General features: G+C 53.1%; 2 protein-coding genes across 13 annotated transcripts in view; both read right to left on the bottom strand.

The window, feature by feature from the left end:
• FAM83H (family with sequence similarity 83 member H) overlaps window positions 1-19,879 on the bottom strand; it is a 23,746-nt gene extending 3,867 nt beyond the window's left edge. The window contains exons 1-4 of the mRNA XM_061995119.1: window positions 19,773-19,879; window positions 2,502-2,962; window positions 1,378-1,542; window positions 902-1,026 (exon numbers count right to left, since the gene is read on the bottom strand). Coding sequence (XP_061851103.1) covers window positions 902-1,026; window positions 1,378-1,542; window positions 2,502-2,948 — 737 coding nt within the window. The 5' untranslated portion in view covers window positions 2,949-2,962; window positions 19,773-19,879. The remainder of the gene's footprint in view (window positions 1-901; window positions 1,027-1,377; window positions 1,543-2,501; window positions 2,963-19,772) is intronic.
• A 10,004-nt stretch (window positions 19,880-29,883) lies between these two features.
• On the bottom strand, window positions 29,884-141,710 carry SCRIB (scribble planar cell polarity protein). 12 transcript variants are annotated; one of them, XM_061994588.1, is made up of 45 exons: window positions 141,470-141,710; window positions 118,193-118,310; window positions 117,770-117,848; window positions 116,453-116,542; window positions 115,681-115,737; window positions 111,954-112,017; window positions 110,691-110,765; window positions 110,454-110,598; window positions 110,023-110,141; window positions 108,697-108,896; window positions 107,726-107,892; window positions 107,027-107,151; window positions 105,734-105,859; window positions 105,026-105,247; window positions 104,233-104,550; window positions 102,117-102,179; window positions 91,417-91,506; window positions 89,613-89,690; window positions 87,254-87,568; window positions 84,405-84,485; window positions 78,791-79,036; window positions 78,480-78,590; window positions 76,664-76,840; window positions 76,149-76,265; window positions 72,923-73,111; window positions 72,188-72,307; window positions 71,895-71,951; window positions 68,097-68,153; window positions 67,340-67,423; window positions 62,392-62,766; window positions 59,537-59,605; window positions 56,641-56,691; window positions 56,065-56,106; window positions 55,115-55,240; window positions 52,873-52,980; window positions 50,074-50,121; window positions 49,709-49,874; window positions 47,408-47,576; window positions 46,044-46,133; window positions 45,551-45,739; window positions 40,367-40,506; window positions 39,959-39,996; window positions 39,073-39,147; window positions 36,463-36,514; window positions 29,884-32,056 (listed from the first exon to the last, which is right to left on the bottom strand). In XM_061994588.1, exons 1-45 carry the CDS (start codon window positions 141,629-141,631, stop codon window positions 31,896-31,898), a joined length of 5,751 nt encoding a protein of 1,916 aa, XP_061850572.1. In that variant the 5' UTR covers window positions 141,632-141,710; the 3' UTR covers window positions 29,884-31,895. The 12 variants fall into 12 exon arrangements, with proteins under 12 accessions (XP_061850572.1, XP_061850561.1, XP_061850563.1 ...); XM_061994577.1 differs by lacking the exon at window positions 62,392-62,766 and having other exon boundaries at window positions 55,115-55,243; window positions 141,470-141,704; XM_061994579.1 differs by lacking the exon at window positions 62,392-62,766 and having other exon boundaries at window positions 141,470-141,704.
• Between the last annotated feature and the right edge of the window lie 361 nt (window positions 141,711-142,071).

Below are 142,071 nucleotides of genomic sequence, written 5' to 3'. Positions count from 1 at the left end.
GGCTTAAATGGTGGTGACCAGCGATTTGGAGTCTGCCTGGTGAACAGTTTTAAGTGGTGTTCCTTGGGGCTCAGGGCTTTGGTAAATAGTCTTTAACACTGTCGTTAATGACTTGGACAACAGGCCAGTGTCCACACTCAGCAAGCTTGCAGATGACAGCAGGACTAGGGGAATGGCTCAGGTGATGTGCCAGTCGGGGGGGCCTCAAAAGACCAGGGAAATGCGCTGAGAGGAAGCTCATGAAATTCAGCAAAGGCATCTGGGATGGAACAACACTCCCCAGGGGCTCTTTCAGTGGTTGGCCAGTGGCAGGACCAGAGGCTAAAGGCACAAATTGGAATGCAGCAAGCTCTGTTTGAACATAAGGGTGCTGTGGGGCTGAGCACTGGAAGAGGTTGCCCAGGGCCCATGTGCAGTCTCCCTCCTTACAGATATTAAAAACCTTCTGGGCAGGGTCCTGGGCACCTGGCTGTAGGTGGCTCTGCTTGAGAAAGGGAGATTGGGACAGGTGACTGCCTGAGGTCCCTTCCAACCTCAGCCATTCTTTGAGCCTGTGCAGGAAGATGTTCAGCATTGCAACACTTGTCTTCCCAAGAAAAAAGCTCTGTTTTTCTGGAAATAGCTGGATACCCTCCTGCCAATGGGAAGCAGTGCCTGAATTCCTTATTCTGCTTTGCTTGCCTGTGCAGGTTTGCTTCAGCTACTAAACTTGCTTGCCCAATTGGTGTATTTACTTCAGCTGCAAAGCAACTTGTTATTCCTGAAGACTGCAGCTCAGTGTCCTTCAGCAAGTGTCCTTTTGCCACTGATGTTCATTTTTAAGTGCCAAAGCTCTGCTTTACCAATTAACCAGTCTCTTTGTCACTGGAACTGGGACAGGTAACAATGCAGGTCAGCTCACCTGTAGTTGCCACTCAGCACCACCATGCAGTCCACCAAGAGGAACTTCTCTTTGACGTGGCCTTTGAAGGACATCCCTGTGCGGCAGTAGTAGGTTGGACCAGAGACTGTCCTCACCCTTAGGAACTGCAAACCAGACAAGGCACTGAATCAGTTGAAAGCTGTTACTTCCCACTCCCTGCCCCTCCTTCTTCCCCTTGCTCTTTTAACTTCCATTCTGTCACCAGTGTTATACTTCATCTCCAGTGAGTGTATCTGCATATACAACAGATAAATAAACCCATTTGCTGGTGTGTCCTCAGCCTTCATCCCTGTGTTGTGCCAGCTCTCCTGGCTATCTTCATACTCATCCTTCACTAGGCTCTGGCCCATTTTCCCTTTTCTCAGGTTTTTAATGTCACAACAGCCCTCTGTGTCCCCAGGCATATCCCCCTCAGGGTGCAAGTTAGGGGCAGGGCAGGTCTCTGGTTTGCTCACCTCCACATAGTTAAGATTGACTCTGCATTTAGCAGCTGTGTCGAGGAAAAGCTGAGAGTTCATCTCATCCAGCAAGATGTACACAGGCACTCTGCGAGCAGCAGCATCTAACACCTCAAACAGCAGATCCACATCCGTGAAAATGTCCATCACTATGGCTACCACCTGGGAAAAGAAAGCAAGACAGACATCGGCAATCTGCATTCCCCAGCACCTCACCTTGCAGAGCTGCAGCTTCCTTCTTAAACACGAACCTTCCCATCTGAAGGTTTGTTCAAACACTGTGGGCCCCAGAACTGGAAAGAGAACTGCTATCTAGGGTGTATATTCTGTGTATGAGGGTTAGAGGTAAGTGAGAAACCTCACTGCCACTGAGTGCTCCTTTACTCCTTAACCCAACGATAGCAGGTATTTTTTTGGTCACAAAACCACATCAGAAGGTTGTATTGAGCTGCTTGACCACTACCTGCTCACCCCTTCCACCCCCACACCTGTGCTGTTTCTAGAAGGCTTCCTGGCCAACATTCAGTCAGCCAACCCACAGAAGCATCTTTATGCTGCTAATATGCAACATAGCTTCAAAGCTCCACATCCTTGTCTTTCCCAACTCTTATTTTATCAGGGAGCATAAACACCTGATGGAAGGGTGTCAGGAAGATGGAGCCAAACTCTTCTCAGTGGTACCCAGTGAAGAACAAGACACAAACTGAAATATAGGAAACTCCAGTTAAACATAAGAAAAACCTCTTTTATCGTAATTTATGGTGACCGAACCCTGGAGCAGGTTGCCCACAAAGGTTTTGGAGTCTCCATCCTTGGAGATGCTCAAGGACACATCCTGAGTGACCCTCTCTGTTCAGTCCTGTTTTGAGCAGAGGGCCTGGACCAGGCTGTCTCCTTTCACCCTCAACTACTCTGTGATTCTATGGACTCTTGGCATATTTTAGCATGACCTTAAACACTTTTCCGTGAGACCAGAGAGCTTTGATGCAGTAAACATCTGCAGTTTTACCCTGTCTGGTCCTGGGAGCAAGGTTAAGGGAAGTGGCAGAGGACTTGACGCTGATCTGTATCTTTCACGCAGACACCACTTGATCCTACAGTTGGGCTTTCCACTGTCTCACCTGTTGAGCTGCTCTAATCATCCTGCGAGCCTCCTCCTTAATGCTGGGATTGTCTGGGGGAGGTGGTTGCACCAGGGTTGTCACCTCTGTTCCCCTGAACCCAAAGACCATTGGCCAGCCCAGGTCAAGCTCAGGAACAGCGAGGTCTGAGTTCATAGGCCAGTAAGTCCCAGAAGATCCATCCATGTCATTGTCAGCCACGGTGTCTGTGCTGCCCTCCTGATGGGTGTACTGGGGTTTCTGGAGATGCTGGATGATATGATCCACCTCTGAGTCACACAGAAAATCAGGGGCTCCTTCCTCTGCCAGGAAGCGTTGGTAACTTTCTTTGCCCTCCTCAGTAAGCACATCCAGAGCCAAGCGGTAATACTCCTTGTAATGGGGGGGAAGGTAGTTTGGGTCCAGGGGATTGTCCCCCTGCGAGGAGCTTTGAGATCGACGAGCCATGAGAGGAGGGAGAGCTGCAAGGAAGCAATAACCAACAGTGAGAGCACTTTTGCCCCAGGGACAGATCTGTCCTCATGAACAGGGAGAGCTGGAGGTTCATCATGGGAAAGTCAAAAGGGAAGCGATTCAAAGCACACAGGGTAATGCTGGAGGAAGTTTGTTCCAAATGGACGGGAAGGCTTAAATCAGGCAAAGGAATAAATCAAATAGGGCAGCACTGTAATGAACAAGCATGATGCACCCAATAAAATTTCCACCTTGCTTTTTCAGGCTGCAGATGGCTAAGCTTCAATGTATCTTTTGTTCTGAAGCTGCTTTCCCATGTATGTTTTTCCCCCTCTAAAGAACAATGCTGCTGGTTGTTATCTGAGCTACAAAATTATTTACTGTGTGTAACAAGGCACAAAACCAAAAAGCACAAGTACACCCTCTGAATCCTTATACATTGAGTGTTAAAATCACCTCAGCATACGAACAGAAGCAGGGTATGAGTGGAATACAGTCAAGTAGAAGGGTATTCTGCTGTTGCAACATGGTCAGAGTCAGACAAGTCTTCATGAGATCCATGAAGAAATAGAAAACAAGGGATATGATTGCTTCTTCAGTCTCTTGATGCTGGGAGAAATCTGAGCTGAAGGGGCTCACATTCAGTATTTGACACTTGTCTGTTTGGAACCCATTATTTGAGACTAAAGAAAATTCAATGCTAAGGAGTTTTTGGAAGAAAAGCTTGTTGTCCCACAAACAGAACTCAATAAATGATATCCTACTCATCTGCAAAGAACTGCAAAGCATTCTGGCTCCTGGCCCTCCACTCATGTCAATGCTCGGATGCACTTCTGGGGCCCAGCACTGCACGGCTGTCCCTGAACTCACGCACAGCTGCATTCACCAGTGTGAGTGCAGAGGGTGAGAGTGGCTGCTGCTGTCATTGCCATCCAGCACACTTGCTCCCAAAATGGAAGAGAGTGCCATGGATGTGGGAGGAACAGAAAAGGCCTTCAGGCCCATACTATCACCCTCGTTAGGAGCTGGAAGTATAAAGCCAGGACAGTTTCAAGAAAAAGCCAGAGCGAACTTATTTGACTGCCTGCAAGCACAGATCAGTGCTGTGTTACTCCTGCCTCAAACTGTAACTCCTCATTGAGCTGCATGATACAACAGGGCAAAACATGATCCTAATAGATAGAAACCAAATCTGGCAGGTCCCTGTGCAAAGTACTCCGGCAGATCCTCGTCTTTACATTCTACACATGGAGCCTTACCTGCTGTCTGAATTGTCTAGATTTATCTTCCCACTCCATCTTTTTTACCTTAAAACACAAAGCAGTCCACTCTGTGCCTCCACTTTGGTGTGCTCAGGTCACCCATGGACCTGCTCTTAACTTATTGTAGTAGTGTCTTTAGTCTTTAATTTTAAGGCAATGCTGCCAGAGTTCCATTCACTCTTGGATACGAGACCAACACATTCAACATCTTCAGACACAACCCATAAAGGGGATGAATGGTCATGCAGACATGAAACTGCTCATGCTGCCAGCCTGCTCAGAACAGCAATGATGTGAGACAACTACAAACCCCCAAACACGCAGAATCAACTGAGTAACTTTATGACACTGACTGGACAACCAAAGTGGTAGGGGGAATATCACAGAATCAGAAAGTGGTGGGGGTTGGAAAGGACCTTTGGAGATCATCCAGTCCAACCCCCCTGCAGCAGCAGGTCCCACCTAGATCAGGTCTGTTGATAGAGAAGGAACCAAGTGTTTATATTTTACTGATTAACACAATTATTTCAATAGTCACAAATCAAAAAGGAGCACACAGACATTTACAGTGTCAGACAATGCTGCGTGTTATTAGATAAAAACCACACCACTACACTGACACAGAGGGAACTCACAACCTGAATGTGTGGTGCAAGTCCTGTTCCTCACATCTTGAACAAAGGCCATTATAGACCTGAACTGTGACTCTCCAGTCTAGAGAAGACATCTACAAACCACAACCAGGGATAGCTGTCCTTTTTTTCCTCCAGTACAAGAGTCAAAAGGGCCTAACATTAAAACAGTGGGTAGCGGGTTCAAACTGAACATCATGACAACTTTTTGTCAATGGTACTTACCCTGCAGAACGAAGGATGCTGTAGAGTGTGCAAACAGGACAGGCACACAGTACTGTGGCAGAACACTCTTCCACCATCACACAACCTGTGGCTGGAAAAGTGGGTCAGGAGACACAGTGGGATGGCAAACTGGGGTCACCTTCACACTAAGAGGAATCACTTTAGTTCCCTAAGGATTTGTGGTAGTGTATTCATGAACAAGCAGGGAAAATAGTACCAGTGAAGAAACAAATTTGATGCAAAAGCAAAATGACACTCATGGTTTTCTCTGAGCCACTGGCTACAGGGATAAAATGCAGAGCTGGAGAGACTTGTGATATGAGTGGATGTTGTGATCACAGGCAAAGCAGGACAGAGCATCCCAGCAGGTCACTGCTCTGTGGGAGACCTTCGGAGGGGTACCTGTGCTCTTGCCACAGGAGAGGCATCTGCACTTGAGAGTGTGCTGCCAGAACACAAGCAGCCTCTCCGAGGGCGTTCCTGTCTCCTGTATGGGTTGGAGGGTGCCATTCTGCTGCGTGTGCAGGAAGGAGCATGGGTGCAGAAGGGAGTGAGGGAGTGTGGGTACAGGAGTGAGTGTGGGTGCAGGAAGGAGTGTGGGTGCAGGAGGGCTGTGACAGGCAGTGGGTGATGGCTGCTGCCCTGCCTGGCATAGGCTGGGGCTGGGCTGGGTGCGGCGGGGCCGCAGGGCAGGTAGGAAGCAGGTTTGGCAGCACACGGCTGGAACAATTTTGGGGTCATTAGCCTTCACCCTGCTCAGCCCAGGCTATCTCCCACCTAAGGCCAAGCTAAGGAGCCTCCAGAGCTCAGCACTGGCCATGGGGAAGCAGCCCAGCATCAGAGCTCCCAGCAGCAGGAGCAGAGGCTGGGCAGCTGCCTGGTCTCCAGACGTCACCTTCACCTGCGAAAACAGATCCTGAGGCCGCAGCAAACACCTGAGCTGGATTGCACCAAACACTGGAGCATGAACAGAGCTCTGGCTGACTAATAGGGCTGGAAAATCTGCACTGTCACCCTCTTTGGCTCACAAGGAGAAAACCAAGGAGGGAGATGCTGGGTCTTATTTCAGCCACCTCCTTCTTAGAACTTAATGCTGAGAAAGCACCCTCAAATCCTGCTTGGAAGGAACCTGCAGCATGCTGAGCGTGCCACTCCTGTGTTTGCCCAGGCATTGCTCTACTCATTAAGCCTCCTCTCTTCCTTCAGGTGGTTTTAATTCCTTCCAAAACAGACACACAAATCTGAGAACTGTGAAATAAAACCCAGAACCTGCGTTTCTGCCACCATAAGCCTAACTCGTGACCCACAGGATGTAAGCCCCCACAAGCAGGCACAGTAAATGTAAGAGCAGCAGCAGTGTGTTTGTCCAGCACACTGTTCTCATGGAGAGGCAGGAAGACTGTAAAAATGGCATTTTTTCCCCTCAAGATGACCCTAGATTACCCTGAGCCTAAGGGAAAGGAAATTCTGGAGTTTGCTCACTTTTAGGGTACAGTTGCCATGTACTTTGATTCCCCTGATCCTCATTTTTATTTTAGGAAGAGTCTGAAGGTTTCATCCTTTTGTCTGGGTTGTGTGACAATGTGGCTGCAGCAGCAGCTGTAGCTCTCAGTGCAACTACCTGTGCAGAGATGAACTCCACAGTGTGACCACAGTTCAGTGCCTCCAGGTAGTGCCAGAGCAACAACATCAGTGCTACACTTAAAGTCTGCATGTGTGCAACAGGGTGAGAACACTCAGGACCCTTGTCACAGCTGCATGGAGAGCACAGGTAAGCAAGAGCAGCAACTTCAACCACCTGCACACACTGCACTTGCTGTGCATGCACTGGAGTGTATCTCCTCAGGATCCTTGACAGAAGCAGATGGATTCTGGTTTGAAACAGCTCATGTGGTAACTGAGCAGGACTTGAATTTTAAAAATACCTTAAATATTCTGCAGCTCCTAAGAGAAAAATTATGTTACTGAATGGGATTCCAGAGACTGAATGCACTGAACTCTTGGGAATTCTATGGAATGCATTCAAGAAGACGTGGTCCTGCTTGCCCTTATGGTGCATCTGCAGATATGTCTATACCTGGGCTTTTCACCAAGGCCTGTGGTGACAAGACAAGAGGCAACAGCTTGAAAGTGAAAGAAGATGGATTTAGCTTGGACATAGGGAAGAAAGTCTTTATGACAAGGATAGTGATACACTGGTACAGACTGCCCACAGAGGTTGTGGATGCCCCATCCCTGGAATTGTTCTAGGCCAGGCTGGGCAGTCTGGTCTGGCGGAAGGTGTCCCTGCCCATGGCAGGGCTGCTGGACTAGGTGATCCTCAAAGGTTCCTTCCAGCGCAAACCATTCTATGATCTGGTAATTAGCTGGTGTGCTTTAATTCCCTGATCTAGAACTATACCAGGCTGAAGAATTCTCAGTTTGCATTAAGGATGCTGTTTTACATCTACAGATGCACGTATCTCATTGTTACAGTTTGACTCCAGAACTGTGCATTCTGTTTATCTTGTAGAGCATCCAGGATGTATAATGCCAAGAAGGGCAGTTGAGTGTAAGTGCTTTCTCATTCTCACTTAAACCTTTGGCAGCTGTCACACAGGAGGCCTGGAAGAGGAAAATGAAGGAAACATTTGGCAGAAGCAGAAAAATCTGGGGAGAGCTCTGTGAAATGCATAGCTGATGTGGGCCCTTACTTCCCTAGAACTGACTGTCAAAGGCTGTCGTTCAAGTTAGACAGCAATCCCTTGCTTTGATGCCTTGGTTCCCTTGACAGCAGTTCCCTGCACACCTTGTCTGATTTCCTCAGCCTGGAGTGACAGAGGGCACACATTATTTCCCAGTAGTCTGGCACGATGGCTGTACTTTCCCAGATCTTGGTGGCATCTGAAGCAGAAGAGGAACTCCAAGCAGGGGCTGCCTCCTTGCTCGAACTTTGCCTGAAAATCTGTTTTTTGTAGCTTCATTCCCCCCAGAAAGAGACAGATGTACATTTGGAAGTCTGAAAGTGTCAGAGAAGCTAAGTCACAAACTGAAAAGCTACCAAATGCACATGGAAGCCAGTAACTCCCGGTTAACAGAGAATTTTACTTACTGATATGCCTGTTTGTTTAATTAGGAAACCATTTTAATCACTAGTCACAGTTCATTAACTGTTATGACACGAGTCTAGTGAAAAAATAGATGCTAAGAAGAATAACGTGTGGCACCTCCACATCACCCGTGAGGGTCTTTATGAAGTGGAATGAGATACTGTGTAGTCCAGTTGCAGTTCAGGAACTGAGTTGTACACGGTTCTAGGAGGAGAAGGAATCACACGAAACCAGCACATCTGCAATTGTGAACAGCTATGGGACATATATCAGTTCAAAAGGAACCCCTAAATATCACTCCTTCCAGTTACACAAGTACTGCAAAAAAGACCCTAAAGACTCTTAGTATAAATGCCCAGGAGCCAGAAAACCTACAATGTACTGTCAGAAGGGAACGGAAAAGCTCAAGCACACCACCAATGTCCTTCAGCAGCTGCAATTCTATCAGGAAAAGCATCCCAGGAAGGGCACAGCCCCTGTGTTGTACTAGAAAGCAAAGGACTCCTACTATATGCTGCCAATATGACCCAGGAGAAACATCCAGCAAATGTTTTAAACTTGATTTTATGAGCAGAACACACCAATATGGAAACTGAGAAGTACTTTAAGACCACTAAGCATACTGACATGTGCTTATCCTGCTGTCCAGTCCCTCTTGTAGAGGAAGATGAAAGGAAAATTCCAGAAGCCAAGTTAGATAGCAAGGGGAAAAATCCTACTTTCTTCCCAGCACGTGGCCCTTAAGCCTTGGTCAAATTCAATAAAGTACAAACAAGCTCTAACCAGGGGAGCAATTCAGGTGTCTACATACAGGTGTTTAATGCCACTTGGGATGCCCTAAGGTATCCTGCCTGGCCTCCAGCTGCTGGTCAAGAAGCATGTGAGTCTCTTGTATGGCTTGTGCCACATCTGTTGTGCTTTAGATACCTTAAGACACATAAAATGACAATAAATGCCTAAGTTTAGGAAGCAGGATTGCTCCTCAAGGCTCAGATTCATTAACTAAGTGCATGTGTATTAATGTGCCTACATGCAACCTGGTCCTTGTGTCACCCTGTGCAGTTCATGGGCAATAAGTGAATAAAATCAAAGGAGCAGGGGGTGAGATTTATCTTCTAATATAAGTGCTTACATTCAACCAAATCTTCTCTGAACCTTCCTCACAGAGATGTTAAAAACCAGTCTTCCAAAGCTCCAGTGCTCAGTCTTCAATTTTAACTCCCAAGACAACCTTTATCCTGTCACACAATCCAGTCTACCATGACAGAGCTTGAAACCTGCAGTACTTTACACCAGAACCTGCCTAGGAGACGGGTAGTTCCAGAATTTCAGTCTTTAAATGGCTAATAAAGAACCTGGAGCAGATTTTTTTACCTTTTCAGTTGTATTTTCAAACGTAACTTCTACGTCAGGACAGTGCAATCTCACTCAACTTCAGGCACCTTCATTGCAGAACATCTCCATGAATTTCTGTGTCCACAAGAGGACCAACCATCAAACACCAGCCAATACAGCAAAGTGACTGTTTCACCCTAAAATCGAGACCCACGTCACAGCTGATGAATCCACCACTACTGAATGATGTTTTGTGAGCCATCAAATGGTACTAACAGTTATTTGTCTGCTCTGATTCCCATTTTGCAATGGTTGTTGGGGTACGTTCTGCTTCTTGTATGAAACGGGTTCTTAGCTAGTACGTGTAATAACTATTGAGACGCATCAGATCAAGGGATACAAGGTGCTCTGTATACCTGTCCTATCTCCTGTTTTGCTACTGACTTTACCAATAATCAAGTGTTTTTACTTAATTGATCAAAATATTAATGAGATAAAACATGACACTGAAGTTTGTGCAAATCTGTTAGAAATAAACCTACCCAATGACGACTCTATTTGGAACCAAAACTTCTTAATAAAGGGCCTGTTTTAATTTTGCACTGTCTGTTGTCTAGTGTAGATCACAACTCCTTTGTAAAACCTTCAGAGTACGTGCAAGGAGACTATTAAATGATCTGATGTAACACTGCAAGCCATCAGCTTAGCATTGCACATTGCCCATCAATGAACATCTGGCTTGCCTGCTGCAACTCCGCATTTCACCATCCCATTACTCCCGTACCTGTGCTCAGCCAGGCCAAAGGAACACCACAAGCCCTAAATACATGTATCCAGTTATGCAACAAGGAAACTTACGTTCTGACTCCTTCAGAGATGTCCTACAACAGGAGACTTGATTATCACCGCTACTTCCATGTATAAATGCATGAGCAAGAGCCGTGCTCAGCATGCAGCCTGCTGTTCCAGAGGCTGGGCTGACACAGAATAGCAGAGCAGAAAAGCACAGACACAAGAGGTGAAAGGGCCAAACAGTCTTTCAGCCTGGAAGCCCTGGTCACTGGTGCACACAGGTGACAACACTCCGTATTTAAACACACATCACAGAAAGATGGGTGTTAAAGAAATGACAAACAGCTGTGAGTCAATGTCTTGGCAATCTCCTTCAGCATTCACTGACTCACTGCAGTGAAAATGCACCTTATTTCACTGAGTAACCTTGAACCTGGGAGTTTAACTGTATTGTAAGGCCTCTACTTGCACAGCTGAAGAACTGCCTAACACCAGATCTCTTGTCTCTTCAGGGTAAATCACTTCTCAGCTTTCTCCACGACAAATTGAACAAGGCTCGTCTCCTGCCCCTGGACAATGCCTGTGGCTTTTGCCTACGAGTTCTCTGAACTTTGTCAGGTAATTTAATTCATCATTGCACCACCGAGTCTCCAGCTCTATAACCACAACCTTCATTTCGGATTTCTGGATGTTGTTTTCTATCTGGCTGTATTAAAACTGGTTGTAGCGTTGTGATTTTTGCTATCATTTAGTGAACCTGATTCTTATAAATACTATAATTACCATTTCCTCAAACCTTATGTTACCCTTCGTCTTTACTAGACTATTCACTGGTTGCATACACATCTGACTGAACTCCTGAGCAGCACTGCAGAGAGACTGAACTGCTGGCAAATCTGATAAAAATATCTTCTCTGTAATGATTGATACTAATTAATTACAACACCATTGACTACCTAATGCAAGACCTGTTAATTTAGCAAATGTAGGATCTTAATCACAATTCAGAAGGCATATATTTAGATTACTTGGAGAAGTCTAGGCTTATTATAAGCAGCACATCTTCACCAACCCAAACTGTGTATTTATTTGAATCCCAGAGGGCATACAATTAGGTCATGTTTCTCCTTTTGTATAAATTACCTTGTACTGGCAGCACATGGTTTCATTTGCATTGCCCTGGTCTTTCAGCTCACCTGGTTACGTTTTCTTTCCAAAGCTCCCTGCAATTATCTCTGGATTTAATAATTTCAGTGTTTATTACCATTTACTTTCAGTAAACTTTCCAAGAGACCTTATTAATGGTCTTTTGAAAGCAATGCACTTTTGTTGCCTGAAATGACTTTAGTGTGTTTATCCAGTCAGTGACTGGCCATTAGGGTATGGATTTGTGATCAAATTACTGTGAAGTAAACCAAGTTTGCACAAACATAAAGATCCATAGAACCTGCCATACACGTTCCTTGTCATGAATGGAAGGCAATTACTTCTTCAACCAATGTGAACTGTAGCACCTTGCAATTACCACGGAGTATTAGACAGTAAAAGTACACACATACAGACAGCTGCCACAAAACCATTACTCCACGATGACACACCTGAGTGCACAGTGTTTTTGTGCATCCCCAACCTGAAACTGTATTAAAAACAACATACTTCAATCAATTCTCTCTGCATAAATTACTGAGATGGCTTTTCCTCACATAATTCATGGTGATTTAGATTATAATCCTCCAGAAGGATTATAGTTTTTCCCAGTCCCATCTCAGGCAGTATTACTGCACTTTGTACTCCTGTGTACTGTGTTCTTTAATACGACATGTTTGTAATGAAAAGCTCTGAACACCTTTTCATTTCAGCTGCTATTTACTCGTATCAATTTCTGTATTTTCCTTCTGGTTTCTCAAAACCAAGAGTGCACAGATTCTCAGTCTCTGCAGGCTTTACTCTCACTATGATTAAACCCTCTCTTTATTGTACATTTCTGAGAAAAAGGAACTTAGCATCAGCTGTACTGGATCAGATCAAAGGTCCATTGAGCCTAGAAACCCATCTCCAACACAACTAAAAGCAATTGATGTGGAACACAAACACACAGGAACTGCCCAAGCATTTTTGACGTTTCACCAGCTTTAGCGACTTGAGGCTGAAGAACCTCCTGGCCCAGATATGCTTTAATGACCGTAGACAGCTTCAAAGGATTCTGCTATCATAAACTCACAGTTTCCCCAAACCCATGTAAAATTTCAGCACCTCCAGCAGCCAGAGGCAAAGAGTTCTACAGATCCACAACACAACCAAGAACAGCCTCCTTCTTTTTTGAATCTGCTGCTTTCACTTTGTTTTTTCACACTGGACAGGAAAATCGGCATCTATTGACCCTTGTCATTCCACTCTGCTTCTATACATCTCTCAACTCTCCCATCATTCATGCACACAGGTGACAATATTCTAGATGGAAGAGCCCTACTTTATTCAACTTTTTCTGACATGAAAACTGCTCTGCGCCTCTGGTGATCCTCTACCCTGTTCTGTTTATTTTTCCTTCTACTGTATTCCTTTTTGAGCTGATGGGACTGGAGCTGCAAGATGGAAGAGAAATACGGCTTTATGTACCGTGTTTACATTCACTTCCTTTACTAACATGCCATTTGCTTTTTGATTACTAAGGAGCAATGAGCATCCTGCTGATTTGTAAAACAGGATTACTGTCCTCTGTGGTTTTTTCTTTTAGTCCTGCTGTTGCTGAACTGCCCCTGTGACAAACAACTGGCTTTCCCAAATCCCGGGAGGCTGCAGGCAAACAGCCTGGCTGGTTTGGTAGAACAGACATTTACAGTAAAAGACTCTGATAAAGAGTCAGAATCCCATTGCACAGACCAAGTACCATCAATTATTAAATTGGTTCTTTCTCAATATGGCCTCATAATCCAGGCCCCAATAGATGTGCTAAACAGATGAGCTGAGAGGTACAACTGGGAGGTGTACAAATTTAGCACTGTACATGTCATCAGCTGGGGTATTAAGTGGTCTGTGGGCACTGTGCTGCAGACAGCTGCTATAAGGACATTTGATGGAGTTTCCTAACATAAGAAGCAGCATGGGAAAACCATCAGAACACCTAAAGGACAGGCAAGGTAACTGGCATCAGACATAAAGAAAAGCTCTGCTAAGGAACAATGTGCCTGGTCCATGTGCTCCACCATGAGGAACAGCACAGGGATGAAGATGAAACGTCTGTGAAGTTACTTTTACAGGGATCTCAGACTAACTTTCATTTACCACACCAGTTCCCATCTTCTCCATAAAAGCCCTGCAGTAGTTCACATTTGCTCTTCCTCTGATTCTGCAGTCACTCAGAACTGGTACCTCACGAAGTCAGGGGAAGAAGCATTGATCCTTGATGCCTTCTTGCCACGTGTGGTCATTATTTGGCAGTTCAGGCAGTTCTCTGCTACCCTCAGCAATCACGTTCATAGGATCTTGTCCATAAATGTGTAGGTATCAAGGACACCAGTCATGATCAGAACCTTTCCTCATTAGATAGTGAACCAAAACTGAAAACTTTAGCTCCGTCCCAAGAAACCCTTCCCCTAAGTACAGCAGATGGGACAATGATGAACACAGACAGGTAAGGAGAAGGCTATAGAGAGAAACAAGCATTCAGTACACTAAGCTCTTTAGAACTTACTCTTTAGCATGCTAATATGAGAGAGTTGTTGGGGTTTTTCTCAGGAGGAAGCTGAAGGAGAAAAAGAAGGTAGGCTTTGTAGCTGTTTATGAGTAACTCCTCCCATGCTTAGGGGCAGTGGATACAGCAAAGCACGAAGGAGCTTGTTGAAAACTTAACAAGTGGGAGATGAAGGCTGATATAATGGGCTGATGAGAGGCAGAATTCAATCTCTCAGCAGCAAAGGTCTCCTCCACCCGTCTGCTTGGGCTTTCCCAAAGACACAGGGTTGGTTGCCTCTGTGCCAATGCAGCTCTGCACAGGGTGTACTGATGCAATCACTCCCCTCCTCAGACAAAAAAACAATAGTGGGGGAGAAACAGGTGGGCAGAGAGGAGCATGCAGCTATCTGTGAAATTATCAAGAGCATTTTCTGAGGAGAGAGTCTCCAGCAGAAGCTTCCCTCCGGCTTGGCCCGAGACCTGCTCCTGTTCACACTGCTGTACCTGGGAGTGACTTCACCGGCTCTGACACTGATCACAAGCATTTGGGGTTTGTGATTTGCAAAAGCTATCAGACCCTTTTAATACTGCAGAGGGCAGGCAGGGATGTGAGCACAGTCTGCAACAGTCTCTGTACTGAAAAACATTCAACCATAAGGAAATGCTTAATGTAGGCAGAGCAAGGAAAAGTAACTGACAGGTGAAGCTAGGTGTACAAAGTCTCCCTTTACCCCTGGATTAACACTAACAGCAGAAACTGGAAAAAGTACAGGCCTGTTGGCTTGTGCATCATTTGCTGCCTGTCCATCTTATGTTCATTTCAATGGGCTTCACTCTTTTCTAGAAGAGCAGCATGAAATTCTAGTTCCAGCTATGCTGAGTGGATGTACCACAAACCCCTACAGACTGGAAAAAATCCTCTTTTCTCAATTCTCTGTGCAAATCCAGAGCCATGGGCTCTATTTACCCAGCCTAAGCAACGGAAACTGGCACCATGTTTCCTTTCTCCCTCATCTGCTGCTGCCTGATGTCAGCCCCTGCTGATGCCTCAGCACCTCAGACTGGCTCTATCTTCCTTCCCAATGCTGACTCCAGCGCTTGTTGTTATGTGTTCTGCCTGCACAGCAAGTTCCCAGACTGCCTCTCTCGGATGATCGCTCCCCTGGCCGGACCTGCTTCTCTGCTTCAAGACACTCCCAAAAGCCGAGGCCTTCCCAGGTCTGTGTGTGTGTGCTGGCAGAGGGAACTGCCCGAGAGGGAGCGAGGCTCTGCAGCTCTGGCTGGAGAAGCTGGGCAGAAACGGACTCTGCCTGAGACCCCAGGCTTATGTGCAAGTACAGGCACTATCTGCTGCGCTGAAACACCTTTCCTTTTCACTGCCCTGGACACCAGCACAAAGAGAGAGGCAACACAGACAGAGGAATTTACTTTGGCCTGCTGGGCTGGGAAAAATGTTCAGGTTTCCAAAATGCCAAGAACCCTGAAAGTTTATAAATCTATTATAAAAAATAATAATTATCCTGATAAAATAGAAAAGCTTCTCTGAGCACAGGCTGCTGATATTCTGGAAGGGCCCATCTGAGGGGAGGACAGTGACAGCTAAGGTAAAACCAGCTGCGCAGACACTGTGACAAGAAGGCCTGGGAAATGTTGGTTTGCTCTCCTGGAATCCGGTTCAAGGTACAGGGATTTTAATTCTGCATTGTGTGATGGAGGGATGGTTACTGCCTCCTGATCCTGCTGCAGCAGAATGAATAACCTCTGTTAGCAGTTACAGATATGTCCATCCCTTCCAGAAGCTGCTCCTACGAGTGCTGACCTTCTGTACTAAGGACTGGACTTGCACTGAGAAAGGATCTCTCAATTAAAGGATCTCTCAATTAAAGGATCTCTCAATTTAAGGCCCCTCACTTGGCCAATATCACAGGTGATGTAACTGTAGCACTTCTCAAGCATACCCCAGAATTTCCTGGCTCAGTCACAGCACATTGCCATGGACATTTCGCAAGAGCTATGGTAGGGGATGCTGGACATATTCCTGTTAACTGCTCCTCTCATCAGGCAAGGCTGAGATGTGTTCCTCAGAGCAGCACAGTGCAATGGGGGAATCACTCTGAAGCAGACCCTTTCTCAGCCACAACTGCCTGCTGAGTCCTCACATCCATTACTTTTCCTCTTTCAGTTTTCCTTTCTCTGTTCTCTGCTGAAGTCTATGTTCTCATTCTCAATGTTCTCTCAAAGGCTGGGTTGCTGCTAAAATGTCTGTTTGGAATATGAAGACATGTCATTTGTTACTCCTGTTACAATCTCCTGTATACAAACCCCAAGCCTTTTCTTTTGGTCCCCTGACCAGTCTCTAATGATTACCTGAGTTAAGGCACTCGAGTGAATGTGATCCCATTCTTTACTCTAGATGGTCTTATATGGATCTTAGTCATTATTTAAGAAAACTAAACGTCTGCCTGCCTGCTGTGGTCTGGGAGTTTCACTTCATCTGAAGTCCTGGTCACCTGATGAGAAACTGCTTCAATTAATTTGATTGATTCATTCACTGAGCTCCCAGAGACCACAACTTTATCTTCCCTATAGCGTACATTTGTCAGTGGACCCTACAAGCAGGCATAATAAACTCTTGCTGTATCTCGGTGAGCACTGAATGCTACAGGCACGTGGCAGAGTAGAACTGGGAGCCTGGTGAGCACCTCAGAACACCAGTGGACTCCCACTCACCTCTGCTTGTCAGGCAGTGCACAGGATCCCACGAAATATTCATGGCTGGAGAATCAAGAAATTAGCCAGACATTCAGAATGTCCAGGGGATTTTCCTACAGGCCAGAGGAAGGGAAAAGTAGCTGAAAAATTAAATGTTGTATTTTTCCTTGTGAAGCAGTTCTTGAGACAGCAAGTCAGCCCTAACTGTCCTGTGCAATCAAGGGTATGGAGTCACCAGGGCAAAACTTGATGTTTGCAGCTACTGAAAGAAAGGGCCACTTACAGACAGCAGATCAGCTGAAGAGATGGAATCACAGAATCATTTAGGTTGGAAAAGATTATTTTTTAAATTTTTAAATAATTTAAATTTTGAATAATTTTAAAAGATTATTTAAATACATTAGTTGGACTGATTTGCTACTAGTTGGATTTTTACTAATTAAATATCCTCTCTTGATTTATGCTTAACTCCCTTTTCCATTTCTACTGCCATAAAATAAAGGCATCAGAAGCTCCCAGCCACTTTTGTTTGGTATTCTACAAAAGCACTTTAAATTTCTCACTTAAGTATAACTTGTAAACAAGCATTTCTTTTTACCCACATATTTCTTGCATTAATTCCTACTGTTCCAAGACATTTGAAAGCTTCTCCAGGCTGTATGAAAATCTTGGGCATGGGATGAAACATCTCTCCCTCTGTTCTCACTTTGGCTGCTATTGCCTTGCCTCTCTTTGCTGGAGAAGCATCCCAGCTGCTGGATGCTCCCATGCATATCTTTGTGGGGGCCTTGGGGGGCTGAGTTTGCCCTGGGTGGGTGCTGTGGGGGGCTCAGGGTCCCCTGGGGTGCTGGATTTGCCCTGAGTGGATGCAGATGGAGCTGGGGGTACCTCGGGGGGCTGGGTTTGCCCAGGTGGGCGCTGAGGGGGCTCAAGGTCCCCTGTGGGGCTGGATTTGCCCTGGGTGGGTGCTGAGGGGGTTCAGGGTCCCCTGGAGGGCTGGATTTGCCCTGAGTGGGTGCAGATGGAGCTGGGGGTACCTCGGGGGGCTGGGTTTGCCCAGGTGGGTGCTGGGGGGCTGTGTGTGGGTGCTGGGGGGCTGTGTGCCCATGGGGTGCTGAGCATGCCCCTGGGGGTGCCAGAGCCACTGTGAGCCGCCGTCCTACTGGCCCATGCACCACAAGGACTTCAGGGAGGATCTGCGGTGCTGCCGCCTCAAGAAAAGGCGGAAAAGATTGGAAAAGATCGCTGAGATCAAGTCCAGCCGTTAACTTAGCACTGCCACAGCCACCACTAAACCATGTCCCTCAGCCTCACAGCCACAACACTCGTGTCAAGCTGCTGCTTTGTCGTTCAGTCCCTTCCCCTGCATTTTTATTCACTAGGTAACAGGCATAAGGAAGTCTAAAACATGGAACTTCAAGAAAAAAAACCAACAGCATGAGAGATAATTTGGAGAACTGCATGCTGCAGTTCTGCTTTCCTCCATATCCCCACTATGGCCACAGAAATCCAGTCAAATGGGCCTGACAAGCATCCCAAACACATTCCATTTAACTATAAAATACAAAGAAGTCCATTCCTGCAAGGTTTGGAGGTGAATTTCAGTTGCTTGGAAGGTTGCGATTGCCTTACGAATGATGCATAGAAGAGAGACGGCGCTGTCCTGAGCCAGGACACTGCCCTGGCACCCTCACACCAGGCTGTGGTACCTCACGTGCCATTTTCCCGACAACCACACCGACATCAGAACTTTGGTTTCCTCAGAATTCTGTTACTGTTTCCACTGCCAGGTGACAGGACATAAAACCCTCTCAGTCCCTCAAACACCATTCTCAAGCCTCTCAGACACATGTGAGGTAGGCCAAAACGAGGTTTCCCTCCCCAAACGGCAGCCCTGCTGTGGCCCTGTGCCAGGCTGCCAGAGTGCTGTGTTTATTCTGTCTGCTCGCCTCTTCATCCAAAGCAAGCACATGCTACTGTATGCTGTGCACAAGCCCACAACGTTCTGCTCTGTGCCACTGGCACTGGGGCTAGTTTGGTGTCTAGAGTTGCTACTCACGCATGTCTGGCCTCTGCCACAGCTGAACCCACTTCAGCTTTCATCAACTGGAAGCTTTCAGAAGGATGCTACAGACGCTTCTGTCCCTTTCCAAGTGCCTCCTTTCCCTGTAACTGTTTTAACTTGGTCCTCAAGCTAGACAAAAGCCACAGCTGCCCTCTGCCAACCTTAGTAAACCTAGAGCGAGGGGAGCACAAGACCTCCCTCCTCCTCTCTGCTCAAGCACAGAACCTGAGGCCTGTCAGACAGGCTCACAGCTGAGGAAACAAATGAGCGAGCACACGCACGTGTGGCTTTGCACGCAGGTGTCCACACAGAGCTGTCTGTGCTTGTGCATGTACGTGCATGAAGGTCTGTGCCGCTGCTGGCAGCCCGTGTCGGCAGGCAGCTACACACCCATGCGTGTGAGCGAGGTCAAAGCAAGGAACGGCGCAGTGGGCTTCAGGAGCTCGCTCTTGGCTCAGCCCACCGCAAGCCTTGGCCCTTCCAGCACTACCACCAGTGGAGTCCTCATCGTCCCAGTCTCTTGACCACACATCTCACCTGCATTTCCTCTCCAGGGAGGCTAGCCCAGGCTCTATGGTGGGAAGACGAGTGAGGTAGCAAGATCTCGTCCCGGAGACAGGGATGAGTTTAGAAATACCCACTCCTTGGGGCTTTCTCAAAGGAGATGGGGCATGAGCTTGGTGAAACAGTCCCTAAGCAGTTTTTGATCAGGCTACCTGAGGACTGACGGGTCTCTTCCCTCATCAGCTACAATGCCTGCTGTCTGTGCTGGGACATTCTCCTTCCTCCCTTGCCTCTCCCGTCTCCTCCTGGGACTCTGCTTTGTCTCGCAGAGGCAGTCATGGCGCGGCCGGGAGCCTCAGCTACTGGAGGCCTTCTGCGTTGAAGCTGCACCCTCCTGCCCACATAAGTCCCTGCCCCAGATCCCAAGCACCCAGCCCTGCGCTGAGGAGCAGGACAGGACCTCCCCAGCCCTTGCCCACCACCTCGCAGGATCACCCGAGTACCCCACGAGGTGCCTGCACTTTCCTTACCTTCCCCTGAGCCAGGGCAGGTGGTGGGTCGTGCTCTCCGGCTCTCGACTCCCCTGAACGTGCCTGCAGCCTGATTCACGGGCACCTCACCTCCGAGCCAGCGAGAATCAAGCTCCACCCAGGGCAGAGGGTGAGTAAGAGCGAGAGAAAGGCAAACTCTGGAGAGTTGGTCCCTCCCCAGGATTGCAGGGGAGCCAGAGATAAGGGCTGCACATTCCTGAGCCGCAGGCAGCCTCTCCCTTCCCGTCTGCCCTGAGCCTGTCAGACCAGCTCGGGCCTGGCTGTGGAGGCATGGGAGCAGCTCCACATTCCCAGCCGGGACCCCGGCCTCCAGCCGCAGGCTCAGTCCAGCAGCCCCCCAGGGAAGGGAAGTTTGGGCTCATCGGAGCCTTCGTGTGCTCCAGGGTCCGTTTTGGGGGGACAGCAGTGTGCTGCAGCAGTTGGTCCTGGGCAACGGCACCACTGCAGCAGGAGCGATCAGGGACCTGCACCTTCTTCCACAGCAGCGTGCTGGCGGGCCCTCGTGGCCCCCATCTCCCAGGGAGTGCCGTGCATGGGGCCATAACGTGCCCTCCATCTCCCTGGGGGTGCCGTGCATGGGGCCATAACGTGCCCCCCATCTCCCTGGGGGAGCCATGCACGGGCAGGGGCCATACCCATGCTCCCCGGTCTCCCTGGGGCAGCCACGCACAGGGTATCCGAGGCCACGGCCGCGCTCCCCTGCTCTCCGGAGGCACGGTGCAAAGGGCATCTGAGGCCATACGACTGGCTGCCCACCTCCTTTCTTCCACAGAGTGTCACTCGCACCCCGGCCGGGCTGGCGGAGGGGTGGCCTGGCTGGCGGGGCCGCCTGTCCTGGAGCCGGGGCCACCGCGGGCGCAGGCGGAGAAGGGTTAAGCGAGATTCCCCGCAGCCCCGGGCGTGGCAGCGCCTGTTATTTCGCCTTTCATGTTCTATCTTATTCAGGCTGGCAAGCGCGGCGGCTGCCGTGTGCCGGGCGGTGCCCGGGCGGCTGCAGGGCGCGGCGGGAGGCGGCTCCGCGGGAGGCGGCGGTGACTCAGGGCCGGCGGCCCGGTTCTGGCGGGCCCGGGCACCGCGGCGGGCGCGGCCGGGACGACACGGGCGCCATGTTGTGGAGGCGGAGAGCGGAGCGGGGCGGGGCGGAGCGGCGGGTGCCGGCCCCGGCAGGGCCGGAGCGGGGCCCGGGGCCGCCGCCGCATGAGCCCTCAGCGGGACGAGCCGCGCGGCCTGGCCGGCGCCGCGGCGCAGGAGGTTAATTTAACACCGAGGTGAACAATGAAGTGGCCGGGACGAGATGGAGCGTCCTCAGAACCCGGCAGCGAGCGGGCGGGGCTGGCCGCGGTTGTTATCAGCCGAACACCCCCCAGCTGCTGCTGCTCTGCCATCACACCGGCTGAGGAGGCAGCCGGGCAGTATTGCGGCTAATTGCCCTTCCCTGTGTTGCCCTGGGCGTTATTCAGCACACGCCACTTAAACACCGCACTGAATGGAGTTATTAACTTCTTCCACGTAGGTGTCTCCGTGCTGTTCACCGATGTCCTTACTGGAATGCTTCACAAACAGCAATTAACTGCCGGGTGCTCAACTGGGCTGTGATGGTGTGATCACCCTTATTCTGGAGAAAAGGAACTGGAGCAGGAATATTGCACTCACAATTCTCCACTCACCCTGAATAACTAGTTCAAGTGTTCACACCTTTTAGGGTCTCTAGCAGTGGGGGATGGAAGGAAAGCAGGTTGGATGGCCACCTGTACACCTCAGACAACCTTAGGGCCATACTTTCTGAATTTTTCAGTGACTCCAGCCTCATGTATCTGCTTTTCAGTGGCACATTATGGTACTAAACCCCACTGGGTGCAGAGGGAGCCAAAGCATCTCTCAGGTATAGACACCTAGACTGGATAAATGGAACTCCTGGCCTGGAGATGCTGAATGAGCTGCACCAGACGTGGCTGTAAGGAAAGCAAGTCGCAATATGAGTTTGGAGCGTTTCACTCTATGATGTTGTAATATGAATGGTTGAAGTCCCCCAGAAAGTCAAATCACAACAGTTTTCTGCAAGGTTTCAGACTGTGGCTTTACAAACCTTCTATTCCCTCAATTGTAATGAGTTGTGAGAGTCTCAAATGACCTGTAAAGGAACTGAAAATCCATGAGAAGTTTGTCTCTAGATTCTATCAGCAGGCAAGGTCCTATTTTAATTATTATTCTTAGATATTTGTTTCTTGAGGAAAATCCCATTGTAGCGTCATTTGCTTCACAGAATCTAAGGTCAAAACAAACTCCCATCACTCTTCCCAGTAATGTAAGTAAACACATCAACTTCCAGTCTTCTGTTAAAGAAAGTGAACATTTTAAAACCTCTTGTTTTCTGTTGCCCTCTGTCCTTTTAACTCTATTTATGGACCTTTTTTTTTTTGTTCCAGCTTTTCAGAACTAACAATCTGATTATCAAACTGGGCAGTGACTTTTACTTTCAGGTTCACTGTTGCTGTATATATACACAAATACATCAACAAAACTATAGTGCTGTCCCAGAGTCTATAAACTTCAGTAGGTTTGACATCTCCTGAGCCAGTTTCTGTCACACTCCCGAGTGGAAATGACCTAGGATGCCTGATTTCAAGAAGGGTGTTGCTAACGGTCTGAGAAGGCTGCTGTCAGCACGCTGTGATGGTATGACTCGCATCTTTCCCCTAGGTAATTAGGAGTGAAGTTGTGCTCCTCCTTTATTCCCCAGGTTGGCCGTGTGTATTTTTCGGTGTTATTTCCAGGATTGATTACTGATCACTGGTTATTTTTGGAGAAGCCTCAGCCATCGCATTCATGTGTAAATCTTGTTTGCATTTTTTTACTAATGATAATGTTTGTATGCGTTGTTATTCTGGATTAGTTTAGTAATGCCTCCAGATAATTGCTGTTTGTAACCCATGTCTTCACCAGGGCTCTCCTATGCTGCCTTCAAACAAAGAGCCAGTGGTGGAGAGACATTTGCTGCCCCAGATTGCTGATAATCTGAGTTAATGACACGATGTGACAGGAGGATAAAACACAGAACATGAGACGAGTGAACGTGATTTCAGGTGGCAGCAGTTGCTACAGCTGCTGGACTGCAGCAAGTGGCGCTGACTGTGAACACCCTGAAAGGTGCCACGTGAGCACAGGCCACTGCATTCTGCTCACAGCAGTCCCAGAGGGATTGCTGCTCCATCCCAGAGCGTTTTGTCTGGACATGTACTGCATCTTGGTGATGCAGAGGGATGAACCCGTTTTTGGCAATGGCCTGAACTAGCAGGTACTATCAGGGATCCCAGCTGTGTTTAGGAGGGTATCACACAAAGTTTTGACAAAATTGACACTGGGATCTTAGGTGACTCTTCTCCTTTTTGCTGAGGGACACTGGAGCTTTGTGAGTGTAGCTGGTAACCAGCACACACCTTCACCCCCGGATGGAACCACAGCAGCAGGGGCAGATGTGGGAACAGAACTGATGCTGTGGCATCAGGTAATTTCGTTGAAGCTATATTAAGTTACTTGTGTTCCATTACAAATGTTACTGTCTTTCCTGGGGTGGCCCACAATGCTGGGGATGCTCTGTATTGTTGCCTACTGCTTTACACCTTTCATACATGCTTTACACCCATACATCTGCCACTTCACCTTAAACCTTGTCGAAGACAGTTCTGGGTTTGAACTTTTTAGAACCTGGAATTGTTTCCTGATCCAGTTCATGATGGCTCTGCAAACTAGTGCAGTGGCACAGTGAGCAGGAAACAAACTATACCATGGGAATGAATGTCCAAGGCTGTCGTGTCCTCAGTGCAATTCTGGGTTTCTGTTGGCATAACAGAGAGGAACCTGAGCAAAATACATGAGAAGGACACCAACATCTGCCTCCAGGTTGTTAGTGTTCATCCTTCTCCTTTGGAAATCACAGTGGACTAGAGGGAAATGACAGCCTGTGCTCAGAAGGAAGGACTACTGCCACTAACTGATTCAGGTGCAATCTGTGGCCAGGAAGCTAGTTGTTCAGAAACACTCTCATCAGTGATTTATTCAGGCTGGATTACGTCATGAAAATCTCACTCCCTTGGTGTGCCTCAGGCATCAGGGACCTGTCTGTTCTCTCCTTATTTTGCCCACGGCCTGTCCTGACTGAAAACTCTCATTGGCAAGAGATGCAGAAACTGGAAAGGCATTGTCTTTATTCCCAGTGCTGTCATCACTAACTTATCCATTTATTTAATGTCTCTTCTCCTTTGTAATGGAATTGTCTTTGTTCTTCAAGGTGGTATCTGTGCCATTGCTCAGACCAGCCAAGAGGTTTGTGTTGCCACTGTCCTTCTACAACAAAGTGCTGGCTAGCAGGATGTTTCTAGCTGAAAGGAATTAAGTTTCCCTAGAAGAAGAACTGGAAAGAGGGAAAGTTGGGAGGATGTCTGTGTTTTAGAGGGTAGGATGGAATGGGTCCTATTTTCTTTCCGTCCTGTAGGATGGAATAGGTCCCACCGTTTTCTCACTTTGGACTAGCTGAGAAGATGTGTTTTGGTTTTCTGAACCACTGACTAAAGGTGTGCTGCAGAGGGGACTCGTGCTTTGTCCCGATGAAGTGCATTTACTGGTTTGTGTTTCTAGGTGGTGTGTGATCCCGCTCTGCGTGTTGCCACATGCTGGGATGCCTGCCTTCGTATCTTTCTAATTTACCTAAAACTATTTAACCATACTCCTATCCTAGTTACAATCTCTACCTGACAATGGAATGGCTCTGAGGTGGGAAGGGCATCTTCATACAATAGCCAGAGGAGAAACATGGGAAGAGAGGGGACTGAAACATGAACAGCCAGTGTAGATATCAGGGCCCTGAGTGTAAGGAGAGCCCTAATGGCCCTCACCAGGCCTTTACCTATACCTTCTGCCCATTTCAGCTCAGACCTGGGCCCTCTGTCCCGCTTGAGCTATATCACTGGAGTACTGGTACCTCCTGGGCCCCAACCCATGGCTGACTACCCAGCTTGATCTCACACCTGCCTTGTCATCATGGGCCTGCCTGGGCATAGGCAGTGTTTGTCCCATCATGGACCTGCCTGAGTATAAGCAGTGCCTGACCCATCATGGACCTGCCTGAGTGTAAGCAGTGCCTGACCCATCATGGACCTGCCTGAGTATAAGCAGTGCCTGACCCCATCTCCCACTCACCATGAGCATGGCTGGTGTTCTGGGCTCTCAGCTGACCCCATCTGCTATCTGGGCCCTGCTCCCATGGCCTGGGCTTTGTGGGACTGAGCCCTGGCTGGTGAGAGCACATTCCCATGCTTGGTCCCTGGCTGTCCATCCCTTAGAGAGCAGCTGGCCCTCAGTGGTCACAGACAGCATAGACGGAACAGGTAAATGATCTGCCCCAAAGATGCCACGCACTGAGGCAAGGCAAGGTGACCTGGGACCTGGAGAACAGAAGCTCATCTTGTTCTTTGAGTCACTTACTTTAGCATTGCAGATTCCCTGGACTCCCTTGTAATGGAAGATGGTGAGTGCTGCTTTTGACTTAACACCTGTGACTAACCATGCCTGCCACTTGTGTTGTGATCTGTTCCAGGCACTTTATTTGTATGTATTAGATTACCTGGGTTAAGTGCAGCTTTGCTTTCTCCCTTCTATCCATCTAGACTGAAGTTGTTTATCAAGATCTTCCTGTTTTTATTCCAGCTCTGTATCAAGATGTCACAGGTGCTGACTGACTCTCAGCATCAGACTCATTTTTTATGCAGGGAACACTTGCTCTGTGTATCACTGAAGAATTCACAGGTCTCCAGTCTTTGATTCCTCAGCCTTGCTTTGCTAACAGATACTGGAAGGAGTCTTTTCAGAACCCTGCCCATTTCATTTCCCCTCCAGTCCTTCATAGTAACTTTGTATTGCCAAGGACTTCTCCTTCATTCAAATGTTACTGTGGAGAAATCCAACATTATTGTAACAAAGCAGCACCAGCATCTGAGGGGGAACAGCAAGGTAGCCTTGTGTGGTTTCACTGTCATGCTTGTAAGTTGTTTTGGTTTTTTTTAATTTGCCTCAAATTAATGGGCTAGATGGGGAATAAAAGAGGAATAATTGCTACTGTCAGTGTATTTTGTGTAGCAGCACTTTCTGGGTGCCAGCACAGGGGAGGGTTTCATAGAATCATAGAATGGTGGGGTTGGAAGGGACCTTTAGAATCATCCAGTCCAACCGCCTGCAGAAGCAGCTCCCACCTAGATCAGGTCACACAGGAACGTGTCCAGGTGGGTCTTGAAGAGCTCCAGGGAAGGAGCCTCCACACCCTCCCTGGGCAGCCTGGGCCAGGGCTCTCACCTCACAGGGAAATAGTTTCTCCTTATATTTAAATGGAACTGTTTGTGTTCCAGCTTCACCCCATCACCCCTTGTCCTGTTGCTGGCTACTATAGAAAAGAGGGATGTCCCAGCCTCCTGACACCCAGCCTTTAGGTTTGTTGTGTTGGGTCTTTTTTCTTACCAGAGTGTTCAGGTACTACTGCCATCCTTCCCTGTGGGGAAAATGCAGGAGGTGACCTGAGGAATGAAGGGTCCAGTGAGCAGAGAACTTGGCTTTAACCTGTGAAGAGACTGGTAAATTGCCTGCACAGAGGTGGCATTCACATCCAGTGTGATCTGGCCATCCACTGTGATCCAGCCTTTACTCATACAAGCCAGTCCTGTGGCACGTACAGCAGATGCTCAGCGTTCAGGGTCTGCTATGCTGTCTCCGCCGTCTCCCTGGAAAGGTGACAGGAGCAGCATCACTGAGCAGTGGGCACAAGTTTTAGAAGAACAAGAGTTTGAAATACATGAGAATTAAGCAAACCTGCAGTTTAGTTTCTACAGCTGAAGAACTGCTCCTTTTTGTCTGACAGTGCCTACCTTCACCTTCCAGGCATGCAGCCCGCTGCTCCCACACTGCCTGACAAGCAGAGATGAGTGGCAGCCCACTCCAGGGTCCCATCCAGGGAACGTAGTATCATTATTGCAGATGTGCCCTTGTCCTTCACAGAGCCCACACTGGCATTTTGGAAGGGTCATTGAGTGCAACTCCCCCTCCTCCTGCCTGAAACTAAACCGTGTGAGTGAGAGGTTGCCCAGATGCTCGTTGTGCTCTGACAGGCTCGGTGCTGTGACTGAGCCTGTTCCAGTGACCACAGCCCTTGCAGTGAAGAACCTTTGCCTAATGTCCAGTCTGAACTTGCCCTGGTGTAGCTTCATTCCATTCCCTGTGTCCTGCAGCTGGTCACCAGAGAGAGGTCGGCACCTCTGAGGATGGTGTAGGTACCTCTCAGCTTCTCCAAACTCCACAAACCAAGTGGCCCCAGCTGCTCTCCTTTAGGCTTGTCTGTGAGGCCTTTCACCATCTTGGCCACCCTTCTCTGATCTTTCTTGTCCTCTGATCTTTCTTTCTGGCTCTGTGCTGAGCATCTCACAGAATCACAGAATGGTGGGGTGGAAGGGACCGTTAGAGATCAACCAGTCCAACTTCCCTGTCAAAGCAGGTCCCACCTAGATCAGGTCACACAGGAATGCCCCGTGGAAAGGGTGTTCCTATGCTTTTTAAGCCTTGTCTCTGCTCAGGTGGTGTACTGAGAGGTACTGGAAGGAGCAGAGGAAGAGGAACATCATCACCCACTCCTGTCCTGTTTCTCCCAAAAGAAGGTTCTGTAGTTCTCAGATTGCTTTGGGTTGATAACAATTAACAATTACCATGTCATTTACTTCACTTTCTGCAACATTAATGAGGTGTTACTTTCCCATGGCCATGATGTGGATGAATTCATAACACTTGAGAGCTGCTTAGATGAGGAAGCCAACATAGGCAAGTATCTATGTAGGGAAGTCCATTGGTAACCTGTGCCCTGGGAACATCGGTATCTGCTGCAGGACACCTAAAACTAGTTCATGGTTGGCTGTTTTTTCTTTCTTCCAAAACAAGTGAAATTAAAGAACTTTGACTCTTGTAAATGTCATTTCTTCTCTGGGAAATGGCCAGAGGCTGTTTGCCTGCTTCTGCCTGTCCTCTCAGAGAGTGGAAAAATGGTTAATAGGAAAAAAGAATGCAAAGTTGTGCCAGACCACACTTGTTTGTGCTGGCCTCGTGCAGGGGCTCTGGAAAGCTGGTTTGCTACACCAAGGAATAAATCACTCTCAGCTGGGTGTCATTAAGTGCAAGAATTGCTCATAAAGCAGAAACCAAGGGGGTAAAGCAACTGAGAGTCTTTAAGATGCAGAGCTGCTGCTCCAGCTGTACTGAGGAGGGGATTTGTTACCAAGTTGGGGTTTTTTAACGAAGCATAGATGTGTTGCTGAATCCCAGCATTGCTGTAAGAAACCTCAACAGAATAGCTGCCCACAATATCAAAGCAGCTTGTAGATCTCACCTGTTTAGGTTACCAGTGATTGTGCTGATAGTGAGACACCACTTTGTTAATCAAGCTTCAGAAAGTGCTTCTGGCAGCAGCGCTGGGACCGTCCCTGTGCCTGGGTTAGTGCCTTGCTCTATCTGCTGGCTTTGGGGAAGGTGCCACCCTTCTGCCTGCCTTTGTGGAGCTACAGATCTTCAGGTCCCACCATGTGAGATGGTTGGCTCCTGGTCTGGAGCAATTTACAGTCAGTGGATTGCACATCCACTGGATTGATAATATTTAACTGAACCCCATTATTAACACAGCCTGGCACACACCTGCCCTCCATTTGTGCTTTTCTTTAGCCAGCTGCTTTAATGCACACACTGACTTTGTCAGATGACTTAGGATGTTTGTGCTGCATTGTCTAGCTGGACTTAAGGAGGTCTTTGAGAGTCTCCCATAAGACCCTCATAGCACAGCTGTGAAGTAGAAGCTGAGTGAACACAGAGGTGGGTTGAAAACTGCCAGGCTGAGGGTGGTGATGGGTGAACAAGTACAGCTGGGGGCAAGTGGTGTACCCCAGGGGTCAATACTGGGACCAGTCCTGCTCAACACCTTCCTTCATGATCTGCAAGACTGAACACTGACCTGACAGGGGTTTTGTTTCAGTTTTGGTGTGACACTAAGCCAGTAGTTTTTCTCTCATATGTTTTAAGACACCTAATAAATTAAACACCACTCCCTCTATTTGTGTTGTTTATGGAGCTTTTCCCCAGGTCATGTTTTTTAAGTGCTCATGACAAGAAGATGCTCCCCTAAAGAATTCTTTCCCTAGTAGCTGAAGTTGTGTGTGTGTTGTGTAAAACCTTTCTGGAGTAGCCTGGGCCTTTCATCTGAAGATGCTTGGACTAAACTGTGTGTCTGTTCAAGCTACATGTCCCTGTAAAACTCGCTCTAGGCAGCTGAGCAGGCCTTGGCTCCATTCAGCACTGTGTGTCTCCTGGCCACTGCCTCTGCTGAGCTCCTTCCCCTGAGCTGTGTGGCAGTTCATTTCTCTGGCAGCAGAGGTCATTCTGAGACCTACTGGTTTTTTTAATGTACATTTTTCAAGTCCTGTGGAGAGATTAACCATTATGCCTCCAACAGGAGAGAAAAGCCTTCTATTTCCATTCATGGCCATTTAACCCTTCCCATCGCAATGGTACTCCCCTGTACAACTGTTCCCTTTTGACACACGTGTTCTTAAGCAAGTTTGTGAACTCACCTTAATTTGGGGACTGTCTGAATGGAAAATGGGTAGGTTCTCCATCCTCCTCCACTGAACCTCCTACTGGTCCCCTACATCCCTGTGTCCATGGACGTTGGTGCTTTCCAGTCTTCTGTTTCTGTATTTGCTGCTCTTCAGCAATTTGCTCTAATCTGTCTGCGCTCTGTGAAATGTGGAAGGTTTTTGCCAGTCAAACCTTTCATCACACAAAACAGAGTTTGGTTGGGCTTTTTTTTTTAAGCAGAGCCAAGTAAAGAAAGCCAAAAGGTCCTGCTGATACCATATCCCATCAACTGAGGAGCTGGGTCAGGCTGTGCACCATTTCCAGACCCACACTCCAGTGTCCCCCTGCTGAGCACGTTTGCTAGATTACAGGCTGGCTAATGCCAACAACGCAGGAACTGCAGACTTCACACAGGGCAAAACGCCTTAACTAAAGGTTCTAAAATGTAAAGTAAACTTTATTATCCTTAAACCACAAAATAGATTTCTTTGGTTGTACAAATTTCACTAGTTACAGTCTTGATGCGCTGATTTTCCCTCAGAGTCTCTCAGGAGAGAATGGGAGAGAACCCAGAGCCTGGCACCAGGTACCGCAAAGGGAAAGAAAAAGAGAATCACAAGTTAGTCACCAAAACCAGTCCAGGATTGTTTCCAAAACTGCTGTTGTTAAAAAGCAAATGCTAAAATTAGATTTAAAAAGGAAAAGCTCAAATTGCTGATGATGGAAGCAGCCACAGCTGTAGGCTGAGATTATCAGAGTTCCCCCCTCAAAGCTCTGGCAAGTTCAACCACACAGTCAGTTAACGTGACCCACTAGATTTTGGCGAGAAGGGAGATTCTCAACTAACAGAACCTGCACCCAGCTCTTTCACTCAGCAAATACACAGGCTGTGGCGCCTGTGGCTCCCAAGCCACTCCGAATCACTGAAAAGGCTTAAGGTCCAACTCTGGTCTTACTGCTGGAGGGGTTCAGCTGAGAGCACCAATGTATCGGGGTAGACAGATCAGATCCCTGCCAAGCTCAGATGCCTTTCTCCCTACTAGAGGCAATAAAACAAAAACACCAAAAAAGAAGAAGGAAAAAAAAGGGATGTTTTACTTCAGTAGTGGGCAGCAGAGACTGACTCCAGAGCTATAAGCAGGATCTGTCTCCTCCACGTCTGCAGAGCTCATTGATACAGAATCTGTTCACAGCCCTGGTTCCGCTTATGGATGCCGAGAATCACACCCCTGCTCCTTTTTCATTTTCCTTTCCATCTCTCTTTGTGGGCAAGTGTGTCCTTTCCCCAGTCTGCATGGGAAGGGGCCCCAGGCCAACGAGTTGGCCAGGAGTTGAACCGTGTAGTTATTGCCAGGCCCAGCCAGAGCCATCCCGTCTCCTGTGCTCCCTCCTGGCCAGTGCCCACTCCTTTCATCCCACGGCCAGCAGCCAACACCGTGGGCTTGCTCCTGGGATCCTCCTACGTGTGAGACCCCGTTACTCCTACCCCAACCCCAGCAACGCCACTTCCTACCCTTCCCCGTTTCTTGAATCCTACCCCACTATCCTATCTGCTGTGACACCTCCTACCTCTGCCACCGTGTCCTAACCCCCAGCTACCGTCTCTATGGGCTCGCGCACACGCCGCTGGGCTCTGGCTGCAGCTGCCCCGGCTCAGCCCCGGCAGCAGTGCCCGTCCTGCCCTGACACAGCTCACCTCACGTGCCCAGGGTCCCACGAGCTGGGCACCTCCGGGCAGGCCCCTGTCCCCGAACGGGAGCAGGTGGCTGCTCACAGAGGCGAGTGCACCGGGCCGGCAGCAGCTCCTGCTCGCTCAGCTCGCAGGTGTCAGTGTGTCAGTGTCGGTGTGTCAGTGTCGGTGTGTCAGTGTCAGAGGGAGGCACTTCACTGCAATTCCTTTTTTTTTCCTTTTTTTCCTGTTTGTTTGCCTCCAAGCAGCCCCTTTCCACGTGAGGTGACGCGGGGTGGGAGGTGGAAGGAGGTGCTTTTTGGCAAAAGACTGGAAAATAAGTAGGAGCAAAGGCAGGCTGGACCTTCCTGCTTATTCACACCAGAGGAGAAGCTCCCGTGTTAACCGCTACCAAGAGGAAACCAACAGCTGGAGCCCAACACACTCTCACCCTCACGTGTTCTCCCTGTCCTACCTTTCCCCCACACACACTATTTACAGGCTAACAAGCTGCAGCTGCCCACTGTCCTACCCACACCTCCTCTCCATTTGCCATCATTAAAGTGTTGTCCCCCTTTGCTGCCCCAGCACGTTCCTGGGTGAGAAAAGAGGGCGGTTCACAGCCTTAAAGGAAGTTATTTGAGCCCGCTGCTCCCCGGGGCACTCGGGTCCCATCCGGAGTCCAGAGGCAGCAGCGAGGGCAGCCCCGAGCTGTCCCTGGCACACGGAGCTCGGCAGCCCCGTGCTGGGCCGTTCCTTCGCCCGGGAGCATCCATCCTCTACGTGGGGACAGCGGCCTCCAGGCTGCGCCGGCCGTGTCGGAGCTTGCGCTTGCTGCTGTACAGGGCCATCTCTTCAAGTGCTGATGAAGCAGGTGTTGATGAATTGTGTGTTACTAACATTTCCTCTTCCTCTGGCTGCCCATCCTGCTCCTGGGGAACTGTGTAGACAAGAAAAGTTGAGGTGTGAAGAGAAAGCACCAGGTTAAGTATCTGGGGGTTAGAGTTAACACAGGCATGGGGCTGTTCCTTGGTGCTGAGACAGCACTGGAAGCCCAGTGATTTACAGTCACTCTGTGCCCAGAACTTGTGGCTGCTCTGCAGTTCATGTACTGACTGCGTGGAGCCTGGGAAGCCAGCCACACACGTATGTGAGGAGACACCTGCCCCTAACACCCACAGGGCACTGAAAAAGCCCTGCAAGTGTCCAGCCTGAGGAAAAATGCTGCAAGGACCTGGGTATTAGTGCTCCAGGCACTGCACTAGCGTCAGCAGAGCAGCACACACCAAAGAGCAGCGTGGCCTCCAGCACAGGATGCTGCAGGACAGCATTTTGGTCTTGCTTCATGTTGAAGTTACGGGACAAAGTCCCTTCTGTAAATTCAGACAGCAACTTGGGTCCCTCGACAAGGGAACTGACCAGGAAAGATACTGGGGCAGGGCAGTTCACTTTTTCTCAGGCCTTTCAGGAGGTCCTGTATCTAAAGCACACTGCTGTCACTGTGGCTCCTGAAAGGAGCTGGTAGACCTGCAGTGCTGTGACACACACCTGAACATCTGCCCTTTGTGATAATTTGGCTGAAGCAACTACTGAGAGGAACTTGTGCAAAAAGGAAGAAGTTCCACAAAACCACAGACTTTTCCCTTCAGGTACAAACTGGCTCCTGGGAAGTCTCACTGAGTATTTTGAGGGTAGCAGAGAAGCTCCAGTACAGGAACCAGTGAAGATGTGTCAGATCAGAGGTGCACAGTCTGCTAAGCTGTGCCCAGGGGTCCCTGCTCTAGAGCCAGGCTCCAAGATGCAACATCCCCCATGTTACAGTCCCCAGGGGGCTGTTGTAGCTCAGAATCCTTCCTGAGCTGTTAACCACAGCATTAACCTGCTGTTTGAAAACACCTCAGAACCAAATGAATTCAGGTGACAAATCTGACACCTTGAAAGGATGCTGAGGTTGGTTAAGTACATGGCTGATTCCAAACAGGGCATGGGCACATGCAGGCAAAAATCTGACTGGGGAGGAAATTAATGTGGCTTAGAGGGAAACTCACTCCTTTTACATCCTCTTAGACTAGAGATTGCCAAAGGAGCCATCAAACATGCAAGTTATCTCAACACAGCACACTGCAATTCTAAACAACATTTTTGTTACTCCTCAGCCAAAATTGGATGAACACAAGCTGCCAGGGGGCAAGAAGGCACATCCTTTGAGGGGCAAACACCTAGTTACTTCAGAAACAGTGCAAGAAGATAGTACCTGCTGTCATAATGTAAAGCAGCTCTCTGTGCTGGGGTCAGGATTTGGTAACTAGTGAAGAGGAGCAGAAGTGATGAAGACTTTATTGAGAGAATGCTCTCTGTCAGGGTGGACAAATGAAACAGCTAGAAGAAAAAGGGTGTTTGAATTTTGCAGCGTTGACTGTGGTGTGGAAGGTGAAACACTGCAAATGTGAACAGATTCAAGAAAGAAATAACTGTAAAATTAAAGGCTTCTGGCTCAGAAAGAGCTAAACCCCAAAGTGCTGCAGCCTGGAGCAGTATTCTGCAGAGAATCACTTCATGCTTTTCCTCTTTTCTGTGTTTTCTTAAAGGTCTTTTCCAACCACAAAGACTCTGTGGGTCTCTTATGCTCCTTTCTTGGTGTTGCCAGTGGCTTGCATCAGACACAACACTGGACCAGCCAGAACCTCATGCTGGCTCACTACATTTCTTTTTATGCTGTTGGATAATGCTTCAGCTCAACAAAAATGGTTCAATCTGACTGCACAGAACATGCAGCCTCCTTAAAACGAGATGACGATGCTCTAGGTGTTAGAGGGAGGTTGCTGAGAACACCAGCACACTGCTCAGCAAGGCTGTCTCATTTCTGAGGGCTAGATATTGGAAAAGATGAGTGAACGTGCAGAGCAGCTGCCATTGCTTGAGCTCATCATGTACCTGCCTCTGCAGCTGTGCATGCAGCCCTCTTAGAATCATAGAATGGTAGGGTTGGAAGGGACCTTTAGAGATCATCTAGTCCAACCCCCCTGCTTTGCCTTAAAGATGGCAGAGATGAAATAAAAATGGTCCATAGGGGTGTGGAAACGATTCCCACAAGGAAGAACTGGGATTCTTCAGCCTGGAAGCAATAACTGATCTGATATTGGCCTGCATGAAGAGTACAGGAGAAGTGAGTGAGACACAGTTACTCACTGCATCCCAGAAGACCTGAGAAATAGAACTAACCATGGGACTCAGTGCCACCGTGTCATGCAAGATTAGGCATTAAATCCAGGCAAGTTTGTACATTCCACTGATGATCTTGAACAATGACCTTTCTACTTAACAGATGGTGACAGAAGTCTGAGAATATGCACCCGTTCCAGCTTACTTTGTTTCTTACAATTATGTTCTGAAGCACTACAAGCTTCCTTTACACTCTTCCTACCCCAGGAGAGAAGGCAGAAAATACTGGGAGAGAGCACAGGCATTGCAAGTAGTGTGGGCCTAGAGGTTCTGGTTTTGTGGGATTTTGGTGGGAATTAATCTGTTAAATGGGAGTCTGGAGAAGAAAAGGGTGATGCAAGTCTTTGCAGTAGAGATGGGGCTAAAAAGATGGGATGGGACAAATTAACAACAGAAGAATTGGAATAAGTGTTTTCAAATGCATTCAGAAGATGACAAGTGTGAAGTCAGGCCCAGGAATGGGAAGAGGTTATTAGAGCCCATCTGTGATGGGCACACAGAGAATGGTGTGCTCTGAAAGAGCTTCAGGAGGCAGAGATGCTCACACTGTCCTGCAGGCAGCAGTGAGGTTCCTTCCAGTTCCTGACAGCAGGATTTTCTGGCATTGCTTATGAGTTTGCCATGTGATCCAAAAGCCATCATCCTATCATCAAGGATAACTCTGATTAAAATCCCAGAGTGTGCAGAGAGAAAAGGCCTCGCTGCATGTGGCCAGGAGACGTCTGTCACGCTGTGTTACAGACACACAGCAAGGAACGGCTGCTGCCTGAACTGCCGGGAGCTGCAAATGAAGCTGGGCTGGGTGGGGGGATGATGCACACAGTGTGGCTTTGAACTAGCCCAGCAAACACTCCTCTGACGCCTAGTAACTGCTTCCCTTTCCTTGTCCTTCTACAGTAAAGGAAAATGCAAGTAAAAACCACTCCAGTTCTCAAGTATTTTCCCATACCAAAAGAGCTCAGTTGTGTCTTCATCCGCTGTCCTTCCAAACCTGTATTTGCTTGGTGCCTCTGGGTTAAAAAGCTCCTGAGAGAGCACCACATTCTTTTCCTTGTGGGTTTTATTCTATGTGAGGGCCCAACAGCCCAAAGACAGGCACTAGTGAGGCCTGAAGCCCCTCAAGTAATTGCTGATGATCTCTTGATCCTTCAGTAACTTCTTGTTACGTTCACTAGCTGAATGGACCTCCAGAGAATAAACCACTGCTGAGAGCTTTACTCTGAGAGATAAAGAACAGATGTTGTCCTCGGGAAAGTTTTCCTTCATCTCTGCAGCAATACCTCCTTCTGGGAACGGCCCATCCGTGGATCACCTGCCTGGAGTGCAGCCCTTACTCAGACTGGCCAAGAAAATTGTGTGGAATAAAGTGTGTGTGTGTGTAAACCAGCCGTAGAACAGGGAAGAGAAAACCAGCATCAGCTGATGAAGGAAACAGAAGTGCCACTCAGGAGCAGGCAGGCCCTGCTGTGAGGTCCACACTACTACTACAGCCATCCAGAATGAAGTGGGGGATAGTCCGAGCCTGCCCATTATAACTGGGGACAGGAACACACCAGAGCTGGGACAGCCTGAAGAGATACAGCAGTCAAAGCTTTAATTCCTGTTTATTTAGGTGACTGTCACACAGATCCACAAGTGCAGACTTGGAGAGACACCTGGGGACTCAAAGCACCCAAATGCCCTCAAGTCTTAAAGCAGAATGAATCTACCTGCAGCTGCCTGGCCTGCTGCAGGGAGCAAGCTTCATTGCTCTTGCAAAGGGGAACAAGGAAGACCCTGAGCAGTGGACGTTACCCACTTAGAGCAGAGGACAGAGGCCAAAACCTCCCACCCATGTTCTGCTCCCACCCTGGACTCCAGAACACAAAGGCAGGCATGCTTGTTATACACCACTCTCAGCAAACTGGCCATTGCTAAAGCACAATGCAGGTATCCTACCCAAAACTGAACGTGGAGAGTCTGCAGGTCTCATTCTACAACAGACAAAACAGGACGTTGCTTCAAGCAGCAAGAGGCTGAAGCCCCCTGGGGCTGATTCCACAAGCAGGCAAAGGGGAACCCTCTAGAACCCTGGTGGGAAGGAAGCAAATAGTGCAAAAACAACTCCTTTGGGCAGGAGCTTACCTGAGTTATTTCTGTCATCTACGTATCTGAGGTCATCAGCTGCATCAGGTGACTAGAAGAGAAGAGAAGACATGAGCATCCATCTCTGTAACACCAGTGCCAGGTAACTCCCCACCTCCAGCCCTCCACCACCCTACGGAGAACCTCTGGCCCTCAAGGTGCTGGTGGTGCAGCAGCTGGAGCACGACTGCTGCTGAACACACACGATCACAACCCGAACCCTTCGTGCTGAGGCCAAGCTGCCTGACTGCAGGACGAGGTGTCTGCCCATCAGAGCTCTCCTCTTGCTTTGTGTGTGTGTAGGGAAGAGGGGGCAGGAAGTGATGGGAAAGCACAAAGTGGAAAGACTACAGAAAATGAGTAGAAACAGGAGAGGAGAGCAAAGACACGAGCTGTGTTCCTCTGAGAGCCCCGGAGCCCAGCTCTGCACCTGCACTGTTCCCAGGCCCCGCTGCTCACGCAAAAAGCAACTTTCTTCTCTACACTCAGGTGTGTCTGGAGAACTGCTGTGGGACGGGAAGCAGTTACATCCCCAGAGACAGCTTTGGAGAAATGGCTACACGACAATCACAAAACTCCACCCGTTCCTCCTTGCTTTAAAGCCTTCACAAAGCAAAGACCACTCTACCAACCAGAGCTCATCAGAACAGAGCGCCAACACCACGAGAAAACAGCTTTGCTCATGGCCATGAACTTGAGGTGGCCTGAAAACCAGCCCTGCTCTGGGCACAGGAGTACATGTCCAAAGCCCTGCCTGGCTCACTAGAGGATTTAACCCAGCTGTACACAGTGCTTCAGCGCAGAAGAGGTATTGTGTTTATTTCAGAAGGGGCTGCACGTGTAACTTCTGCTGTGCTTTCCAGGTTTGTACACAACACACCGAGCTCAATACCTCTCTGAGCTATGCAAATTTAATGCTGTGGGGGTTCAGAGCTCAGTGTCCAGCAAGTTTAATAATGACAAACACACGTGGGAGTTCTGGCCATTACTGACCAAAACCCATCTTTTATGTGTCTTCCTTCTCAGCTGAAGAGCACAAGTGAGGAGCAGCCTAATGTGTCTTCAGTTGCAGGATAAAGGATGGCAGCTCTATACACTTAGATGGAAAGCACTAGGGAAGCTTCAGAGCTGTGAGAGCAGGAAGCCCTTGTTTCCACACAAACTCATCTGTTTTGTGCAAGCAGCAAAACTGGAGCAGGCAGGCAAGGGGGGAAATGATCTCAGCCCATGTAGTGCTTTAGAAATAAAGTAAATGTATGGTGGGAGTGATGTTCCTGCCAAAAAGCAGAGCACATGGCACTGCAACAACTTTGGCAGGCGCTGCTGAGGAACACTGCTCAGCCCAACAGGGTTAATAACTCCCCTGATCCCAAACCTGGGCAGGAGCACACTCCAAAGCAGAAGAGACTTGGATAAAAATAGGTGTGACTGCTAAGGGCTGAGCAATACCACTGTTGAAAGGAGTCAGCCAAGAATCTGCATCAAATACTGCTTGAGAATCCTCAAACTGCAACTCTGCTGAAGTCAGCCTGGTCTGGACCTGGGATCTCTGTGTCCTGACAGCCAGCTAAAGCCCAGCACGTCAGTACTTGCATACACCACACAAAACTAACTGCAGGCATCTGCTTCCCTGTCCTTATATAAAACAAAACCCCCCTAAAGAAATGTCAGAGACATACAGGATCTGCTCACATCAGCTGTCACAAATGCCATCAGTTACTGCCTAACGCAGATGTCAGAGGGAGGCAGTTCCCAGTCCTGGGCAGCGGGGTCCAGGTGGCCCTGCTTGAGCAGGGGGTCAGACATGGTGACCTCTGGGGGTCCCTTCCAACCTCAGCCCTCCTGGGATCTACCACCAAGCAGCTCAAATGAAAATGAGGTTCTCTGAGGAAGGAGAAACACCTTCCATGGCACTCAGCCTCCAACCTTGGTGCTCTCTTACCGAGTGGCTACTTCCCAGTTTGCATCCAGCAGAGCTACACCACAGGAGCAGTGTCACACTCACAGAGTCACAAGGGCTGGAAGGGACCTGCAGAGCTCATCCAGTGCAGCCCCCCTGCCAGAGCAGCAGCACCTAGGGTAGGGCACAAAGGGACTCATCCAGCTGGGTTGGGATGTCTCCAGAGGAGCCTCCACAGCCCATCTGGGCAGCCCCTGCCAGTGCTCCCTCACCTCAGCAGGTCTTTGGAAGCTCTTCTGTGTCACCACAGCTACATCTCGGGCAGGATGTTGGGCATGTCCCAGGTGGGAGGGAACATCTGCTCCACTTTGCAATTTGTTGGCAATCACTCCTATAGCTCTCCTCCCCACCTTTTAGTTCTCACTTTTTCACTTTCAAACGTTTCAGGATCAGTTAAAGTGAAGATGGCGCTGCTTTCCATTTGCAGTGCTTCTGTCCTTCATTTTAAACCCAACTTTCTCTCAATGCCCCGTGCCTGAAAGCTCCCAGAAGCGTGTCTGGTGGCCACAGCCTCCCTCACACAGGGCCTTGCCACGAGGGCTTCCTCATATCTGCCAGCCTCTGCTCTAAGGGCATCGCTTCGCAGGCAGGCACTTCCAGTCAAACCAAGCCCTGACCAGTCCACAGATGGGGCAGCATGCAGTTTATACCTGGATTTCGTAAACAGGTTTGGAGGAAGGAATAGCAGCAAATTCCCGGTAGTCAAACTTCTTTTCAGACATGGACTAGGAGGGACAGCAAAAGAGAAGAAAAAGAGAGAGTAAGGGGAGAGAAGTGGATGGAAAGCCAGCAGCAAGCTGTGCAATCTATGCAGAGCTAAAAGCAGCAGCAGAGCATCATTCCCAGTGCCAAGAGTGCCAGGATACAGCCCCTGCAAACAAAGCACCTCAGGGACATTGTCTTTTTAACTGTTCTAGTGCCAGGACAGGGGCTCCATGTTGCAGAGAAAATGCACATGCACACCAAGTGAGGTTGGGAACCTATTTTTGTCGGGAAAGATTGCTGTAGCAAGGTCAGGACTTCAGTCCAGAGACGGCTGTACCGTGTGACATTGGGCAAAACCAGGTCCCCTCCCTGAGCAGTCACTCCCCTTCTCCTCACTGTCTCTCTCACTGTTTTGATGTTCCTCTGCAACAATGTCTTGCTGCATTTACACAGTGCTTAGGAAAAGGGAAACACTGATTTCAGATGAAGTACTCAGCTCTATGCCATTGAGGAAACAAGAGGCCAAAGTCTCTGAAGCAAAAGGCTTCCTGAAAAACAGAGGTAAGAACCAAGGAAAGGACGAAACAGGGAGACAGAAAACAGATGTTAGACTGTAGTTGCAAAGAGGGGAGGATCCCTCCAGCAACGGGCATGGCAGAGCTCCATCCCCTGTGCCCACCTCATGGTTCTGTACATCGTGCAGCCAGACCTGGCTTAAGGATTTGAGCAGGAATCCCACGGCCCAGATGCAGCATCCACACCCAAGCTGAGCAACCAAGAGACCCCAAGCTGAGAGGTGACATAAGAGGAGGAAGCAGAAGTGTGTCTTACCAGCCTTCCCGGGGAGGTGACGTTTCTGGGGCTGCAGTCTGCAAAAGAGAAGCACAGTTTATCCAGGGAAGGGCTGTGCAGCATGTCCCTCAGCCCACCCCTCTGTCCCCCAGCGTCTGCCTGTGATAAAAGGCTATGCTTAGGACACTGCCTCCTCAGAACAGATGCTCTCCCCTGTATTTTTGAAGAGCCTTGATGGTGGTTTTAGTTCTGCTCTGGAACCTCACCTCAGGGGCTCTCTCAGGGTTTCTATAGCCCAGGCCCATCCCCTATGCTAAGAGACATCACATGCCCCAAGGGACCTTCCAATCTAGGCTGAAGGAGGAAATTCGTTTCAACAGGTCTGGTTTCAAGCAAGTAAAGCTAGGGAAGCATGAGCTGTTGTCCTCAGAGGTGGCTGTGCAGTACCTTCCAGTGGTGTTGGCGAGGGGGTGGGAGCTGGTGAGGGTGACTCTGCCAGCTGCTCCAGCGTGCTGCGCTTCTTCCCCTCCTTGGACTTGGCAATAACCATCTGGGCTTTCAGAGCATCCTGTTCCAGTGATTTCATCCTGCCTCAGAAACGAGGGAGGGAGAAAAAGACATCAGGCTGCCTTCTTGGTCCGAGCTGACGCCGCCTTCCGCGCCCAGAGCTGAGGGGCTGGGTGCAGGAAGGAGAGACCCAGCCCCTCGGGCTCCCTGAGGCACACAGACCCTCACAGCAGCAGAGGAGAACAGCTTGGTTTGCTGTCACCCTGCAACACACGGGCCACCATGAGCTGAGCAGACAGAGCCTAGAGCTAAGCAGCAGCGCAACGAGAAGCTGCAGGCCTTGCCAGAGGTGATACAGTGGGAGACAGCAACCCAGGCTGGGAAAGGAGCTGCAAGGGCTCAAAAGAGCAGGGTCAGTACTCAAGAGCTTTACTCTCCTCTGTGCTCTCAGTGTGTTGCATCTTAACCCTCTTCAGCCACCAGGAAATTAGGAAATAGCTAAGGAAAAGTGGGCTCAGTCCTGAGACACGGCTGCTCCTTCCCCAGGCAACCAGCCCCAGCATCCCCCCTTCTCACGGACACTGCTGCGGGCAGTCTGTGGGACCTCAGGGAACGAAGCCCATGACCATCTCCTCCCTTCCCAGAGCGGGCTGTGGCTGGGAGCTCTGAGGAGGAGGAGGGACGGACGGGGCTGTGAGCATGCAGCTGGCAGGGAGGGAGCTGTGCACACCTGGATTGGCTTCCTGACCCAGGGACTCTCGAGGCGTGACTCTGCACGGGGCTAGACATCTGAGCTGGCCTGGCCCCGGGAGCAGGTGCCCACTGTCGGGACTGGTACAGCTTCCTGGCCAGATCCTGCTCGTACTGTTTAATACTGTCTTCAAGAGCTGAGGATCTGAAGAGGAGGAGGAGGAGGAAGAGGAGGAGGAGGAAGAGGAGGAAGAGGAAGAGGAGATGGTGGTGATGAACATCGCAGCGGACAAGCGCAGGGAAAGAAAGAAACAGATACAGGAACATACCCTGGCAAGGAGAAATATGGGTCTGATATAGGGGCAGCCTTGAGTACAACAGGCTCCTATATCTGATCCTGTCCAACACCAACCGCTGCGGAAGAAGCAGAAACCTCCAGAGGGCAATCGGGGATGATGTGCCCACAAACACCAGCCTTCAGAGCCTCAGCATCTGCAGCCTGCCCTCCTCAGGCTCTGCAGGAGAGGACTAGGGCAGCCAGCAGACCGGAGGAAAAGGCCCAGGAGGTGGCTACACCCAGGAGGTGTGTGTATGTGTGTGTGTGTGTGTGTGTGTGCGTGTGAAGTGGACTGAGCAGTATGGGGCAAGTGTGTGCACACGTCTGATACTCAGTGTGCATTTGCACACACATCTCTGACGACCTGTCAGCATGCACCTTTGCTTGACCACGAGAAAAGAGGAAGCAAAGCAGCCAAGCACGCTGGGAGAGGTCTGTCTGTTTGGCACAGGCCCTGGCACACGTGTGCCCACGACACGGCTCGTGCACGGCAGAACTGCCCAGGGACCTGCAGCGCTGCCTGGGCACCTGCTCCTCAAAGGGGCTGCACCTCCATCACACCTCCTGTGGCACAGGGCCACGTGCGCCCAGACACTCCTGTGGCACGGGTCCCAGCGCCTGTCCCAGCAGGGCACAGGGGGTGTGCTGGGGGCAGGGGAAGGGGCACACGGCACGTCCCGGCACAGCACTGATGACACGGGGAGAGAAAGGAAAGCCCAAGAAGGTGCAAACTGATGGGGGTCACGAGTGACAGCACACAGACCAGAGAACTGGAAAGAAGCAGAAGATAGAAGATTAGAAAGAAAGTAACAAAATCAGTGGCATGCACTTAAAGAACATACAGGTTAGTGAGGCTGCAGCAGCATGTGCAGGCAACGGCACCCTCCCTCCCACGCTGGACACGAGGCACGGGCCCTGGCTGCCCTCATGCCGCCCTGCCTGCTCCAGCAGTTACAGAAGAGCAATCCTGAGGAGACCAGACCATCCTGGGAGATGTGTGGTAGCAGGGAACAACCCACTGCTGTCCCACAGAAAGGAGTACGTTACAGTGACCGGCCAACTCCTGCCAAGGCCGAAATAAGCAAGGCTTTAACTCTGCCCGAGGAATCAGTCAGGCACTGCTCTAACAACAGAGTAAGGAGCTGCCCCTCGGTGTTAGAAGCGAAGTGGAGCCATGGCCCTATCTGCAGAACTTAAACCCAGTAACACTGGATGTGACACCTGAGAAGCGAACGAGACAGCTGCAGCCGCTTCTCCTTGCGGTGTGTCCTCACCTCTGAACGGCTCAGCCTTCACTAGCTGGCCTTCCAGGAACAGAAGTGCTCAGAACGGGAGAGACTGCAGGCTTGGAACACAGCAACCTCTCCCCTGCCCACGGTGGACAAAGCCCCTGCACTCAACACTCACCAAGCCTTGCAGTGCCATGTGGAACCTTTACTGTGCCCTCAGCAGTTTCAGCAAAGCCCCGGCTAACCCCAAGGCACAGTCAGATGTGCATCACGCTACAGCAGCGAAGCAAGCTACATCACCTACAGAAATCCTGCCCCACGCAGCCTTTTCCACAGCTCTTTATCTGCTGGCAACAGATGAAGGAAGAACAGAGTCCTCAGGCAAGTGGTGTCACTCTGTGATAGGAGCACTGTCCTTGTAGTGGCTTTGCTCTCAAAGCTTTGCGTGGGCAGCATCAGGCTTCTCCTTTCTGTACCCATCTGACACAAAGCTTTTCTGACAGCATTCCTTGGATATGTTAATACTCAGGCTGAGGAGGAATCAGAGCTGACATAGCCTCATAAAGCCTGGCCCATTGTATGAGGAAATACCCAGGGGAAGTGGAGGCACGAGGGAGAGAAAATGCTGCGTGAGTAACGGGGAAGGGCTGGCAGACCAGCCCCTGCTGCCTCCCCCAGCACAGGGACCGTGGCTGTCAGGAGAAGCCTGACAGTTTCTGTTTTGTTGGATCAAATACAACAGTGCAGTGTTGTGGGGTTTGTGGGTTTTTTAGGGGCAAGAACGGAGCAGCATCTCTGTGCAGGATTTGTAGTCCTGAGACCACTGAGCTCACACAGCATTGTATAGACAGATGCACTCAATGCCTGTGACCTCCCTGTGAGACACAGAAGGGCTGCCACAGCCCTCTCCAGGCACCTGCAGCACCGAGGAACGCCATCTGTCCAGTGCCATAGGAAGTATCTGCAGAGCAAGAATTTGGATCTGGTCATGGCATCACAGCCAGCCCCTTCTGATGAGGGCTTGCAATCAGACATTTGGCTCCACAACACTCAGGCAGCTTCCAGCCCTGTAACACAGGGACACTGCATCTGTTGCATCAGCATCGCCTGCAAATTCTCTCCCACTTGTGTTGTTGCCAAAGGATTGTTCCTGGCTGAATGTGAGAACACAGAACTTTCACTTGCAGGTGGTGCCACCTGAAGAGCTGTGACACCGAACCACGGAACAGCATCGCCTGGAACAGGCACGAGGTGCCAAATGCAGCAGATGCAACCCTACAGGATCTGCAGCATGAAACGATAGCACAGGGTGGAAACAGTCCTGCCAGGGCATGCTGCGGCCACGCTGAGCCATCCCTGTGTCTGCTGAGCCATCCCTGTGCCTGCAGGCAGCATCCCCACGAGTGGGGAGCTGGGAAGCAGAGCTGCCTAAGCACAGGCTCATCAAGTAACTCTGCTTGGAAGGGACCTCTGGAGCTCATCTCATCCAAAAGCTGCTCAAAGCAGGGCCAGCTTCAAAGGCCTAACAAACAAGATGACGGAAACCCATCTCTTCCAAATCAAGGTTCCATATGACAAAGGCTCCAGTGACCCCTTCAGCTTTCTGATGTTTCAGGGCAGTGCAGTGAAACTACAGCAGAATAACTCCCACCTGAGACAGACCAGGCAAAGGACTCATCTGAGGCAAAGAGCTGTCCATAACACAAAAGCTCTTCTTGAAAGGCAGAAGCCCCAGTATAAGGAACACTAGTCCAGCTCTACACAAACCACAAGTAGATCTGTTACGTGGTCAAGTGACAAGGGGAAGCTTCGTACCCTTCCAGGCCCTAGATAATTAGCCAGCTCTCATTGAGAATTCCACTGTGTGTGTCTCCATCCTCAGAGACTCCCCAGAGAACGACAGCACTGCCATCATCCATGTCTAAGCACAAACACCAGAACTGCCACGTGGTATCACAGCTCACGGTGACCCCTGCAGTGTCTGCTCCTGCAGGCTGCCAAGGATGAGCCAACAGCAGCCCCGTCCTCTAAAAGCTCTCATTCAAGCTCCCCAAGAGACTGATTCAGATTGTTCTTTGAACACCTCCTACAGGAACAGCACCAGAGGAAAACGACACAGGAGCAGCCTGACTCGTGTTTGAAAGGGATCATACGACACAGCAAGTGCCTGGACCAGCTTCAAGGCCTGAGCTCTGAGGTAGGAAGTTCTCCTTCTTCCACAACAATTTTTAATCACTCTTTGGCAGCTGATGACACAGCTCACGTGGGTAAGAATGCCCCTGTCTTGCTAATTTCTTGGCTTCAAGGGCTTTTCCAGCCTAGCAATGCTGGGGCTGTGAAATGCCCTTTCCATGCTCCATTTTGAGTCTGTCACTTTGCAGCTATCATCTCTTCCCCGTGTTCCCAAGGAGGTGGGCAGCTGTGTGCTGACAAGGGAGGAATACACCCACCACCACACCAAGCTGCTGATGCTGTTGATAGAACTCCACTGCCTTTGTGATTGTGCAAGCACTGTGGGAACATGAGGCATCCCACCCCCGCAGCTGCTGCGAGCACACGAGCTCAGCCAAGCCCAGATTGCGTGGCACTGTCAGAACAGACACCATATAACCACCCCTCATGCCTGGCTTAGGCAGGGCTGGCTGTCCTCTGCCCCCTCGTGCCTGGCTTAGGCGGGCCTGGCTTTTCCCTGCCCCTTCACATCTGGCTTAAACAGGCCTGGCTTAGGCAGGGCTGGCTGTCCCCTGTCCCCTCACGCCTGGCTTAGGCAGGGCTGGCTGTCCCCTGCCCTGAGCACCGAGCGATGCCCGGGACATGCAGCACATCCCCCTCCCCTGCGCTGTCCTGGTGAGGAGTGCCGGGTCTCACCGTGCTGCCCTCCACATGGCTCGCTTCTCTGCCTCCAGGGCACGACGTTCTGCTGGCGACAGCTCCTTGTCCTGGGCGCCCAGCAGCTCGGGGCTCTGCATGCGCAGCCGCTCCTGCTGCCGCCGCTCTGCCTTGGCCGTTCGCACCGGCGCCGCGGCGTCCCCCGGCCCCAGGCTCAGCGGGCTCAACCTGTGCACAGGGAGGAATGGGGACAGGTTGGAGCAGGCCAGCCTGCTCCAACAGAACCTGCTTTCAAGGTAGAAGGCGATGACCAGCACCTCCAGCCAACTGTTTAGTGCCGTGTCCAAAGACACGGCCTCGGCAGGTGGGAGGACACGCAGCAGAGGGAGTTTCTCTTAGAAAGTTGGTTCTGATCACAGTTCCCCTTTCTCCACAAAATCCTCCCCCTTTTACACCCTGTGTCTGCAAGCATAGAGCCATCTGTTCCATCATCTGGCAGCTCCCAGGCAAAGGACACTGCTGATCCACTCACCCAGACAGAGAGTTGGTTCTTTGTTCAGGCTTGATTCCCTCTTCAAGTGAATTCCTCTGTGAGCTGTTGTTCTCGTTGACCTCAGAGGGCCTGGAGTAAAACAAGCACATCAGCTACAGTACCACAGGCTGGCAGACATGGGAGAGCTTCACAGCAGTTATCAAGCCCAGAAAGCGCAAACATTCAATTTGAAGGCACAATCCTTAATGACAAGAGACCCTTGTCCATCTTTTTTCTCTAGCAATGGATGATAGCATAAGAGGAAAGGGACTCAGGGTGCCCCAGCGGAGGTTGAGGCTGGAGCTGAGGCAGAACTGTTTCCCTGGGAGGGGTGTCAGCCGCTGTGCCAGGCTGCCCAGGGAGCTGGGGCAGTGCCCAGCCCTGGAGGGGTCCCAGAGCCGTGAGGCTGAGCTGCTGAGGGCTCAGTGGTGGCTGTGGCAGGGTGAGGGCTCAGGGCTGGACTCCAGCAGCTCAAAGGGCTTTTCCAACCACAACCTCCCTGGGCAGCCTGGCACAGTATGGACTGTTACTGTGGCTCAGTTGGCTGTCATGACTCTGAGCCCTTATTTGTTTCCTGCTCAAGTTTGTTTTGGTTAAATTTCAGTTTCTGTTGTGGCATGACAAAAAAGCCTTTCAGGAAACACGAGCTGGGTCTCTGCCTCCTCTTTGTTCAAGCATAAATAATAAGCAATCAAAAGTCACCTGAAGCATCCAGCCTTACTATTCTCCAGCCTCCCACATTTCAACATGGAAAAAGCAGGGCTAAGCAGCCCTTCACATCAAACCAAAGGCTGCTTTGCATTTGGCTGCTGCCCTGTCAGCACAGGACCAGGGAGGCTTCAGTGCACTCACTGTGTGAGAGGTTCCTCAACAGAGACTGAACAGAAACAATGGAGAGAAATGACAGAGTGTTTCCTGCCACTGTAAGACTGACAATGAAAGTGTTTGTGACGAGAAGAATGTCTGTACTGAAGATTCAGAAGACAGTGAGATAAGGACAGCTTCCCCTATATTCTAGTGCAGCCTTATTGTCATATGAAAAGATATGAGAAGCCTTCTTTCATTCCCCAGATCTATGCCCAAAGCAACCTGGAGGACAAGTCCAGGAGAACTGTGAAACAAAAGCCTCAAAATCCCACACCCAGGTCCAGCACCAGGGCTTACCTTCAGTCAGCTGTCTCTGTGACTCTGCACACCTGAGTGCACAGCTGGAGAGGTTGTTCTTCCAGAAAGAAACAGCTGGAGAAGCCCACCCAGTTCTATGCTCAAGCAGAAATACTGCCCAGCCCTCTTCCCTCAAACCTCCTGGCACTGGGACGCCTCAGACACATGTGGGTGGTACTGAACTGCCAGTCTGCTCTTACCGAGCTGCTGCAGCCTGGATGCTCCTTCCATTGAGTCTCTCAATCTTGTATTCGACCCCTTCAATGATGACACTGGACTGCATGCCCATCTCAGGCCCCTGCTTTACCATCTCATCCTCTTCTGCCTCTTCCTCCAACAGAAGGGTACGCTTCTGCTGCAGTTTTCGAGCTGCCAAAATAAGAGACTCATCTTACACCACAGAGCACTCACTAAACCCCCCAAGGATGAAACCTCTGGGCAGGTCCCTATGCTCATCATCCCTTCAGGTCTGTGCTGCTTTAAGACCACAGCCTCACCACAGCTGCCTTTGTTTCTCCACTAAGGCTTCAGATGTAACGAGCTCTACACCATTCCCCCAGTTCCTCATTCCTTATGCACTAAATCTCCCTTCCTGAACACTGCAGAACAGATCTGCAGCAGCTCATCACGCTGAGTGTACTCATCCTTGAGCTAGAAGCTGTGTGCAGACTCCTCTGAGCCCTTCACCAGAGCAGGCAGCCTGAGGAATCTGCCTCTGTGTGCTGAGCCCAACCTTCCCACTGAAGCCCAGAGCTGGTGATGGGCCTCCCCACAGAGCAGGGGCTTGGGAGCCACTGGTCAGGCAGACAGAGAGGTGACAAGAGGATCAGGGACAGAAGGAGCCAGAGCACAGGCTGCTCTCTGCAGGCAGGTGTTCTGCAGTGACCTGACACCAGTGCTGGGCTCAGGGCTCAAGTCTAGGGCCAGAATCTGTTCACTATTTTTACCAAAGGTCTGGATGCAGGAGTTGAAGATATCAAGTTCCTTGATGATACTAAACTGAGAGATGCTGTTGGCTCTCTCAAGGGACATGAAGCCTTGCTGGGTGATCCAGATGGACTGGAACAACCACTGAGCAATCAAAACCACTGGGCAATTGTTCATGGCATGAAATTTGACAAGAACAAATGCCAGGTTCTCCACTTGGGACAGAGTAACTCTGGACACAGTATAGGTTGGGAGAAGCTGCTGGAGAGCAGCCCTGCAGAAAGGAGTGTGGGGATGCTGGTTGTCAGCAGTGAGCCCTGGAGCCAAGAGGCAAAACCCATCCTGGGAGCATCGACCATGGCACAAACAGACAGAGTGGTGATTATCCTGCTGGGTTCAGCGTTGGTGCAGCCTCTCCCTGAGCACTGTGTGCAGTCCTGGGCCCCAGCACTTCAGAAGGATGTGAAGGTACTTGAATGTGCCCAGAAAGGGGCAAAAAAGCTGGTGACAAGGCTGGGAAATGTGCTCTGAGGACTCTGGGCTTGTCTAGTCTGGAGAGAAGGGGGCTGAGGGGTGACTTCCTGCACTTGGGCCACACCAACCCCAGGCAACACTACAGGCTTGGGGATGTGTAGCTGGAGAGCTGCTGCAGGGAAAGGGCCTGGGGGGGTTGGTGCCAGGGGCTGAACAGGAGCCAGCAGCGTGCCCAGGGGGGCAAGAAGGCCAGTGGCAGCCTGGCTGGGCTCAGCAGTGGGGTGGCAGCAGCCCCAGGGCAGGGATTGTCTCCTGTGCTGGGCCCTGGGGAGGCTGCAGCTCCAGGGCTGTGCTCAGTGCTGGGCCCCTCACTCACTGCCACAGGGACACTGAGGGGCTGCAGCTCCAGGGCTGTGTCAGTGCTGGGCCCCTCACTCACTGCCACAGGGACACTGAGGGGCTGCAGCTCCAGGGCTGTGCTCAGTGCTGGGCCCCTCACTCCCTGCCACAGGGACACTGAGGGGCTGCAGCTCCAGGGCTGTGTCAGTGCTGGGCCCCTCACTCCCTGCCACAGGGACACTGAGGGGCTGCAGCTCCAGGGCTGTGCTCAGTGCTGGGCCCCTCACTCCCTGCCACAGGGACACTGAGGGGCTGCAGCTCCAGGGCTGTGCTCAGTGCTGGGCCCCTCACTCACTGCCACAGGGACACTGAGGGGCTGCAGCTCCAGGGCTGTGCTCAGTGCTGGGCCCCTCACTCACTGCCACAGGGACACTGAGGGGCTGCAGCTCCAGGGCTGTGTCAGTGCTGGGCCCCTCACTCCCTGCCACAGGGACACTGAGGGGCTGCAGCGGGGCCAGAGCCGGGCACGGAGCTGGGGAAGGGGCTGGAGCACAAGTGCTGTGAGGAGCAGCTGAGGGAATGGGGGTGTTGAGCCTGGAGAAGAGAAGCCACTCCTGGGCTTTTGGAAGTGCTGGCTTTCTGGTGTGTGTGTGCTCTCCCCTGCCTCTCACTGGGTTTCTGGGGTGTGTGCCCCCTCATGCCTCTCACAGAGAAAGTATTCCCTTAACAGGCCAAGTGTCCTCATGCAGATTCCAACATACCTTCCTCCTCTTTCATTTTCTTCAGGTCATCTTCTCCTACCAAGGAGACACGCTTGGGAGGTTTATCCATCTGCTGCTGCTTCACCTCGATCTCAAAGTACTTCTGCCTCTCACGGAAGGATCTCTGCTCGGGGCTGTGCGTCCCGCTGGGGCCCTGGCTGCCCACCTGGGAGAGCCAAAGAGGCACTGCCCACACAGCCCTGGGACCAACTTCCCTCCCAGCTCACCCAGACCCGTGCTCCACATCGTCCTCCTTCTCCCCAGCCCTCCCCTCTGTGCCCTCACCACAATCCCATCTCCATATCGACAGCCCGAACCCTCTGTGAGTCCCCATCCCACTTCCATCTCCAGCCACCAGAACTCACCTCCAGGCCAGTTTTGGGATTCTCTGTGCTGTTCTGACCAGGCAAGTCCTAAGAACACACAGAAACGGGCATGTTTTATAGAAGAAAGTTTTGTACCACTGCTCCTGCCTCTCAGCCAAGTGCCAGCGATGGCACATCAACAGCAGCTGTCCCACACAGTCCCAGATGAAGGCAATGCCACCCTAGGCTCAGCAGCCAGGAGTAACTACACAGTCCCAGATGAAGGCAATGCCACCCTAGGCTCAGCAGCCAGGAGTAACCACACAGTCCCAGATGAAGGCAATGCCACCCTAGGCTCAGCAGCCAGGAGTAACCACACAGTCCCAGATGAAGGCAATGCCACCCTAGGCTCAGCAGCCAGGAATAACCAGGATTTACATTCAGTTCAAGACTAAACCGAAGCAGATGGCTACAGCTTTTACAAGGGCAGAGACTCAAACACATGGGGAAACAGTTGAAGAACAGGAGCAGAGGGCTCAGCTCGAGATGGAGAAGGCTCAGACCTTCTTTAAACTTGAGATGCAACTGTCAAATATTTGGTTCTAAGAAGTGGAAACACCATTGGGAAAGAAAGAAATCCATATTTACCAGAATAATTGGATGAGTAAAACCACAAGGGGCAGAAAAAGAGATCGGTCCACAAGATCCATAAATCAGTCAAGGCAGTGTGAGAACTGCCAGAGAGTCATCAGAAACATGGGAGCCTCGGTCATACAGATGGAAAAGAAGCACAAGAAGAGAGCAAGCAGACTACTTCAGCTTTACTCAAATACCCTCCAAAAACTATCAGCTTTCATCTAGTATCAGGAGCACAATAACAGAGAAGGGAAGACTGAAAAGAAAGACAAAAGCAGCTTCTGCCTAAGAAGCAAATGCCTGGAGATGGGTTTTCTGTTGTGTTAGCAGCAGTAACTTCTAGGAGCTCAGTTCACTCATCTGCAGGGACACTGTTAACCTGAATGAAAGGGCTTGTGAAACAGCCAGTCTGACATGCAGGGGGTTTGAATTGAGTTGTTGAATTAGGTAGCAGTTCATGGCTGAAAAACAGATAATGCACCTTAAAAATCAAGCAGTGGGCAAAAACAATTTGAGCACCAGAGCTGTCACTCTGTTCAACACCAACAGGACAAACACCCACAGAAGAATATCATTAACAATAAACAGGAAAGGTCAAAATAGAACAGAAGATGCATCTGACACCCTCCTTTGATGACGTCAGTAACTCCTGGGACAAAGGAACTGCAGATTTGTCTGAGGCTTCAAAGATCAGTTTTATGACCAATCTTGCTTATCATTTTCGTTGTCAAATTTGACTCAGAAACCAGGAAGGTTTGAACAAAACCAGTGAATGGCAACGACCAGATCACGGGTTCACAGAGACACAGACTGCCCTCGGCAGCTTGTTCCACTCGTCCCCCTGCTCTGAAGGGGCACAAGGGTTGGAACATTCAGACTGGCAGGGGACACAGCCCTGGAATGGCAGGTTGACTTGAGAAGGATGGAAACAATTCCATTTAATAATGCAAAATGCAACCTGACCCCTGAATTTAGGTCGTCTGGCGAGTGCCAGATGCCAACACAGACAAGTTCCTTTTTACCCTGGACTTCACTAACAACTCCCCTGAGCTTCTACTGACAGTCATCTGAGTAAATCAGTCCATAAAGCTCAAATAGCCAAAAATCAACCCTACAAACAGACAGACTCGTGACCCAGACAGACACTGTGAACAGAGAGCTCCAGAGATGTCACAGAACCAGAGCACATGCACAGACACGGGCTCTGCAGGGAGGACAGCACGGGTGATGCCTCACCAGCACGCTGAGCAGAGGGCAATGCCTTTGCAGAGCAACGCTGGCCACATATTGGGCTGCTGGAGCACGGCCAGCAGGTTCAGGGAAGCAACTCTTCCTCTCTAGGCAGCACTGACATGAGCAGAGTGCCCAGTTTGAGGTTCCCTGCTCCCTGGTACAAGAAAGATGTGAATGAACTGCGGCACGTCATGGAGAAGATGAAAGTGATTCAAAGGGCTGCAGAACATGACATCTGCAAACAGGCTCAGAAGGCTGTGCTTGTTCAGCCTGGAAGACTGGAGGCTCAGCAGAGGGGTCCTGGATTCAGAGGGGAGCTACAGAGCTCAGGCCTCTCAGAGGTGCACAGCAAAAGGACAAGAGGCAACAGACACAAGTGGCAGTAAAAGCTATCCTGATAAAACACAGAGAAACTCTTCCCAGCAGAGATGGTCACACACTGGAAGAGACTGTCCACGGGGACCTCAGAATCTGCATGTTGGGCAATTCAGAACTCCAGCCTGAGTGACCTCACACAACCTTCTGCATGGGGGACCAAGGCAGACAGCCTGCAGAGGCCTCACCCAGGCTGAATGCTTCCATGACTCAAATACACCAAGAGCAGAAAGAACAGTTCCAAGTTAAGTTAAAGAACAAAATCTAATGAATTATGAGAAGGGAGTTAGCCTAGCCTTGGACTCTGGGAGTTGAGAGTTTCTTTGCCAGAAGGGCATGGCTATACAACTGCATCCTCAGGCCCACGGCGGACAACGGCTGCAGGAAACTCTGTGAGCTTCCAGGACTTGTGTATGTTCGTGGACAGGACCCTGCAGGGTGGCTGTCTGCAACAGGAGCAGGCTCCAGCTGCCAAGGGGACCTCAGCACGTCTCCCCTTCACAACAGCTTCCTTTAGGCAAAACAAGTCACTGCCTCCTTCCTGCTCTCACCCTTCCCTCGCTCAGCTTCTGTCTGCAGCTGTGTGAGGAACATCCCACAGCCAGCATCACTTACCTGTGCCTCCAGCAGAGGGTGAGACAAGGGCACTGCTGCAAAGGTCTTGTAAGCTTGCTTGACATTGATGGGGATCTCATCAGGAGAAGGAGGTGAAGGTGGCTTTTGCTACAGGACAAAGACAAGGCAATCACAGTTGTTATGGAAAACCAAACATGGGAGAAACATGGCACAGCTCAGTCTGCAGATCCTCAAGAGTGGAACGTGTAAGGGCCAGCCCCTGCAGCCCTGGGCAGACGTACTAAATACAGCAGCAGACTCACCCCAGCCCTGTTTTGTTCTTTAGCTGGTGGAGGAGCAGGAGGTGGTACAGATCCTCACTGACCTGACCAGCAGCTTGTGCCTGATCTCTTGGCCAAAGGGCCACTTTGTTGTCACAGTCTGAGGATTTTCACCTAATTCAACTAGCACATGCCTACCTGAATAGGGGGCTTTTGGGGCTGGAATAAGACAGCTAAACAGTTGACTCTGATCCCTACTTAGGACTGAACAAGACACACTTAGTTTATTAGAAAATTATAGACAAGCCCTGGCCTTATCCAGCCTTTCTGACTGAAGGGGCCTTCTTCCTGGGAAGGGATCTCTCAGTCTCATTTGGTTTTTGCAGTGGCCATTGCATTTGTGTTTATAAAAAGACCAAGGTGCACTTCTGTGTGCTTCAAGCCTAATGGTCAGAGTCTCCTAAACCAAACTGGCAGCCCATTCACCTCCAACCTGGAGAAGATCTGCCTTTGATCTCAAATCTTCCCTTCACAGAATTTCACTTACTCAAAACCGCCTGGTAAGGCCCAGGATGGTTCCAGCTGGGAGAGAGTTAGTTTTCTGCCTGGCAGCTGGTGCAGTGCTGGGGTTTGGATTCAGAGTGACAGTAACGTTGCTGACACAGGGAGGTTTTGGTTGATGACAATTTGTGCTTCTCTGGAGTTTCCCAGGCTCTGCTAGAAAGGAGGTGCACAAGATGCTGGGAGGGAACGTGGCCAGGACAGCTGACCTGAACTAGCCAAAGGGCTATGGATGCCATAGGACATCATGCCCAGGATGGAAACTGCGGGGAGCTGCTGGGGAGGGGCTGATCCCTGCTGGGGCATCGGTCAGTGAGCGGTTACACTGGCTTTCCTTGGGATTTGTTTCTCCTTTTTTTGTTACATTACTTTTCATTATTATCATATAGATCTTTATTATTGTTATCATTGTATTTCACTTCTCTTTAGTTATTAAACTGTTCTTATCTCAACCCACAAGTTTTAGGGTTTCTTCCTGATGCTCCCCCCATCCCACTGAGCGGGGAGGGGGGGTGAGTGGCTGCCTGGTGCTGAGCTGCTGGCTGGGGTTAAACCGTGACACCCTCCTCCTGCCTGTCACTTGTCTTTGCTGCTCTCTTCCTCACCTGTCTTCCCCATGTCTCCTCCTACCACATTCAGGAAGAAGAGCTGGCATGACCTGCTCAAAGTGTCACAGAAATGAATGGGAGCAGGGGCGAAGAGACATCACCTTCTTTTCTACTCAGAAGGCAAATCCCCTTTCATTCCTCCAGTCCCTCTAGCTGCACTAACTCAGTTGCAGGTGTTTGTCCTGGGCTGAGGATAAACGTTGTTGTTTGATGATGCTCCCTTCTGCACAGACTACAGATCAGCACATCAAGGTCAGAAGTGACTGAAATCTGTGAAGTTACCTGGATTATACACAGCTGTTTGCCACACAGACTTCAAGTCTTCCGCTGTGACAGACACCAAAACACCCGAACCTTGCTCTCCCAGCCACACACAGCCAGGGGAATACAGATCTCTCACAACCAGTACTTTTGCACAGAACACCATGCTGCCAGCAAGATGTACTGGTTGTGGCTCCAGGATGCAGGACACTGATGGACAAAGGCCCTGAGAGGTTTATGCCTCAACAGAACACACCACCTCATAAAAAAGGATCTGGAACTGCAGCTGCTCCAGGGATTTCAGCCACAACACAGCTTCAGCAATGCTGACCTTGCACAAGTAAGAGAAGACAGGAGGCAGGCTGGTGAGACTCATCTGTGTTAGAAGGAAGTGGGGTGCAGTGGCTGTGACTCTGCTTGTGAAGGCTGTGGGTTCCAGACTGGGGCACAAACAAGGCCAGGCTTAGCTAAGGCACAGGATCCCTCAGCTACAACGTCACGGCGTGTTGAGCCTACCCAGCAGCAAGCAGCCCTAGAGCAACCCAGGGCAGATGGACACAGCTTAGCAAGAAGGAACTGCAGGCCACTTACAGAGTACTGGATGCCGAGGCACCGTTCAGGCTGCTGGAAGGGATTGGGGCTGTCCCCGTCCTCCGAACTGTGTGAGGCCGCGTTTGGTCGCACTCGGGACAGAGGCTGAATGACGCCTGGCTTGGTCTGCTTGGGTCAGCACCACACAGCAGGGGCACAGGCAGAGGGAGAGCAGGGCAGGGGAGAAAGAGAGAGAGGAGAGACGAGCAGTTAGCGCAGCAAGATGTCTCTGCCATGCAAGTGAATAAGACAAATCATGCACCTGAGCTCAATTCCTCAGCTGTGCTGCTGACTCCAACTACCAGCCTGGAGAGCTGCTGAATCAAACACCAAACAATGCCTCTGATGAGAGACACAAGAGGCTCAGCCAAGACAGGGCCACAAAAGCACAAAAGCAGCAGCAGCAGCAGAGGTCAGAGAAAGATGTATGGCACGAGTATGGTCAAGCCTGGAGAACATCAGCATCACAAATGGGAGATGCAGCAGGGAAACACCACCCAGAACTGGGATAGGCAAAAGCTCAGGATGAAAATGATGAGTCCTAGCTAGGGCCCCAATTAGAAATGTAGACATGAAAGCAGAGACAAAAGTCTGAGGTTTGATCTAGATGCCATCACTGTTGAATGATGTGTGGAAGCAAACAAAGCATCTACTACTAAAGAGAATAGAAGCAGGAACTGAGTTAAGCCAGCAAAAACTGCATGAGTGAAAGCTGCAAGGGTAAAGAGGAATAACAGCTGCAAAAGCACTTGCATCAAGTTTTCAAACTGGCAATAGTTGAGGCTTAGTTCATCTGTACAAACTCGAGGTACAGTGGAGGACTGAAGAAGACAGAGTAAAGGCCCAGTGAGATCTGCAGGGCTGGAAGGGAGCACACACAGGAGGAAGAGGCAAGCTCTGTGCACTGGAGGATGGACACTACAACGAGGTCTCACAGAGGATGTACTTACTGATTTACTGTCATCCTGGGATGTAATGAAGTTAATGGAAGCCTGCAAACAGAAATAGAGGTGTAAATCTGGAGTCTATGCAGGAAGCCTTTAATTTACCCTGTTCCATACAAAAAGAAACACAAAATCCCAGCTCCAACCCCTCCCCCTGCCCCCAAATCCCCAGTTACCCCCCTCCACAGCTCCTTCTCCACGTGGGCAGCAGTCCAGAGCCCACCCGCAGGAGCTGCTGCGTGGGAAGGCCTCGAGCTCCGCACACCTCCAGGCACTGACCCCCCTGGCCCTGCTCACACCCCTCTGCACTCGCTACTGAGCTTCAGCAAAGCCATCAGCACCGCAGCTCCTGTGCCAGGAAGCGCTGGGAGATGCCACCTCGGCTGTGGCTGTAGCAGGGAGCAGCCCCTCGCGCCTCAGCCACTGCAGCAGGTCCTGCCCAGGGACGAGGGGCTGGGGGGCGGCTGGGGGGCAGCTGGGGCAGGGGGCGGCCGGGGCTGGGGGCGGCCAGGGCAGGGGGCGGCCGTGCCGGGTGCCAGCAGCACGGAGCAGCAGCGCACACTGCACACAACAGGCACTTACAAAGCGAGTCTCCCTGCCTGCCCGGGGAGCAGGACGAGGGGCCGCGGGCGTCTGCAGAGGGGCAACGCCGGGGAGGATCGTCAGGGGACAGACACAGAACGGGAGAGAAAACGGAGAGACCGTGTTTTCCGTGTGAGAGGTGAGACAGGAGCCTTTCCCAGCACAGACATCACGGCCACCTGCAGAGGCAGCGGCCCCATGCAGCTCCCTGAGAGCCCCTCTGCCCCCCTGACACACACACACAGCCCCTCTGCCCTCTAACACACACACACACACACACACAGCCCCTCTGCCCTGCCTGACACACACACACACACACACACACACACACACACACACACAGCCCCTCTGACAGACACACACACACACACACACACACACACACAGCCCCTCTGCCCTGCCTGACACACACACACACACATACACAGCCCCTCTGACAGACACACACACACACACACACACAGCCCCTCTGCCCTGCCTGACACACACACACACACATACACAGCCCCTCTGACAGACACACACACACACAGCCCCTCTGCCCCCCTGACACACACACACACACACATACACAGCCCCTCTGCCCTCTGACAGACACACACACACACACACATACACAGCCCCTCTGCCCTCTGACAGACACACACACACACACACAGCCCCTCTGCCCCCCAACACACACATCCCCACCGCCACAACCTCCACCTTCCTCCCTTGCCAGGCAAGACCATCGTGACACCAGGCTTGGGACAAAGGATTCAGCTTCCCCCAGTGATTCCCTGGGAGCTCTGAAATACACCTCTACATTCTGTCTGGACTACAGGATTGAAAACCAAAGCATTTACACTAAACACAGAGGGCAGCAGAAAATCAGAGGTGCCCTTCCCCGGCACTTCTGCTCTGGAACAACAACCCATGGTCAAGTCTTCTGAATCCCCAGAAAAGGTACAAGCTCCAAGGCCACTGATTGTCCCGTGTCCTTCAGTATCATCTGCTGGACCTGCTCCATTCTGTATAACCTCCACTTGTCCAGAGAGAACTAAACCTACCAGCTACAGCCTTACCTGACATACAGGAGGCTGCTGCAGGAGGCTCTGATCCCAAAACCATGTAAATGTGACAGAAAGCTCACATATAGAACACAGGGCTGAGAACAGTAGCAAGGCGGTGACACCAGAGCCTCCTCAAGAACATCTGCCAGTCTCTAACTCACATCAGCCACGGGCCAAGTAAGGGAAAAGAGCCACTAAAATCACACACAGACTGGGTGTCAGAAATGAAAGCAGTGAGCAGATCTGCTGGAGACCTTCAAAGGCTCAAATGAAGGTCAAAGTCATGACACTGGGTGGAAATGCTGTAAGAGATGAGCAGGGTGTCTCAGGGCACACACACCTCTGAGCAGAGGGACAAAACAGGGCACCAGGAAAAGAGCTGCACAGATCATCCAACAGAGAATTCAGGACAAAGCCCCTGAACTGACAGACAAGCCACAGCAAGTGCTGCACAACAGGGAATCCAAACCATCCAACTTAGAACTGGAAAGGCAAATGCTTGCACCTGCAGAAATGCTCCTGGGATGTTTCTCCACAGGCTCTGAGAAGAGACAAGGTCTGGCTAATCCACTCCACGGAGTGAACAGCTTCACCCAGAACGTTCCCACTTCTAACAGCAGTGACAAAGCAGCCACTGTTGCCACAGGAACTGGATAATCAAACCATTACACTCTGAAGACAATATATCACTGAGCAAGCCCACCCTGAGCTGGGAGAGCAGATGGCATTCCAGCCAGAGAGCTGCTGGTGGCGAGGACACTGGCCCTGAGCCTCCAGTGCCCAAACACTGATAAACAACGCAGTGGGGCTACTGTGAGAGTTGTCTGTGACAAACTGGAACAGGGGACATTCCAGACAACTTAAAAATAAACCCCAGTGAGCCCAGCTCCTCTGGCACACCAACGGCCAGGACTCAGCAGCCTCTGCAGGCAGGGAGTGGGGCATCCGTGAGGCCACTCTCAAAGGCAGACAGCTACCACCGTGCAGCCAGTCTAGGTGCTCCCCTGCTCCTTACCCTGTGAGCTGTCACCCCTCAGAGCAGCAACTCTGCACAGAGCTCATGATGAGCAGATCATGCTCCTGGGTCTCTGACACATTTTGAAGGAGCAGAGCTCTTCCTTCTTGGATGCATCAAGAAGAGTGCGGGCAGCAGGTCAAGGGAGGTTCTTCTCCCTCTCTTCTCTGCCCTGCTGAGGCCTCATCTGGAGTCCTGTGTCCAGTGCTGGGCTCCTCAGCTCAAGAGGGACAGAGAACTGCTGCAGAGAGGCCAGCACAGGGCCACCAAGATGATCAGGGGACTGGAACATCTTTCATATGAGGAAACGCTGCGGGACCTGGGGCTGTTCAGTCTGGAGAAGAGGAGACTGAGGGGGGATCTTATTAACATTTGTAAATATCTAAAGGCTGGGTGTCAGGAGGTTGGGACATCCCTCTTTTCTATAGTAGCCAGCAACAGGACAAGGGGTGATGGGCTGAAGCTGGAACATAAACAGTTCCATTTAGATAAAAGGAGAAACACTTTCCCTGTGAGGTGAGAGCCCTGGCCCAGCTGCCCAGGGAGGGTGTGGAGGCTCCTTCCTTGGAGGGCTTCAAGACCCAGCTGGACACGTTCCTGTGTGAGCTGCTCTAGGTGGGAGCTGCTTCTGCAGGGGGTTGCACTGGATGATCTCTAAAGGTCCCTTCCAACCCCACCATCCTATGATTCTGTGATTCCTCTGTTCGCCTGTGAAGGGTATTGCTCCACCTCAAAGGCCTCACCCTCAGCTCCCTCTGCCCTGGAGCCCCGGTGTCCTGCACACCCTGCCCGTCTCTCCCCACGCTGCCTGTCCTGGGGCCAGTCTCACCTGCTGGTTATTGGCAGAACAGGAGGTGTCACGCCTGGGGTTTCCTGTCCCAGACTCGCCCGCAGGAGCCTGGAAGAGAGAAGACAAAAGTTAGTTACTGCACTGCGGGAACTTCCCTGCCTCTCTCAGCAGGGAGACCGCTGACACCCAGCCCGAGGCCAACCTGGGCCACCTCTCCACCAGACAGCTGAGTCAGCACTGCGCCCAACAGCAGCTGCCACGTGGCAGAAACTTGCAAGAAGAGCAGGAAATAGCAAGGGAATGACAAACACTGGAACTGAGCTCGTATCTGAATGTCCTGCAAGGCCAGCTGAACCAGGTTACAGCCTTCTGCCTTGTAAGACATCCCTGGAAACGCTCTCCCCGGGCCACATCAGACTGGGCTATGGTCCAGGCAAAGCTCCACTGCATTGACACTGGGCACAGAAAGCCACTCCCAACTGAAAGGGGACGAGATTCACCCCCAGCCACATCCATGCTGGTGGCTACTGGCAAGACCTTCACACGTGATGCAGAGCACAGGAAAGACACAGGAACCTGTGGTCAGCACTGCTCAGGCTGAGCCAGCCTGCACGAGAGCAGAGTCCCAGTAATGACCTGCAGTCTGTCCCCAGGCTTGTGGAGCACAATTAAAAGCATGATTAGAGATGGAAACGGGTCATTTGGAACAGAGGGAAGCACTTCAGCAGATGTAGGGTTCTGCAGTCATTAACACCACAGCCATGCACTAGTGACTCGTGTTAGTTTGGTTCCAAACAGCCTTGGGTCAGAGTTATTGCCATCTGCCGAGCCAGGAGACATCACCTGAAGCTTACAGGGCAGCACTGGGAGTACCTGATCCTTCTCAGCACGGTGAGGACAGCGCGAGGCTACTGATCTGCTTCCACGCTGCAAGGAGTGCCCTTGCTCGCCCTGCTTCTGGCTACTGCTCCCCAAGTCTTCCTCCCTGCCAGCACACAGCCTGCCAGTCCCCGGAGAGGGAGCTGTCCTGATGTGCTACCAGCGCTGGTGTCAGCACACAGACCGTGCAGACAGAGGCAACGGATCCCTCTGACAGCAGCGTGCAACCACTTGAGCTCCAGCTGTGGTGCCCACCTCCGGACCGGTGACAGCTGATCTGGCATCCAGTCTGCCTTCAAACAGGGTTGGTGCTTTGTGACTGCTGCTCTTTTTCATCTTTTGAACCCTAAAGCTGGATACTTCCAATGTCCAAACCACAGCCTTTGGCTTTTAATACCCTGAGAGGTTATTGGCCTTGCTCCAGGCTTCTCCACCTACTCATCTCACCCAGGAACTAAAAGCACCCAAGAGAACTACAGCTGGGTGTTTGTTTGTTTGTTCTGTGTGAGTGGGATGTTTGCTTGCAGTTGGTTTGTTTCCCTTGCTTTTCAGACCTCCTGGAGGCTGAGAAGGGAAGAAGGGGAGAGTGGTGTGGTGCCAATCTGGAACGTGGTACCTTTGGGTCTAGTCCTTGCTCTGCCACACATCTCCTGTGCAACAGTGAGAGAGTTCAATGCAAACAGGCACAGTTCAATGCAAACAAGCAAAGCTCTCCCTTGAAATGTTAAAGTGCAGACAGCCTGAAACACATCACTTCAAGGAACAGCACACTCCTGGGCTGCAGGTTAACTGCACTGCCTCTTGCTTTTCAGAAGCCTACAAATGGCTGTTTGCTCAGGCCCAGACACACAAGGTTGACCCTATCACTGCCCTACAAGCCCTGCCAACCCCTCCTCACCACCACAGCTGAGAGGGGACACTGCTGCTCCTGGCCTGGCTCTTGCCTGCCCCGACACATGCTGCAGAAGCCGTCTGATGTCCCTGCCACAGCGGCACCCACTGGGGCAACAACTGGGGTACATCAGTGGCTGGAAGACAATGCTCTGACCATCTGTGCCTGAGGATCTCTGCACACAATGCTGGAGACACAGGGTTAGGTGGGACAGCCCCTGCACAGGCTCCTGCTGCCTGGTGTTAGGTGGGACAGCCCCTGCACAGGCTCCTGCTGCCTGGTGTTAGGTGGGACAGCCCCTGCACAAGATGCTGCTGCCTGGTGTTAGGTGGGACAGCCCCTGCACAGGCTCCTGCTGCCTGGTGTTAGGTGGGACAGCCCCTGCACAAGATGCTGCTGCCTGGTATTAAGTGGGACAGCCCCTGGACAAGATGCTGCTGCCTGGTGTTAGGTGGGACAGCCCCTGCACAAGATGCTGCTGCCTGGTATTAAGTGGGACAGCCCCTGGACAAGATGCTGCTGCCTGGTGTTAGGTGGGACAGCCCTTGCACAGGCTGCTGCTGCCTGGTGTTAGGTGGGACAGCCCCTGCAGGGGCTGCTGCTGCCTGGTGTTAGGTGGGACAGCCCCTGCTGCCTGGTGTTAGGTGGGACAGCCCCTGCAGGGGCTGCTGCTGCCTGGTGTTAGGTGGGACAGCCCCTGCTGCCTGGTGTTAGGTGGGACAGCCCCTGCAGGGGCTGCTGCTGCCTGGTGTTAGGTGGGACAGCCCCTGCAGGGGCTGCTGCTGCCTGGTGTTAGGTGGGACAGCCCCTGCTGCCTGGTGTTAGGTGGGACAGCCCCTGCACAAGATGCTGCTGCCTGGTGTTAGGTGGGACAGCCCCTGCTGCCTGGTGTTAGGTGGGACAGCCCCTGCACAAGATGCTGCTGCCTGGTGTTAGGTGGGACAGCCCTTGCACAGGCTGCTGCTGCCTGGTGTTAGGTGGGACAGCCCCTGCTGCCTGGTGTTAGGTGGGACAGCCCCTGCAGGGGCTGCTGCTGCCCAGCACTGGGGTTTAGCAGGAGGCAGGCAGCCCTGCTGTGTGCCCGCATGCCACACACCGCGTGCTGTGCCGTGGGACTGCTTGCCTTGGAGTACAGGTTGGTCTTCAGCACTCCCCCCCTGCCGTAGCCCAGGGGTGGCCCCCCCAGGCAGGCCTTGCCAGCTGCTTTGCCCCTGCGGTTGGCCACCACAAAGGGGTTCTCGCTGAAGAGGATCGGCTGAGAGTCGATCATACACTCTTCCTCGGGGGTCTGTGGCATCTGGTCTCGTGGCAAGGGGCAACCCGTGGGATCCTGCTTGTCTAGCTGGGGCTCTGGAGCCCCGCTGCAGCACTGGTCGGGCGCTGTGGGGTGCTGGGGAGGGGCTCCTGGGCTCAGGTCCCGGCTGCACGGCGCCTCTGGCAGAGACAGCAGAGCGCAGTCGCCCTCCATGCTGGAGCTGGCCTTATTACACTGAACAAGCTGGGAGGAAACAAAAGGATCAGAAAGAAACAGGGAGAAGAGGGTAAAGGAGAGGAAGGAGAAGATACACAGCGGCTGCCGATGCTGAAGGACGGGGGAGAGAGGAGTTCCAGCACCACGCAACTACCCCTTCCCTCGGCTGCTCTGCCACCACTCTTGTGATTCTGAACGCTGCTTCCAAGACAGGACCTTCCTGTCAGCACACAACACGTACACCCCAGCAGCTGACAAGCACAAGCACACTCCCTGTACCTCTCCAGCTCTCACACTTGTTCCAGCCTGCACGGCAGCAGCTCACCAGTAACGCTACTGCTCTCTGGCAAAACCGACTGCCAAACCCTGCACAAGCACAAACTCCGTCTCACCGCAGCACATCCTCAGTTCCACCCCACCACCACACGTCCAAGCACCGCCTGTCTCACCCCAGCTTTCATTCAAGCAGCCCCAGCACAGAGTAACACCTCTCACCCCACTGCATTTCCATACAGTTATCACCACATCATCCACCCCAGGCATTCCCATCACTTGGAGGGGCAAACACGCCTTTGTGGCCCCACTCATCAAAACACACACCAGCAAGTAACAGAGAGCTAACTAACAGCTACCAGAGCACAGATCCCTGAAGGCAGGGCTGAAACAGGGCTGGCTCAACTGTACCCACCCAAGCTGAACCACTGACCTTTCCTCTTAATACTATGAAAGAGAATTTGTTACCCCAGCAAAAGCCTTCTTCAGGGAAGCAGAGATAAGCAGGGAGCAATGATCAAATCTCCTATCCAAGTGCTTGCCAGGGAGGAGAAAGACCTCTTTTGCTCAGAGCACATTCTCCAACTCCTGTGTCATGGCAGCATCCACAAAAATAGCTCTCGAGGGCTGGGTGGGCTGGTGACCACAATGGCAGCTGAGAGGCTCAGGAATTTCTGAGGCCCTCCCCTAACCCCTCCAACCCCACTCTAACCTAAGGCAGGGGTTGGCAGAGCCCTGGCTCATATCGTATTTCCTCAGACAGCCAAGGCTGTGCTACCCTGAGAGACTTTTGCTGCTGTAGCTGTGTGACTTCCCAATGTAAAGAAATCCCACCAAAAACACCAACCCACCCACCACATTTAACCTCCTCTTCCCAGACTTTCAAGAACCCCACTAGCAAGAGCTCTAGTGCGCATGAAGTTATGCCAGACAACAGGTACTTTCAGGAACAGTGGGGATGCTGTAAGGAAAACACTGCCATGTTCCCAGGGCCCTGTGGAGATGGACATCTCACCAGAACCACAGAATCACAGCTTGGTGGGGTGGGAATGGCCCTGCAGAGCTGCTGCAGCCCCAGCCCCTGCTCCAGCAGCTGCCCCTGGCTCAGGGGCACAGCAACGTGTCCAGCTGGGGTTGGAAACCTCCTGAGCAGGAGCCTCCACACCCTCCCTGGGCAGCCTGGGCCAGGGCTCCCTCCCCTCAGCACCAAAGGACTTGCTCCTTGGCTGTAAGTGGAGCTTTTAAAATGGAATGAGGACTGACATCTGGTAACACACAGGAAGCCTCAGCCTCTGTCTTCTTCATGGACACGAGCTTCATCTACCCTTTGCCTTAAGCTCCAGCCCTCCCTCCTGCTGCAGCAGAGTACCCTGGTGCAGGATGCCTCAGCCTCACTCCCTCTGCTTCACAGGGGGCTATTTTTATCAGACAAGCAACAACTTCTATTTTGGGTAAGCAAAGGTTTTGGCAATGCAGCATTTTCCCAGCCTTCCCCTGTCACTCTCCAGCCTCGCAGGCAGGACAATCACATTTTCCCCTCCATCCTCCAAGGCAAATACAGAAGAAACTAATTTGCAGTTCTGATCCACCACTTTGCCCCAGACACTGAAAACCCCCGCTAATGAACATGTACAGAGAAGGAATCAATGGCTAGGAATTGCAGAGAAATAGATTCCGAGTGGGAAGCACAGATTGGTAATTAACTGCCAGTGGTGACGCGGCGCTGAGAGGTGGAAAGCCTTCTCCACTTCTTAGAGCCCAGAAAGCACAGATGCAGCCCTCTATGGGTGTGTTGTCCAAGCCTCTCCTGTGCAGAAGCAGAGACTGTAACAGCTCTTCTGTCACTGTGATGGCAGCATCCAGAGTGCAGTGCACTGGGTGCTCTGTGGACAGGAGGCTCCTGAGCATCTGCCAGGGCCAGAGAGCATCACTGAGGCCAGTGTCCTCGGGCAGCTTCCAACAAGGGGCTTCAGCTGCGGTTTTAAAAGCACACAAACTAAGCAGGCTTGCATCTCAGCAGGCCTTTGCTCAACCTTGGCTCATGAAAGGACCAACAGGCAGTACAAATGAATCCAAGACAGACAGACAACCATCTGCCCCACTCCTCAGGGGCACCTCTTGGGGAATCCTTGTGACAAATCCCACCCACCATCCACAGTGGCCACGACAGAGGCCTGACCTCCTCCTGCCAGCAGCACCCAGGCCAGCAGGCCTGGCAACCCCCTTGCAGGGACCTGCACAGCAACAGAAGACACAGGCACTGCTGGAGAAGAATGCACACAATGAGAAAGTTGGCCTAGAGGCAGGAGGAAAGAGAGCAACACCACAGGAATGGGGCACCAGCAGCAGCATCTGAGTGCACCAGCCTGGAGACAGCCTGTGCCCTGCACCAGGTGCCCTGCTGCTGGCTGCTGAGCTGTGCCTGAGCCTCCCAGGCAGGCAGCACCCGGGCTGAGGGAGCCCTCGGGGGCCCTGCTGCCCTTGCAGCCCCCATCTCCCTGCACTCACCACCCACACAAAGACAGGGCTGGGCAAATGACAGCTGGGAAGAGATAAATGTGGGCACCAAGTGGCCCTTCCCCTGAACGGGGACATTTATAGATGGCACCGCAGGCCCCGGCATTCCAGCACGTGCAGCCCCACATTCCAGTGCCAGGTGTCCCGGGCTGACAGCACTGCAAAGGCAGCAGCTCCCAGACCCTGCTCCTGCTCTGACAACTCCAGGGCTGTGCAGCACAGAGGCAGCTGCTTGCCTGGTGCTGGCTCTCCCCCTCTTCCCAGCTACTAAATTACACCAAGAGATGCTAAAAATGTTAAACCTTTTCCTGATGGTACTGGTCTGTGTGAACAGCCAGGAGAGACGACACAAATGCTGGCAAGCGTGAGGAGGAACGAAATGAGACAAAGTTGAAGACAAAGCAGGGCTCTAATCCGTGTGAAAGCAGAACAGCAAGAGCCTGAAGTCAGTGAGAAGAGAGAGGAGGAGGAGAGGAGAGTCATCCATATGGAATGAGATGGAGACAGCAAAGGTAAAAGAGATGATCCTGAAGCAACAGAGTGGGAATGCAGAATCTGATGATGACAGCAAAGGTCTCGCTGCAACGGGAGGAAAGGAATGGAGGTAAAGACTGAGATGTGTGTGAGGGAGCGGGCAGAAAGCCAGCGGGATATGGATGACACAGTGACGATGAAACACGACCACAGGAAGCAGAGATGGAGAAGTGAGGCAAGACTTTAAACAGCACAGGAGAGACAGATGACTTTGCAAGAGAAGCATGTGAAATGAGGGTTTTTCCCTCGGCTGAGCTGGCCATGAAACACAGGTCCCAGGGGCAGGAGCATCGCAGGCTGCATCAGGGCTCAGTCAGTCACTGACACTGGGACTTCTGCACTGCTACAGGGACTTGACTTCTAATACTTCTGCTATCAGCACCCTGCATCCCTCCTCCATCCCATCATGAATTTAAAGCTAAGTTGGGCACACACCATTATCATCTCTGTGTCAGGAATAGTCCTCCCCTCCCTCCTCTGCAGGTCTCAGTAGCTGCTCCCCGTTCCATGACAAATCCCCTGCACTCTCCCATTCACAGTGTCCTTCTCTGCTGATGGGCTGTTCTTTCTGCCCTGTTTGAGACACTTGCACCTTGGCAATTACAGAGACCACTTCTCCTTCCAAACTGGAAAGCAATCTGGCTCTCTGCTGTCCTCATTTTCTCGTCCTAACCTTTGCTTTGTGGCTAGCATCCATCTCAGTGTCACAGCTGACCACAGTTCCACTTCCCAGATTTCCTCTGCAGAGAGTACTGTCACAGAATCCCAGAGTCCCAGCATGGTGGGGTGTGCAGGGACCCCCAGAGCTGCTGCAGCCCCAGCCCCTGCTCCAGCAGCTGCCCCTGGCTCAGGGGCACAGCAACGTGTCCAGCTGGGGTTGGAAACCTCCCGAGCAGGAGCCTCCACACCCTCCCTGGGCAGCCTGGGCCAGGGCTCCCTCCCCTCAGCACCAAAGCACTTGCTCCTCCTGGGGCAGGGGCATTGCCTGTGTGCCAGCCTGTGCCCACGAGCCCACGTTGCTGCTCATGGGGAGCTGCTGCCCCCCAGCACTGCCAGGTCCCTCTCCTGGAGCTGCTCCCCAGCAGGTCCCCCCCAGCCTGTGCTGGTGCTGGGCTGGTTCCTCCCCAGGGCAGGACTCTGCTCTTGCCCTTGTAAAATTCCAACCAGCAAGCCAGGCAGGTTGTCTCTCCCACCAGGGCACAAGGAGAGGGCAAGTAACAGAACGACCACGGCTTCTCCCCCGCAGGGACCCACAGCTCAGTAGCCCCACACTCACCGTGCGACTGACTCTCTGCAAGCCGCTGCTGGGCAAAGCAGCCAGGGTCCGATAGTCCAGCCTCAGGGGTTCACTGGTGATGTTCTGGAAGAAGGCAAAGGAGGGAGCAAAAAAACCACAAACAGTGGGAAGAGATCAGGCCAAAAGTCAACTAAATCAACTCAAAAGAGCAATTAAAAGGAAACCACCCCTAGTAATAGCCAAGCCCTTATCTCCACGCCGTGCAGGAAGTTCCCATTGCCTGGAAATGAGCCTGTAACGGTTCCAAACACAACCACGAGGACCCACAGCACAGGGGTGGCTTGAGAAATACTGCAGAGAACAGGCTGCTCTGAGCCCTTGGCCAGACACTGGTGCCCAGATCCCCACCATTCCTCCTGCCCCACGTGCACATGTCCAGTCCCTTACAGGAGGAGAGGAGAACGTGACATACATACCAGTTCTCTGCAAATAGCATCCAGAAGGGCTTCCAGTCTGAATCTGGAGACATCCGAGAGAGCAAATCTACGCTTCCTCTACAGTGTCTCTTCTCAGCCTTAACTCACACTCATTCTGTCACTTCATTTGACTTCCCTTCCCACTTGCACTTTTCTGCCTTTCTGGTTCTGGACTGAGGGTTTTTTCACCATTCCCTCCTCAATCATGGGTCAAGCCTTTTACTGGACAGTGAATTAGTAGTTTCACAGATTTCACTGTCTGTCAGGCCCAGTTGCAGCCCATTTCTGTGACTCTCCAGCCCTCCCACCGTGCTCCTCACCTCTGCCTCCTCCTCAAGCTGCTGCGTGGCTGCCTCCCGCTCCCTACGCATCCACTCCTTCCACAGGACAGCACAGAGTCAGAGCAGCATCCAAGCAACGCAGGCAAAGAGAGAGGGAAAGAGGTCAGCACCATGCTGGGCAGTAACTCCAGAGCAGGGACAGAGGAGCACAAACAGCACTGGGGCCAGGAGGGCAAGAAATCCAGCACGCAGGGGAAAGAGGAGCTGGAATTCTGCAAGAGCTCAAGTATTGCCAGGGAAACAGAGGAACAGACACCCCATAGGACACAAGCCAGGCTGTCACCAGATGGGGAGAAGGGAGCAGATTTCACCAAGATCTGCAGCAGGGCCAGTCCTGGGAGAAGCCAAAGGAGCTGAAGCCCCCCAAGCACTACACCATCACCAAGGGAAAGGAGAAGGTTGCTCATTGCTAGGAGACACCTTGGGCAGAGCAAGGACTGGAGCGGCTAGAAGGGAAGGAAAAACATCTGCAGGGCACAGGCCCAGCTGTCAGTATGGAAAAAGACCTAAAGAAAATCACATGCTTGTTAACAGCATCACAGCCAAGAGACTATATAGACACAGAAATTCTATCAGCACAAGGCAGGGCTTAAAGATCAGCTGGTCAGCTCTGGGTCACTGAGTGCAGCACGGGAGTGTGCTGAGAGTGACCAGCGGCTAATCCCACAAGCCCTGGCTATGTGCTTGCCTCCAAGCTGCAAGAGGAAGGTAACAAGAAGTTACTTGTCTTAAAGAATGAGTTCTGTGCATTTACACCTTCTGCCCAGCACCTCTGCTGCAGAACAAGGGCTGTGGACAAAAGCAGCATCACCCCTCCGTTCTGCTGCAACCCTCCTGACTGCTCCTCCCAAGCAGCAGCAATCCACAAGTCCCAGGGCTGCAAGGATGGGAGGTGGAAGGCATCTGAGATATACAGAGGGAGCTAACTACAAGTTGTGATCAGCACCTAGGCCCTTTCTCTTCTGGGCACTACCACTAGCAAATAATCAGTGTCCCACACCACACTCCTGACCTCCAGACAATGATGAGTAATGTGAGAAGACACTAATGCTCTAGAGGACCACATGATCCAAAGGGGTATTTCAGCTAAAGTCTATTCTGAATCTGGTTGTGCTTCCTTTGGACAAGTGTTATCTGTAAGGTGAGTGTTCAAGCTGACAGTAATCTTATATGAGATCCTTCTTTGAGGTCGTGAGCTGAAGAGCACCAGCCCACCCAGATGGAGCTGTGCCATGGTCCAAGCTCATCTCTGACAACATGTGGGGAAGCTCCAGACTAAGACTAGAAAAATAACTGCAGGCACGCAGCTGGGATAGAGAAATACACCATAAACCAGTCCACGGAGATCTGCAGCTACTCATATTGCTGTTAGAAACTGAGTGATCAAAGAACTGAACTGGAGAGATGCAGTGAGTGCAGCATGTGAAAACCTCTGCAGGACTCACGGTGAGTACAGCAAAGCCAAAACTGTTCCCACTTCCTCAGGTCACAACCTTACTGTAAGGAGACACTTTTGATCTCCATCACTCTTGTGCAAAACTGAACAGGAAACACTGAGAGGAAAAGTCCCGAACTGGTGACACCAGCAGTGTAACTGGGGACCTGGCACTGAGGTGGGAGCTTCCTGCAGCATTACAACGGCCACCACACAGTGCTGGATCCATCACTGGTATAAGTCTGGCCATTCAAACCAGGATTACAGGCAGAAGCCAGTTTCAAGGTCATGCTAAAAGGCCACTGCAGAAAAACGGGCCTTTGCTCCTGGGTCTCAGGCCACAGACGCCAGGACATCAGAGGAGCCTGGAGCGTGCACTGCCACCCTCTCCTGGCACCCTGATGGAAAGGGCACCAAAAAGAAATAAGGGCACAGGCAATTCTGGAGGGGGGCTTGGTCTTTGCTGATCACCAGGCAACAGGCATTCTTCTCACCTCTTCACAGGCTGGGGCAGACAGCACTGCAGTTATAACTGTGTAATCATACTAAACCACACTATGGTGAGAGAAAAGGCAGTTTATGGCAGTACAGACCTCAGGAGTCCTTAAATACACATCACTGCCACCTCAGAACACTGCTGTAGAATCCATCAGGACTGAACCAGCCATTGCTAATCTGGTTTTCCTTTAAAGAAACCATTTTAATAAAGTTTAAGGTTCATTTTTTCCATCTGGAGCTTTCATAATACCATCAACACTTTATAAAACCAGACATGGCCAAGGCTATGTCACCAATCAAATGGAGTTTCGCTTTGGGTTGCTGGTTTTACAAAGTCTCTGGGGTATTTTTAAGTACTCTCAGCCTTTATCTACCGAAGACTGAACCTGCTCAGAGAGGGCAGCGTGGTTTTGGGGCCAGACTTGCTCTTGGCTTATCCAGAGGTGTTTAGAAATGCTGATAAGGAATCACAGGACCCGAGTATTCAAATCCACATGCTACCAACACAAAAGTGGCAGGAATATCCTTTGCTGTGACAGTCCTTAAGAAATCCGGTGTTCTGAAACCAGAACAAACCACTGTCAGCTCCTTCCCAGACAAGGAACAAGACATTTTATAGGACAAACCTGAATGTGACCTGAACTGGCTCTGCTCTGAGCTGAACCACGCAACTTAGAAAAGTCCCTTCCTACCCAAATCACTCAGAGTCACAGGAGGGTTTGGGCTGGAAGGGACCATTAAAGGTCACCCAGTTTCAACTCCCCTGCACTGAGCAGGGACACCTTCAGCTAGATGCTACATCAACCTGAGCTGTAGGCTGGCAAAGATGCCAGCTTTACCAGGACAGGGAATGTGCAACACACAGAGCTCTTTTGTCTCTCCACCTCTGTCTTTCATAAAATTGCACCCTGCAGGGCACTGCAGTCACTGACAGGAGGCAGAGCAGGATTATATCCACAGGAAAGCCATCTATGTAATGACTACACACATCACACGCCTGGAAGGTCTTGTGCACATTCTCTTGCTCACTGCTCTGTCCTCTCAAAGTCTACTGCCTATTAGCCATTGTCTGTTCCAAACCTCGACAGGTTTTGTTTCCAAAACAAGTAAAAACTCAAGTGTTACTCAACAACAAAGATCAGCTGCATCCAGAATTGCCAACACAACACACTGTGGGGGCAGCCAATGTGGAGGAAGACGAGTGGTTACAACCACAGGCAGAACCTAGAGAGATGCTGAGTATATACCTACACTGGAAACCTGAAGGAGTGCCTGTACAAGGTCACACCTGCCAGGACAGCAGATTCCTAACTGCCAATAACCAAGAATCCAATTCATTTCAAAAGAATCTGCCTGAAGAAACGACAGTTTTAGGACACAATCCAAGTCCCTGAGGAGCTCGACTCTGCTAGTCTGCTTCTGTGAAAGGCTGAAGCAGTGGGCAGAAACACACCATTCGCATGATGAATCGGAAAAACGGCCACAAACTGAGGAGCACAAACTTGTGACTGACCAACAGCATCACTGTGCTCACAGAAACGCCCTGTCAGGTCACGGAGTGCTGCACAGAGAGAACTGACTCAGTGTGGGACTTCAAGCTCATAGGTCACTTTTCTCCAAGCTGCAGCCTGGTCAGAAAGTACCAGCAGGTAAAAAACTCTGTAAATAACAGCAAAGTACCACCAAACAGGTTCACAGGAAGGTGCAGCAAAGCCAAAAAGCAGCTGAGCAGCGCACTAGGAAGAGAGAAGGCCCAAAGCCCCCCACTGCGGCCTTTCCCTTCGTGCTGCCAGGCTCGGCAGAACCACTGCCAAGAAGAGATTCTGCTACGTGAAAAGTCTCACCACTTTCTCCATTTCTTCTCTCTCCCACTGAGTTGCTTCTCTCACCATTTCCATCTCCTAGGAGAGACCAAAGTTAGAGCCACTTCACGCCGTGCTCTGCTGTCCCCACTCGCAGCACCTGCAGCCTCAGGAGGGTTTCACAGCCCGTCCCAGCGCGCCCCTGATGCAGGTGCTGGGACCTGACCATGCCACTGCCCCTTATCTGCCAGATTCCACGCACCAAGGGAGGCACTAGAGGCTTCCAGGAACTGTCTCCTAGCGACCCCAGCCTCCCTGCTGCAGACAGAACTCACCTTCTGCAGGATCTCCAGTTCCTCAGGACTCAAATCCCGATCAATAGACGAGATGCTTTCCAGGCTGTTCTTGCGCCCAATACCAGCAGCAAAAGGGTTTGCAATGATTCCTGGGGACATCTGCAAAGTAAACAGGCAATAAAACACGGTGGAAGCCCACAGTGTGCCATACAAAAATCCCACCCCCTGAGCTCCCAGGTGATCCTAAGCAAGTCAGAGCTCTTCCACAGCTCGGAACCTTATTTCAGCTGTCAATTACTTGAGGAACTCGAGGTCCAGGAAAGAGGAATTTAAACTAGAATAGGTACTGAGAGGGGATGAGGTGATTGGGTACATATTCTAGTGAGGGATATAAAGCTTACTTGCTAAGCCTTCAGCAAACAGACAGACAAATTACTTCAAACGTAACACTGGCACAAGAGAAAATAGGCATAAACAATCCGGAGAAAATTAGCTTGGAAACTCCATTTTTAACCAGTGCAGTGGCATTGTGAAATGAGTCTGTAATCAGCAGAACAGAGAGACTCCTGAGACTATTGCCCTTATGAGCTGGCAGCCACCAGGAGTTCATAGAGCAGGAAACCAGACTCTGAAGTGTGGGACCTCAAAGCCCCCCCAACAACCCAATAAAACTACAGCAAAAGTTTGCCAAAGCCCAGCAAACCTCTGTGAGGGAAGAGCTGGGATCCTTGTGGTACTTATCACTGCGAGGGCACCCTGCATGTGAGCTCTCACCTCGATGGCAGCTGCAGCCTTGGGGTCAAAGCCATCGCACACCAGCACGAGCAGCGCGTCGCCCACGCTCCGCAGGATCTGCACGGCCTCGGTGTGGGTCATCCCCAGCAAACTCTGGTGGTTCACCTCCAGGATCCTCATCCCCACCTTCAGGCGGCCGTCCCGGGCTGCAGCCCCAGAGGAGCTCACCTGTAACAGAGCAGGGAACACAGGGATCACCCCAGCAGAGGATGAGAGAGCCCGGGACCACCCATCAGCAAGGAGAGAGGACAGCACACAGAGGAATGTGGCTGAGGTCAGGGAAAGCACCTGGAGGTACTTGTGTGTACCTATGGAGGGGGGAGCAAAGGAGGAACCTGCAGAGTTTGGCAGAGGGAACAGGGTGGAAGAATTCTCTTTACAGGGGGGATAAGAAGGATCTGTATTTGAAACGTGTTGTCCCAAGGAATGGAACTGCTTTTGTTTTGTCTAACAGTGTTTTGTCAAAAAGCCACAGATGCAAGAGCTTTCTGTCTTCACAGAAACAGAAGTGCAGTCATTTTCTGTTGGGAGAGGGGCAGAAAATGCAAGCATTGGGATAATTCCTATGCACAAAGATAAATGAGGCACGCAGACTCCTGTCATTGGGGTAGAGACAGGTTAACAAACAACGTGTGTCTCTCATTTCCCACCCTCTCCTTCAGAGAGGTAACGTGCAGCTCCCTCAGCAAGTCATCCTACACTGCAGTCCTACCTGCCTCGTTTACAGGAGCTGTCACCAGGGGAAACCAGCCCATGCAGCACATTGGGAAGGGACACGAAAGCCAGAGCTTGCCTGAAGGAGTGCAAGAACCCAGGTGTGCTTGAGGAGAGAACCAAGGGCTTGCTTTGCACCAGAACAATGGCACTACAGGCAAGGAGGTTGGGTAATGTTTTTTTCCCCATCAGGAACAGGGAAAACAGTTGCTGTGGGTACACTTGCTGTGGAAGGAAAGGAAAAAAAGGACCCAGCCAAACATGAGGCTCAGGAGAAATACCCAAGCTGGGGAGCTGAGGAACAACTGAGCAATGGTGATAGGAGAGGCTACACTACCAAGAACCAGACAGAAACATGAGATACCACTTCAGGTGCCTGAGGGAAAGGAACAGAATCAACTAATGTTGGGCATTACTGCTTCTAATGGGAAACCAAAAAGCCTGGAACCAAGTGGGATGTGCACACAGCCCAGGCAGGTCAGACAGGGACCTCAGTACCTTTGGTGTGTAGAAAGACTTTGCTGGGAACGCCACAGACAAAGGAAAGGGCCAGTCTCAAAGCCAAGGAACCAACAGGACTAAGTCATTTGCTGGGTGAGGGAAAAGCAAGGACGTGGTTGTCAAGGTAGGATGCAGGCACAGGTAACACCAGAGGAAGGAAAGAAAGGACACATATTCCTGGGGTCAGAGGCAAAGCCACCAAAGGCATGGGTGGTTATTGGATTTATGGGAGGTGGTCTGGACACAAACCCAACAGATGCATGTTTAATAAAGCTCCTGTAAAAAGAGGAGAGAAGATGCTGCATGGCTTGGGGTCTTCTCAGGTTCTGTGGGAGGGAAAGCAGCCATACATGTCCATACAAAACTCCTTCAGGGCTGCAGGAAAACCCTGCAGCACACGTGAGTGCAAGTGCCTGTGTGTGCACAGGTCACAGGCAGCCACATAAAAAATGAATGAGGGCTCACAAGGCCTAAGTGTGATGGCAGGACAACCAGACATAATGGGAGGAGCTGAAGTTAATGTGGAAAAATGCCCTTAATGCTGCCACCTGTATTGCTGCTGTGTCACTGAGGAACCCTGAGCTGTCCCTGCTGAGACAGACCATGAACCTCAAACTGCTGACACTGTTTCTGCTTCTGGTATTCAGCTGGTGACACTTCATCCAGGAGGTTTGAAAAACAAAGAACCAGATCACATGTTGTTCTCTTAAATCACAATTAAGGGACTCAATGGAAATGCAAATTAAGAAAAAACTAAGGAGAAAGGTGGTTGTCATCAGACATCTGAAGAGGAGGAAGAAGACAAAGCACCACTGTGCCTCTCAGTTACTGGAAATACGCAGACAAAACAAGGAAACCAGGAAAACCACTCTGGTTAGGACAGAAAGGAGAGACCAAGGTGAAGGAACACAGCTGAAGGGAGAGAAGGAAACTTCAGTATTTGTTTCCCACAGACTAAAACAACTACTGTTTAAAAGAAAAGAAGGAGGGGAGTAAACTGTCCCTGCAATGGGGTGAAACTGTAAGTGTTACAGAGCCCCAGGTGCTGTAGCACTGAAGGAGATCAAATCAAACCTGATCATTACAAATAACAGCAGCTCACAGCAATCCCAGGTTTTCTTTTGCTGCTATGACAAATACTGCAGCTGGATGTGCAGCTCTCACTTTGACAGAGGGAATTTACTCTTTTAAAACCCAGAGAAAGAAGTTACACTCAAGTAACAGCAAATGCTGGATATTCCCTTTGAGAGCAGGCAAATATTAGAAAGGGTTGACTGGCGACTATGGAGTGTCCACCATCCAGCAATGATTACTAAGACCTGCAGAGCTAGAGGGGAGTTTCTACCCTACCACACCAGCTAAAGAGGGAAACAGTGACTAACGTGAGCATCCACAGTTCCCCTGGTCAGCAGCAAGAACAGAAATGACACCTCACACCACTAATGCTCTGCTGCTAACCAGAAAGAAGGGGCATTACTGTCTGGTGGAGGAGCATCAGCTTACACACAGTGTACTGTTGGAAAGAAAACATACCTTGTTTCCTGGGGAAAAGTGGCAGAGAAGTAAGTGTGCTGCAGGCAGTCACGAAGGGGAGGGAACCAATCACACACGTGGTGCATGGCACAGGAGGAAAGGTGAGGGATTCAAAATGCTCATGAAAGGGGGAATGTCTGCGTGGGCAGGAAGGCCACAAGCTCTTGCAGGAAGCAATAGGAAGGGAGGGGAAATGGAAAGAAGCGTTACATGTTACAGGAAAAAAAGCAGCAAGGGAAGAAACTCGAGGCAAAACAGAAGCAAACACAGGAAAGGAATGAAGAACTTTTGTAGCTGTTGCAGAGGAGGAAATATGAAAGGAACCAAATGTGCCTCCTTCAGCCGATGGAGAATACTCCAGGAGAACTGCTGGGCCCAGCGAAAAGCAAATCCCACAGGGTCAGCCCCTTCCCTGGAGGCCCTGCCTGACACCCAGCTGCAGCCAGCGGTGGGGTACCTTGGAAATGAAGATGCCTTCATCGGTGGGATCAAACGGATTTCCAGCGTGCCCTTTGGCTCCACCCCGGATGCTGATGCCCAGCTTCTCTCCTGGAGCCTTTTCAATGCATATCTCCTGCAAACACAGAACACGTCTCCTTGCTTCTGGGACAACTTCAGGCTGGGACTGTCGAGGAAACACTCCTGGTTGTATTCTAAACTTCCCCAAACGGCCCTGAATTAGACCCTTCACGATTTATTCCTTCTGATGAGGGTGATTTCTGTCTCCTGTTCAGGAATGAAACCTGAGCACTGTGAAATCTGAGCACAGCGTCACCACAGGCACGGCAAGAGACTCTCCACAGTCCCCATCTCGAGATATACTCACGAGAGGCCAGATGCTGGGATAAGAGGAGGAAATGTCAACCACAAGTTTGGTCTCAGACTCCCAGTTAGACACGGAGCTGCCTCCAGAAAGGATCTTTCTCCAAGCAGAGTGCAGGTCCCCCCTTGTTTCTCTTCCTCAGAACCCACCTGCATCCCTGGCGGTGCTGGGTCTCGCCTCACTAGCATGGAGAGCTCCTGGCTGTTGGAGAGCAGGGCATTGACGGCTTCCTGGTGGGTGGCATGTCGCAGGTCAGTGCCATTCACCTCCAGGATCCTGTCCCCTACACGCAGCCCACTGCGCGACGCCAGCCCACGGGGAATGACCTGCAGAGAATCAGCCACGTCACAACCAGGGAAGGAAACTCCACCTCTCCCTGGACAGAAACCGACTGTGGCCCTGGGCCATCCTCCAACGGCCTCCGAGGCCTGTTTTGACTTCTCTCTCTGCAACCAAAGCTCCCCAAGAGCTAACATTTCTGTGAACACAGGCAAGGAATGATTTGCTTGTGAGTGTCATTCGATATGTTCTTATACTCTCCCATTCCCATCTGAGGCAATCCTGTGCCAGCTCTTCCATCATCCTGCCTGTGGCTGTAACCAGCCTTCTCACCAACCCTGAACTCCCATGCTGAACTAACCTCTGCTCCCGAAACAATGAACAACTGAGTCAACAAGAGAGTCAACAGAGTAGGACCTATCAGCATGTGGGTAAGAAGGGTTTGCTGGGGAACAGTGAGTCTGGCTCTGGGAAAAGCAAACCCTGCCTCAGTGACCTGCTGAAGCATCACGAGAGAAACGATGAACACGTGAGGGAAGGAACCTGGCAGACAGAACTCCTGGATCTCCAAACGGCCTCTGATGAGGTCTGAACCCAAAGGGTGTTAAGAGAAGCTGTGTCCACTGGATGGACTGAAAGGTGGCTAAAGGAGAGGAAACAAAGGGCAGGGCTGGACAGATGCTGCACAAACAGAAGAGATTCACTGGTGGGGTGCCTGAGGGATTGGTGCAGGACTGGTGATATTCACCATGTCCACCTGTGACCTGAAAACAGCAGCAAACAGTGAAACCCCCAGGTCTGCAGATGACACTGTGCTGTTCTGAGCAGACAAATACCATCCTGGTGGTGGGGAACTTCAAAAGGGGTCAAGAAAACCAGACTGAAAGACATGGCATGAGCTTCAGTACAGACAGCAAGTCCATGGGAAAACACCTTAAACCATGCCCACATCACAGTGAGCTCAGAGATGGTGACTCAGCAGAGTTCCTAGAGACAGTCTCCTCATCTCTGAAATCATGGGCCCCACATGCAGCAAGAGACAAACAAAAGCCAACCACACGTTGAGCATTATGAGAAAGGTGCAGACTGAGACCAAGACACGATCACCCACATCTCCAGGACTCTTCAGTTCTCTGCTCCCAAAAGGGCAGAGCAGAAGGGGACCCAGAAACTCTGCCACAGACCATGAGAGGAGGATGGTGGAGGGGATGACCACAGGGTCAGCAAGTGGCTGGCTTGTGTGCTGTCTCTAAACAGCATCAGCTAATGTCACCACTGGAAAGAGAATTCAGGTTGAAAGACACTGGCCTGAAGGCAGAAAAGCACTTCTGTGTCTCCTTGCAGTTGCACACTCATCCCACTAACACTTTTGAAGTGATGACTGGTTTTCTGCAATGGTGCATCTTTCCAGTGTTCATGAAAAGCTAACATTAGCTCAGCAATTCCAAAAGGTAACTCTCCCCCAACAGTTCAGCATGAATTATACAGGTCTGCAGTCTTTTACATGCCATTTACACTCATATAACAGCAGCAGTCTGTCTGACACAAGCTAACCCTTTACATCCCTCCCCCAGGCCTGGCTGGGGCTTTTTAAATCTATACTGAACTTCTCAAGGCATCAAAATCCATCATCTAATTAAACAGCTCAGGAATGTTCGCTGCCAGGCTGCTCACACAGGACTCTACCTTTGAAATGAAGACACCTGGTTCGTGAATCCCAAAGGGATGGCTGGAATGGTCACTGCCTCCGACAATGCTGAGCCCCAGGGGCCCACCAGCCTTCACGAGGTGAATTTCCTTGAGGGAAGGATAAGGAGAGTCAGAGGGAATAAGGGATGTCACATAAGGACCACAGACACTGGAAAACATGGAGTCAGGGACGTTTTGCATGAGTGAGCACAAGGTAAGCACCGCCAGGGCAAGGGGGTTCCCCACTAACACCCACCAGACCAGGATCCCCCAGGGTGACGCTGTCCCCCACCCCAACAGAGACTCACCTCAATGGGATACTGGTCCTCCAGGCCTTTGGGGAGGTGGTTCCTGTGCAGCGAGGGGGTCTCGTCGGGCGGGCTCTGGCCGAGGCTGGGGGGCGGTGGGGAGTGCATGCGGCCCCGCGGCGCGTCTCCCTCGCCGGGCTGCTCCGCACCCTCTCTCTCTACCAGCAGCACGATGGTGGGGGAGGATGCAGTAAGCAGCGCTACTGCCTGATCATGCCTGGCTTCTGTCATGTCTACCCCATTGATCTAGAACAACCCGCAAACTCTGTGTCAGACCGTCACCCGAGGACACCCTGGCGCTTCAGACACTCCACCGAGCACCCTGCGGGACCCCACTCTGCAGCAGCACTGCCCCTTCTCAAAAGCCTCTGCTCCAAAGCACTCTGTAACTTACCCCACTCCTTTCTATTCGGCTCAGGGACACAGGCTCATTCCCACCTGACCACAACCCTCTCACGAGACAGCTTACCAGCCCCTCTCCCACCTTCCCTGCGCACCTCCAAGCCCCAACAGCACCAGGGATGCTCCACGGGACCAGGATGACCCAGTAAGATGCCCCCTCTCCTGCAGCACTACCAGCCTGGCTACTGCTGCACCATGCTGTGGCTCACTGACCACCAGGAGAGGACCTGTCACTCCTTTTCCTGGCCTTCCCTTCCAGCTCCCCTACCGGCTCATGACAAAGGAAGCCCAACGGGTTGCAATGAAGGTCCAAAGATGTCAGCATGGGGAGACGACCAAACAGCGATCCCCAGAAGTGATACCACAGCACACTCATGTGCCACAGCACCAGGCCATCTGCCCTGACCAGTCCCTCAAAGCCTGGCACAGGCACTGCAGAGCACGGTCTGATATGTGATGGCACTGGGCTGCTGTCCACCCACGCTGGGCAGCATCACAGCACTCCGGGGAAGGCATCAGCTTTAAGCCATAAGAAGTATATCCCACGTATCAAAAGACTCAGAAGCACTGGGAAAGAGATTCTGCTAGTCCACAGAGACTAGTTGGCTGATGCAAAAGGAGAACTAGAACTCTTTTGGAGGAGAAAACCACTCCAACCACTATGCCAAATAATGAACACAACTGCAGTCATTGTGTGATACGGTGAAAGACACAACGCTTCGGACAAAGAGGCACTTCCAGTACATCCAGGGAGGAGCAGTGGCATTCACACAAAGCACTGAAGAGAACTCATGCACTATTCTTGTTCCTTGCACACACACAAGTTACCTAACGTAGGTTAACAAGGTGTGCAGAGGAAAACTGCTGTGACAGGCAAGGGAACAGAGAGCCTTTCTATTAACTAACACTGAAACCACCTTGCCTAGAGACTCAAGGGACCAGAAAGGACGCAGCTAGTCTCCATGCACGTATGAAGGACAGAGTAAGTACTGAGAGCTAAGCCAGAACACTGACAAAAGGATGAAACTCGCTGTGAAAAAGCTGAGAAATAAGAGGTTTCTGAAGTCCTTTGGTTCTGGAAAAGGCTTCCCAGGTGAACAGTGAGGACACAGAAGGGACAGCTGATGGAATAATGTAACATGGGGATTTTGCAGCCTGACTCCTCACTGACTTGAGTCCTAGAAATACTGTAGGCAATTCCCAGCTTCTTCCAAGCAAGCAGTTCCTGGACAGAGCTGGCTGCAGGCAGTCTGACAAGGCTTCACCAGGAACCTCCATGAACACCAGCCCTCCCCTCCCCAGCCTGCCACATCCCACCCAGGCGTGCTGCTCCCCTAAGACACCGAGGAAGACAGGCAAGACAACTCTGTGCTGTGCTGGACACTACCAGGGAACTCAGCTCCACAGCACCCCCTCCACTCAGAGGACTCTCCTCAAAGGGGCACCAGCCATGGAGGAGGAACAGAGGCACATGCCAGCCTGCACATGCACGCAGGAGAAGGATGCAGAGGTACCTGGGCAGTGGCTGCTGAGCAGGAGAGATGAGGCAATGAGCAGGAAAGATCATAAACACAGTGGTGCACAAACCTTACTGAAATGCACGTAACGGGGACAAGGCTCAAGACACTCTGGGATTCAGTAAAGGAAGCACAGAAGTGCAACTGGGCAACAAACATGCAGAGGAAACCAGGACTGTCCTGGGTTATCAGAACAGCTCTCAGGGGAAAGAGCAGGTTTGCTACAGCAAGTTTTATGGGGGATTGTGGGAGTGTGTAAAACTCACTATGGGATGTTTAGCAGAAGGACCACAGGTGGGAAAGAGAAATGGCCAAGGAGGAGAGGAACAAGCATGGGAAAATGGAGAGGGTGGAGAACAAGAGGCTGATCCCAGGCAAAGCAGATTGCTGGTCAGAATGCTTGTCAGGCCAAGCCCTGTGCCTGACCACCACGGTCTGCTCCATCTTCCCACCACACTCCAAGTCTACTGCGCGAGTTTGCTCCCTGCCTGGGTGCCTGTACAAGATCTATCAGTAACACCCAAGTCGGACTGGCCAGCAAATAGGAACCCAAAGCATGAGAAGACCCAACAGCTAGCCCAGAGAGTGGATGAAAGGCTTGGGGTATGACCAAAGAGCCTTGAAGAACTTGATGCTTGGGCCGGAAACTGAAGAGATGTGCAAACAGGAGTACTTCTGTGAGCTGAGTGAGGGACTGTGTGTGCACCAGCAAACCTGAAAGCTGGGCAGCCCGAAGGCAGGAGCAGGGTTCAGGTGTCTGTGTTGTGCATGCCGTGAGGACTGTGCGTGTTCATGTGTGTGCCTGCAAAGGTACTGCCCCCTTCCTGGCTGTGGCCAGCCATGTCTGTGGTGTGCTTCACCTCTGGAACCTGCACTTAGCCCTCCTGATGGCTAGGGAAAAGCAGCAGCCCTGTGTCCTGTGGACTGGGAAGGGATCCCCTTGGATCCTCCTGTCTGCCAGATACACCCACTTTTAACAAAGGTGACACACAGAAGAGACTCAGCCCTTAGGTTCTTATCACCAGACCAAGGCCCTGTGTCCTCCTCAGACAGACCTGCTGCAGCACATCCACTCCTCACTTCACACAGTGCCCTCTGGTAAATCTGTGCCACTGACACGAAGATGAGAAAGGTCAGACTTGTTCAGACTAAAAGCAGACAACGGGACTTCCTCAGACTAGTGAAGAGGGACACAAGAACTCCTCGAGTCAGAGGTGTATCACCTGTAACAGCCCTTGATGGCATCTTATCCCTTCACTACCTGGCAACCTCGATGCCTTCCCGGCCTTTGGACAGTTTCCAGTGGCCTTTGCTGTTCTGTCTCTGCTTAGCAAGAGGACAAGGACAATCAGTGCAGCTCAGCTACCTGAGTGCCCAGAAAGGGCAGGAGCATGTCTATCCCTTCCCAGCTCCACACACTTGTCTGTGTGCCAGGGGGTTTTATTACTCTGGCCAATGTCTCTGTGATCAGGCTGCTCTCATTAGACTCCTCATGTGTCAGCTGGTGCTGCTGTTGTCCTAAATCTCCCCCAGAAACAGTCTTCTTCAGTCCACTCACAGTCCTGTCCCCAAAACCTAGCTGTCCCTAGCCACTGCTCCCAGTCTTGCACCCTCCCTGCTAGATTCCCATCCCCTGACTCAGACTCCCCAGCAACCCTCCCCTTGCAGCTCCCTGTCCCCTGTCTTCCACTACCAAAATAGCTCTCAGGATGCCTGTGATGACTCTGGAGACACACTAGAATATGGGGAAAGCTGCAGAGTTAGTAGTCAATCCCTGGTGAGTTTTGTGGGCTGTTAACTTTGAACACAGACCAAGGCTGGGCTCTTCAATCCATGTACTCAAAGCTCCCTTAAGAAGGTAAAAGGAGCTGTCCCAGTCCTTCCCTTTCAGAGAAGTCCAGGACTGTTTAGAGCACAAGGGAAGAGAATGAAGCTGTGCTGTATTTCTTTAGGGAGCAAAAATCCTTTGGCCAAGTGAGAAATGAGGCACGACCAGGAGACTGTGGCTTTGGCAATGGACCTGCTGGGCTGTACCCTGCCCAGGGCCCTCCTGCTCCCCCCATGCAGACACAACCTGCACTGCAAAGCTCAGGAACCATCACGCCCTGAGCACCTTCCCCATGAACATGGGCAGCTTCAGGGGAGCTGTGGTATACAGGGAACGTACACGATGCTCTGTAGGCACTGCTCTGAACAACCTCAACACCCAGCATCACAGCTCAGCAGCCCCACAGCTCTATCCCAGCACCAGATTTCGCCAGAGACGGAGCAAAACACACCTGGAAGACAATAATGTGTTCCTGCTTTCACTGTAACCAGGCACAAGACTTGAGCTACAGCTGATGCTCGGCATCAAACCTTCTATGACCACACACAGTTCAGCACAGGTGACACCCTCGAGAGCAGAGGTCTGCACTCACAAGCGTGGATGTATTTCCCACCTGTGCATCGCACTGGGGTCTGCCAGAGCCCTGTGGACAGCGAGGCCTTCAGCCACACTCAGGCCCCGAGTTCTGTAAGCCCTGAGCCCCTCACTGCAGGCTGAAGGCACTGCAAGCTATTACCAGGGAATTAGATCTGCTTTTCCTATGAAGCTGCCCACAGATATAAATAGAGCTGCCAATGGGTTTGACTTTTGACTCTACTGGGAGATCTTGTGTTTCCTTCCTGCCACAGGTAGTGCAAACCAACAGCAGGCGACTGGCTGTGTGCCCGTGGTTACAGCTCTCAGTCATGCCTCTGCACCAGGGGAGCACCGAAAGATGAGCAAAACCAACGTAATCTACTCTATCTGTCAACACTCAGGGTCAGGGCTTGATTTTAGGAGGAGGGGGGAGCACTAGCAAGGAGGGAGAGATGCTGTACCAGTTCAAGCCTCCTGCACAAGACGTGAATGCCAGACCAGGGCCAGAGCTCCGCTAAAACTTTGTGCCAGAGCAAATACAACACAGCTCCCAGCCTAGGGATAGAGCAGACAGAAGCCAGCACTGACAAGGCTGTATCAGTGTTTACTCACGCCAGCTCTGTGGTAACACGTGCTCTTACCACAAGAGCTGGATCAGAAACCCACCACCAGCACCAGGAGACAGGGGCTTTCACTCGTAGGCAGCATGCGAGCTTGGGAGGAGGGTCAGGAGACTCAGCAGGCTCTCCTCGCAGGAGGGGGAGCAAGTGACACATCAGGCAGAGACTGAGGTTAGAGGCAGCGGTGAGATCAATATCACTGGCACAAACAGGGAGGGAAACTGAGGCAGGAGCTCCAGAGGAAAGCAGGGGAAGCACTGCGGGACACCCTGCCCAGCTCCACACCGCCCATGGGCAGCCTCCCTCTGCTCCCCTGGCCCCCTGCTCTCTGCAGGGAGACACTCAGACGTGCCCCAAGGGCTTCCCATCCCACAGGTCTCGGGCAGAGGAGCCCTGCAGGGCTGCCCCACAAGGGCCAGCACAGCCCCGGCTGCCACAGGCCGTCCCTGCAGGCAGTGCTCACACGCAGTGCTCGGGGCACGGGGAGGCATTAACTGCACCCAGCCACGGGCAGGGGTACAAACACCAAGATTGGTTCACCAAGCTCTCTCAGAGGGCTCAGGAGCTGATAAAGGACCTCTAAAATTCACCTTCTATGACAGACAAACAGTCCCTGTATGGGGAAGGGCAGGGAGCTGAGCCAGAGCCCTTCCCCGCACGGCCACACTCACCGAGATGACCCGATCTCCTACGTGCAGGATCCCGTCCCGATGGGCTGCGCCTCCCTCTGCAATCCGGGAGATGAAGATCCCCTGAAACACAGGCAGAAGGGTCAGAGCAGCCTGCGCTTCCCCTCCCCACGGCCTGGCTCTCCAGACCCGCTCCCGGGCACCAGGCAGGTCTCAGACCTTTCCCCTTTGCACCCCCTTCCCCTGCCCTGGCTCTTCCCATTCGCTCCTGGCTCCACACAAACCCTCTTCTGCTTCTAGAACCACCTGCAAAACGCCCAGCTGCGGCAGAGCCTTCACGGGGCAGAGAGCCCAGCGCCTGTGTCGGGAGGACAGCGGCGAGATTGAATGTCACTGGCACGGGCTGTGAGCTCCCGCCCCACCTTCTGCACCTTCCCTGACCTACGAGTACGTTCTGGCTTTGGGAGCCCCAGCTGGCACCACGGCACAGGGCCACAGTGTGCTGCTGCAAACTGGCATGGAGCTGGCACTGACCGTGTGCCCAGCCTGGCACGGCACAGAGCTGGTACTGACCGTGTGCCCAGCCTGGCATGGCACAGAGCTGGCACTGACCGTGTCCCCAGCCTGGCACTGGTCATGTCCCCAGCCCAGCAAGGCACAGAGCTGGCACTGACCGTGTCCCCAGCCTGGCACTGGCCATGTCCCCAGCCCAGCAAGGCACAGAGCTGGCACTGACCGTGTCCCCAGCCCGGCACTGGCCATGTCCCCAGCCCAGCAAGGCACAGAGCTGGCACTGACCGTGTCCCCAGCCTGGCACGGCACAGAGCTGGCACTGACCATGTGCCCAGCCTGGCACGGCACAGAGCTGGCACTGACCATGTGCCCAGCCTGGAACGGCACAGAGCTGGCACTGACCGTGTCCCCAGCCTGGCATGGCACAGAGCTGGCACTGACCGTGTGCCCAGCTTGGCAAGGCACAGAGCTGGCACTGACCGTGTCCCCAGCCCGGCACTGGCCATGTCCCCAGCCCAGCAAGGCACAGAGCTGGCACTGACCGTGTCCCCAGCCCGGCACTGGCCATGTCCCCAGCCCAGCAAGGCACAGAGCTGGCACTGACCGTGTCCCCAGCCTGGCACGGCACAGAGCTGGCACTGACCATGTGCCCAGCCTGGCACGGCACAGAGCTGGCACTGACCATGTGCCCAGCCTGGAACGGCACAGAGCTGGCACTGACCGTGTCCCCAGCCTGGCATGGCACAGAGCTGGCACTGACCGTGTGCCCAGCTTGGCAAGGCACAGAGCTGGTACTGACCATGTGCCCAGCCTGGCAAGGCACAGAGCTGGCACTGACCGTGTGCCCAGCCTGGCACGGCACAGAGCTGGCACTGACCGTGTCCCCAGCCTGGCATGGCACAGAGCTGGCACTGACCGTGTCCCCAGCCTGGCAAGGCACAGAGCTGGCACTGACCATGTGCCCAGCCTGGCACGGCACAGAGCTGGCACTGACCGTGTGCCCAGCCCGGCACGGCACAGAGCTGGCACTGACCGTGTCCCCAGCCTGGCATGGCACAGAGCTGGCACTGACCGTGTCCCCAGCCCGGTAACAGCACAGAGCCGGCACTGACCATGTGCCCAGCCTGGCACGGCACAGAGCTGGCACTGACCGTGTCCCCAGCCTGGCACGGCACAGAGCTGGCACTGACCGTGTGCCCAGCTTGGCACGGCACAGAGCTGGTACTGACCGTGTGCCCAGCCTGGCACGGCACAGAGCTGGCACTGACCGTGTGCCCAGCCTGGCACGGCACAGAGCTGGCACTGACCGTGTCCCCAGCCTGGCACGGCACAGAGCTGGCACTGACCGTGTGCCCAGCTTGGCACGGCACAGAGCTGGCACTGACCATGTGCCCAGCCCGGCACGGCACAGAGCTGGCACTGACCGTGTCCCCAGCCTGGCACGGCACAGAGCTGGCACTGACCGTGTCCCCAGCCCGGTAACAGCACAGAGCCGGCACTGACCGTGTCCCCAGCCTGGCATGGCACAGAGCTGGCACTGACCGTGTCCCCAGCCCGGTAACAGCACAGAGCCGGCACTGACCATGTGCCCAGCCTGGCACGGCACAGAGCTGGCACTGACCGTGTCCCCAGCCTGGCATGGCACAGAGCTGGCACTGACCGTGTGCCCAGCTTGGCACGGCACAGAGCTGGTACTGACCATGTGCCCAGCCCGGCACGGCACAGAGCTGGCACTGACCGTGTGCCCAGCTTGGCACGGCACAGAGCTGGTACTGACCGTGTGCCCAGCCCAGCACTGACCGTGTCCCCAGCCCGGTATGGCACAGAGCCGGCACTGACCGTGTCCCCAGCCCGGTATGGCACAGAGCCGGCACTGACCGTGTCCCCAGCCCGGTAACAGCACAGAGCCGGCACTGACCGTGTCCCCAGCCTGGCATGGCACAGAGCTGGCACTGACCGTGTCCCCAGCCCGGTAACAGCACAGAGCCGGCACTGACCATGTGCCCAGCCTGGCACGGCACAGAGCCGGCACTGACCGTGTCCCCAGCCTGGCACGGCACAGAGCTGGCACTGACCGTGTGCCCAGCTTGGCACGGCACAGAGCTGGTACTGACCATGTGCCCAGCCCGGCACGGCACAGAGCTGGCACTGACCGTGTGCCCAGCTTGGCACGGCACAGAGCTGGCACTGACCATGTGCCCAGCCCGGCACGGCACAGAGCTGGTACTGACCGTGTGCCCAGCCCAGCACTGACCGTGTGCCCAGCCCGGTATGGCACAGAGCCGGCACTGACCGTGTGCCCAGCGCAGCACTGACCGTGTCCCCAGCCCGGTATGGCACAGAGCCGGCACTGACCGTGTCCCCAGCCCAGCACTGACCGTGTCCCCAGCCCGGTACGGCGTGGAGCCTTTGCCGCCGGCGATGCTGAAGCCCAGCCCCTTCTCGTTGCGCATGAGGCAGGTGGAGTATCTCTCGGTGGGCGCCGCTCCCTCGGGCTGCTCGGGGAAGCGCAGCCCCCCTCTCCTCTCCCGCGGGCTGTAGTCGTCCTCGGGCCGCAGCGGTGTGACGGTGATGGCATTCTCGGGCTCCACCATCCGCTCCCGCAGCACCGTCATGGACACCGAGCTCCCCGAGCCTCGCAGGGCCTCCACGGCCACGTGGTGCTCGGCGCAGTGCAGGGACACGCCGTTCACCTGCGGACACACAGCATGGCCCTTACTGCGGGGAGCCCTTCCGAGAGCTGCCCGGGCAGCATGGCCCATCCCCTGCAGCACGGCCCATCCCCTGCAGCACGGCCCATCCCCTGCAGCATGGCCCATACATCTCCTACAGCACGGCCCATCTCCTACAGCATGGCCCATCTCCTACAGCACGGCCCATCTCCTACAGCATGGCCCATCTCCTACAGCATGGCCCATCTCCTACAGCACGGCCCATCTCCTGCAGCATGGCCCATACATCTCCTGCAGCATGGCCCATCTCCTACAGCATGGCCCATACATCTCCTGCAGCATGGCCCATCTCCTACAGCATGGCCCATCTCCTACAGCACGGCCCATCTCCTGCAGCATGGCCCATACATCTCCTGCAGCATGGCCCATCTCCTACAGCATGGCCCATACATCTCCTGCAGCATGGCCCATCTCCTACAGCATGGCCCATCTCCTACAGCATGGCCCATACATCTCCTGCAGCATGGCCCATACATCTCCTGCAGCATGGCCCATACATCTCCTGCAGCATGGCCCATCTCCTGCAGCATGGCCCATACATCTCCTGCAGCATGGCCCATCTCCTACAGCATGGCCCATCTCCTACAGCATGGCCCATACATCTCCTACAGCATGGCCCATACATCTCCTGCAGCATGGCCCATACATCCCCTGCAGCACGGCCCATCCCTGCCAGGACGCTCAGGCCTCACTTGCTCCCTGCACTCCTGCAGCACAGGAGGCTCCCACAACATGCGCTGCCTGCCCCAGGTCAGGGCAGCCCCTGCCAAACATAGTAAAGGCCTCTCCAGAGGAATTCCCATCACAGCTTTCATTACTGAGCCACACTCTACATCCCCACTCGAGGGGGAAGGAGGTGTTCCCTGCACTTCATGGGCAGTGAGAGTGGAGCCCAGGGCTGATGGGCCTCAGCCACATCTTACTTGTGGAGATAAGAGAGTCTTTTAGCAGGAACAGGACAAGCCTGTGTGTTACACTGTGGGGGTACACTCACTTTTGCAGCAGGTACAGATGGATGGGCATAGTGGGAAGTGAATCAGAAGGGAAACAAACAAGAGTCTTTTTTTCCCCAAAGCTGTAACTGAAGAGGACTCTATTTTAGATGAAAAAGCAGGGTGCCATTAATCTAACTGTTGAGAAAGGGAATAAACATTCACCCCTCAAAACCTTTGAGATCCGACTCTGTTTTGGAAGCCAGCCTGCAGAGAGTGCAGTGTGATGCACATAGCACAAGGATGCTCTTAAGGTGACACTTAAAGCCCTGAAACACCCTTGAGACCAGGCCACATCAAGTGCATATTCCTTTTTGAAGTTAAACTTCATGGAACCATCAAGACAATCCAATGACAACTGCAGAAGCAAACAAGGCAACTTCTGAAACTCCAGCATCGAGTTTTGTTCATGAAGCAATATAAAACCCTCTCATTACAGACCCATGTAGCACTTAATTTGACTTCTTCCATGGTCAATGCCACGTCAGCGCACGAGATACCCAGAGACATCACACTGTGCTGCACAAACACAGGCCAGTGCCTCAAACACAGGTCACCTACTCCTCTGCACTGCCCAGCACTGCAGTGACATCTGTTCCCTCCATAGTGTGATCCATCCTTCCCCCAGTGCACCTCAGCCCTGTACGATCAACCACGCCTTTACAGAAGCTGAGACAGGCCAGTGTGGCACTTGGCTGGCTCCTTGGCTCAGGAGTGATCTGACAAAGGCTGCCTTTGCCCCACAGGTGAAAGTAGATGTGTAGAGGCTGTGGGGCACATGGGCACATGCTGCTCAGTTACACAACGCTTCAGAGCTGGGGAGAGTGAATGCAGGAGTAAGTTCTGTCCTTATAAAGCAGCAGATTGATGGCAGTGGTAATGTCAACCAAATATGTTTACTCTTGCACAGCTCTGGTGCAAACCAGTACGATGCAAGTAAATGCCAGACAAGGCTTCTTCCTCCACTCTAGCCCCTAGAAGCATTTACTTCTTCACAGTAGCTGTGTTCTTACCTCCAGAAGCTTGTCCCCGACACGAACTCCTGCACGAGCTGCAGGACCCTCTTCTGACACACGGGAAATAAAGATGCCCTGGGAAAAAAAGAACTTGTTAAGAACAGGTGGAGCCCATTCCTCAGCCCTCCAAGGTGTAAAGAGACAACTCCACTCCCTTCAACGTAAGGGAAAGGGGAAATCCCTCCCCAGTCCTGTACCCTGGGTATGAGGACAGGGCAGACACATCACCCTGTTCAGCAGCTGGCAGAAAGGGGAAAGAAATCCCATTGCAGGGATAATCACCCACAGGTGACAAAGGGCAAAAGAGAATGACACTTTCACCCCTTTCCAGTGGGATGAGAACATGATGCTGCTGATGCCACTACAGCTATGGAACACAACTCCTGCTGTTTGACTTGCAAGACCCAGGCAGCAGGATGCAGATGGGACAGAACCAGCTGCTCTCGTTGCTCTCTCTGTGGTTTGCAGCAGGAAGGTGCAGCAAGTGATGATGACACTCAACTGAGTGCATGGATCTGCTGAAGGGCAGGAAGGGGCTGCAGAGGGCCCTGGGCAGGCTGGAGCTGAGGGCAACGGGCTGAGGTTGCCCAAGGGCAAGTGCTGGGTCCAGGCTGGGGCAGAGGGGCTGGAAGCTGCTGCAGGGAAAGGGCCTGGGGGGGTTGGTGCCAGGGGCTGAACAGGAGCCAGCAGCGTGCCCAGGGGGGCAAGAAGGCCAGTGGCAACCTGGCTGGGCTCAGCAGTGGGGTGGCAGCAGCCCCAGGGCAGGGATTGTCCCCCTGTGCTGGGCCCTGGGGAGGCTGCAGCTCCAGGGCTGTGCTCAGTGCTGGGCCCCTCACTCCCTGCCACAGGGACACTGAGGGGCTGCAGCTCCAGGGCTGTGCTCAGTGCTGGGCCCCTCACTCCCTGCCACAGGGACACTGAGGGGCTGCAGCTCCAGGGCTGTGCTCAGTGCTGGGCCCCTCACTCACTGCCACAGGGACACTGAGGGGCTGCAGCTCCAGGGCTGTGCTCAGTGCTGGGCCCCTCACTCACTGCCACAGGGACACTGAGGGGCTGCAGCTCCAGGGCTGTGCTCAGGGCTGGGCCCCTCACTCCCTGCCACAGGGACACTGAGGGGCTGCAGCTCCAGGGCTGTGCTCAGTGCTGGGCCCCTCACTCACTGCCACAGGGACACTGAGGGGCTGCAGCGGGGCCAGAGCCGGGCACTGAGCTGGGGAAGGGGCTGGAGCACAAGTGCTGTGAGGAGCAGCTGAGGGAATGGGGGTGTTGAGCGTGGAGAAGAGGAGCCTGAGGGCACACAGGAGCTCTCTGCAGCTCCCTCACAGGAGGCTGTGGCCTGGGGAGGGATCAGTCTGTGCTCCCAAGCAACAGGACAAGAGAAATAGCCTCAAGTTGCCCCAGGGGAGGCTGAGGCTGGAGCTGAGGCAGAACTGTTTCCCTGAGAGGGGTGTCAGCCCCTGTGCCAGGCTGCCCAGGGAGCTGGGGCAGTGCCCAGCCCTGGAGGGATCTCAAAGCCCTGGAGCTGAGGTGCTGAAGGCTGTGGGGTCAATGGTGGTCTTGGCAGGGTGAGGGGAGGGCTGGGACTGCAGCAGCTCAAAGGGCTTCTCCAGCCCAAATCATTCTGTGAATCTGTGGGTTGTGCTTGAGAGACAAAAGCCTGCTCAGCCCTGCCTGGCCCTGCTCAGCCCCCTGCTGCTCCCACCTTGCTCAGAGCACAGCCCAGCCACAAACCGCCACTGACAGACATCCAGAGACGTCTGTGTCAGCCACAGAGAACCAGCCACACAGCGCAGGGTCTTACCTCGTCATCACCCTTATAGGGGGTGGAGCCCTTGCCCCCCGCGATGCTGATGCCCAGACCCCCTGTCTGCCGCACGATTGTCAGTGTCAACTGGAAGCAGAAGGGACAGAGGTTACTGGTCAGCACAGACCAGGAGAATGTCCAAAACATCTTGATGGCTACTTAGGGAGTAAACCCACGAGCATCAGCTTTGTCTGCAGGCATCTGCTCGCACATCTGTGGCCGCTGTGGTATCTGTGCCTCAAAGGCTCCGAAGTCACACCACACTTAAACAAATCCCTTCTTGGCTGAGTCCTGACCTGTATCTCCAGACCAAGGGTCAGTTTGCCTGTAATGAACACATCAGAAGGAGATGTCCACCACAAAGTAAACTGAGCAGCAGTGGGATGGGACTGGGCAAAGAAACAGGGATGGTGTTTGCATCACAGCCCAGCTTTACCCCACGGCTCCCTTTGGGGTGCAATCCCACACCGCTGCTGGGAGACTCGGGGTCAGCCCAAGGCAGTGTGTGGTAACGAGAATGGCATCTCTTCCAGGGTACCCTGGGCAGACACTTGGCTTTGCTCTACTATGGAAATCAACGTGGAAATCTGCTTTGTGCAGCCAGCTCCTTCCTCCTCTTCCCTCCACGCTGCCAGGCTCAGCGTTGCAGCCGTGCAATCCAGAAGCCTCTTTTCCTTCCTATCTCCCATCTCTGCACACCAAATTATGCCCTTTTTCAAGAGCAAAACGTTTGCTCTACCTCAAATTGAAATTGCTTATAATCAGGACATCAACTGCTGACGTGAAGGAAGACAGGGAGCACACGGTGGGACAGAGGGAAAGGAATGGGATAGAGAAGACTCTCTCTCAAGGATCTGTCAGGGCTAAGGAGCTAGTGAGGAAAAGTGACAGAAATGTACACAGACGCCTGGAGAGAATGAAATTTGCTGTCCTCCAGATGTCCCTTCTCTGGAAACAAAGCCCAGAAGGGAGAGCGGCTGCTGCAGAGCTGTCTGTCTTCCATGGCAGGGCTGCTCGGCCTCGGGCAGGCCACAGCGTGGGCAGCAAACAACCAGGAGACTCGCTTTCCTTGACTCAAATCCTTCTTCACTTTCTACAATGACAGAAGCAATAGCTCTTGGGGCTTCACGTTCTGCTAAGCCTAAAACAAAACCCAAACCACCACCACAAACAGAATGAAAGTGACATTCCTTGCGCTTCCCTTTGGTGCCCAACCAACAGCAACACAGAGCTGCTGGGACCTGCACCGGGAAACCCCTGGTTCTACACAGAAGCACAGTGTCTCCTGTGCAAGACCTTGAGGCCAGGTAAAATCCAAGCACTGAAGGGCAAGGAGCATTCAGCAGAGACAGGGAAATGTGGCGGTCACCAGAATCACATCACTGGAAATGCGCCTTAAAACCTGTTACAGCAGGAGGCTGGTGCTTCTGCACGAAGAGCTGCAGTAGGATCTAACTGCCAGCACCACGGCTTTTGTCTTGCAGTCTCGTTGGGTTCTGACAAAGCTCTGAAGACTGATGTCTATGTTCAACACAAAAACTTCTCATGACAACAGAAAACTCGGTGTCTAGACAAGGACTGGAGAGTACTCTAACAGGATTTGGGTATTTCCCAGCCAGTCAGGGCCTGACCCAGCACGACAGGACTGCTGGTTTTGACAATGAACAAGGAAGAGAAAATGTCCCTGGTTACAGAAAGTCCCTTTCAGTTGCACTGAGAGGTGCTGGTGTGAACTGAGAGGTAAACCACAAACCCCATGGATTTGTACAGACACCAGACTGAAAATATGGGTGAACTGCCAGAAAAAGGCAACTGGACCGAGGGTTCAGAACCTTCTGCCTATTGACACACACTGAAAAGGTAAAAAGAAGGAGCCAGAGCTAATTAAACTTGACAGACACTGCCAGAGCAGCAGCAAATGGGCTTGAACTGGACAGAAAGGTATTTAGACTGGAAAGATTTCAAACTCCCAGTGCAAACTAGTTCTCACACAAAACCAGCGCTGTAACAAACTAAGCTGGTGAATGAAAAGAACAACTGACATGAATATGAACCTGAGAAAGGAGGAACTGGACCCCCAGTAGCCTACAAAAGCCTTTCACCACTTCACATTCCAGCCCAGACACCACTTTTTCCACTCAACCAGTAAGTTACTTCCTTCCAAAAGTGTGTCTGCCCCCAGGCTGCTTCAGAGCTGCCTGGAGCTGGAACCATGGCCAAGAACTGCCCTGGCAGCAGGCACAGCACAGCTCCCACCCCTGCAATCACTTGCCAGGGATTTTCCTGCATATTGGTTCTCTTCTTGCACTTGATCCCCTGTGATCCACCCACCAACAGAACAACTGATCTGTGACACTCCTCGCCTGGAAGCATGCTGCCCAGCTGACCCTGCCTCCCGCCTTTGCAGAAAGGGCAAACCCTCAACAGGGGGGCAACAAACTAGAGAGAGGGGCACCCATGTCCTCCAGAGAAAAGTGCTCCTGGGGAAGGAGAAAAGGGAAAAAGTTGCCACTTCAGCCTTGAGTTGTCATCTCCCAATGCCCACTGATGGCCAGGGGGAAACCCAACTATCACTGACGGCACCAAAGCAGAAGCCAAGCAAGCAGCTCTATCTCCTTCTCCTCTGTCCCCCTCAGTCCCACCTGTACGTCTCCAGGGAACACACTGAGGACTGAGTTCAACTTGGTTTTCACACATTTTCACTAAGCCCATCACTTCAGAGATTCACTGGATGGAGTGAGATCCCCAGTGCACACCATTCTGGAGAAGGTGGGGATGGTCACACGTGGACAGGCTGACTTCCCAGCAGCATCCCAGGGCAGCAGAGTACAGCCCAACAGACCCGACACGCAGCTCAGCACCATGATTTGCACCTTGCCCTTGGCAGGGGCACAGCAGACACAGAGGCAGCGATGTGGACACTCACAGGATGCAACTGCCAAAGCATGGAGCTGCTGTACCTCAGACCCTGCTGAAAGACCAAGTCCTTCCTCCAAAGGTGGGGGCTTTAGGGCTTTATTGCCATAAGGCAGCAATTTTCTGCACACACAGGCAGCTTTTTATAACTTGCTGTATATCTGGAGGCATAGAAGTGTCTAATCCCTGCATTTACATCACATGGAACTTGAAGTGAGACTGGATTGTCCTGAGACAGAAAGGCAAACATGGGATGAATCCTTCTGATCTGTACCTGGACAGAGGTGTGATGATGTACAGCCATCCCAGGGAGGGGATGAACCACACCTCACTCCCACAACGTAATATCATCAGTAAGGAGCCAAAAGGATCTCCAATATGCCCACAAAGCATTTATAAAACTCTGGGATCCTGAAACAGCCTTTCCATCGTGCTGTTGGACCGAGACTGCACGGGATGGTGCCTGTGGCCATCGGCTCGTCAGCCCAGCTCCAGAAGAACACAGGTCTCTTACCAGGCACGCTGAAAGAGCACTCGTGCCAAACAGCTGCACTGCGTGAGGAGCAGGTCTCAAAAGGCATCATCACCTCTAGCTCAGCCTTTGACAAGAGTCTAAATTCAGAGTAACAGAAAAATTTAACAGGCAGATTTGTGTAAGGCACGAAACTTGTTTTCACAAGACACTGAGACACCAGACAGTGCTGGGCCCAGGGGTGTGTTCCACACGCTAAGAGCCAGCAGAGGTGAAGTATGAGCCAGCAGTGAAGAACCAAGGAGGAGGCTTCTGCCAAGAACTGCACCCAGCCTGATCTCACACCAAACCACTGACAGTGAAAACGCTCCTGGTTCTGTAGGAGGGAGCCTGGGATCCTTCAGATACGGCAGGGGAAGCCACAGACATCTTTTTTATCCCTTCATGCCATTAGTAACTTTCTAGGAAATGCTTATTCCATGTCTGTAACAACAAAGGAACTGGGGATTCTCAATGTGTGACATTGCAGCAGCAGGCTCTGAAAAATGCACAAGATCCTAAACTGCAGATGTGCAAAGGCATAAACCATCCAGAGATCCTAAACTGCAGATGTGCAAAGGCATAAACCATCCAGAGATCCTAAACTGCAGATGTGCAAAGGCATAAACCATCCAGAGATCCTAAACTACAGATGTACAAAGGCATAAACCATCCAGAGATCCTAAACTGCAGATGTGCAAAGGCATAAACCATCCAGAGATCCTAAACTGCAGATGTACAAAGGCATAAACCATCCAGAGATCCTAAACTACACGCAGGTTCCAAAGAAACCTAAGGACAAACTTCTTCCCTGTTGAGGTGAGGGAGCACTGGCAGGGGCTGCCCAGATGGGCTGTGGAGTCTCCTCTGGAGACATCCCAACCCAGCTGGATGAGTCCCTGTGTGCCCTGCTCTAGGTGCTGCTCTGGCAGGGGGGCTGCACTGGATGAGCTCTGCAGGTCCCTCTCAGCCCTTGAGATGCTGTGATAATAAGGACCTGGGAAAATACCAGTGAAGGGATGACCAAGTCTCGCTGAGGTCTGTGCTCCCTGCTGCCCCAAGGAAGCCCCTCACACCCTCCCCTGCAGACATCTCACTGGCATCACAGCCAGCTCCCTGCGTTGCTTTTTCCAGGAACACCTCCACTTACACATCAGCGCAAGAGACACACAGGAGCCCAGGAGCCTGAGGCACTGACTCACCAGGAAAGATTAGAAGAGCTAAATCTGTCTGGCTTCAGTAAGCAGTAACTCGTGAGGGCGAGGGAACAGGCTGAAAATACCGGTGAGCACGTGGAAGGTGGGAGATTCCTGCATGAGCTGCTGGGAACTAAATTAAACACGAACCACAGAGGAGAGATCCTGCCCTGGCAGAGGAGCAGGAGCAGAGCAGCCTGCTGGGCATGAGCTGGAGACTCTCTGCCTCTGACGGTGTTCCATCCTCTGCTGGGGTGGAGTTTGGTAACCAAGGCAATAGATACTTGCAAGGCAGAGATGGTAGGGTACAGACCAGAGGAGCCAGGCACTGTGCTGCCCTGTTACTGAACACCTCCCCATCCCACTCAGTACCAACCAGAGAGAGTCTGCCAGCCCCAGTGACTGGCAGCAGCACGAACAGCAGACAGGAGACCTGCAGTGCTGAGTGCTCTGGTGTGCTCCTGCAGATCTTGGTCCCCACAGAGCTTCCATGGCAGTGAACAACATTTCATTAAGTGAGGATGAAGAAAGGATGTGTTTTAAAAAAACCCTAAATATGACAACTTTTGAACCATAAACTGAAAACCAGCTGTATGCAGATACAGTGAGATGAATATCTACAGACAGAGACACGTAGCTGCCATATAGACACATCTCACTGGTGTAGATGAACACTGATATCTATATCTGTGTGTCTCTATGGAGAAAGGGTTTCATCTGGATAGAAGCAAAAACATTTACAGTGGGAACAATCATTCACTGGAACAAACTCCCCGGGATGTGGTAGAGCTCCCCTCAGTGGAGGTTTCAAGATGTGGCTGCTCAGGGTGTTAGCTAACCTCACCCAGCTCTCCTTCCCACAAAGGCCTTTCGAGGGCCCCTCCAACACGGGCTCTTTTCTCATTGTGGTAAGTTCTCTCGTTACTGAATTCCAGAAACAGGGATTTAAGAAGCTGGCACCTCCTCCTCACCTCTGTGGGCACCCAGGTTTGCCTCGGGCATGGAAAGGCCACCAGCAAAAAGGGAGGATCCTGAAGGGAACTGGGCTGGCTAAAGCATGGATCAACAGGACTGAGTCCCTCTGCAAATGGAAACATTTGTCTTCTTAGGTAAGGAGAAACCAAGAACTGGACGAAGCTGGTGAGCCCTGTGGTGTTCCCAGAACTGGAAACGGGACGAGGCCCTGGACAAGGAAACGCTGCAGATGCTGCTGGAGTGAGCGACCCTGAAACACGTTGTGTTCGTTCCTCTCTTCAGCAGTAAAGAGCCTTTACTCCTCCTGTTACTGATTCTTTTTTGTGTGGTGAAATCCACGGCACAGCAATTCATTTTGCATCATTCCACCTACAAAACTGCACTTAGGATCTCCTCTCAACCCAATGATGTCTTACAGTTCTAAAGGACCATTTCAGACAACTGAAAGACTGAAAGGACTGGAGAATTTACAGCTCTCTTCTAAAATCTGTTTCACCTTTGTGCTGCTAAGGGCAGGCAGCACAGCAGGGGCCAGAGTTTGTCCAAGGAGACAAACGGAAAACTCTTGCACTAAACCTGGCATCACTCATTTTAAAACACACAAGTGGAGCCATTTTTAAATACATCAACAGTGTGGAGGACAAAACTCACTTGGTGTTGGACACAGGAACGAAAGTTAGGTAGCTAAAGAGAATACTCATCCATGAACAGAAACTACCACCCCTGAAGTGGAAGAAAACCTGTGGAATTTAGTGAAGTCTGGATGAACTCTGGTTCAACTCATGTTTGTCACAGCCAGCAAACCTGAATTCAAGTAGAGCAGGTAAATGAAAAGAGAGACAGGGGAAAGGGGAACCTGGCTTACAAGAGAACACTAGAAGAATTTGGTTTCTTTACCCTAGCAAAATGCAGGCTGGCAGAAGCTGTGCTGATGTCCACAAGAACACAGCAAGGACGAGCAGACAAAGGGCTGGACAGCAGGAAACAGACGTTAAAACATAACAAAAACTATCACAGAGTCATGACTGTCAAGGGTTGGAAGGGACCTTGAAAGCTCATCCAGTGCAACCCCCCTGCCAGAGCAGGGCCCCCTAGAGCAGGGCACACATTAACAAACGCAAGCTCAGCTCAAGAGTAAGTTTTCTGTCATCCGAGAAGTAGAAACCTGGAAGAATTCTGATAGAAGGAATCCAAGTATGTGCACACATGTGGAGCAACAGGAGGAAACAGCCTGAAAGGTTTGACTGATTTATGAGAGAAGGGCAAAGGATCTCTTTGCTAGTGCTGGAAGGAGACTCAGCTTCAGGATTTCTTCCAAATCACGTTCCCCTCACCATACACACAGTTTGCTGCTCCTGGGCTGAGCACAGTGAGCTTCTACTGGCCAAAGCACATCTTTCTGAAACAGCAACCTATCCCAATCTTGCCTTGCTTCAGTGCCCAGATCCAAGCTGGTGATTGTCTTCTGTCACAGTCTCCAAACGACTCTTTCTGTTCTGCTGATACAGCCAGGACACAGCACTGAGCCTGCAGACAGGGACCAGCTGTTAAAGGCACACAGATGCTCAGGCCCCAGTGATTTCTACATGTTTCCATGCCTAGATTTCTGTGTGATCCTAAGCAGCAAGCCTCATCTTGTTACACACGCTCTGGCTTCCTGTTTCAAGAGCAAAAATCACATTCACGTTTGTTTAAGCATGGACTTATCTCCCTGCTGAAAACACTCCTCTCTTGCTTTCTGCTCCTGCTACTGGAGAAGGAAAACGAGATGAGCCTGCCACACTCTAAGCAGGGAGAGAACACTGCAGACAGTTCTGCATCCCTGGGAGAACTCATTCCACAGTTTGCTGCTCGGTCCTTAAGAAAGCTCTGCATGTGAGAAAACTTGCAGCTGACAGAGTGATGTATTAAACTGAGCTGAGAGGTTCTCCTCTCCCTCTGCTCTGCCCTCATGACACCCATCTGGAATATTGTGTCCAGTTCTGGGCCCCTCAGTTCCAGGACAGGGAGCTGCTGGAGAGAGCTCAGTGCAGGGCCACAGAGGTGATAAAGGGACTGGAGCATCTCCCTTGTGAAGAAAGGCTGAGGGAGCTGGGGCTCTGCAGCTTGGAGAAGGAGACTGAGAGGTGACCTCATTCATGTTACAAATACATCAAGGGTGGGTGTCAGGAGGCTGGTGCCAGGCTGTGCTCAGGGATGGGCAATGACAGGACAAGGGGCAATGGGGACAAGGACAGAAGAGGCTCCAAAGAAACACAAAGAAGCCCCAGATGGGCTGTGGAGGCTCCTTCTCTGGAGACATTCAAACCCAGCTGGACAAGTCCCTGTGTGCCCTGCTCTAGGTGGTGCTGCTCTGGCAGGGGGGTTGGATGAGCTTTCCAGCCCGTGACATTCAGTGATTCTGTGAATAAACCACTATCACACAGTAATCCCTGTCACCTGCAGGCGAGTTGTATTCAAACTGTGCCTTAACAGCCCTGATAGGAAGTTGTACAAGCCCTACCCCACAGCTACTGGGGGGTCACAGCATAACCAGCAATACTAAGGGCCCTTTAACCCAGTAGATAAAGGTCATAAAAACGTTCCCATAGCACTAAGTTAAAAGCCAGACAAATTCACACAGAAAATACAGTGTATTTTTTCTTGTTCAGTGGGAACATTCAGTCATTGTAACCTTCTCTCCAGTAATGAATGAGAGGCCAAGAGGAAAGGGGCTCAGGCTGCCCCAGGGGAGGCTGAGGCTGGAGCTGAGGCAGAGCTGTTTCCCTGAGAGGGGTGTGAGCCCCTGTGCCAGGCTGCCCAGGGAGCTGGGGGAGTGCCCAGCCCTGGAGGGCTCCCAGAGCCGTGGGGCTGAGCTGCTGAGGGCTGTGGGGCAGTGCTGGCTGTGGGGGAATGGGTGGACTTGGTGATCTGAAAGGGCTTTTCCAACCCAAATGATTCTGTGATTTTAAAAGTTAAATGAGAGAAAGCAGTGTTTTATCTGTTAATAACTTTGAGAGGATTCTGCCATGTCAAAAGCACGTCCTAGCCAAGCCAGCTGAGGAGACACAGGTGACATGACGTGTCTGGCATTAGATAACAGTGGTTCAATCATCTTCTCAGGGTTTAAAATTTACAGGTCACATTGCAGGAAAAGTAAATTTGCTACATCTGAATTCCAAGCCTGGCAATGTCCTGGTGAGTCTCACTCAGTAAGCAACACGAGCAGAGCCAGGCACAGAGGTCTGAGCATGAAGGCAGCGCTGCTCAAGGAGCATCAGCCTGTCCATTCTGCAACATCTTCCTCAGATTCACCAGCCCCTTGGTTTAGCTGTAACTAAAGGCTCTTCTCAAGGACATGAAATCAGCCCTGGAAACAGCAGGTAGATGCTCTTTCTGAGATCAGTCTCTTCCCAAGCTCATTCTCTACCCAGATGCTAAGCAGTCTTTAAAGTGCTGAGCATCTGCCTGGTTGTCCTCTGCCTGTTCCCTCCAAGGCACGTGCTTCCCTCAGCACACGTGCCAGGAGAGGTGGGCAGGGCATCCCTGTCAGCAGGAGGGGCCCAGCCTTGCAGAGCCCACGTTCAGCTCTCACTCACAGCACTCTCAGTCCAAGACACACAGTTTGCTTTCACTGGTGCTTTTGCATCTTCCCCATGAGCTGCAGTCTTGGTGGGTGCCCAGCATGATCCCACTGAAATGGCAGAGCACCACTGGCCAGAGAGACCAGCAACCACCCACAACCAACTGCTTCCTGAGGCTGGGCAGCCCTGGAGACCTCGGCTCCCATCTGGTGCATCTCTTGTATGCTTGTCCCTAGAAGCTGCACTACCACGCTGCTCCTCACAAGGACAGAACAGATCTGCACAGAGAAGACTGCACTGCAGGGACACCAGAGCAAACCTGGGGCCTCTAAGCAGCCACCCTCTCCAGCCACAGGCAGAGCACAGGCAGGAGCTGGGGGAGAGGCAAGCAGACCATTTCCTGATACAAGACTGAGGTTTTCTGGGCCACTGCACCTCAAGGAGCAAGAAAACCCTGCAGCAAATGGAACACGACACCTAACAGCTGGAGAGAAGGACCAGGAGCCCAGAGGAGGGCTCAGGAAGCACCTGGCTGTGCTCAGTCTCGCCTCTGAGTGACAGAAGGGCTCCACAAAGAGGAACACAACAAACACTGGTATGTTTTCAGTGATCCAGAGCTAAGATGGACAAGTCTCCAGGACATACTAACAGTGGACCATGCCCGAGCCAGGCATCGCTTTGCTTGAAGCGGAAAGGATTTGTCAGCTCCCTCCTGGAAAGCCTTACTCCAAAGCCAAGACAAAGAAGCCTCCATTGCACACCTGAGGGAGTGGCAACGAGCCAGGAGACAAGCAGCCCAGCACGCTCATTACCACACAGGGCTGGCACCACCAAGGGAAGCAACCCTTGTCTGTGGCAGCTCCCGTGGCACAAAGCCCCCGACCCAAAGGATCAGGCAAAGCCTATGGGGAACTTGGCAACAAAATCAGGAAGTTAACCACAGCCAGATGAGCCAAGGCAGCACGACACAGGCCTTCAGATGCACGTGCCCAGGGCTTTAGGGACTCTCTCGTGCCGCCTGCCCCTCGCTGATGTCCAGTGTAAGATCTGAGGGGATTCCATGGGGAATGAGATGCACAAATCATTAGCTCCAGTCACCTTCCTCCTGTCCTGAATCAGAACCTTCTCCCTCTCCCAAAAGGCCTCCCAAAGGGTCAGATTCCTGAGGCTCTGCTCCTCCAAGGCTACCCACCACTCCCACAAGTAGGCGTTTATTATCTTCCCACTTCTCCCTCCTCAGTGCACAGGCAAATGGGAACTGAACTCTCCACTGCAGTCCCCTTTGGTTTTCTTTACACTTCTTCCATCTCACTCCTCATCTGCAGCAGCCATTCTCACCTCAGGTATGGAAAAGTAGGGAAAGGAGGTGAAAGCAGGGGAGGAAACAATCATTGTGTGTTTGTGATCAGTCAGGTCCAGAAGCCACTTGACCCAGAGAGATCAGAGCTTCCCCTACAACAACGGGTGAGCCTGGGAAGCAAATCAAGCAGACTGAATGATTTCTGGCAGAGAGAGAACAGTAGGAGTGGTACAGACCTCTTCCTCCTCAATGCGAGCAGGTTCAATCAGCAGATTATTGGCTTGATCAAACGACACCCCCTGTTAGGACAGGAACCAGCAAAGAGGCATGCGGATTAGTGGAGCATAAACCAAACCCACCACCACGACCACCACCACCCAACACAAACGCACACCACACGGCACCAGAGCAGACCCCACTCACACCTGAGCCCGTGCCAGGGCTGCTCCACAGCCTGCAGAGCGGCAGAGCTCCCTGGCCCAGCTCACTGCCAGCTGCCCCTCGAAGGACGTGTTCTGTGTTGGCACTCTGAGGCTGTGACCGCCGAGCTCACAAGCTGAAGGCTGTTAGCTGATTTTATGCCCTCTGTACCAAGTGAAGGATGGATGAAACAACCCAGAGAAGAGCACGAGGGGAGCTCTGGTGCCACCCAGCTGCTGCACAGGAAGGAAGCAGTCCCAAACCAACTGCACCGGTCCCCCCTGCAAAGGGAAGGGTCCCCAGTGGAACAGTGCATCTGCCAGACACCCAGGGAGCCTGCTCCCAAACGCAGGAACCCTCACAACTGCTCTTGAAAACCAGCTGTTTTCACAAAACCCCCTGTGGCTTAGGGGTTCAGCCCCCTGCACACCCTGCCCTATCTCCTTCAGTGCAGGTACGCAGCACCTCTCACCTGAAACTCCACTGCACAGGGACACTGCTACTCTCACCTCTGGAAGGCAGCTCAGGAGGCAAGCTAACACATCTGCCCTGATGGAGCAGGCATCCAACCCAGCCCCACAAAAAAGGAAAGCCTGCCATTTCCAGGCAGGAGGCTTTGCTGGTAACAAAGGGAACTTCCTGACAGATGCACCAAACCTGAGGTCTCAATGCTTATGCAGACTTTGGAGCTCTGCCAGTGGGCCAATGCACCCTCAGCTTTGAGATCCTCGCTACAGTTTTGTGGGTGAGGGCATTTCCCAGGTAGGGTAGGTCTTGGATACAGGGGACTCAGGATGGTTTCACACATGCTTACAAGCAGCAGCAATCCCTCTTCGTTCTGAAGAGCTTCACAGTAAGGAAACTACATGTCCCATCCCTGGGGAGCAAGGGACGAGCTGTATCGGCTCAGACACAGCAAGGCAAGCATCCACTGAGAGAAAGGCTCCAAAGCAAACTCGAGTGCAAGAACTGAGCTCCCTGAGCAACCTCAACTCCAGTGTGGGAGAGAAATCACCCCAGCAGTCTGCAGTGTGTGTGCCAGCAGCAAGAACAGATCTTACTCCAGCATCTTCCACCAGTTCAGAGACCCACATGTCACCCATGAGATGTGTTGGTGTCAGACAACAGTGGAGATTCAGCCACATCCTAAAGCCTCCCTCCCAAATACACCTCACAAAGTCATCACACCAGCTCATCAACTGGTCTAGCCTCGTGCAGCACCCCTCACCAGCACCTTCCCCTGCTACTGTGAGGATCCTCCTCAAGCAGGAATCTCTGCATGTCCCTGACCAAATGAGCTGAGCAGGGGGCCTCCTATCTTATCAGCCCCCAGCACGCTCAGAAAGGCCCACGGCAGCCCCATGGCAAAGGCAAAACTCCAGAGCATCAAATCCCCTCAACTCCAGCGCAGGCTTCATCAGGCTGCACCTGTGCTGGGGCAGCAACCAACACGCAGAGCAGCTCCCGTCTGCTCTACCACCCGCTCCTCTCCAGCAAGCCCTGGCGCTGCAAGACAAGGGCAAGCAGCCTGAACACAAGCCTGAGATTAGATCCATCCAGGGGTAAAGCTCATCCAGTTGCAAGGGAGGTGCAACAACCAGCAAGCGAGGAGGCAACTGAGAGGAGCGGAAGAACCCGTCAGTGACGGCACCACAGGACGGTTCCTGCGGCACAGGCGCAACATCACAGGCAACGGGGAGACACAGAGGCAGGCACGGCGTGAGGAGCCGGGCAGAAGCAGCACGGCACACCTCCTGGCCAGTCACACGAGCCTCAGAAGGAACGCAGCTCTGCCCCCTCAGCGTGTCCCTCCAGGCTGCCGCCTCTCGCCAGTGTTTCCGCTGGTGCCGCAGCAGCCTGGTCGGCAGTTCAAAGCAGCAGAAGGGAGGCCTGGCAGCCCTCTGACCCTGCCCCCTCCCCACAAGACCTTACCTTCACGGATGGCTGAGCAGACAAAGCTCCGTTCTTTCTGTCATCCTCATCCCACGCGTCCTCCTGATCCCTGGGCTCTGTGTGGCTATTGCAGCCTCCCAGCTCCTCTTCCTCTTTGGGGACCCCATCGCTGTTCAGCCCCTGCAGCAGCGCCACCACCGCCTCTGGCTTGGGCAGTTTCGTTATCTTGAAGTGCTTCTTATAATGCGGCGTGTCCTTGCGGATGAGCCTCTGTTTCTCCACGGGGAAGGGTCGTTCCTCACCTTCATCCTCATCCTCGTTCCGTATCAGTGTGTCCTCAGCGAAGTGTACAGTGGGCTGCAAAGGCAAAAGCCCAGGAAGGTTGTGAACCCCAGGTAACAGCCATCTCTGGAGGCAGTGCAGAAACCTGCTGGCCCCCCACTACGGACACGGGCAAAGCCAGAGCTGCTGCTCCTGTGATCAAGATGATGCGGGAAAACATGTTAAAATGCCACCATACTCACCTCTTGCTGTGTCAGCTCCCTCACCCAGACACACCTGCTGTCAGCTCCAGACACTGAGGGCGCTCAGACCTGCAACCCTGACTCCCCCACAGCTCCTGTCTGGCTCACACACTGCTCCTCCTAGTGTCCCTTGGACCCAGCTCCCACAGGCTGCCCGAATCTCTTCTTGCACCTGGCTTCCATGGCCTGTATTTGCCCCCAGTGATGCCCAAATCACGCTCTGTATGCCCACTTAGCACTTTTTTTTCTGAAGCTTTCAAGTCCTTCCACTTTTTACCGTGTCCCTGCTGCAGTTACCAGGCTCCTACCTCATTGTACTCCACTTCCACATCTTCCTCCTCTTGGTCAGCAGCTTCCTTATGCTCCTCTTCAGCTCTGGGCTTTGCCTCCTTCTCCAGCTCCTGCATGTCAGGCACCTGCCCATTTGCCCAGCTCCTCTCTGCCTCCTCTGCCCTGCAGTCAGCAGAGGCAGTGCTGTTGGAGAGGTGGGAGTCCTCGCTGCGGTTGGACATGGCGCTCAGCCTCTTCTCCTGAGGAGGTGATGGAACAGCCAAGGTGGAAACCAAAGCAGCAGATGGAGTGTGACTGGTGTGAGGTGGGGTCGCTGCCTTCCCTGCCCAGCCTGCTGCATCTCACCCAGGCCCATGCCTGTCCCACTGCCTGTGTAGGCTCCTGCTATCACATCTGGGCAGCAGGATGCCTTCCCCAAGCACTCCATTGCCATCATTCCTCACTGGGAACATCAGTCCCTTCTTTTCCTCCCCCTGTGCTAGGTGACACCCATGCACACAGTTCCCCTTGTGCTCCCCTCTGCTTCCTGCTTGCATCTGGCTCTACCTCAGTGGCCCCAGCTGACACCACACAGCAGATTCCAACCCCTGGAATTCAGGCAATCCCTGCTGAGCCCCATCCAACCTTTCCCCAAACTCAGTTCATCCCGCCCAGCCCACACACGCTGCCTCCCCATCCCCAGCTCCTCCACAAGCTCTCTACGTCCCTTTGCCGCCAGCACTCACTTCTGAGGCAGGAGAACTGGGGTCCGTGTCAGACCTGGCAGCACACACCTCGCTGCGCCGAACCTCAATCACCTTCTTCATCACCTTCAGCTCGCTGGGGTGAGGGGTTGCTCTGCGCTGCAAGCCCTGCCAAAGACCAGCACTCAGGGCAGGAGCCTGCACAGCCACAGCAGCACGTGCCAAGGCTGAACCGCTCCCAGTAACACACGTTGCCAGGGTGCCAGAGCCCCAGCTGGGCACAGCCTAAATGCCAGGCTGCAGGGTCTGATCTGGGCTTCTCCCTTGCTGCAGCCTGCAGCTGGGGAGAGGAAAGAAACAGAGGCAGGGGACACTTCTCAGAGCTTGCTGTCAGACGGTCTCCTGCTCTCCATCTGACAGAGGGACTGGGAGGAATTGCAGAGATGAGAAATCCCCAACTCTGCTTCGGGCTCAGTAAACGTCAGACTCGCCACAGAAACCCCTGAAGGAACACACTGGGAATATCTTCCTAATCCCTCTGGTGTTCCTTACAATGTCTGACAAGCCCATGTGCTACCTGAACTTGTGATGCTTTGCTAGTTCTAGAGCAGCTAGGAGTCAAGAAAAACAGTATTCTAAACTTAATCACAACGTTAACACCAGTAAAAACCCACCCCACACAATCTCTGAGCACTGTCAGCACCAACAGGCTGCAGGGCAGAGGCAAACACGCTGTGCTGGAAGGATTCACATCTCCAGAGAACGTTTCCACAAGATAAAAAGGGAGAAAAAACCGATCCTGCAGGAAATTTAAACCACCAGACTACTTGCTGAGAACTGAACCGTTCATCCTGACCTTTGCATCAAGCAAAAATGATCCTCCACAGCTTTTGAGGCTGTTTACAGTGTTTATCTACTTTAGTAACAGGATACTTCACAGCATGGGCTTGCATCTAGCTCCATGCTCCTTGGAGGGGTGGAGATTGCCTGTCAATGAGCAGGGTCAGCTAAAATCCAGTCCTGAGAGTACCCTGACTATCAGCACCTCTGGATGACCCAAATGCTCCACAGGCAGGCAGCAGCCACAGCTCAGCTGCCAGGGGACAGCCATCAGAACAAGAACCTGTGAAAGGGCTCTCAGGGAATTCTCCTTCACACATGCCTGTCTCCACGGGGCACCAAACGCCCTTTGGACTGCAGAAACAGTCATGTGTCTGCAGCAGCACCACAGGGTGAAACACAAACACCACAATGGCTCCTCATCTCAGGAAGAGTTGATATCGTGCCTGTGTTTCCATGGGGAGCTGACAAGCCTCCAGAAACTCGCCTCCTTACCCGTCTCTCAGCTCCAGACTCCTCTTCATCATCTGCTTTGGGTTCATCCAAGAACTGAATCACACTGACTCTGTTTAAATTGGTGTCTGTCCAGCTCTCATCCACACTGTTCTGCAGAAGATTCTCTGAGGAGAAAGACAACACAGTGGGAGCTACTTTCTGAATGAGCAGGGTTGCAGGCTTGGATGAAAGACAGTTCTTAACCCATTGGGGCCTTTCTGTTGTATCTGCCCATGGCATTAAACTACAGAGGCCTTGAGGACAAAGGATGTGGCCTCCAGACATTGTCACTTCTCGTACATCTCCCACCAGATCTACAGCAGCCTCTAGAAAAGGACCCCACGGTTCAGCTCTAGCACCCCTTACCCAAGAACTACAGAAAAAGGGAGGATTGAGGCACAAATCACAAGTACTGACACCACAGTATTGTCGTGACTGGAAGCAAACCCTGCAGACAATGAGCTACTTGGTCGATACGTCAAAGCAGAAGTCTCTAAGACTAGGCAGCAGCTTCTTTACCATCTGGCAGAGAGGTAATTTCTCAGTTTTCACCAGCTCTGCCTCAGAAAGCTGCCACTAGCCGTGCAGCAGCCCAGGTCTGCTACAGCGATCACTAACAAAGAACAGTTCCACCAAGCAGAGAGGGAGGCTCAAGGGTCAGTGCTCCCCAGAGCACAGGGCTCTGCAGACATCTCTTACCTAAGCTGGGGGAGGGCTGCTGGGGAAGCAGGTAACACGTCAGAACCTTTTCTCCTGTCTTTTCGTCGTCCTCTGTTTGGAATTTCAGCATGGGCTGGGATTGATTTTCCGCCAGCCACAGGGCTTTCAGGTTAAGGTTTGTCAAAGCAAAGGGCAAGTTCTGCAGTCTGCAAAAGAAAAGGACTGTTGGTTAAACTGACCTGGTCATGAAGGAACCTGGTCTCAGCTCCAGACTGCCTCACCTGCACTGGGGAAGGACAGAGGGAAGGATCTGCAGGGTCCCTCAGGCTGGCACTGGCTAAGGCAGCTGGCTGGTGCTGAGTATGGCTCTGACACAGCCACAGCCGGACTCCAGACACCCTCCCTCACCAGTTTCTAGCAGGGGACAACTCCCCTCGACACGGGGGAAATGGTGAACTTTGGAGAAGGGTCTGAAGACAGAGAAATTTTGCTTTCACAGACCAGTATAGAGTGTTCCAGAGAGCAGCCCTGGTCAGCTTCCAACTGCTACACAAAGTACCAGCCTCAGCTCTCAGAACCGCAGCTAAAACCTCTGAGGTCTCTCACAGCAGACCCCAGCACGCCGTGGGGCTGTGCCCATCACCAGCAAGGCTCTGGCACCAAGCACCTGAGGACTGATGTCACAAACTACACAGTGTGCAGGAAAGAAGACCCAGGACAGGGATTTGCCCTGATCTTTATTTGACACACGGCAAACTGCCCCCACACTCCTGCACTAGTTCTGCCCCGTGTTCGGTCAACACACAGAAAGGCTTTAGAGGCAACGCTTGAGACACACCCCCCCTCTCTGCACAACCCTCAGCAGCCACTCTGGGCTCCTGCAAACTGTGAACCCGGGAGCTGCACGGAGCCAGCTTCTCCCAAAACGCAGCAGGTGTGCCCCGTGCTGCTCCTGCGCAGCCGCCTCCTCGGGACGCTGCCACGGCCCGTCTGCCCCGCGTGCTGCTGACCTGTTCCCAGCCACGTCCAGCACGTGCAGCTCCGTGGTGCTGGCGAGCTCTGGGGGCAGCAGCGCCAGGCGGTTGTCTCGCAGCGACAGCACGTTCAGGTTGGCGCAGCCGCCGATCTCAGCGGGAAGGGCCGTCAGCCGGTTCCGATCCACGTTCAGGTTGGTCAGCTTGGCCAGCTTGCCGAGGGACTTTGGTAAGGCCTAGCAAGGAGAAGATTCGGTGGATGCAAGAGGTCAGAGCAGGGGATTAAAGACATAAAGGCATAAAGCCGTCTGCCTGAGGAGAAACGCTGCCTTCTGTCCTAACAGACAGATTTCACTACAGCTTTGGGACAGACCTCCCCTCAGGTTCACAGACGGTTCTGTGCCAGCCCTTCACCTCAGCACAGCACACTCAGCACCACTGCTCAAGATTTTTCTCCTGTTCATCTGCCTGTTCCCAATACTTGTGTTTTAACAACCAAATCATGAGCAATTTGGAGCAGGACCATTTTAATTACACTATTCCACAGCTGGGCACCAAACGCAGCCTTTGATGTAGTTCTGCTCCCATCAGACTAGATGGGCTTCAAGACTGGTCTTCCTAGAGCCAGCATCCCAGAGACAGCACCCCAGATGTCCTAGAGCCAGCATCCCACAGCCAGCATCCCAGAACCAGCACCCCAGATGTCCCAGAGCCAGCATCCCACAGCCAGCATCCCACAGCCAGCATCCCAGCCACCTCAGAGCCAGCATCCCAGTCATCCCAGAGCCAGCATCCCACAGCCAGCATCCCAGAACCAGCACCTCAGATGTCCCACAGCCAGCATCCCAGAGCCAGCATTCCAGCCACCTCAGAGTCAGCATCCTAGAGCCAGCATCCCAGCTATTCCAGAGCCAGCATCCCAGAGCCGGCACCCCAGCCATCCCACAGCCAGCCACCTCAGAGCCAGCATCCCAGAGTCAGCATCCTAGAGCCAGCATCCCAGAGCCAGCACCCCAGCCATCCCAGAGCCAGCATCCCAGCTATTTCAGAGCCAGCATCCCAGAGGCGGCACCCCAGTCATCCCAGAGCCAGCATGCCAGCCCTCCCACAGCCAGCCCTCCCACAGCCAGCCCTCCCAGACATCCTGGAGAACTTTTAAGAGAAAAAAAAAACAGTGGCAACAAGCAGCTTCCACCAGTCTTCTCAAGAACCAGCGAGGTAGGTGAAACTGTGCATCGAAGCAGCTGAAGAGAGAGCTTCAGCTCTGAATCTGGCTCAGAGACCAGAAGGTGGGAAGAGATCCCTGGCATGTGGCTAAACTGAACAGCACAGGCAAGGCAGGGCGGCTGCTGGGGTACTCACCGTCAGCATGTTCTCTGTCAAGATGAGTTCTGACAGATTTTCACAGTCCCCAATTGACTCTGTCACCTCTGTCAGACGATTCTGGTCCACCTTGAGGATGGAGAGCTGCTTCAGCTGACCTGGCCAGGGCAACAAGCTAGGTGTGAACTCTGCCACAGAGACAACAACGCTGCCCTACGTTCATCTAGCTGAAGTGCCTCCCATCAGAGACTGTGTAACCCAGCGATACAGGCACGACCGTTATTCCCCCACCAGACTTGTTCAAAGCTTTCACCCAGACCTGATGCAGATCAAGAACCTGAATTCTGCCTACCAGCGTCTTCTGCTGCGTCTGTGCTCAACTCCCGTGGCTGTGTGCGTCAGCCCCAACACCGCCCCACACCCCGCCTCGCCCGAAGCCCCGCCGGGGCAGCAGGTCCCACGGCACTCACCGATCCCATCCGGGATGCACTCCAGCAGGTTCTGGGACAGCAGCAGGTCTGTCAGCGCTACCAGACCACTGACCTCGTTGGGCAGCTGCTCCAGCTTGTTCTCTGACACATCCAGACAGACCAAGCGACGGAGATTGCCCAGCTCCTAGGATCAGAGAGGAGAGCTCCAGCTCGAGGGAGCAGCTGATGAAGGGAGCAAAGGGAGCAGCAGGGCCAGGGCCCCCAGAGGGTACTCACTGGAGGAAGGGCTGAGAGCTGGTTCCGGTCCAACCAAAGCTCACGCAGGTTTGGCAGCGCTCCCAGAGTGTCTGGCTGTAACAGAGCAGGACAGTAATAGCATCAGGGGAGACGGCACTCTAGGATGCTACAGATCCCACCACCCCTCTGCAAAGCTAGGCGCTGTCATTGCTTCCCACCTCCAGGAAGCCCTCACCAAACAGTTCATGGAGCCAACACACTGGTGCACCACAACAGAGCAGCACGTGTGTTTGGAACAGCACTGCTGGCTGCAGAAGGTGCCAGCAGGAAACGAGGAAGACGACAGCAAGGACTGTCTGGTAGCAGGCAAGACAAGCACTAAGCAGGGGCTTGGGAATTCTGGCCTTGTGGACAAATTAGCCTCTCTTCTTCCTCCTCTCAGACATGAAAACTAACACCTGGGTAACACTGGCCAAGTGAAGGTGAGAGAGCAGCTCCATCTACAAAGGCAGACACGTTGGAGGGATCACTCCCCCAACAGCCCACACCTCTGCTGGCGCTGGGGGGATCATGCACTGCTGGAGTCAGCTCAGGTGGCAGACAACTGCTCTCACAAGGGAGCTGCAGCCTTCTGCACTGCCAGCTGCACAAACTCCTTTGCCTCACAATTTAGATGGGTTTCTGCCAAAAAGCTTCCCAGGATGTTACCAGCAGGCTTCAGTAACAGCTTAATCCATAGCTGCATGAGTAAAGGATATCTCTGGATGTCTGTGAATGCCAAGACAAGCTGAATTGCGGCTGTGCACAAGTCCTCAGGATGCTGATGCTCAGAGGACACGCACCCCACGCTTGGCTGACTTCACTGCCAGGAACATCCTGGAACGCTCCTGCACTTGGCAGCAGAGGAGTCAAATCAGAAGGGAGAAAGGCAGAAAAGCTGGCCTAGCAGAAGTGAAAAACAGCAGCTGGGGCAGCACAGCACAGGAGGGAAAGGAAGAACCAGAGAGCCTCACTGGAAAGGAAAGATCCTTAGGCAGCTAGATAGCAACAATTACCAGCCTAGAGCAAAAGTGCTTGGAAAGAGCAAAGAAAGTGATGCATGAGGACTGCAGGAAGCAAGACACAAAGGCCAAGACGTGAAGAAAACATTGTGCTAGAACAACGGCTGGGCTGCAGCGGGCAGATCGTCATCTCCCCCAGCAACCTGCGGGTCTATTTCTTTGCATTTCAGGCGAAAAACAGAGGTACAGGGTTCTGTCCCTACTGACCACCCACCTTCCCTCCCCATCACCCCTCACCTACCAGTACTTCCAGGTCATTGCCACCAAGATCCAACTGTTCTAACTTGACAAGGAAGGAGAGTGAACTGCAAGAACAGGGAGAGGAGAGGGAGGGGGAAAAAAGAAAGAAGGTTAGCATCTGGGACACACATCACACATTACAGCACTTCTAACAACTCCTAACCCAGCTGGGGCAATCCTGACCTTCTTCACAGTCCCTCTGAACCAAGCAGTTCAGGGCTTGTCACCCTTCCCCAGGCCAGACAACCCGCACCAGGGAATTGGGTTGTGCAGCACCAGTCCCAAAGCAGACAGTTTCCACTCTGCCACCAATTTGCCTTCTTCCCCTTCCACCACAGCATCCTCTGAGCAAAACCAGGACAGATGGCAGGCCACACCTTAACTTTGCTGCCCATTTTTGTAGCAAAGTGGAGACCTGGGCACAGATGAACAGGTAACAGGAGACAGTCAGCAGAGGACAACACATACTGGGAGAAATGGGGAGCAGAGCTGCAGGGAGAGGCAGGAACAACAAACTCAACAGCCTTAGTTTCCCCAGATGGGATGCCCACGCTGTTTAAGAGAAAGGGAAAGACGACAGTGGCATGATGTCTCAGCACGGGGTCACAGATGTACAAACAAGAAGCTCACTAAGGCAAGACACTGCGAGAAGCCTTCACAGAAACCAAAGCCTGTCGGCACTGGTGGTCCCAGGATGTGTCCCGAGTGCCCAAAGCCCTGACAGCCTGGTGATACAATGGGCTGCAGTCTGCAACCCACAAAACTGACAGGGCTCAGGTGTCCTCAGCTCTCAGTCCTGCCCCATCAACTCCAGCTCCCCAAACAGGGGTTGCTGTCTGTGCCACCCCAGCCCTGCCCACATCCTCAGCACAGAGAGCCTTCAGCTCGCTTTGTTTTCTTTGCAGGAATTGTCCTAACGCATAAACCACCACTTTCCTCTGGAAATGGAGCTATACCTCTCAACATCACCCAGATAAGGGAGCTGGGGACTGCCAGCCTGTGAGATGGGCCTTGCCTGAGGCAGGCTGTAAAGACACCCAGACTGCACAGGAAAAGCGAGTGCTTACCTTGTGCAGTGCCGGATTTTGAGCTATCACCTGAACTCGAGCACACGTTTATCAACAGGATCATCAAAAGGACTCTTGTACAGGAGCCTCTCGTTCCTGTATATCTGACTTCACTGACGGGTGAAGCGGCCTCGGCTGTCCCTTTGCACCTCCACAGCTTAAATTCCCCAAAGAGGGACAAGTGAGGTGTGGAATCAGTGCAGATGACTGAGGTCTGGCAAACTGTCCCAGTACAGATCACTCCCCACTACCCCATGACAACACATCCACAAGAGCTATCCTTCCCAGATTACTGGTGAGCTGCACCCCACCTGCGTGGGGGAGAGGAGAACTGACCACCAGCTGTACAACAGGAACTGTTTCAGAACTCAGTTGACAGCAGACTAAACAATGAAACTAGATTTTGACAGGGAGATGTCACTGCAAGCTGGTTCTTTAATGGAGCTCAGCAACAACAAAACCCAAAAGCACTCTGGTGCAATATGCAGTCACAAACCCACACTGCTGAAGCCCATTGACCTTCTGGGCTCAGTAACCTTGAAGAGTGAAAGCATCATCCACTTCAGCAGGCCATTCAACTCTTTGGCAAGATCACTTGGACCTGTTTACAGCCATTCCTGGGCACAGTTTGCTGCCAGACTAAGTGCAAGAGCTGCAGAGTACCTGACACTACCACTGGAATTTCTGTGGCCTTCGATCTTCTATTTGACCAACAGACCTGATGGAGGTCTTGGCCTTCAAGATCCTCTTTCTACTTTTTGGAAACCATCTAAAAGTAGCATTTGGGGAACAGGGGGGAGATGAAAAGAAGCTGGAATTGCACTGCAGAATATCAAGCCTGGACTTACCTGTCAGAGAAGAAAAAAGCCAACAGAACTCCTTGCACGCTACAAGCATCTTGCTACAGATCTAACGCAGGGAAACAAGGGAGCACTGGGCATGAAGAGATCTCCCCAGAAACCAGATAGGTTTGGTCACAGATTGATTTCTCCAACTCCAGACACCTGCTGTTTCCTAGTGGAGAAAAGCCACTGGGAGCACTCTTCATTGCAGTCTGAAAGCCCAGCTTTGGGTGCAGCTATTTCAGCTCTCTGTTCATGGTGTGTCACAGTGCTGGTACCTGTCTGTACACAACACATGGAACAGACAGCAGTGGCTCCCACCTGCAGGACCAAACTTCTCCCGCTTGCCTGTTCTCAGCCTGGCACAAGCAGCTGTGGCTTTCCCTTGTGGCCACGTGCCACGTGGGGCCATTTCAGCTGGGCTCTCAATACCTCCGTTCTGTGACAAGCTGTTAATGCTGACAACTTGTGTGCAGAAAAGATTCACTGCCTTTGGCATGAGAGACGAGAGTGTGAATTTGAACTGTGCTCCTACACTGTGCAGTCACCACATGTGAAGCCTGGGAGACGACCAGGGCAGATTCTTTCAGCTCCTTTTTGGAAGTGCCTTGTCTTCTGGGTCAAAGCTGACACGTGAATTCTAGAGGCAAATATAACTGATGCCATGTAGAGCCTGTACTTGCAGGTCCCACAAGAAAATAACCATCAGGGAGTGCCTGTGCCTGAGTCAAAGCAACGTCTCACAGGGAAGGAAGCATGGCCATCTCAGAAGAAGCAACACTAAAGCCCTGACTTCCTGGAGTCTCAAAATCCTTGCCTGAAGCACCAGATGCTTCCTTTGCCCTCTTTTTAAAATGAAGCAGAGGAGCAAGAGGGGAAGGTGCAGGTAGGCAAATTGAATACTTGCCATGAGTAGTGAGAGGGCACTGAGGAAAGGGGACAACAGTTGCACGCTTCATACCTTCACTGAGGAGTCTGTGTGGCTCCCAGCCACAACTGTTTGAAAGGAAGCCAGGTAGAACCCCTTCCAACACACAGTCATGGGAGGCTGGGGGAATCATCAGTTGGATGGGTAAGCAGGCAGAAAACAAGCTGACAGAGCTAATATAGGTTAGAAAACCCAACAACTCCCATGGGCTTAACAAAGCAGAGGTTAATGTACAGACTCAGGAGTTCTCCACATCCTGTCCATGGCACCAGCCGTACCGAACAGACCCTCTACCAGGGATCCATCTCTGTCCCTAACTCTCCGAAGCATTTACAATACTTACCTCTTCTCACTTGCTGGACTGTATTTTGCCTGCTGCAGCAAAGCCAGTTATCCCACCTATTCCCACAAAGTGCTCAACTAAAACAATCACAAGGGACACCCAAGAAAAGGAAGATGTCAGAAGCAAAACGTATCTCCAGCCGTATTCTGCTGCTCCCCACACTCTGAGCAGAGTTCCTCCTACACCCAGCACCACTACGCTTCTGTCTCTTGTTTCAAAAGAATCCCTCATCTGCTCCACCTCTCCAGGACAAAACAGTTCTCACCACTTCCAGCAGCTTCCTTGCTGAGCCCTGTCTGTTTCGAATCAATCCCGACAAAGAGGCTGAATAGAGACTCTGAACACCCTTCCCTGGTCTTAAGCCCTGCACCAACTCTCTGTCTCCTCACCCCAATACCGCAATCCAGCACGATGCAGCTAATTTATGCAAAGCCTGGAGCCCTCCCAAGCAAAGTGCTAGAGACTGGACTACAGAAACAACAAGTCTCTGAGGAATCAGTAAGAACAATCAGGCAGGAGACTTCTGAAGCCGCCAGACAGACACTCACGTGGGGAGAGTCTTTAGCAGGTTCTCACGTAGCTCCAAAGTCACCAGGTTTGCCAAACTGCAAGAGAAAAGGGAGCGAGAAAGCCAGATTCACTGAATAGGGCTTCGGGGACAGCAGGAGATGGTCACATCCCCTCCCTTGGGACCACCCTGGGCGGCGTGTGCGGGGAATGGAGATGGTGGGAGAGGGGAAACGAGCGGGGACAGTGAAGGACTCCTGATGGAGGTGACTGCTCACTGCGAGGTCATGGGGAAACAACACCGTGCCCAAACTCAGGACAAGGAAACGTGAGGCCACAGACAGGACTGGCTGCCCAAAAACATAACATCCCTCATGTGCAGAAAGCCAAACGCCACGGGAGAGCCGCTGCGCCCCACGGACAAAGCCCCGCGGGCTTTGCCTTGGCCATTTGCTGGCGGCATCGGTCATTTCACCACCACGGAACAGACCTCACCTGCTCGGAAAGGGACAAAGGGGCACTCGTAAAACGAGGGAACACAGAGGACTGGAGAGGCCTGGGTGCGCTCCTTGCCTGTGCCACAGACCTCAGAGGAGGAGAAGCAGCTGTGGCCAGGAAAGGAACCTTTTTAAGAAGGTTGTGTTTAACAAGGATAGTGCTTGGAGGTGCTCACGCCTCTGCTCAGTACAGTGGCAAGCTGGAACTGAGGTGGCACACTCCTCCCCTCCGAGTCCTGCTAGTGCCAGCACCCCAACAGCACCGTGTCCCTACCCCAACCCCCCTGCCCACTGTGAGGAACAGGGGGATACTCACTTCCCAATGTCACTGGGGAGGCTCTGAAGGGACACGTCATTCAAGGCCAAATGGCCAAGGTTCCGAAGCTGTGTGAAGCCCTCTGGAAGCCTGGGAGAGCAGGACAAAACAAAACACCATTAATGCTGTGCACAAAACAAGCCCTACATTCCTCACTTGAGCCCCCCCAAAGCCAGTCTCATCCCCATCAGTATCAACACGTGGAAAGGAGAAGAGCAGGAACCAACTCTGAGTCTAGCTCCTGATCCAGGATGTGCCCCATTTCCAAGGCAACAACGCTCCCTTGCACCAGTCCCTACATGGCCCAGTGTACGAATTGGGCTCTGCAGTACTCAGGCACGAATCCCAGATTAAACTGTGCCACGTGATCATTTAAACTGGTAAGCAGGGAGGGCTCCCAAGTAACCCAAGTGCCCATCTAAGAGCATTTCTGCAGATGACACTGCAGCATTCCCCAGGGCCAAACAGCTCCAAGGTGCAACAGAGCACGGAAAGACCTGTGCAAGAGGAAACCCTTTGCTGCTCACAGGCGGTTCCTGGAGCTTTCCTGCCCCACTGCTTCAACACACATCCTGCAGCTCTGGCCCACAGAGACGCTTGTCCCGCTCCGGCAGCGGCTCACACAAGAGGGAACCAGAGAGCTAAATCTATTTAAAGGGCGGCTGGGGCAGCGCCGGCTCCCAGCACAAAGAGCAGGAGGCAGCTGGAGCCAGGCTGGCACCCACAGGGACCTGCAGACAGCTCACCCAGGCACACTGGAATCCCAAACCACTACGGACCCAGAGCTGCGGAGACACAAGAGACGAGGGAGAGCCCCATTCCTGGACACAGCTCTGGGCACTGAGGGATCAGGAAAACCAACAGATGAGAGCTCAAAGGCCAGCCACCCTACATCACAAAGGAGAAGACAGCAAAGAGGACTGACAGACAGCAGGGCACAGCATGCATGCCTTTCTCTACTCCTCTGTAGCATGAGCCCACATCCCTTCTGGTTTGTGCTCCAGCCTGAAGGGTTCAGGAGTAACAAGCTTATTCCAAGAGGACAGAAGCCCTCACCATTCACAGCAGTGTCACTAAAGGCTCATCAATCCAAGCCATACTCCCCTAGGAGAGGGAGAACACACCAGCCCTTCCCTACGCTGAAGGTTCCATCTGTCAGGAGGGGAGACTCCTGCGGGTCTGGGCAAAAGCAAGGTGATGCTTGGCCTTGACTTCAAGGGAGGACAATTACAGGATAAAGACCAGAGAAAGCGAGGGAGAGCGAGGAACTTCCAGCTCAGTCTCAGCTGGATGAAAGGGCTGCACGTGCCTTCCTACCTGGAGAGAGGATTCCCACTGAAGTCAGCGATTTCCAAGGACTTGCAGAATTTGATGCTTTCAGGAATTTCTGGAATGTCTGGAAAAAACACACGAAAGAAAACCAAACCGGCTTGAGAGGAGGAAAGTGGGACACCAGGCACTGGTGACAGCCTAAGACACACGTCTATGGTAGCTCAGGAGCCGGGGGAGGTCACCCTGCAGAACCGTGCTGGGGTCCTGCCTGTTCCAGAACAGGCGTGCACGGGGCAGCGCCTCAGCAGCGGGCAGCAGGGCTGGGGGGCAGCAGGGCTGGGGGGCAGCAGGGCTGGGGGGCAGCAGGGCTGGGGGGCAGCCGGCCCGGGGGGCAGCAGGGCTGGGGGGCAGCAGGGCTGGGGGGCAGCAGGGCTGGGGGGCAGCCGGCACGGGCCGCTGGGGCCTTACCGTTGCGCGAGATGTCCAGCTCCACCAGCTGCATGAAGTTGGCGACCTCGGGGGGAAGCCTCTGGATTTCATTGTCACTCAGACCCAGCTTGCGCAGGTTCAGAAGGCGGAAGAAAGGCTGCGACGGGAGAGAACAGCAGCGGGTCAGCCCCGGTTCTGCGGGAAACTCCTCACCTCAGGGCAAACCTGAGCAGCCATCCCTGGGGCTGCCTCCCCTGGGGCTGCCTCCCCTGGGGCTGCCTCCTCGCACAGCCTCTGTCCCGGGCAGGTCCTCGAAGTGCAGTTGCTGCACAGATGAGAACCCCGATTAAGGTCTGCAGGAGTCAGGTGTGAAAGGAGAAAGGCATTTAATGAGCTCAGAGATGTCAAGCGAACCACGTGAGCCCGCTGCTCTGCTCCCTCCCTTGCAGGGCACAAAATGGATGTTCCCTGTTTCCCAAGACATCTAAGCACTCCCACACTAGCATCATGGGGACGTCAGGTAGAGCCTGCCAGCAGACACTACAGTGCTCGTGAGTCTGGTCCAGAGAAGCCAACCAAGGAGAAACACAAAGGGACTTTCAGACCAAAGCCTTGTTCCCGCTGTCACACACACCTGCTGTACAGCAGATTTGTGACAGGTCCCTACACCAACAGGGAAAAGCGTCTGTGCTGGAAAAGGAGGCGGCAAACCATCTGTAGGGCCCAAGTAACGAAGAATTAGAGAGGGTGTCCTGGTTTTGGCCGAGAGAGAGTTAATCTTTTCCCTAGCAGCTGGTCGAGTGCTGGGGTTTGGATTCAGGTTGATAACACAGGGCTGCTTTGGCTGTTGCTAAGTAGCTCTTATCTTCAGGGAAGGACTTTCCAGCTTCAGCAAAGAGGTGCACAAGAAGCACGGCCAGGACAGCTGACCTGAACTAGCCAAAGGGCTGCTCCACACCTTAGGACATCACGCCCAGGATGGAAACTGGGGGCAGCTGCTGGCGAGGGGCCGATCCCTGCTGGGGCATCAGCGAGCAACTGCACTGGGCAGCACTCCTCTGCTCTTGGGCTTTATTTCTCTCTTTGTTATATACCTTTTCACTGCTGTTATCATTGTATTTCATTTCTTGTTTTAAGCTGTTCTTACCTCAACCCATGAGTTTTGTGTCCCCTGGTTCTGCTCCCCGCGCCACTGTGAGATGGGGAGCAGCAAGAGGCTGTGTGGTGCTTAGATGCTGCTTAAACTACAACAGGAGGGAAAAACATCCCTTTCTAGGAAGACCAGTCATAGGATGTTGACTGAAGGGACCTCCAGAGGTGTCCTGGTCTAAAACCATCCAGCTTCACTCCTCCTCTTGCTCTCAGAAGCCCATTACATCAGCTACAAATGGTAAATGACAAGATGCATCAATCACACTCTCTCTAGACATCAACAGACCCTCAGGAAGTTTACTAAACACAACCTACTATAATTACCAACTGAACAAATCTGGCAGCTGCCTCCAACTATTGTCGGACATGGGATACTGGACAGGATGGAAACCAAGGCTGTGCATTTCCTGGATCGCTTCAGAGTGCCTGGGAAAAACAAACACCCAGCACGGGCTGCTGCAGAAAAGGAGACGGGTTTAAGGAGTCTACCTGTAACCCACAAGCAGGTAAAGGCAGAGGCTGCTGCACACACACAGGAACGCTGCATCTCTGATCTGGGTTCTGCCACAGTGCAGACAAGTGCTCCAAGTCACCTCCAACAGTTTGTGAGTCTTAGATGGCCAGACCTTACGAAGCTCATAACTCAAACCACAACACAAAGGAAGGCAGCAATGAATCACAGTTGTCTGGGTTGGAAAAGCCCTTTGAGCTGCTGCAGTCCAACCCTGACCCCTCACAGTGCCACAGCCACCACTGACCACAGCCCTCAGCAGCTCAGCCCCACGGCTCTGGGATCCCTCCAGGGCTGGGCACTCCCCCAGCTCCCTGGGCAGCCTGGCACAGGGGCTCACACCCCTCTCAGGGAAACAGTTCTGCCTCAGCTCCAATCTCAATCTCTCGCATCAACTACATTTCAATATGGCCCATCCATCAGATGTGTACCCAGCAGTGCATCCTGGCTGAGATGTTGCTGCGGGAGGCTGCAGAGGTTTTGGTCTGCAGCAGAGAAGTTACACCATTAGACCTGCTCCTCGTGCCTTCTGGTGGGGTGAGATGCTCTTTTTGTGGCCTGTGTATCTCGCCATGGTTCTGTTGTTTATTGCCTTTTCATTCTTTACCCCTTGGCTTTTCTGGTCTGTATTGCTGCTCTCTGCAGTGTTACAAGCCACAGCTGTGGATGTCCCACCACCCCTGAACAAACCTCAGGACCCCCACAACTACTCCTAGGGAGTCTGCTTCAGCAACCGTTTATGCAGATGGGTTACTGGAAAGGCACCTGAGAAAGAAGATTCAGGCCTCAAATCCTTGTTTGATCCTTCTCAGTGTGGTCTGTGTTAGCAGCCCAGACTCTGGATGTCTTTTTCTGATCTCTAAGTAATCCCACAGTTACATCTTCTGCTGCTCACTGTAACGCCCTCTCTGCCTGTGGCTTAGGACAGGCAGGCTGGTGACACGGAGGAGAAGGGGCTGCTGCATGTCACTTCACGTACCCGAGTTTGTTCCTGGCTTCTGGGGTTATTTACTGTGGAGAAGGGGAGGCTGAGGGCAGACAGGAGCTCTCTGCAGCTCCCTCACAGGAGGCTGTAGCAAGAGGAGGGGTCTGCTCCCAAGTCACAAGTGATGAGACAAGAGGAAAGGGGCTCAGGCTGCCCCAGGGGAGGCTGAGGCTGGAGCTGAGGCTGAGCTGTTTCCCTGAGAGGGGTGTCAGCCCCTGTGCCAGGCTGCCCAGGGAGCTGGGGCAGTGCCCAGCCCTGGAGGGGTCCCAGAGCCGTGGGGCTGAGCTGCTGAGGGGTCAGTGGTGGTCTTGGCAGGGTGAGGGGAGGGCTTGGGCTGCAGCAGCTCAAAGGGCTTTTCCAGCCCAAACAACTCTGATTCTATGACTGCAGAATGTGTCACTGGCTTGGCCATGCTGAGGTTGCTGAACTTCCACACCATACCCCACCTGCAAGGCAGAAGCGTTCTGAGGTGAACAGCACTGGTATGGAATTCATACTCCTGACATCCTGAAACAGCACAGGAAACCATAATAAGTAAAAAAAGAAGAAAAAAGGGGAAAAGAAAGCCAAGTCCTCCTGACACTGACCAGTTCTTTGTAATTCAGTTTATCTAATGCAGATCAGTTTAACAAGAAAGGAAGTAGGTGAAAGTCTAAATGACAACAAAGGTTCAAGCCAGAGCAGCAGTTTGAGAGGCTTGATTTGCTATTGTTTCCTAGATCCTTCTCCTAATTATAGAATGCAAGGAAATTCCAGGCACGGCATTGTGTTGACCTGCTGGAGTCTACAAGCTGGAAAACAACAGAGGAGCAGAACATCTACAGTCCAAACGTTCAGCACTTCTGCCTCCAGGTTTTAGGCAGTCCCAGGAGAGACAAGAAGGCTTCTTTTTTATACATTTTAGCACAAAATCACGCTCTCTGTATATGGTGTATATGGTAAGTATTTGTTGACACAGTAGATCTAAAAGCTAACTATCCATGGGGAGGACTGGTAGCTGTGAACACGGGCTGCAGTCCTGCCTGCTGGGAAGTCTTGCTTTCTTAGCTGGGCCATCCAAATCGAACCAACATAAAACCTCCCTGGCACAGCAGCTGCATCCACGCAGTTTATTGCCATTTAACAGAACAAGGACCCTCCTGGAAGCATCCAGCCCCTCCATGCACACAGACGTGCCTGCGAAGCCAAGCGCAGACCAAGCCTCATGACCAGGCTGTCGTGACCATCTCACAGTTCTTTCCATCCAATTAACTCTGCTTTAGGGAGACATCTACTAAATATAACGTACAAAACCATCTTACTTTGTGTGCCAGTTTTTACTGTCAGTTAAACAGGGGTTTTTTGTTCTCCACCAGCTTTTTTCCACCAATAAACACCAAAACCTCACAGTGCTGAGACACCATCACCAGAGCCAGGCACCACCTTCCATGCAGCAAACAGCAGGACAAAAAAGCAGCACATCCCTCTTCTTAAGACTCAGGTAATTGGACTAGAATGAAGTATTTTGATGTCACAAAAATTCAAGTTAGTCAAAAGTCATCAGTGGAGGTGACAGAACCCCAGAGCAGAGCTGGTGCTCCCACGCAAGGATTCAGATTTTATACTGGAAAACAAAGCCAGAGGAAGGTTAAGCAGAACTCTAAGCCACCACGTCTACTCTGATTAGCAGAACCTCCTCGTTTAATTGTTGGGTACCAGCCACTTCCCCCTCATCATTAACCCCTTACCAACAGGCCTGTGTCAATGAAATGGTGCAGGCTGAAGCACAGACACATCCCCGGGTCTGTGTTTGCCCTTGGCAGACTGCTTTGCTCATGAATTTTAGCTTGGAGAAGAGGAGGCTGAGGGGTGACCTCATTAATGTCTACAAATCCATCAAGGGTGGGTGTGAGGAGGCTGGAGCCAGGCTGTGCTCAGGGATGGCCAATGATGGGACAGGGGGCAACGGAGCCAAGCTGCAACAGAAGAGGTTCCAAAGAGACACAAGGTGCAATTTGTTCCCTGCTGAGGTGAGGGAGCACTGGCAGGGGCTGCCCAGATGGGCTGTGGAGGCTCCTTCTCTGGAGACATCCCAACCCAGCTGGATGAGTCCCTGTGTGCCCTGCTCTAGGTGTACTCTGGCAGGGGGGTCAAGACTGGAGGAGCTTTCCAGGTCCCTTCCAGCCACTGAGACTCTGTGAACGTCTTTACTACAGCAGCACAAGCAGTTTTGCCAGCAGAGCACACCAGTCTTTCCACAACCACACCAGTAGACCTAAGTGCCATTGCACCATCGAAACACAAAGGCAGAGCAGCCCTGCTGAAGCAAACCAGCAGGCACAGGTTGTTAGCTGCTGTGCCGAGACAGGACTGTCTGCGGGAAGGAGCACTCGGAGCACAGAACGGACGCGCCGACGCTTCTGCCAGCAAAGCTGGGAGAGAGCCAGCAGGCAGCCAAAGCCGGCCCCGAGCTCTACAGGGAACACAGCTAAAATATGGCAACTGGTCACCACCAAGGCCCGGTAAGCCTGCAAACCCTATGGCAAACAGACTGCAAACCCCGGATCTACTGCCATGCACGTAAGGTGCAGGGGAGTATTTTGTGAGCTGGGTGTTTCCACTCAGAGTCCAAACAGCCAAATCCACAAAGCAAGGCTGCAGCAGAGATTCATTCGTGACACTGGGAACGGAGAATAAATCCATTTTTAAAGTGCCACTAAGAGTGAAAACTGCAGCAAATGTCTCTTTGGAGACTGGCAATTATCTCTCCTTCTAATCAACGTTAATCCTGTTTCGCGGAGCCACACATTTAGCACGACACTGAATGTCTCTCACACACACAGACACAGCACGGCAGGGGTTAGAAGGGACCTGCACACATCACCCAGTCCTACTAAGATAAAACATACACAACTCCAAGATCTTCTGACTTGGAAAACATAAAATCCACCAAATCTGTGTGACCTCGACCTTTCAGTGTCCAAATGAGACTGGTACAAGATAAAACAGAGAAATCTGATGGAAAAACAATAAGCAGCAATCTTTCACTGTTTCCTGGCACACCAGAAGCCTAAAGATCACACAGAGCAAACATGGGCTGGTATGAAAAGCCTCTGGCACCCAGCAATTCAGTCAGCTCAGGCTATGATGAAGCTATTGCCAAAAAGCCCTGAGAACGGGTGAAGGCAAAGATGGGGAGGTGCACAAATGTGGTAACAGTATAGCTGGGTCACTAGGGGGAAAAGCCTGTGTAAGTTAGAACACTGTATAAACACACTCTGCTGTTGAAGGATATGAGTGGTCACAGGATGGTCAAGATGGAAAGCAACTGCAAAGTTGTCTTTGAAGTAAGAATCAGGGGGCATAAACTCTTACAGTCTCTGGAGCAGGGCAAGTGCAGGGTAACAGATGGGAAACACACAGGCCATTGCTCTCACTAATGCACCGGCTGGCTGGGACATCAGTGGAAGGTATAAAGAGCCTGAAGGCACTCTAAGCCAGGAGGCAAGAAACACCCCACAGAGCTCTAGCACGGCAAGAGAGACACAAAAACAGGTGAAGCACAGGCTCTGCAGCACGTTTCAGGCAAGCATGTGAGGTCATTCCAGAGTTACCCATAACTGCTGAAACAACATTCAATTACCTCAGCCTCTAAAAATAAACACAAACTAGCTCCAAGGATTTCTCACTCAAAAGGGACCGGGAAGTAACGTCCCTCTAACCCTTTGTGTATCACAGACCTCTTCCACTGAGCCATGAAACAGCTCAGGCTGGAAGGAACCTCGGGAGATCTCCAGTGCAACCCCCTGCTCAAAGCAGGGTCAGCTATGAAGTCAGACCAGGCTGCTCAGGCTTTTGTCTAGTCAAGTCTTTCCAAACCTCCAACAATGGAGGATGCACAAACCCTCTGGGCCAATTGATCATCCTCACAGTGAAAAGATTCCCTGTACCCAGACAGAACCAGCCAGTTACTGATGCATGCCCTGTGCCTCTCACGCTTGTCCCTGTGCCTCTCGTGCTTGTCTCCCCGGTGACGTCCCTGCACGCACCAGCAACCCCTCCGAGTCCCTCTGAAGCAGCATCTTCCCCAGGCTGAGGCCGTCCTGCTCCCACAGCCTGTCCCCTCACAGCAAACTTCAGCCCCCTCCATCTGACAGACTCTCTCCTGACCTCACACCCGTTGGTGTGACCTAATCACAGAATCATTAGTTGGAAAACATCGGTAAGCTCACTGAGTCCAACCAGTAACTCACGCTGCCACGGCCTCCACACTGACCCACAGCCCTCAGCACCTCATCTCTGAGTGTTTTAAACGTCTCCAGGGCTGGGCACTGCCCCAGCTCCCTGGGCAGTCTGGCACAGGGGCTGACACCCCTGGAGCTGCAGCCTCCCCAGGGCCCAGCACAGGGGACAATCCCTGCCCTGGGGCTGCTGCCACCCCACTGCTGAGCCCAGCCAGGCTGCCACTGGCCTTCTTGCCCCCCTGGGCACGCTGCTGGCTCCTGTTCAGCCCCTGGCACCAACCCCCCCAGGCCCTTTCCCTGCAGCAGCTTCCAGCCCCTCTGCCCCAGCCTGGAGCTGCCTGGCCTTGGGGTGCCCTTGTAAATCCTCATCCCAGCCTGTGTGCCACACACCAACCAAGGATGAAAGCTGAGCACCTCCAGCACAGCATCCAACAGGATGAGTGGAGGTAAGGTGCCTGTGTATGGCACAGAAAAGCTGCCCACCACGGTACCTGCCACGTGAAGTCAAACTCACAGGCCCATTTGCATAACCAAATAAAAAGCCTCAAATGTCCCTTTTTGCCGTTGACAGGCAAATACTGAACTGTGCAACCAACACAAATGGTGGAAGAGAACCATCAGAAGGTTGGGAGACCCTTCAGAGCGACAAGCCTTCCACAGCTGAACCACATCAGTCACTTGGAAGCTGCGCTCACGTGCGTTACACGAGTTCATCATCATTGACAGATACCCACGATCAGTGGGCTGCCTTCCCAAAAAACTCCAGGTAAGCTGAAGGAGCTATGGATTCTGCTCCTGCTGGAGTACATGACACTAGCTTGTCAGCTAGGTCCAGCTCACCACAATGAAACTGGAACAACTGATGCCTCAGCATCTTCAGAAGATTCACTTCAGTACTGAATTACCGATACACGCTGAAGTGAGAAAGGATGAAACCCCAGTGTCATTATTAATGGGTCTCTTGATTCAGATCATTTTGCTTTTGGAGCAATTTTATAAGAGAAAAATATAAGGCCAACAGAGCAGAATCACTGCAATGACAGACAAAACTATCACTGTAAAGGGAAAGAGATGTCAGCACCAGATCCAGATCTTGGAGCCAGCAAAGCAGAGAGACACCCTGAGCACAGAGCAAAGCAGAGACACCCTGAGCACAGAGCAAAGCAGAGAGACACCCTGAGCACAGAGCAAAGCAGAGACACCCTGAGCACAGAGCAGAGAGACACCCTGAGCACAGAGCAAAGCAGAGACACCCTGAGCACAGAGCAGAGAGACACCCTGAGCACAGAGCAAAGCAGAGAGACACCCTGAGCACAGAGCAGAGACACCCTGAGCACAGAGCAAAGCAGAGAGACACCCTGAGCACAGAGCAAAGCAGAGAGACACCCTGAGCACAGAGCAGAGACACCCTGAGCACAGAGCAAAGCAGAGAGACACCCTGAGCACAGAGCAAAGCAGAGAGACACCCTGAGCACAGAGCAGAGACACCCTGAGCACAGAGCAGAGACACCCTGAGCACAGAGCAAAGCAGAGAGACACCCTGAGCACAGAGCAAAGCAGAGTCACCCTGAGCACAGAGCAAAGCAGAGACACCCTGAGCACAGAGCAAAGCAGAGACACCCTGAGCACAGAGCAGAGACACCCTGAGCACAGAGTAGAGACACCCTGAGCATAGAGCAAAGCAGAGTCACCCTGAGCACAGAGCAGAGACACCCTGAGCATAGAGCAAAGCAGAGTCACCCTGAGCACAGACCAAAGCAGAGAGACACCCTGAGCACAGAGCAGAGACACCCTGAGCACAGAGCAGAGACACCCTGAGCACAGAGCAAAGCAGAGAGACACCCTGAGCACAGAGCAAAGCAGAGACACCCTGAGCACAGAGCAAAGCAGAGTCACCCTGAGCACAGAGCAAAGCAGAGAGCCATCCTGGGCACAAAGAACTCCTCTGCAATGCTTAGTCAGTCCTACTCAAGGAACATTTCCCAACAGCCCACTGTGGTTTTGTGGTTCCAGAGAAACAATAACAGGCTCAGCCTGTTTATGGAAACAAGAAACACTGGTAGCAGCAAACACAGGTCCCATTTGGCAGATTCACCTTTGGCTCCTGCAGAGGAACTGAAATACCTGTGTATTGAGAGAGTTCTGAGCCTCACATACCGATCCTGAGGCCCATGGATGGAGGACATATTTCTTCCTGATAGCCCAAGGACGCCTGACACCTCACCCAGCAAGATGCAGAAGCACAGAAATCCCCAGTCCCACAGATGACAGCACAGATGAAACATTTTGCCTGCACTTTATTTATAAGCCAAGGATCCAGCTTTGGTCAGTGGTGAACTCTGATATGGGAAAGCAGAGTGAACTCGGGAAGAAGGAAATACCCACCTGGTGCAGAACTGAGCTTCTGGCCACACATCCTCAGCACGCTGCGACTGCTCCCCAGCAACGCAGACGGGCGGCACTGGAGCTGCTGCTGGCCAAAACTCAGAGGGAGATGCCCAGCTCATGAGTAGAAACAGAAGTCTGACAGTTCCCTGTATCCCTTCCTCATTCATTATGTGAGAAACTCCAAAACTGGCTGCATCGGCCACCTCCTGCTCTGCAAGAGAGACTGGAGCCAGCCACCCCTGCCCTCTCACAGAGGCTCTGTCAGCTGCAGCCAGGCACCTCACTGCCTATGGACATTGGCACAGGGCTTCCAGCTAAACTGGGCTTACAGTGTGTTTCTAGAAAGCCAATGCCTGCAAACTGTAAAGCAGCACATAGCAGGACAGTGAGTGAGGGAGGCAGATGTGCAAATACAGCAGTTGACTCAAAAATGGGATGGGGTGGGTCTTTCTTCTGTAGCTCCCAGTGTCAGGACAAGGGGCCACAGGCACCAGCCAGGAGGTTCCACTGCAACAGGAGGAAAAACTTGTTTACTGTGAGAGTGAGGGAGCCCTGGCCCAGGCTTCCCAGGGAGGGTGTGGAGGTTTCCAACCCGTTGGACATGTTCCTGTGCCCCCTGAGCCAGGGGCAGCTGCTGGAGCAGGGGCTGGGGCTGCAGCAGCTCTGGGGGTCCCTGCACACCCCACCACTCTGTGAAAAGGGCAATTTGCTTCATGGAGGCAGGTCCAGCCTTGACCATTCTGTGGTGTTGCTGGAAGGGACCTCTAAAGTCAGCTGCTCCAACCTCTGCTCAAAGCAGGGTCAGCTACAGCAGGTTACCCAGGGCTGTGTCCACTCAGGCTTTCAGTATCTCCAAGGGTGGACCCTCTGCAACCTCACTGGGCAACATGTTCCAGTGTCCAGCCACCTCACAAGCAAAAAGCACTGTGCCCATTACATTTTGTCCTGCCATTGCACACTACTGAGAAGGGTCTGGCTCCATCTTTGCTCCCTAACATCATATATATGCTGGCAAACTCCCCTTAAGCCTTCTCCAGGCTGAACCGTCCCAACTCTCTCCCCTCTTCTCAGTCTCTTAATCATTTTTGTGTCCCTGCACTGCACTGGGGAGTGCAGCACTGGACAATCCTCCAGATGTGGTTTCACCACAGCAGAACAGAGGGGAAGGATCACCTCTTGATCTGCTAGCAATGCTGGCCAAATCAGGGTCCATCATGACCCACAGTGTTTCTGCAAAGCTGCTTTTGGGGTGGGCAGTCCCTGCTTGTATGGCTGCAGGAGGGTGCTGCTCCCCAGGTGCAGAAATTGGCATTTCCTCTTGCTGATCTCCATCAGATGGCCACTGGCCTGTTTGTCCAGCCTGTCAAGGTCCTTGTGAACACCAGCACAAGAATCCAGCACATGCAAAGTCACACAGCGTGTACATACGCAGCAAAGCCATAAAGGGCTCTTGTGAGCCCAGTCTCTTGTAAGAGGCCCTAGAAAAACGTCTGAAGGAGTTTCCATCCTCCTCTCTGCAATTAGCATGCCTCCCACTAAGTTGTGTCTCTTCAGCTTGCTGGTATGACAGCACTGGTACTTTCCCCACAGCCTCAATCCTGCCTCTTTGACTGTCAATGTCAGTATCTGTGAGGCTCCCAGCATTAGCACTGAGGCTGCAGCAAAGCCCTGGGACATGAAGTAAAGGTTAATGGAGCTATTAGGTTAGCCTAGAGAACCACAGTGCTCAGATAACGATGCTGGGAATTTGGACACCACCGCCAAGGGCTTCCTTTCTGCTGCAGAGCAATGCTTAGCAGAGCCTTGCCTCCTCCCCCTGCTCACTCATTCAGCCAGGCCAAGAGGTGGAAAATGGAAAAAGGAGGAAGGACAAAGGATAAAAGGATCAGAACAAACCTTCTGAGCCACCACTCAGCTATGCTGTTTCCCAGAAACAACACAATCCTGAGGGCAGGCCTGGAAAGCCACCCATTCCCCAGGAGGGATTAAGGGCCCGGGGCCAGCCTGGCCCCGCTGCTCTGGCAGGAGGGAGGGAAAGGGCTCCAGTGCCACAGCAACCCAAGCAGTCCGAGGCTGCAGGGCAGGGTCAGGCACAGATCTGCCAGGCACACCAACCACAGCCACAGAGTCCCGGCAACACGGCCAGAGCCTGTCCATGACTCACTCAATGGCAACACAAGCCCGTGTGTCCTACAGCTCCCACCCCACCTGCAGAAAGATGCACCTTCACAGGCAAATGAGCAGAGAAAGCTGTTTGTGTGCTGAAGCCTGGGGCTTGCAAAACACTGCTTTGCATGCAGACTGCTCTCCCCTTCCAGGCTGGCCTCAGGCCCACGCTACGGCTCGGGACTCTTCTCAAGCTTTGTTTTTTTGAGGCTACAGCAGAAAGGGCTTCTGGTGTAGCCAAGGCTGAACTCCAGCTCTCCTCTCTCCTGCCACTGCTTAGGCAAGGAGATCCCCTCCCCACTCCCCACACCAGCACACGACACAGCTCATCGTGGAGCAGTCCCATTCCTCTGGGCACAGGCATCTGTCCCATTTCACACCCCACACATCACTCCTGCCAAAGGCACTGTGCCTAACACAGGGGCAAGGAGGTTAGGACAAGGGGGTGCTTGTTCCCCAGCCATTGCTCTGCTGCTCCCCCTGAGGGCCAGTCCCCAGGCTCCTGTCTGCACTGTCTCCACAGTGGCCAAGAGGCAGGAAGGCAAGTGGACACTCAGGCTCCTCTGCCAGCTTCCCTGGAGAAGCAGCCACACTGACCTGCAGCACAGCCAGCTGGCAGGGGCTGCCATGGCACCAGGACCATGCTGTGACCTGCAGACAGGAGGAGGGTGGCTGCCAAGTGCCATCAGGCTGCAGGGATGTGCTTCAAGAGGCATTCAATGAAACACCTCATAAAAATGGGCCACTTCTCACGCTGAGACAGCAGAAGCAGTGCTGAAGGGAGCAGGATGTGGGCCAGAAGAAGACGACTCAGACACTCAACTTACACAACCACAGAGCCACGGTGACATTACACATGGGCCAATGTCTTTGAAATAAGATGGTGATAATTTAGACCTGAGGACCAGGAACTGAGTCTACAAACCTTATTGCTTCTGCAGCCCAGACTAGCGAGGTGTTCCCAGGCTCTGACAGCAAACCATGGGTCCCACGTGCCTCCTTCTCCTCAAAGGCAGCCTGTGACAACTCAGGTCGCCTCTGAGACACAAGCCCAGAGCAGAGGTGTTTGGAGCAGCTGATTCTGCTGCAGACACTGACCACACCAGCAGTGCCTGTGCTGCTGTTCTCCTCCCACAAGGGGAGATCCAAGGGGATCCAAGGCAGAGGTTGTGCCCCCTTTCCGATCCTGCCAGTGCCAGTGTAAGGACAGGCCCTCCTTACGTCTCATTACTCTTGAGAAAAGCTCAAGTCCAACTGTCAAGCCCGGCTGGTTCAGTCCCGCCGCCTTCAGCAGGACAGCACACGTTTAATTAAAGGCAGGATCAGACTGTGTAATAGGAGAATAATTACAATTCTCGTGGTGATTCAGCAAGGGGAGAGCCTGGCCCACGGCAGCACGGGCTGGGCTCGCAGCAGCACAGCTCTGCCTGTCCCCAGCCAGGAGCGATGCCCGGGGCAGGCGGCCATCAGCACTGCAACCGTGGCTCGGGCAGCTCCTGGGATGCTCGCAGCAAGGTCAGATCAGGTACTTGAGCCTTGTGTCTCATTCACGTTTTCCTGGTTGAATGTCTTCAGAGCTGCGCACAGAGGCAGCGGAGGCTCTGCCGGTGCTCTGCAGCCGAGCTGTCGGGACGAGGGATCGTGTGTCTGCCTTTCCAGTCAGAGACCCACAGCCAGCAGAAGTGTGAGTGGAACTGGGGTCCCTTCTTTACATCTGTGATGAAGGAAAGAGCTGCCCTCCGCTGCCTGTGCCAGTGAGACTGGGGAAAGCCAGCTGCACGGGAGCTGGGAGTAAAAACTGCCGAGCAGAGCACTGGGGAGTTGGTGAGCTCTAAGGTTAAACCCCGTCCTTCCAGTCCCTGTGCTCAAAGCCAACACCTCACAGCTGAGGCCACAGAACCAGAAAGACTCCCATCCCGCAGCTGAGCAGCTCGGGCTGGCTGCCAGCCCCAGGGGAGCACTGAGCTCAGACACATGGAGGGCGTGGATGTGACCAAGGGATATTCCCACAGCTGCTGGACCCAAGAACAACCACTCTACCTCAAATCTAGTGAGGATAACAGAGGCTAGCAGAGGTCCAAAGAAGTGATGACCACAGCTGAGAGGTGAGGACATCGGTCTGGGAGCTACAGCAGAGAGGCAACACCTGAGCACCCAGGGGGATGGGCCCCTCACCACCATCCAGGCAGACCCCTGCACCCAGGTATCCCTCATGCTGGTTACCCAGGAGTGGGACACGACCACAGGCAGTGGATACAGACCACCTGCAATCCCAAACAAGGGGTCTTCCCAAACAACTGACTCCAGCTACAGCAGTGTTTCATTCTCACAGCACTTGCCACAGGGACTGAACTGGCTTCAGCCCCTTCTGGCCACAAGCACATAATCACAAACACCTGAAAAGCAGCAGCTCGGCAGAGTCCCAGAGAAGCAGCTGATCATACAGAATCACTGAATGGTTGGGGTTGGGAGGGACCTTTAGAGATCATCTAGTCCAAGCCCCAGCTCCAGCAGCTGCCCCTGGCTCAGGGGGCACAGCAGCGTGTCCAGCTGGGGTTGGAAACCTCCCGAGCAGGAGCCTCCACACCCTCCCTGGGCAGCCTGGGCCAGGGCTCCCTCCCCTCAGCACCAAAGGACTTGCTCCTCCTGGCCCAGGGGCACTGCCTGTGTGCCAGCCTGTGCCTGCTGCCCCTTGTCCTGCCACTTAAAACAATAGAAAAAAGTGGCACCTCATCTTCTTGATAAACACCCTTTAAATCCTTGTAAGTGTTGCTGAAGTTCCCCCTGAGCTCAGCCTTCTCTTCTCCAGGCTGAACAGCCTCTGGAGCAGGACAGGAGTGCTGAGCCCGCCCAGCACCCCCAGGCCTGGAGCAGGATAGAAGCGCTGAGCCCACCCAGCACCCCCAGGCCTGGAGCAGGACAGGAGCGCTGAGCCCACCCAGCACCCCCAGGCCTGGAGCAGGACAGGAGCGCTGAGCCCACCCAGCACCCCCAGGCCTGGAGCAGGACAGGAGCGCTGAGCCCACCCAGCACCCCCAGGCCTGGAGCAGGACAGGAGCGCTGAGCCCACCCAGCACCCCCAGGCCTGGAGCAGGACAGGAGCGCTGAGCCCACCCAGCACCCCCAGGCCTGGAGCAGGACAGGAGCGCTGAGCCCACCCAGCACCCCCAGGCCTGGAGCAGGACAGGAGCGCTGAGCCCACCCAGCACCCCCAGGCCTGGAGCAGGACAGGAGCGCTGAGCCCACCCAGCACCCCCAGGCCTGGAGCAGGACAGAAGCGCTGAGCCCACCCAGCACCCCCAGGCCTGGAGCAGGACAGAAGCGCTGAGCCCACCCAGCACCCCCAGGCCTGGAGCAGGACAGGAGCGCTGAGCCCACCCAGCACCCCCAGGCCTGGAGCAGGACAGGAGCGCTGAGCCCACCCAGCACCCCCAGGCCTGGAGCAGGACAGGAGCGCTGAGCCCACCCAGCACCCCCAGGCCTGGAGCAGGACAGAAGCGCTGAGCCCACCCAGCACCCCCAGGCCTGGAGCAGGACAGAAGCGCTGAGCCCACCCAGCACCACTCCAGGGCTCGGGGCCAGGAACACGGACCCTGCGCCCAGCTGCTGCCGCATGAAGCCCTCCTTCCCTCCCTCCCTCCCGGGCTGTCCAGCCCCTCCTATCAGGCCCTGAGGAATGCATTTCAAACATATAAAAGAACTCAGGCGTTGGGAATACATTCCAGCCAAGACAAAGCAAGTGGTCTGCAGCCCAGGGCTCGGCAGCTGCTGCGGCCGGAATGCGGCGTGCCCTGGCGGGGCAGCAGCTGTGGCCCTGCACTGCCCAGCGGGGCTCCGGCCCAAAGGCAATGACAAACCAATTCAGGGACACAGGGAAGAAATCCCCAGCGCCGAATTAGATCACACCAACCACAATTAACCCCTGGCTCCTGTGAAGAGCTGTGGGGGGTTGCACTGAGGGAGCGACCCATGGTCTCAGCCTCCATCTCAAACACGACAGCAACGTACAACTGCATAAACAGGAGGCTCTCTGACGAAACCAGAGCACCTCCAGTCCTGACCAGCACCTCCAGTGGGCTGGGAGGAGCCCAGTGCCACCAACACACCAGAACTTCCCACAGCAACGTGAGCATCCAGGGGCATTTTCCATTGAAATACCCCAAAACTCTAACCTGGAGAGACCTGTGGAGCCATTTCAGGGGCAGCATTCTGGCCACGGACAAAGCAGCCAAACCTAATACACCCCAGGTACTACCCAAGGACCTCTCCGCTTCCTGATCTATTCTACCATTTCTCTCTTCTCACCCAGCTCCTCCCTGGCACAGCAGCGCCTCAGAAACCTTTCCACAGCATAACAAAGCCATCCCATCCATCAATCCAATCCTCTCCCAAACCATCTTCTGACCAAAGAAGGGTCAAGTAGCAATTACAAAACAGTAATTCACTTATCTGTAATGCCACAAATATTTGCAACAGGGAACAATGCCAAGAGTTAATAGAATAACCTGTTCCAGTTGTTTCCAACGGGATTGTAGTTTCTCAGGGCAGAAATGATGTATCACCCTGTGAGCTTGTACAGCAGATGCACCTCCAGCACCGAGTGGCACCACGGAACAAAACCAACCCCAACAAATAAGTACAGTCAGGGTTGGTGGATGCACAGCTGGGGGACTGGGAAGGTCGGAAAGGTTAGAGTCAAGTGTCCCTGTGTGGAAGGAGACAGCAGGAGACTGTCAGAGGTAAATGACACAACTCTCAACAGGAAGAGTACAAATAGGAAGGTGCCAAAGCAGCTCTCGGGGAAACAGCTCGGACATACATCATTAAACACCCTGATCTAGAAATGGAAGGAGTCAGGAACCACAGAGAGCCCGCAAAGCAAGGGCTCTGCAGGCTGCCATAGTCCCCTGCCTCAGACACAGCCTGTCTGGCCATCCACCACGCTCCTCCATCCCTGCTCCCTGCCTCATCTGAGATGCTATCAGGGACGTGGTAAAACAACGTTGTGAAACCCAGGAGCATTCAGGGGAACATACACAACAGGTCAGGGGCAACCCAAAGAGGTTCACCTAGTGCTGCCTTTATCTCAGTGCATCAGTGAAACATCCCCTGAATCGTTCCTGGCAGACACTCAGAAACAGCCAAAGGGAACTGGGAGAGACCTTCAAGGTGCAAGCAGCCCAGGTAACAAGCAAAGGCTCTGCAGGGCCTCTGTGATATCACCCACTTGGGAGACAGCGTCCTGGAACACAGGCAAGGGAAGGTGAAGCCTCACCAGCGACCGACACCAAGGAATGAGCAGAATCCCGAAGCTGGAACTCACTCCCAGCAGCCAGCTCAGCTGCTGATGTAAGGTGTTGTTAGCCACACGGCAGAGATGTATCTAGAGCTTACAGTAACTGGGTCAGCTGAACCCAGAGGAAAGACTGAGTGGGTTGGTGTCCCTCCACCTGTACAAAACCAGTGCACAAGATCTGGTGAGAGGCAGCACCGTGGAAGCCACAGTCATCTAAGTGTCCATGATGTCTGTGCTCTGAGGGACCCCTGTGACACCCACTGTGCCTTTCACCTCACTGCTGCCCTCACTTGAACTTTCTGCAAGGCCTGAGCTCCTCCTGAGGCCCAGCAGTGAAACTGACCACACACCTGGAGCTCACACAGAACTAACAGCACTCGGCAGTTACATCGTCAAGCATAAACTCCCCTCTCCTGTTGCCTGGTCTGTGCATCCACAGCTGAGCCTGTGCTCAGCCGTTACCACGCCAGCACAGATCCAGGCTCCCTGCAGTCACTGCCCAGGGTTTATAAGACAGACAGTTACTGCACAGAGAGAAAAGGATGAGGGTGAAAGGGGGCTTTGGGGCAGCAGCACATCCTGAATACCCGGCTCCTGGAGAAACAAACACATCCATTTGTACACATTAACTCACAGGGCTCCTGGAAGGAGCAGACAGACGTGCCAACTCTGGGCACAGGTCTCCTGACAATCAGGTGAAACCAGTTTCTTGACTGGTTTTGTTAAACAAATGCAGCTTGCAGCTCTGACAAAGCCTGCAGGTGATGCACAGGACCCAGGGGCAGCGGAGGAGGTGGTGCCCACCCCCAGCACACTCGGGCCTGGCTGGGCAGCGGAGCTGGTGCCGGCTCCTTACGGGACGGGGAACCACGGAGGCTGCTCCTCGGCGCTCCCTGGCTCTCTCAGGGAAGGGCTGTTAGCCTGGAGAGATTAAAAGGAGCAGCTTTACTCCTCCATGGAAGTAAATAAAACCCAAGATCCTCCTGGCAGGCCCCAGATGCCAGGAAATTAAAAGCTGCTCTTAATTAGCTTTGCAAGGCCCCACCTTGTCTTGGGAAAGTGACAAACAGGGCTCTCAGGTTTCACTCTGCTCAGGGCTGCAGGATCCCAGGCTCTGGACAAAGGACCCCGATGCTCCTGCCCCAGGCCAGCCACAGCCGAGCAGGAGGAAGGGCTGAAACCAGAAATGGCCTTGCCACCATGCAAACAGCAACAAGCCAGAGCAGAAGATCTTTGCTGGCCCCAGAATGCCTGCTCTCCCTGGGCTCCAGCCAAGCCCATCTCTCAGCAGTCTCAGTGCAAGTTACCAACAGCTCAGGGGGCAGGAGGTAGTTATTTGCACCGGGCCTGATTCGTCAGGGGAGCCTTGGAGCAGAAAGGAAAGCAGAAAAACTGCAACCCCTCCTCCCTTAGACATGCCCAGGGCCTGCCTCCTCACACCACCCCTGCTCAAGCCCTTGGTACAAAAGCCAGCTCTTTCACTGCCTCCGTTCCCCTCTCTGCATGATCCCCCAACCCCAGGCACTCTCCAGCAGTCAGTCCCTCTGCACACTGCTGCTGACACACAGGAGCTGTCTCCTTCCTCCCTCCTCCTGCTGACACAGGAGACATCTCCTTCCTCCCTCCTCCACACTCACTGGGTCAGAATTTTCAGTCCCTGCTCAGCTCCACCCTTTCTTCCTCCCACACCAGGTCCTACCAGCTCCGCTCCACCCAGGTTTCTTCCGACCTCTCCCTTCTGCCCTTCCCATGCTCCAAACCCCAGCAGTGCCCTGGGATCCCTCACACTGCCCTTCCCATGCTCCAAACCCCAGCAGTGCCCTGGGATCCCTCACACTGCCCTTCCCATGCTCCAAACCCCAGCAGTGCCCTGGTAGTGCCCCAGGATACCTCACACTGCCCTCCCCATGCTCCAAACCCCAGCATTGCCCTGGTAGTGCCCCAGGATACCTCACACTGCCCTCCCCATGCTCCAAACCCCAGCAGTGCCCTGGCAGTGCCCTGGGATCCCTCACACTGCCCTCCCCATGCTCCAAACCCCAGCAGTGCCCTGGCAGTGCCCTGGGATCGCTCACACTGCCCTTCCCATGCTCCAAACCCCAGCAGTGCCCTGGGATCGCTCACACTGCCCTTCCCATGCTCCAAACCCCAGCAGTGCCCTGGGATCGCTCATGCTCACACTCGGGCTCCTGGGCCCTGACTGGCGCCGTCTGACGCCTCCAAATCCCTCCTCTGAATTCCAGAGTCGCTCTGAAGTGCACAGCAAGGGTGGACTACATGAGACAGGTGGAGTTTGTAGCTCTGATGCAATGATTTATCAGGCTGGACCCGTGAAGCGTACCCCGCAGCTGAAGGGCCTGCTGCTGACCCCGCAGAGCCCGCTGCAGAGGTCAGCGCCGAGCCAGGAGCGTGTCCCCGTCTCACACACCCTGGTGAAGAGCAGAGGAGCTCTCAGACGGAATGGATCAGTTCCCATGAAACCACGCTGTACCGCCCTGGCAGCAAATCCCTGCAACCAGGCAGCAGATGCTCCCAACGCACATCTCATCTGTCACTTCCAGCAGCCAGGGTACAGCCACCACCACGGAACGGGCTGAGCACGGGCACGGTTCCACGTGAGACAGACGAAAAGGAGGCGAGAGCAGTCCTTCAGCACTGGGGGATGGAGGAAACAAGCCCTGGCTCCCCCAGCTTGGAGGAGAGGCCGGCAAGGCAGGCGGTGTGGCTGGGCTGGGAAGGCCAGGAGGCTGGCAAATCACCTAATCAGATCAAGAGCAAAGCAGCAGCAGCGGCAAGGCCACGTGGGAAGTCCTGGTACGGCAGAAAATGGTGCCACGGGAAGAGCAAGAGATTGCCAGTGCCCCTGGGCCCTGGAAGGAGCGTGACCAGCACACAGAGGCAGCCTGGCACCCGGTGAAAACTCACAGGAGAGGACTCAGAGCAATTCAGATGCTTTCCAAGGAAACTGCTACCTAAAACCAAGATGATCTCTCCAAAGCCAGCACCCCTCCACGCTTTTGCTTCAGGAATCGCCTCCCCATGGAAGACTTTCCCCAGAAATCCTGCTTGAGCCCTTCAAACCAAACCTGCTCTGGCCCAACTTGCTACCAAAGGCTGTTTATCTTCCCTCCTTCATGTTTTCCTGACTGATGTCCATGTGCTGCTCTCCTCTCCTGCCCCTATCTCAGTAGCCCCTTAAGCTCCTTTCCCGAGGAACAAGTACACACAGCCCTGTTCTGTGAAACAAGCACACTTCACACTTCCCTTTCCCTCACCTTCCTTTGTGGCACACACAAACCCTCCCTCCCCAAACCAGACATCCCCAAACCACTGCCCTCTGCCAGGGAAGACAAGTGCCCAAGCTGAGTGTTGCTGTCTTCTCTCTCCTTGAGGGAAGGGCTATTTATCTCGACTCTTCATCCCATGTCCACCCTGCACACCGTGCAGGTTCCTACATTAGGTACCTGTCCCTGCCTGTACAGCCCCCAACAGTAACCCCCTGAAACAACACCCTGCCTGCACCTGACCCATCTGTGGGGCTAAGAAACACGCCTCTTGGCTGCTCCAGGTCCTGCTGCTGGCACAAACCACCAAGGCGCACATTGGGACAGACCTCAGGTGGATCTAACCTCACATCCTCCTTCCACCAAGCTGCAGACCTCCTTCTCAGCTGCCTCCAGCCCTCCCACAGCACTGGCTGGAGGAAACTTGGCGGGGGGGCTGGAAGGGTGAAAGACTGTGGGGCCTGCTCCTGGCTCCTGCTCCTTCTTCCCGGTGTGACTCCATGGTGCAGCGTCTCTGGGCAGCACCCAGCAGCTCACTGGCCCTTTCCAGGAGCAGCCAGCACTCCGAGGTGCTCTGTCTTGTTCTCTCACTCCCCAGCTGAACTCTCTGGCACTCACCTCGCTTGGGAGGGAGAGGGCATTTGGGCTTTGCCAGCGATGGGCTGGCACCTGTCACACTGCAGAAGGCCACAGCAGCCACAGACAGTGGCTGATACAGTGTGAGCACAGCAAGTGCCAGGCAGCCCTTCCCCACAGCCTATCCTGGGACACGCAGCACAAGCAAGCACAAACCTCCCTACGTGCTCATTTCTGGTCCTTCTCTCTTCCATGAACTGGCCCACTTCTTTCCTGAGCTCACGTAAACTCTGAGCATCCACCACGGCCCACGGCAAGCGGTTCCATGCTTGGGCTCCGCTGCACTGGGCACCTGCAGGAAGCAGCAGTGGCCCATGGCTCCCTGCTGCTTCCCTCCAGCCTGCTGCTTCCCTCCAGGCCGGCTGTGATGCCCCAGACCCATCACCTGATGGAGGCATGGCACTCTCTTTTTCAGGCACACTGAACAGGTCTTGCAGATGTTTATTTTCCCTGTGCAAAAGCTGCTGCCTCTTGGGTCTGGTCACGACATCTTCTGCTGCCCACTGTCCGTACCTCTTCTGACTGCACCACATCTCTCCCGAGGCTGGAGGACCAGCAGCTCACCTGCCTGTTCTCTGCTGGTTTTGTCAGGTGTCTAAAAACTGGGGGAAACTCAAACTGAACCCACGATCCCAGGCTGAGTCACAGCTGCTCCCGAGCCACAGACGGAACGGCTGGAGCCCAACAGCCCTGTTTCCGAGCCCAGGCTCTCTGTGTGACCACAGGACAGAGACAGCAGTGCCCAGGACACATGCTCAGCACCTGCTTTCACGGCCAGGATTGCACCCATCTGCTCACAGCCCAACTAAAACTAAATCTGCCTTTGTAACCCAAAAGACCCTCCTCAGAAGCGAATCGAGCCCCAGCCACCCCAGTCCAAACACAAACACATGCAGGACTGTGGCTGTTCCACGGGGCAGGAGGGAGCTGAGCAGCACCAGGACCAGCTGTGGCACCACCAACCCCTCTGCATAAGAGGCTGACACTCATTCCCAAGCCCTGACCTGCCTCTAACATACAATTTCCAGCACTTTGGGAAATATCCCCACCTCAAGCACGAGGAGGTCCCAGGCTGAAGGAGCCAGCAAAGCATCATACAGCTGTCCCTGGCCCCAGCAACGTGCCCTGGAGAGCTGGTGGCAATTCAGAGTGAGACAGGCAGGAAAGACATAGCGAGCAAAAGAGAATCAGAGATGTGAGAGGAGAATGTGATGGTTCCACAGAGACTCTTTAGGCAGGGACACATAACATGTGCAGCTTGACAAAGGGAACCAAACGATTCTGGCCCAACTCAAAGCCAAGCCCTAGCCTTGCACGTTGGGGTTTTTTTCCCCCACTGTTTCATGGCCAATCCCATAGCACGTCAGGAACCCAACAAGAAACTTCAACACAGAAAATAATGACCCGTTTACCAACTCTTTCAATAAAAAGGTGGCTTGGTGTGTGTTCACTGATGAATATACACTGAGTGTGTATTCACATCCATCCCGACGAGCTACAGTCAGACCCTTTCTCTCTCTGGCAGCAGCAACACTCAGCTTCCTCTAAAGGGTACAATTTCCACAGGGGATGGGTGGTACAGCCCCCTCCAGAACATCCTACAGCCCTGCACTCTCCAAAGGCCTCCTCCTTCCCGAGAGGCAACTTGTTTGCAGCCCCATGTCACCCAGCAGAACAGGAAACCATCGCTTCAGTCCCACCAAATGCAACTTAGGGCCCGAACACAAGAGCTCGGCCTCACATCCAGGACTCCTGCCCTGTGAACGCCGTGCTTTGGGAGCTGGAGATGCCTGGGCCCAGCTGGTGGCATCTGCTGAGCACATCTCCAGTGCCCTGCTACCAGAGCAACCCATCACATCTCCAGTCTCCTGCTTCCACAGAGGAACCCATCACATCTCCAGTGCCCTGCTTCCAGAGCAACCCATCCCATCTCCAGACTCCTGCTTCCACAGAGGAACCCGTCCCATCTCCAGTGCCCTGCTTCCAGAACAACCTGTCACATCTCCAGTCCTGATTCCAGAGGAACCCATCACATCTCCAGTCCCCTGGTTCCAGAGCAACCCATCCCATCTCCAGCATCCTGCTTCCACAGAGGAACCTGCACCATCTCCAGTGCCCTGCTTCCAGAGCAACCTGTCACATCTCCCCTGCCCTGCTACCACAGAGGAACCCCGTCAGCTCGTCCTGTGGCAGCACACGAAGGATTTCTCACCAGCGTTACCTGTGCAGAGAGCTCCGTGGCTAACCAGAGGTGCGGGAGAAGCTGCGAGCACAGGCTGAAACCCCAGATCACAAGTGCAAAGCGCCTCAGTCGCTTTACTCAACTTCTCCGACACCTTCTGCGGTTTGTGGACGGAGCCGGAGTTTGTGCCCTGCTCGGCAGCAGCCGTGCCTCGGGGCAGGGGGTGCCGGGGAACGCACAGGAGACCCCCAGTCCCGCGCCGAGGGACCGGCGTTCCGCGGGGAGCACGGAACCCCCCGAGGCCGCCGCTCCCCGGCCGAGAGACCCGGCCCCGGCGCGGCGCGGAGGGCAAGGGCCGGGACGCGGCCGGACCCGCGGGGGGAACGCGGCGCCCGGGGGAGGCCGCCGGCGGGAGCGGGGCCGGGGCGGCGCAGGGAGCGGGCGGCGGCGGCCCCGGGCGGCGCGGGAGGCCCGGGGCGGGCCGCGGCCTCACCTTGGGCAGCTCGCGGAGCTGGTTGGCGTCCAGCAGCAGCTCCTCCAGCGAGCGGCTGTAGCGGTAGATCTCCTCGGGCACGGCCTGCAGCGAGCAGTGCCGCCGGTCCAGCGCCTCCACGTGCCGGTTGCAGCGCCAGAGCGGCGGCATGCACCGCAGCATCGCGCCCGCCCGCACCGGCCCCGCCGGCCGCGCCGCACGGGAAGGGGCCCGCCCGGCCGCACGCACGGACGGACGGACGGAGGGAGGGCCCGGATGCGGGGGGGCGGGCGCTGCGGCGGGGCCGCGCCGGGCCGGGCCGCGATCCCGGGCCCGCGGGGGGGCTGCGCCGAGCCTGGGCTCGGCTGCGGCTCCGCGGCTCCGGCTCCGCGCCGCCGCTCGGGCCTGGCCGCCGCGCTCCGGCCCCGCCGCTCCCGCCCGGGCCCCGCCGGCTCCTGCGGCCGCGCCGCCCCCCGCGAGCGCCGCTGGGAAACGGAGTCCGCTCCCGCCCTGCCCCGCGCCCGCCCCGCCCGGCCGCGCCGGGCCCAGCGCCGCAGCCACCGGCGGTCCGGGCCCAGGCCCGCATGGACCGCGGAGCCAGGGCCGGGCCCAGCGCCGCAGCC

This window comes from Colius striatus, chromosome 4, assembly GCF_028858725.1.
Source record: "Colius striatus isolate bColStr4 chromosome 4, bColStr4.1.hap1, whole genome shotgun sequence".
In the NCBI taxonomy this organism is placed as follows: domain Eukaryota; kingdom Metazoa; phylum Chordata; class Aves; order Coliiformes; family Coliidae; genus Colius; species Colius striatus.
Note: the sequence above shows the minus strand (reverse complement) of the source record. Positions and strands in the feature narration are given on the sequence as shown.

Coding starts and splice junctions, on each gene's coding strand:
- SCRIB (XM_061994588.1), bottom strand. CDS start 141,631: ATGCTGCGGTGCATGCCGCCGCTCTGGCGCTGCAACCGGCACGTGGAG. Junction 115,738..116,452: donor CTCCCCAGTGACATTGGGAA/GTGAGTATCCCC, acceptor TTTCTCTTGCAG/TTTGGCAAACCTGGTGACTT. Junction 110,599..110,690: donor AGCTCTCAGCCCTTCCTCCA/GTGAGTACCCTC, acceptor CTCTGATCCTAG/GAGCTGGGCAATCTCCGTCG.